Source organism: Cinclus cinclus, chromosome 8, assembly GCF_963662255.1.
Source record: "Cinclus cinclus chromosome 8, bCinCin1.1, whole genome shotgun sequence".
Lineage (NCBI taxonomy): Eukaryota > Metazoa > Chordata > Aves > Passeriformes > Cinclidae > Cinclus > Cinclus cinclus.
Window position 1 is genome coordinate 8,969,724 of NC_085053.1, and position 144,179 is coordinate 9,113,902.

The 144,179-nt window shown below is 39.7% G+C and overlaps 2 protein-coding genes across 4 annotated transcripts; one reads left to right on the plus strand and one right to left on the minus strand.

The window, feature by feature from the left end:
* Positions 1–17,570: 17,570 nt before the first annotated feature.
* On the minus strand, positions 17,571–29,073 carry ATP6V1G3 (ATPase H+ transporting V1 subunit G3). Its single transcript, XM_062497569.1, has 3 exons — positions 28,357–29,073; positions 20,953–21,053; positions 17,571–17,744 (listed from the first exon to the last, which is right to left on the minus strand). The coding sequence occupies exons 1-3, from the start codon at positions 28,436–28,438 to the stop codon at positions 17,571–17,573; spliced, it is 357 nt and encodes a 118-aa protein (XP_062353553.1). The 5' UTR covers positions 28,439–29,073.
* A 23,438-nt stretch (positions 29,074–52,511) lies between these two features.
* On the plus strand, positions 52,512–110,046 carry PTPRC (protein tyrosine phosphatase receptor type C). Of its 3 annotated transcripts, XM_062497262.1 has the most exons (29): positions 52,512–52,656; positions 83,957–83,986; positions 85,941–86,039; positions 87,376–87,408; positions 87,624–87,845; positions 88,391–88,519; positions 89,374–89,526; positions 90,172–90,303; positions 91,432–91,602; positions 93,655–93,851; positions 95,563–95,623; positions 96,314–96,422; positions 97,534–97,565; positions 98,713–98,828; positions 99,377–99,467; positions 99,596–99,672; positions 99,900–99,936; positions 100,368–100,465; positions 101,379–101,504; positions 102,922–103,079; positions 103,556–103,691; positions 104,221–104,370; positions 104,812–104,902; positions 105,230–105,363; positions 106,056–106,190; positions 106,514–106,636; positions 107,062–107,240; positions 107,911–108,046; positions 108,804–110,046. In XM_062497262.1, the coding sequence occupies exons 1-29, from the start codon at positions 52,596–52,598 to the stop codon at positions 109,074–109,076; spliced, it is 3,489 nt and encodes a 1,162-aa protein (XP_062353246.1). In that variant the 5' UTR covers positions 52,512–52,595; the 3' UTR covers positions 109,077–110,046. The 3 variants fall into 3 exon arrangements, with proteins under 3 accessions (XP_062353246.1, XP_062353247.1, XP_062353245.1); XM_062497263.1 differs by lacking the exon at positions 85,941–86,039; XM_062497261.1 differs by lacking the exons at positions 52,512–52,656; positions 83,957–83,986 and adding an exon at positions 84,288–84,590.
* The last annotated feature ends 34,133 nt before the right edge of the window (positions 110,047–144,179 follow it).

The window sequence follows — 144,179 nt, forward strand, 5'->3', positions numbered from 1 at the left end:
GTGGTGTGGTGTATGGTTGGGTACCTTGTTTTGTGAATCAGGCCAAGCAAATGCACACAGTGTGCTCCACAGGAGAAGCCAGTACAAAGGCAGAGCAGGTTTTGCACCAACAGTGATTTTCCAGTGCTTTTTGCACCAGATGAAAGGTTGTGGTGTGTCCATTTAATTTGAATGCACAGGGGGATGCTGGAGGCTGGATCCTTTGCTCCTGTAAATAGGCATGGCTCCATTCTATTTGGTGCCTTTGTGTTATGCTGTCACCTGGCAACATTTGGTTTAATTCACTGGCAAAAACCTATAAAAGCCTTCTGCTTTTGCAAGTCAACACTAAGTAACTGTACCAGTTTAAAAATAGCTTAATATGAACACTAAGAAACCTTTCTCTGCTAATCACAAACAAACCTGAGTTTGTTACGTGTATATTTATATTCTCTTATCAGTGGAGTTTTTGGAAACACTGGTGTTTGAGGTGAACTGGACTGAATGTCTGTGCAGGCACCCTTAGCTGCCATGTGCAGCAGTGCTGCTCAGGTGCCTGTGTCACATCCTGCCAGGCTCCAGAGACCCGTGTGCCTCGGTGCTGGGGTGGTTATTGCACGATGTACCAGCCTGATGGAATTCCTTATCCTCTTCTAATGGAGTCTACTCTAGCAGGGAGAAGGAAGGTGCAATATTTACAGCTGCTGTGTCCTGCAAGCTATTGCTTCTTTGTTTTGGGGTGTTCATGTGATGGAATAAGTGTTCCCTGGTGGATGATTGCTGGAGTCTGCTGTGCAGCTGGAGTTGATGGTGATGTGCTGGGGGATGCAGCTGCAGCCTGAGTGCTGCTCGTCATGGACTGCTGTGCTGTGCTGGGGGAGGGACACCAGCCCCAGCCCCCTGGGCTTCTGTCCCCTAGGAGCTCCCTACAGCCTTGTTCCCTACCAAAGTCAGCAGGTAGAAATGTGTGACTTCAGCTGGTGCTGGCCCGTGCAAAGCTGCTCAGTGCTAGAATATTTGCATTTTGTTGTTCTCTGCTGTTAGAGCAGATCTCACCCCATCACCTTTATTACTGAAAAATTTAGCCATTTGATTTGAATATCACATTTCCTCTTCTTATTGTTGAGCCATTCCTAAAATAGACTTGGAAACCAATTTGCAGTTTTGTCCCTGGCGCTCTTACACTGGTTGTGGGACAAAGGGCTTTGTGTCAAAGAGGTATCTACCTCCAGCACCAGGCTCAAAGAAAAAATGATAATAAAACACTCTAAGGAATGTATTTCACAGTTTATCCTTGGTGTGAATTGTTTCTTATGCTGTGAACTTTTTGGACCAGAGGGCTGAGAATTTTCCTTCGTATCTGTCCTGGTTTACAGCCAATAAAGATCTCAGGGCAGACATGGCAAAGCTTCTGCTCTGAACTCCAGAGAATGTGGAAACAGGGCTCTAATGAGTCTGTCTGTCCTGTGACAGCTTTCCCAGCAAAACAACAAACTGGCCATGCTCTGGTTGAAGACTGGAAACCCTGAGGGGATACTAATATGGCATGTACTCACTTCCTGATTAACTATACCTGCTGAAAAAGCTTTTTTGTTCTTGGGATCTTATGAATTGCTCCAGTCTGACGGATTACATTACAGAGCAGTTCATCAGTATGGCATTTCCTGGAACATATTTAAAGAAATATGGTGCAAGTGCATATATTGGCATAAAGTCTTCAACCTTCCTGTAAATGAAATATTACCAAACCCAGAAAACAACCCCCACAAAGAAAAAAGCCCCAAACCATTAAGGGTCTCTGAGGTGTCTAAAACTAGGTGTGGACTAGGTCATAAAGTGCATTTGTTAGTGTGATACTTTCAGCTTGCTTCTAAAATCAGTTCAAATTAGTGTTATACAGCTATATGTTTCTGGGTTGATGCTGGCATTAGCTCAGTGTTCCATTTGAGGAGTGAGATGATTGCTTTGCAGTGAAATGCAGAATTTTGTCAGGTTGTCCACCGCTCTGTGGTTGCATGGTTTGAAGGTGTCCATGCCTCTCAGGTTGAATTCAGTAGACTCTGGGGAGAGCTTCTATGGTTTGGTGAATATATTCCAACCCTCTGGCTGCTCCACAGCCTGGGTGCCTTTGGAGGATTGTTGTATGACTAGCAGGTAGATACGAAGCCTTCTGAGGCTAGTGGGATTTGTTTCCATCACCTTCTGTGCATGTCTCTGCTGGCAGGTGACTTCTTTCCTCCTGTGCCTTGTGCAGCCCTGCAAGGGGAGGTGCAGTAAAGCAAGGGCAGCTCAGAGGTGAAGGGAGCACGGGTTGAGAAGGGCCCTGGAGGGACTGTATGTTTTGGAGCATGGAATACAGACAGAGAACTTTAAAAAAAAAAATTCAGACTTCAGCTATAAATCAAAATATGTAAGTAAGCTCTTGAGAGAAGGTCCAGCAAGTAAAAAGCTGTTTACAGAGAAATATCCTGGACTGTTTTAAACTGAGGGAACTGAAGAGAGTTGGGGGTTTGGTGTGGTTGCTTATCACCAGAGATAGTGGCCAAATTGCACTAAAATCTGTTTGATTGAGCCTTGTTTTCTTCAGGTGAAATATTAATGAAAATTCATGCACACCATGTTTACATTTGTCAGATAAAATTCTCCCAGAATTACTTAGCTCCACTTCTAAGGGCTGAGCAGCAATGCTTGCAGTGAAAATACTGCTTTGGGCTTGAGACCAGTCATGGCAGCTCTCTTATATTGTAGAAGCTGTCTAAATAGCAAGCAGCTGCAGGTACAGCAAAGCTGGCAATAGCAGCAGCTAAGGAAGCCATGGAGTGGTGCTGAAGGCACGTCCCTCTCTGCTGAGGTGTGGTGGTGGCAGCAGGGGGGTGCCAGCCTCACGATTCCCCCACGGAAAGCAGAAGCTGTGCGGAGGGACACGTGTTCTGGGGGTCTCAAAGATGTGTTTCAGTCACTAGCTTAAACACAACCTTTCTGGCTAAACAAAATCCCCAGTGATATCCTACTAGTGACACAAATTATGTTAGTTTTCCAAAGCCATGCCAAAGAGTTTAGTTTTCTCCTTTTAAAGCAGCTAGCTTTAAAAGGATTGTATCCATCTCTAAGCTGGGAGCAAATTGCATAGGAAACCTGTTTTGGTGAGGAGAAAAGTATAAGGGAAACAGTCCCATATTGATAATGAGTGAAGTAAATATGAATGAATGAAATAAATTATTTGATATTACTCCTAGTCACTTTTCCCTTGCAATTGAACTGTGTAACATCAGCTCCCTGTCGTTTGCTGAAGCGGAGCAGCATCTTGTATTTCAGGTGTGTTTCAGGCTGACTCCCAAGCAGGGGGTTGCTCCTGTTTAGTAACCTTCTCTTCTGTTTTAAGCAGGCACAAGATGCTGTTTTAGTGAAGACGTTGAGCATGGCCTATAGATTCTTTGGCAGCAATTGAAGTTTATTTTTTGTGCTGGTGGGGATTAGAGGTCTCGTGTTTCAACTAAGACCCCACAATCCTTGATATCATGCAAACATAAGTGTCTTCCTTCTACATGGGCACAGCCCTGTAACCATGGAAAGTATCCGAGGAGCCTCCTTGTGAGCTCAGAGGTTTGGCAATGAGACATTGGCAACAGGACTATGCCAGTTGTCTGTGGCCTTTCCTGCCCTGATGTTTTGAAAGTAAGTAAATAATGAGGAGGAACAGGAGGATGGATTAATACCTGAATGGATTAATACCTGAAACTCTTTGGAAAATGGGGCACAGAGAGACTGTCTACAAATACAGTTAGTTTTCTAATATTAAATAATTACTCTTGCCACTTCCATTTTACAGGCAAGACATGGAAAAGCTATGTAAAAATTCAAGATTACCATTGTAATATTCCTGACAGAGCTGAGAGCAGATCAGAAGATCCCTGAGTTTTGTACCAACCTGAGGGATGGTCCAAAGGGTCAGGGAGGTAGTGGCAGCACACCAGAAGAGGCATGCACATCTGTAAAGTGAGCAGTGCCCATCATCCCCATGTATTCCTGAATCAAAAGGAACAAGGAACTTCACAAACCTACAGCCAACCTGAACCGTTGCTCCACAGAAGAAAATGTTTTTTATTCAGTATAAGGAAGCAGTAAGTTGCTGTAACTGGACGTTGAACTTATTTACCAAGACTTTGAAACATTGCTGTTCACGCTTGCACAGTCATTGTGCCATTCCCAACACAAATCTGGGAAAGGCAGTATCAAGGGTTAAGTTTTCCATCTGACCCAGACCAGCAATTGCTCTTCATTTCTTAAGCAAAGGTGTCTTCCCTCTGGTCTAGGAGGATATGGTAGCTATGAGGCTGCTAAAGACAGAGCAGACCTCTAGTTTTCCCTTTTTCCTCACAGTTCTTTCCCTGTAGCTTTTCCCTGGCACTAGGCCTGGAACTTTGGATGTGTCTCTCAGGTGACAATCTGAAATCTTTCATTTCTGTCTCCCCAGCCAAAATATCTTCCGTGGGTCCATGCAAGAACAGAAGAGCATCTGGAGGAAAAGATGCTCAAGTATAGAGGGCTCTGCCATGGTGGTTTGGGTGCAGTGTTGAAAAGGCAGGTGTGGGTTCTGTCCTTCGGAAGAATGGAGTTATTGCAAATTAGAAGTTGATTTATAGCAAGCAATTATTTTCCTTTCTTCTTACCACTTGGAAGTGAGCTATGCTAGTACAGCAGGAGGGCAGGCAGGAGTTACGATTTTAACACAAAGAAAGAGTTAAAAAGAGTTGGATTCAAAGCAATTCCACTGTTGTTTTTCAGTCCAGTTTTCAGACTGGAAACTGGCTGAAAAGTGAGTGTGCAGCTGGACACAAGGTTGTATGGCCTATGATTTTTAGAAGAGCCACAAGCGATTTTGCAGGTTTTCCATCAGTGTTGGTACAGACGGCAAGACTTCCACAGGGATTTGCTCAAGGTCTTCCCCTGTGCCTCTAGCAGGTGTCATGGGGAAGCCTGGAATATCTGAGCCTCAGGGATGATTTAATTTCTTGCTTCTGCCCTGTCATTTAATCTCCATTGTTCTGCCTTTTCCCTGTGAATATGGCTTCTGACAGTATGTTCACTGCCTTCTCCATCAAGATCACTTGTGCCTTGCTCTAGGGACAAGTGACATAAAGCCTTTCTTGCTCAACAAGCAAGGCCCCTTGTGCTACCATTACAGAGCTCTGACTGAATGCAAAACCCAAGCTGGTATTGCTCATACTTAATCAATTGTGTCACTGCCGAGGTATTGGTAATTCCTGAGTTGTGCTGGCTAGGCAGGCTGGGGAAATAGTAAGGAATGGCCAGGAAGAAAAATCACTTTGCAACAACCAGACATGCAGAGACTGAAGTGACAAAAATTTACAGCATCTGTTCCTTGGGCCTGAAATAAGATGACTCCATGCAATGCAAGGTAAGCTCATCTTTTCACTGTCGTGCTGCTTTCCTCTCTAAATTTTAAACATCGGACTTTTCACTTACGTGCCATGCTTGAAGCTGTTGATTGAATGCTCTTTTCTGTTGGGAAGATTTCTGGTTTTTGCATGGTAGGGCGATAGCTTCTCAGAGCAATACTTCTGTTACTGCACATTTTAATTATTGCTCATTGAGAACAGGATAAATGGAGCTTGAAGTCCATAGCATGAAAGCTATCCACAGACAACCTAACTGTGCCTGTTACTGTGCTTAGATGATGTCAGCAGCATACCATTTACCTAACCTATAAATGTCACTGATGTGATTTGTGCTGCTGAAGAAGATTTGGGGAAAAATTCTAACATGCAGCAAAAGAAAGAAACCTTTAAGGAACAGATGGACAGGCAGGATTTTCACACTCACTGTTCATATGTAAGAGCACGGAGAAGCCCATATCAAAGGCAGCAGACTTTTGCTGGGGGTGAGCACACCCTGCACATCCCTTGGTGCCTGTGCCAAGGAACCACGTTCTCATGGCACCCCACAGCAAAGCCCAGTGGGTGCCAGGGGTTGCCAGCTCCGTGCTGGCCCAGGAGAGTTGTCCTGCCAGGCTTGGGATGAGCATGGCTGGCCAGGGAAGGGCAGGCACCCAGACACACCGAGGAGCTGCTCCTTTGAGCAGAGCTTGCTTCCTGCCTCTGCCAGAGCTGTGGGCTCATGCTGTGCTCCTTCAGGGATGTAGGACACAGCTGAGAGACATGGGGAGGCTGCCTCTATCAGCCCTTGAATTCCAAGTAGAAATTTTGCTGTTTGAGTGGAAGAAGAAGTCTTGCAAACTCTTGTGCACGTGCCTGCTCTCAGCCTGTTCTCTGGGTGGGCTCTGGACCCCTGTGACTGTACCCATGCTTCAGCAGCTCGAGCTCTGCATCCGCAGCTCTGCCTGCAGCTTCTCCTCTGAGCTCCCTGCTGCCTTTGCTGCTGCTCCTGAGTCCCCCTTCCAGCCCAGGGGAGGCCTCCTGCTCCAGAGGTGCTGTTCAGAGCAAGGGGAGGTCAGAAGGAAAGTTGGGATTTTTATTTATTTATTTATTCTTTAAATAGTTTCAATTTTGGTTTGGGCTTGTTTGGTTTTTTGGTTTTTGATTTTTTTCAGTCTCACAGTCAGCCATGAGACAATGTAGGTCAGTGGCAGGGCCAGGCTGGGGACAGTATAGGTGTAGCTGCTCTTTGTGCATCAGGGTGTCACACAGCATGTTCCACTGCCTGTTCTATTTTAGGAGGGGTGGCGTGAGGGGAAAGTTACACCTCTGAATTTAATTCCTGATTTATGTGTGCCAAGTTGGGTGTATGCTTCTTTCCTCGTGCCCCCCCCCCCCTACCCCCCCACCTTTTTTTGGGGATAAATTTATACTTCTTTCTGCTCTCCATCCTGTTTGACGAATTCATGGTGCCATCTGCTGATTAGAGTTGGAATTAGCACTGAGTCCTGGTCAGGGATAGCATTCTGCGCTGCAATTCAAAGTAAAATTTAATTGTGCTTAAACAACATTTTTAAACGTGGAAAGCACAAAATATGTGGATTTTTTTTTTTTTCCTCACCAGAAAGTTTCAGCACCTCTAAATTGCCTTGACTACTTTGGCATATATTCCTGTCTCTGCAGCAGAATAAGATCAGTACCTCCGAAATGTCATTCCAGAAGTTCAGTGGAGGCCAAAGGGTTTCTCCTTGCCACCATGCTCAGAGCATTTGTGTATTTCTGCCCCTGATCTCCCCTGCAGATTGACAAGTAGCTTTCAAAAACATTCTGAGCTTTTTGGAAAAAGGGAAGATTATGTTTTTTTCCTTTTTTAAAAAAAAACAAAAACAAACCAAACCAAAACAAACAAACAAACAAAAAAAAAACAAACCAGCAGTAACAAAACCCAGAAGATCAAAATGTATGCTTTGAATTTGTTTGTGAAGCAGACAAATTCTTTCCCCTTTTATCTGCAATCAGCAATATTAAACAATATGATCACAATATGGGCAAATCTGCAACTTAAATACACCAAACAAACCACCAGTGAGTGGGGAAAAATTGATCTTGCCTGTCTTTACATATGTTATTTCTAAATTTAAGATTTCCAAAAGTCCCAAACCTCTTGACTGAGAAATAAATAAATAATTTGCTGGTTCTACTGATGGTACATGAACAGGGATGAGCTTTGCTCCTGCAGATCTCTCCTCCAGCTCTCTCATGCTGTTATTGTCTTTTTTGAGCTGACTGCTCATTCTCTCCCAAGCTATCTGTTTCTCCTGAAGCAGCTGGCTCTTTGGGAGTTAGTTTCCTGTCCCCAGGCAGATACACAGCACCACCAACCCAGGAGTCTGGCAGTCAACCTGGAAAACAGGATATGGGGCTAGAGTTAGAGATCCAGGTCACCTCCATCCCCAGGTGGCTGTTGTCTTTTGACAGCTCTCTATGAAGAGTGAGCAATAGAAAATGTGCAGGGATCAGGGGGAAAGATCTTTAAAAAAATCTAAGTACTTCTCTGAATGCAGAAAAGCTGAGAGTCTTAATTGAGATACATTTGGCTTTGCTTCTCATGTATGTGGTTTTTTTTTTCCTTGAGAACACAAAATGTATTCAAAATGGCAAACATTTTCTACCTACACTTTTAAAGCACAGCCCCTTTTCTGTCCTTTTCTGTAAGCATGTGATTGCCTATAATAGCTTGCTGGTGTTCCTAAGGTTAATAGATAAAATAGATAAGAGATAATAGTGTTCCATGTAGTAGTGCTTTAGGGAATACTGTGAATATTGAGGTAATTGGGGAAGACTGTAACAGGGAATGAGGGGTCACTGAAGAGAAGTCAAGGTAAGATTAGAAAAGCTGAGCTGCAGATCTCAGGAATACTTGATAAAGGTCAGAACCAAAGGCCACCAGATCACTTTCTCTTGAAATACAGAGTCAAATGAAAAAAGGAGAGGGTAGAACTAGAGCAGCACCCATTATTTCTGACATCTAATTATTGTATATGTGTTGTTATTTTAAGAGGATTAGCCAGCAGTAACGGTAAAGCAGAAGTCCCTTCCCTTTATATACCTGAGAGATTAGTCTGCCTACCAGCAGTGCAGTGGCATGCTTAGAGATGGGCATAAAAGATGATGGATTGGCTAAGAAATAACTTTGATGGTTTCCTTATCTCTTTGTAAAATTAGGTTCAACTTTGAACAAGCTGTTAATGGCAGGTGGTAGTGAGCCAACTACAAGTTAAGAACAGGCTTGAATTATGCTATAAATGGACAGCCAGTATTTACATGAAGAATGTTTGGAATTTGGAGGGTCATTATTTTTAATCCAGGTCAGACCTGTTAAATTAAAGTCTTCAGTAAAAACAATGCAAATGGGATTTTTTAATGGGATTTTTTTTTTATAACGTGCCTTTTTAAACACACTACAGGAATAAACACATGGAATATTTTTTTCCTTCTACCGAGTGTAAGAGGGACGAGTTAGAATTACCTATAGCTTCTCAGTTTAAAATACTCCTCAGCCATTCTGTTGTATCAAACCCTATACAAACTCTGTTTTTTAATAGTAATAATCTGTGTTTAATGACTCCTGGGCACCACAGTTGTGGACCAGGACTGCAGTGAGGGTGGGACTTGGAGCTGAGGTCAGAAGGGTGGATGGTTGCTGTCTTCAGGAGTTTGTAGCACAGTGTGGCAAGAGATGAATAGGGAAATTAGAAAACAAATGAATATGCTGTTGGGTAGTAGCCTCAAAACACAATTTGTTTTAGAGTTGCCATGCCCCTTTGGTAGTATTACTAGGAGAGTAGAAAAGGAAAATGAAGCAATGTGATGTGTTTGTCTATGATGAATTCCTGTTATAGAAGGAGAAAGCATGAAGATAATTATTTGAAAAAGTAATTAGAGGATAATGGAAACTGGATGCATAAGGTAAGTGGAAGTTAAGGAGGTTGTGGTGGGAATAAATTATGGTATGCATTAGACGGAAAGAAAAGCAGATTGCATTTTGTGTGAGAAAAATGTTGGCCTGATGAAAGTGCGAAGCCAGGGAAGTTTTGGAGGGGCTTGTATTTTCGGGTTTTTTCACTCTTTACAATGGCACTAGTGGCTAAGAGACAAGTGAGAAAGAGACTAACCAACAAAGCATTACTACAGCATACCTGCACTCCCTTGGTTAGGTAGATATGCTTAATTTAAGCAGAGATCCTGTGAAAGGCAGATGTAATCTGTTTATAGAATTACGGAGATGACTTGAAGTTTTTCAGCGGTGTGATCTTTGTAAATAAGCCTTCTCTGCCTCATTTGTATTAGAACAAATACACAAAAAATATAGGGTACCCCAAGGTTGGTGACAGCCCCCACTGTGCATAGGAGCTGGATATTGCACATCTAGCAGTTTCCTTAGAGCAACAGCCTGAGGCTTTAAGTCAAGATCTGGACCTCCTACAAACCCATGCTGTTGGAGTGTGCTTTATAAGTCTGTGTTAAGATTGTTCTTTCAATTCCCAGCTCTTCCATAGACACACTGAAGTCTGAACACCAGGAGTAGCCTATAAGGTCAGAAAGTGCCTGTGTATGTACCAGTGGTGCTCTTTTTTCCACAAATATTTGTAAGCACTGTAGTGCCAGTACCTGGGCTGACTCCTGCTCTTGACTGCTGGTGGTGCTCTGCATGCTCCAGTCTTACACGAGCAGATCAGGGGAAGCAGAGCACTGAAACACACACACAGACAGGCTCCTTAGGTTACATGCACCTTCACACTGATCTTCACCTCACATGGACCTGAATTTACAAGGCAAAGGAATAGTTAAAAGACCCAAGCCAGTTGCAGAGGGGTGAGAAAACAGAGGCTTATTAAACTTTGTCTGTAAGTCAACTGTAAACTGCATAGTGCCATTTTTGTTAATGCTTTGAATTTTAATTGCATGCTGTCTTAACTAGTATACATTTAATCTTACCTTTCCCACATGGTGATAGAGAATGAATCCCAAGTTTAATTAAAAAGCTGCAAAAGTTTTTGAGGAATGCTGGCATCCATGTTAGTATGTAGGATACAAGTTTGCTCTCCATTTCAAGGAGAGGAAAGATATTTTCACTCTGTGAAGTACATCAGGGACTTGATTTTGCCATCTACAAAGCAATTAATAACATATTAGTATATATGACTACATTCAGTGTTTGCTGACAAGTCCACATGCTTCTGTGTAGAACATATTTTCTTCTGAATATGACATCTTTCTTAACCACCAAAGAGTATAAATATTGGTCTTAGTGCTTGAACGAGTCACATGTCAAACAAGTGAATCATTTCTAAACACCATGCTTTACTGTGGATTTACTGAATTTCAGTGCAGATCAAAGCTGTGACAGTTTCTCCTGTTTCACTGAACATGGCTGTATCCATGTATTTGTTCTGTTCAAGCAGACTTGGTCCAGAGGGTATTGTAGTGTGTTTCAGAATGAGTTCTCTTTATTAAAGCTTTTCTCATTGAAAATAATAGAGCAGCACAATTTTAAGCTTGAGCTGATTGAAAAACTTCATGGAAAGTTCTCTCAGAAAGCACCAATTTTCCTGAGAGGCACTCCCACTCTGAAATCCCCTTTAGTTCTCTGGTGTACCCTGCAGCCCTTGCCATTGACCGTGGGCTATTTTGGGCAGCAGAGTGCCTGCCACAGACCTGGCACAAACTGTGACCATGCACTCATCTTTCTTGTGCCTTGTTAGGGTGGCCACCCCCTCCATCACAAGGTGTTTTTCTTGTTGAATCTAGTTTCAGACAGGAGCAATAGCATCAGCAGAGCAGCAGACGGGCTGGGACATTGTGGAACAGCACAGCACAGAAAGTGCCAGAGACAGATGCAGAGCTCACAGATTTTCACAAAACTCTGTTGATTGCTACCCCTTTGGTATCATCTGACTTAGTGATTCCCAGCAGCTGGCAGTCAAGACTTCAGTGGTTTTCTCACAATAGTTCTACATAAACAAAAGTTTGGAAGGAATATTTCCAGGTCTTTATGGTGAATATTGCCTCTTTTAGGCAGTGATTAAGTGGAAACTGATAAATCACTCAGGCTTGAATTTGACACAAAAAAGTAGAAAATTAGTTTTTGTTTATTTTTCCAAGGTAGGTAAATAATTATGTTCAGAAAGAGAAACTGAATGAATAGTGAAAACTTCTTGAATACATAGGATTCCTATGGGATGTATATGTTTGCTCATATATATATATGAATGTATCAATTGAAATTGTAGAAGTTAGTAGGAATTGGAAATGGATGTACTTATAGAAATGGATGAGGATTCTCCAGACTCTTCACCTTGGAGGAAATGATTGTCCCAATGTCACTTTTGTGGGTGACTCCAAAGGATGTGGAAGAAAAACAGTTTTAAAACAAGAGAAAAGTGCTGAATGTTAATTTGCTTACTCCAGAGCTGAATGGAAAAGGCATTAGGGAAAATTCTCTGGATGGATTTGGCAGCTTGTGCCATAAGAAACATTACCCATGGCACATGCAGAGCAGTTAAGTGTTAACAGAAAACAATACTTTGTTTTTTTTCCTTGAAACTCATCATGTTGTTAAGAAGTGTTAATCTGTTAGAAGACACAGTTATTTCATTTATTAAACATTCTTTGCTGCTGCTAACAGCTGGGAAACCACGAGTAAGAGGTAAAACATATCCCACATACCCTGGCAGTCTGTCCTTGCTGCTATGTCTCACTTCTGCACTCGGAGCTGCCTCTACACTTCACCTTTACTCCATTTCAGACACAGGTTCGAGTCATCCCTCTGCCAGCAGTGCGATTGCTCATTTCCCTGAGTGAGTCTGCATGGAATTGAGACTGACACAAAATGCTAGATTTATTTGCCAAAGACACATAAGTGGTTAGATTACATTTATGTTATGTATCTGTTTTTATCTATCCCTCTCTTTTCTACAATAAATCAGTACCACAGGATTGTTAAATAAATATTTACATGAACTATATAGAGAAGGTTATACCAATTAGGTTATATTGATGATCTGTTTTATGTTAATATTTATGCTCTTTGGTTTGTTACAGGTGAATTATAAATACTGTCTTTCTTAAAGCAAGTAATGTAATGTATGTAAGCTAGTAATGTATGTAACAAGCTATGTAATAGCAAGTTTTGAGGTAATTTTTCCGGCATATTTTGTGGAAAGCTTGTTTTTGGAGCACAGCTCTACTCAAAAATCCTGTATTTCCAAAAGTGACATGGAAATTTGATAGCATATTGGATTCTGATGTTCCTGGAAATAAATCAGATCTGGGGCCAGAGGAACTTCCAGGAATCACCCAGGGTCAGGTAGTTCAGTTGTGGCATATCTTTCATAAAAGTAATAAGGAATCTCAGTAAGTTAATAAGCTTGTAAGTCATCAGAATTTCCACATGCAGTCATGTAGTGCAAGTGCAATAGAGTGTATTAATAGTACTCCAATGTAACATTTTCCAAGTGTTTTGTAGTAATACTGGTTGGGTCATGTACTTCTAACAAGTGTTAATGTTCCTTGGGGAAGACTCAGAGTATGAAGTGCCTTACAGTACCATAAAATGGGAATAATCACATCTGTGAAGGACAGGCCACAGTGAAGCTGACAGGAATATATGATGCTTGTGTATTGTGGAACAGGCATTCCCTCCATTTCAATAAGGAGCTGCAGGAAATTATTTTGAAGAATATGCATGGTATACATGAAGCAGGATGTAACTTTATATAATACTCAAGTTTTCTACTTAATCAACGTGTGGCCATGGGGGGCTTCTGGAACAGAAAAGACCTGGAATTGCTGCTGTCACCCCAAAATCTTTGCCTGGCATCTTCTCTTCCCCTCATGTTTATTTTCAATAGCACCTGGCTCTGCACTGAGTTGTTGGACAGTCAGGGCCATGTTCTTTGCCCCAGAGGATGGAGAAGGTGATGATGAGTTGCCGTGTGGGTACCATTCCCATGAGTTAGTCTTTTGGTGAGGACATCCTGGAATGTGAGCCTGACTTGTGGCTGAGACTGAAGAAGAATTGTGTCTGGAGATTTGATTATTCTGCATGCTGTTATTTTGAGAAAAAAATAAATCAATAGTTGAAAGATACATCCAGTTAAGAGAAGTTTCAGTTGAACATAATGTATTTCCATTGATGTTCCTACCACAGGGGCAAGGTTGATTCTTTCTTTTGTAAGAACTGTTACTGTACACATGTCTTTAATTGATGGCAGTATTACCTGTCTGTCAGTATGGCTAACAGCCAGCACCACTGCAAATGATGGAAGGTAAAGCTTAATAGCCTAACAGTGTCTTTGTGTTTCAGTCCCAGACTCAAATTTGTACCCAAAGTTTGACAGTGTCCTCTGCTGCAGGGATGCTCAATATGTCCTTACACATAGATGTCTTTCCTGCTTTGTCTGCAGTTAAGGATGCTTCTGAGCAAGAAAGTATGGATCTGCAGGTTCACATCTCCTGTGATTGTATGTCATGGCAGTCTGCTGTCACCTGCCCTGTGGTGGCTCCTGAGCTCTGCAATAGCAGAGCATCCTGTCCCAACTCACAGGGAAACATTCCTCACAGCTCTGGAGCCACAAAATCTTTTAAGTCAGGGACTGAAATATTTTGTTCTGTTAAAACTTCATACACACATACTTATATGCTACATATGATGATTTACAAGAACAACTTATGTTTTACAGATTATATGAACTTCCAAGTATATTTTAATATGGAAAAATTTCAGTTAATATCATAATCCATGTAATGGATTAACATCTGGTTCTGATTTCCCAAAACTCTGCTTCCAAACTCCTCAGAAATTAATGGGCAAGTCAGTAGACAGCTTCAACACAGAGCATAGTATTAATTCTTCATGTCTGTTTCATTTTACTTTATTTAGACTTGAAAGATATTCTGCCCTACTGGCATGAGTTCAGAGATCTTCCCTCATCACCCATGAATGGGAACCACATCACTACATTCTCATCTATTATAACTCAAAGGAGAACTTTAAGGGAGAACAGCCAGAGAAATGCAGCCCAATCCATGTCATGAGTTGCATAAAACAGTTCTTGTACTTTCCACTGGTATGACCTTTTCCACAAGTTGTTATTTGAGATACTTTAATCAGCAGATTTACAATTTATTGATTAATACAGGTTTTCATTTTCCAGACAGAAAGAGCCTTGTTAACCCCTGTCTTGTAAGCCAGTGAAGAATTGGGCCAATCTAAGAAACTCGGGTTTGTTGTTTCAGCCCTAATATGTCACACTGTGGGACTTTTGCAGTTGATTTCAATAGTAAGATAAAACAAAAGAGAAAGACTTATATGAGTACTATCTATATGTGGCTTTCTATTTCTTAAAATCTGTGTTGTGACATGTTGCCATTTTATTTGGCAACTGCAATGGTGCATATTAGGTAATGAAGTGTCAGGGCACTGTCCAAGAGGACTGGGGGCTCCTGTGGGTCTGGGAATATCCCCAGGAGATGAAAGGGCATTTGTAATTATCCCTGCTAGGTGACTGCTAATACAGAGTAACCATTTTTACCTTTCTTTTATTCATTTAAAAAAATTTGAAATTAACTGTCCTTTTCTTTTTTGTTTTGTTTTGTTTTGCATGGAACAGCTATTTGCCATTATCAGCAGTATGTAACTGTCACACACAAGGTACTTTGTGCACTTACAAACTCAGCATGTGCTTTCTTGGCACCCCAATATTCCATTGCTGCAGCTCGTAACTTACACTCTTCATTTAATATAATCTTGTCAAATTATGTGAAGTCTAATTTGACCCTTACCTCTGTACATCTAAAAGTGAATGTATGACCAATTGTTTTTATGTCCAGAAGTAGGGCTAAATGTAGAAGAGAGTAAATGCTCAGAGTGCTAAAAGCTCTCAGATTTATATCTTGAAATCAAAGACCTAATCTTATCAAATTCATTCCTTTTTCATGAGTGGCAGCCACAGACTTGCCATAGACATAATCACGTTCAAAAAAGTTTCACAACGTAAGACTCGGTGTGTACCTCAGGTATGCAGGTGATAACAAGGATACAGGCTGGTCATGGCTGCGACTGCAGGCAGAGGATAGTTAAATAAGAGATGTGTGCCTGGCCATTAGGACCAGAAGGGTACAGACAACCTTGAAGGCTTTGCAAGGGAAGCAGTTGGTGTGAGAAGACAGATTTTGGCAAGAATGAGGGAGAGAGGAATTGTCATAAAAAGAAGAAGGGTAACAAGGAAGGCAAACCTTTATTTCATGTAACTTGGGTTGCTGCCTCCTGAGAAGGTGCTGCTCGGTTTTGCTGCCCACCAGGCTGGGGCAGTTCTGGGGAGGGGGATGTTTTATCCCGTGCAGTTGGCAACGGGAGCCCCATTGCTCCAGTTCTGCAGCTGAACCTGCAATATTTCTGTATGTTTAGAAGTGATAGCTGAAGGCAAGGGTGCTGAGGTATCCCAGAGGGAAAGCAGGGCAGTCCTGAGCACCACAGTGAGACCTTGTGAGGTGTTGGTGTCCGCCCTGGTGACTGTTTGAGCTCACAGATGTGTGTTTCACAGCTGAGCACTGTGCTGGGGCTGCAGCCATGACCCAAACTGGAGGCATGTGTCCCTGGGTGTGAGGCAGCTCTGATTGCCCCAAGCTGTGCAGGAAGGTGCCTGCACTGGGTCATGCACATAGGCTGGGACTGGAGTGCCTTCATTCCCTCAGTAAATCAAAACCTATCACACATTGATTCAAAGCATTCCTAAATAAATGAGCCTTTCAGCTGGTGCCAGTAGGATTTCTGCTTTCCCATTCCTCAACATCTTTGGCTCCCCAGAGAATATAATCAAGCATAGGAGACTGTAACAATCAGGGTTTGGAGATTATGTAGTATCCAGGCACAGCCTTGAGGAGTCATGTTTGCTGACATTGGGCTGACTAAAGCTTTATGGTCATTTTACACATGACAGCATGTCACCTGTGTAAACCTTGCTGGAACAGGAGATTGCCCATGACTAGCTGCTGTGAAATTGAAATGATTTGTCTGTGTCTACGGGGACTGAAAATCATGGCTATTGTTTGCTAGTCATTACGATTTCTCAAGCTTCTTTTCTAATTTGGTGTTATTTTGTAGTGGAGACAAGGCATTAAAGGAGCTCACAGTGCAGGGTGTGTGTCAGATCCCCATTTCATCAGTGCCTCCCATCAGACTGAATGGGCATCACCTTGAGAGCACAGATCATACTGTATCATTTTTCTAACTTCAGTGAAATTTATTCCAAGGGAAATCTGTGCTTTTGCAAAGGGAAGAATTACCCAGGGTCGCTTAGGGTAACAGAAATGAGCTGTAGCTGATAAGATTTCTGCTGAACAACCTGTGGATTCAGGTACTATTTAGCATAACTGGTGTAGAGTTTGAGCTCTTGGGTTCCTGTGCTTTCAGGGTAACTGTACAGAAAATAATATCTGTGCTAGCCTGCCCCTTGCACCGTAGCAATTTTGTAAATAATGATTATGCCTGTTCTCATTTTTCAGACTTAACAATGCTATATAAAGTTTGTGGTGTAGTTAATTTTAGGAAAATGATTTAAGTATGGCTTTTAAGCATAATTTTTTACAAGTTAACCACATTTTGTTTTAAACTAGCATAGAAAAATTGAAAATGCTTTGACCTGTTCTTTTTTTACCAAAATCAAATGTTCCTGTAGGGTCCATAAGCTGAGCACTCAGTATGTCACAAAGAAAACAGAAATGTTCCATCTTAGTTTTTTTGCGATATTCTATTCCATGTGATTTGATGTACAGTAAAGATTAGGACAAACAGACCTTATGCAACATAACATCCAAGTACAGAGCATTTTATAAGACAAAAGGAACAAAGACTCCCACTGAAAACCTGCTGGTGTCAAAAAATCATTTATTCTGCTGTTGTTGACTTGCCCCTATCTAAATGACAGAAGCTTAGCTAGAGGAAACAATATTCCAACAAATGCTTGTGAAACCCTGTATAATTCCTGTCACATCAAAAGCCTGTGTGGAATTGTGTGCTTTTGGCTTCGGTGCTCTTTTTTTTCTCACACTTACAGAAACAATACATGAGGAAGTATTTATGCTTATCAAGAAACAAGGCTACTTTTTACAAACAGAGCACATCAATGAATCTTAAACTGCAGGTCTGAAGTTTGGGTGAATTTCAGGGCTGATGTCACATATTGTGCTCAAGAGCTTTTTCATCATGCTCTCCATGTTCCTGTGGTAGCTGCTCGTGAGGTTTCGGATGGCTTCTGTTGTTTGCTCTTCTATTTTGGCAGACAGGTTACCTTGGGAGCCCATTACCTGAAAAGCAGAAGATCTCTGACCAAAATGTGAGGTTATACATAATCATGTTTATTGTACTTTTCTTCATCATGTAGCACAAGCGTAACACAAGCACACCACAGTGCTTCCAAATAGTGAGGGTTTGATCTGGGTTCAACTGAATGCATAAAAACAGGATTAAAGGCAACTCTCGTGCTCATTAGCAATGGGAATCTCTCTATGTAACGAAAGTTTCCCAGCTCACTATGAGAAAAACAGTGTGTATGTTTTGTCTTTTAAATGGCTCATTTTAATTTGTTTTCTATTTTAATGACTAGTCAGCTAACTTCTATCACCGTGTGCCTTCGTTTGGCCTCACTGAGAATGCCTGTGAGTGCAGCTAAGGACCAAACATGGAAAAGCCTTCCTGAAAATGCATAATTACTGTTTCAGAGTACTTGAAATGTCTTCAGCAGTTAGTGATGTATAACCCTCAACAGGCCTCAGACAAGGTCTTTTAATGTTACATTTTCTTATCTGGCAAAATACCAGACAGTTTCTGGCACAGTTAATATCAGGACATTCGCTTAGGATTTAATTGACTCTAGACTCACTGAACATTTTAGCAAGGTTATGTTATAAACAGATGCACACGTTCCAAATCTGTGACTTTGCTCTCTCCTCCCCCACTGCCCCAACATCCCTTGAAATCTTCCCTTATGGAAAAGTCCTTCAGATACCAGCAGAGGAACTGGTGTCCAGCTAAAGAATTCCTTGTGGAGAGAAGACATTTCTGCATGCTGGCAGAATAAGAAAGGAATAAATAACATGTTGTTATTGTTCCTGCCACAGTTCTCTGGGGTGGACTAGCAAGTGGACCTAACCTAGGGTATATTAGTGGGGTACCTAGAGCATGACCAGAAACAAGGGAGGGGTCATTAACTCTATTTTCTGTGTGGTTTCTGCCCAACTTAGTCCTTTAAAGAAGGAAAAGCATATTTTGCATAAGCCACCTTCCATGTTCCATTTATCAGTACCTGGCAACATAGTAAGATATTTGTCCATAATCCACATGTAAACAGTTTTTCAATTTGGAAGAAATGTAGGTTGAAGATATATTAGTAAGTATTGGGAAAAGATTATAGTTTTCTATAATAACTATTTTTAGCTGACATTTTATTTTAACTTTTAGGCAAGTTGCAAGGGTTGCGTGTGGGAAAGGTTGTATGGCTTAGACCAGATTTATGGAACTGAATCTTTCCACTGGGGAAAGTAACTTTCTAGAGATCCCAGATGGTTGCATGTTATCCAGCTCCTAAGTACTTTTGAAAATCCCCAGGAAAAGTATTGTAATTTTAAGAAGAGCCTCTGCAGACCTGCTTTCTCAGCTCATGCTAATATTGTAATTTGAGATAGTAAATTCTTACTCTTCTATGTGTTTTTCCTTCTTTTTTTCTGCTTCTGAATTTGAGGACCTTTTTCTTGCAGAATGCAGGCAATGCTCTGCTTAGTTTATGATTTTTGCTGACCTTGAAAGTTTGTCCTTTATTTTTCCCATACAGGTTTTATGCTCATGTCATTTCAAAGCTGCTAAAATATTACATTGGCTCAGAAGCTACACAATTCAGAACTAGGCTGCACATCTCCAGAGTTAAAGGACCTCAGACACTGAGTAAAAACCCTAAGAACTCTAGCAAAATTGGTTTGAGATCCAGTCAAAAAAAATTTGCATGTTTTGAAAAAAGATTTTGCATATTGTCATTCTAACCTCAATCATTATTTTCCTGTTGCTGTCATTAATTCTGGATGGATACAAAGCATCTCATAGTATGAGAAAATTTTCTTCTGCTTGGATACAAGTGACACAAAGTAAGAGGAAGACTGGCATTAAAGGAGATTGTGACAGAGAATTAAAAATACTTGTGCCCAAATACTCAAGAAAGTAAACTGAACCAGGCACCAGAGCTCCCTGTGCACTGGCTTTGCAGGAGTCCCCAACTGCCTCCCAGTCAGAGGTTAATAATGATGGCATTTGTCTGGGCAGATGAGTTCAACATAATGGGGTCAGGGAATGTGGAGGAGCACTGCAGTGATCTTGTACAACTTGCTGTCATTTGAGGAGCAATATGTGCTCTGTCCTGCTCCTGTGAAACCTTCACTTGACAAATAGTGGTCTTTCCCTGCAGCTTTAATTTGGTTGTGATGAAAAAACTGACTTCACAAAAAAGCAACATCTTTACTCTTCTGCTATCAAGACCTAGAGCAAGAAGTCTGGCTTGATTGAAAAGGTGAACAAATTTTAGAGGTGTTTTTACTTTATTTTGGTGTCAGTAAATAACTGAAATGGTGCATTTGAGACACTGGCCTCCCTGTGTGACAGTGTGTCTGGGGATTGGCAGGGTATGATAGGGACTTTGTGTGTGTATAGATGTTCATAAGGCTTATGATCCCTGCTGGAAAACTTTTTATATGAAGTGTGACTGAAATGACAGGCTTGTAAAACAGATTTTGTTTGACCTTTTTTCTTTTTCTTTTTTTTTTTGGGGGGGGGTCCATTTTTGTCTTTCTTTGTCTTTGCACAGTACAGACTGGGGGAAAAAAACAAGACCAAAAATGTAGAAGGAAGGTCACCTGGTAAAAATAGAATGGTTTGTGAACTGCATGAAATACTAAAGAAAAAATGCAAGATACCAAAAATGTATAAAATGGTTTTCTTCAGATATGAAAATATTGAGTCAGACACCACTTTTACCCTAGAAACAGTGGGAAACTCCAAAGTTTTGATGATTTCAGTTTGATAAAGGATGCAGTCTTATATGTAATGAAAAGAGACAGTTGAAGTGGAACAGGAATGGAAAGAAACATTCTAAACTTTTGCTTTTACTGACATATCCACCTTACTGAATCCCCTAATCTCCGGACAGGAACTAGGTCTGTCTGTGGTTATAGAAAAAGGACCCAAAAATATTTTCCTTAAGGGACATATGTCTTCAAAGCATAAGCATGAACCAAATATGGAATCTGCACCACTTCAGTGGTGAATGTCCACAATGTCTTCTACAAATGCATTGGAAGCCTGTGAAAAAGTCCAAATGAAGCATATAGACCCTGTAGATGACACCCCTGTGTTTAATCAGTATGACCACACTGGTTTGCAGGAGTCTCCTGGTAATACTCTTGGAAGCAATTTGGCTTACCACTGAGCAGTTTGGTATGACAAAAGAATATACACAGCTTTCTCACTTACATTTGTTTCCTTGTTTCTAAATTCCTTCTCCCTCTGCAGTCTGTAGTGGTCTATCTCAGCTGTGGCTTCTTCCTTGGCCTGCTTCAGCCTTTTACCCTTTCCTAGAGGGGGAAGAAAGAGGCATTTATTTCATACCATCCCTCTATCCCCAAAGATTAATCTCTCCAAATCAGAGCTATTTTAGCTGGCATAGTAGAACACTGACTTTGCTGAAAGTCTTGTCTATTGGATTTACTTGAACAACAATGGTCAGAAGACACAAAGTGATTTACTTAGAATACTTTTTGACTGCTAGCCAGTCATGCAAGTACCCCTCCTCTAAGACCAACTTTCTGTGCAGTAGCACATATCAAGTGAAGAGCTTCCTGGTTTGCTGACAACACAAGTCTTTTTGCAAGTAGATGTCTTCCCGTGACATAAATGCATTTTCCCAAATCACAGCTTGGTGTTTAAATAAATATCTATCTTTTCTTCATCAGCAATAGTAGCAGCCAGATAACAGATTTTAGTTGTCATGGATGGGAAAAGACATTATTCTGTAAGATTTCCTGTATTGATTGGTTGCCAGAATCCCTTCATCCCACACCAACTGGATTCTGCTCAGAGCTGGCAGATATCCAAAATAATGCAAGATGTCTTAACCACTACCAAACTGAGTTGCAACTTTCAGGCTTTGTCCTTTTCTCCCCCATCCTTTTCTACTAACCTTTGCTACAGGGAGAGGTGAGTGATTAAGAGAAAGAGGTTAATGGTATTATTTGCCGGTGCACAGAAACCATGAAAGGGATTAAATTTTTTTTTCTTGCTTTTCCTTTTGAACAAGAAGGTGATCTGTAAGACGACATTTTAGGGTGTAGTGGAAACCAGAGTCTTCCTCCTTACCAAGCTTACTTACATACCTAATTTTGTTTAATGTGAATAGTTTGTTTTAAGTAAAATGCTAAAAATAGGCTTGTCAAATTAAGAGCATGTAAATCATTGCAGGACTGGACATAAGGTACTTCCTGGATCTAGTAGGGCTGTCATGTAAAGAACAAGAGTAAATTGTTTGATGGAAATGTGATGTTTAAGGTTTTATATGAAGGAGCTGGCAAGCATGTCAGAAAACCCCTATGGGCTTTGTCATTTATAAAGTCAGTAAAGTTGCATGGATCTCCTCAGGATTCTGCTACGCTACCTTTAGAGGAAACAGTAATTTTCTAACTGTAAACCTCTTGCATGGAATGTTGGTATGTTATACTTGAGATACCTGGGCTGATGCTGATTTTTGGGGTCTCTTTCTGCTGCACAGCTAGAATTCTAGGAGCAGGGGAAATAAGGTTGCTCCCTTTTCTTAACAGGAGATACATCTTCAGTGGCTGAAAAATCAATTAATTTAATTGCTTAAATCAGTATATCACAAGAATGTGATAGTGGCTGCCTAGGTTGATCTCTCGTGGCACATTGATTTATGTACTTACGGTAACAACCTATTTAACACGACTGAGCAATAAGAATCCTTTTTCTTTTTTCCCCTCTTAATTCAAGCACAGAAGACAAAAGATACCTTCCCTCCTTTCCTGAAATCCTAGAAAACACTCTCTGCCTAGGCTAGAAAGATGAGCATAAATATTTCCATTTTTCTTTCTCCAAGCTGTTACACTGGTTTGGTTACACCTGAGCTGGGCTTCTCAAGGCTTCTCAGGTGTGTCATATAGCAACTTTTTCCCACTGAGGATGACATAATGAGGAAGCTGAAGCTTGGAAGGAAGACTGTTTGTTTTAATACATCTGAGAGTCAGCAAAAGCCTGGGTAAAATACCTGATTCAGCAGGAAATTACTTCTCCAGCTGATTGCTCCTTCCAAAATAATTATCTGCAGATGGGTGAATAGAAGCAGAGAGATGCACAAAATGGGAATTACCTTTTAAATCTTGATTCCTGGAATGTTGGCTTTTGTGGGTGTGCTTATTGTGAAACCTTGGGGGTGGCATGTATACAGGCTTTTTACAGGAAGAAGCAGCCTACTGAGGAACTAGATAACTTTACTGACTCCCAGTCCATCAGTTCAGGCTCTCTTGTATGAGAAATTATATTTCTCAGAGTCCTTCTCCCACTGTGCTTATGTATAAAGGGGAGAGAGGCTGTTTAAAACCTAGTGGGTACTTTTCCAGAGCTTGTATTTGTTTGAAAAAGGCCGATTTCCCCCAGCTTCTGCCACTCCCTGTATAAACTGTTGGGACCAGGATGAGTGAACTGACTGATCAGTGTAAGAGCCTGATTTAAGTCTGGACAGGAAAATTTGGGACCGGGTTTCGGTCTGTATTTTGAAGTTTCCCTTATTCTCCTCTCCAAGATTGGAGCTGATCAGCCTTTTGTAGAGTTTGCACTCTGTGGGAGTGGGGCCGGGGATGATTTTCTGGAGCTGGCAGTCAGGGGGAGCGACTAGATGAAGCTTTGCCAATTTCACCAGCTGAGGAACTGGATCTCTATAGCAAATTGAATTATTTCAAAATCAGTGGGATTTTAATTTCAAATTCCATCTGGGGGGCCATCTGTAGTAAATATGTTGCATATTTGGTCACCAGATAGATAAATATAAATGCACAAAATGGAAAGAGATTAACTATAAAACAACGGTTCAGTTGCCACTGACAATGTAGATAGTGAACCAGAGAATATATGTACACACATGCATGTCAGCTCTTGCCAGTGCTCTGGAGTCAGGACAATACATAGGGTGTCACTGTAAGGTGGCAGCCATTTCATTTTGCCATGATGCCTTTAGGATTGGCACAGCAGGAACCTGCTGCTTCCTATTTAATTAAGTGGAAAAGCTGTGAGTAAATTACTGCTAGTTCAACAACGTTGTGGACAGAATCGGCAACTGCCAACATATGCGATGGTGCATATGCTGCACCTGATTAAGTTAAGCAGAAACTAGAGCTTAACCTGCTGTTCCACTAGAGACAAACCAAAATTAATTAATCAGTCTGTTGTTAACCACTTCTCTGCTACCGTAATTGTGCAGTACAGAACTGCCTTTTCAAAGCCGCACTGATCTGCTGGGCTGGGTTCTCTGCAGGGCACAGCCAAGCTGAAATCAACCCTAACACACTGAATGGTGGTGGAGCACTGAAATTCAGCCAAAATCATGCAAAAAGAGGGCAAGAAGTGCAGGAGGATGGGCAAACCAGCCTGGCCCCAGCCATTTCCTCAGGATCATAGAGGTGAGGTACAGAAAGCCCCAAGTTTGAAGAGATTTTTGCCACAAAGGTCATGCTGTGGAGGCCAGCATTGCTGCTGGCCCTCTGTCCCTCCTTTCATCCTTGAAGATGGGGAGCAGCAAAACAGCTGTTCTATGCCTTGGTTTCTTTGTCCACAGCCTATAAATTTTTAGGCATTGTGTTAAACTGGCCAAATGTTAAAAACTTCACTGTAACCAGTCAGCACTGAATAGGATTTTCTTGCCTAACATGGGAAGGTATTATTAGCATGGAGAAAGGCTGTATTCTTCTTTCTAGGTGTTTCTGTGATGTTAATGAAATAACCTTGTTCTGGTTAGATCCACAAGAACTGGTGTCTTTTAGGTTGCTGGCATTTTTTAGACCTTGCAAGAAAGACAGTAGGAGGCAAGAATGTTGCATTTGTTCAAACACTAAGTCATCTTACTCTCCAAAAACTGCAATGCTAAAACTGGAGTTTTGTTTTCAAACATATCATCTAGGCTTCTAGCTGAATTTCTGCATAGAAATCTAGTCATTTGAAGAAGTTGCCAAAAATTAATCATATTTTGTAAAATAGGACCATTTCAGTTGTCTTTGCTAAATTGTCTGGAAAATGGGATTTGGGGATGTGCATTCTGAGAAAACTATTTTGTACTTTTAATAAAATAGAATAGAAGCAGCTGAGCATTATGTATAGCTTTCTCAGTAGATAAAATATATCTTGGATATTATCCAAGAGAGCGCCATGGATAAAATTCTGTTTACAATATCTTATTTTGATTAACATTTGGTTTTAATTTGATTTTCTATAATCTTTCACCTGAGTTTTCTTTTTACTAGGCATGAGAAATTCAAGGGAAGATATAAAAATTTATAGGAGAACAAATTTTGCTAAGCCCAGTGTTCATGACACATTTGTTTCCCTTGTTTTACCCAAAAGGATTTTCAGGAATTGATGTCTTGGCACTGACCATGCTCAGTTATTTCTGGGATCCAAATTGTGCTTAAAGTAATGATAGATAAAGCAGCACCATGTTCAAAAGGTCAAAGGACTGCAGACTGGTTTGGCTTGTTTTTAATCAATTTAATAATTTCAGCCTTGCATGTGTTCATTTAATTAATTATTTAAAATATTATTTTTTTTCAGGTAAAAATATATCAGCTAATGGTATCATGCCTGGAAAAAGGGTATTGAGCAAGAAGTAAGAAAAAGCATGTATAGAGGAACTTTAGCACTATATTTTTGCTTTGTTTTGTGTGTATCAATATAATTTTATTTGCTATTTTTTTCAGTTATTTCAAGCCTTTTGCATTACCAACAACTGCACATATGTCAGCAAAACCTAGGCCCATTAACTGTTTATATACAACATTATGTGTGTTCACACTACATTTTGATTGGTTATGTGACTATCAACTGTAAATACTGAAGGCTTTGCATCGGGGCAGTTTTGCCAGTCACATTTCCTTGCAAATGCCTTTTCCTGGTGTGTCCCATGAACAAGCTGCCAGCTGATGTCCTGGTGTCAGCACAGCAGCCAGACCCATCGGTGCAGTGGTGTTGTGCCATGCCTGCCTGGGGTGATAAAGGAGGTCACGGTGCTGGGGCAGGGCTGGAAGGGTTCAGTGCTTTCCTGGTAGCCCAGACCTGCAGGGTGCAGGCCCTGGGCAGCACATGCTGATCCCAGCTGGTGCTGGGTGGATCTGAGCTGGCCATTCTGGGCTGAAGCAGCACCTCCTTCTTTGTTTCACCCAGCTGTGTGTGCACAGGCCAGCCAACTGCACTGCACAGATCTGCTGCATTTCATGTACTGTCTTTTAGCTTTGATTTTACACTCAGAGACAAACTGCTATCCTTTGGCTTGATCTAGCTGCAGAATCAATGTGGGGAAAAGACTGCTGAAGTAATCCCAATTTAGAATAGCCAGATTTGCCTCTTAAAGAATCCCTTTTGCCCTTTTCCCACAGTATTGATGTTATGCTGGTATAGTTATCCAAGGTGGTGAAGTGGCAGTCCTGTGAAAAATACTTAGATTAGGGAAACATGGAAATTTTAAAATTTGTTTTGGATCTTCACTGCAGACTTCTTACAATGTTGACTATAATGGTTGTCTAGGTATAATTATGCTGGTAGATTACCTATAATGCTTGATTTAGCACAAAATTCAGGATGGATTAATTTAAACTGTTTGCCCTTGATCTGCTAATTTTGGAAATTCTTGAGGTTTTCCTTGGAATCACACTGAACTGCTGAGGCTGGAAGGAGTCTAAAGGATATACTCCCTGATGGAAGCAAGAGTAGCTTGACTGGGGCCATATCCAATGGGGTTTGAGTCTCTGAGAATAGAGATTCCCCAGCCTGTTCCTCTGTCGCAGTTGCTGTGTTGTTTTCCTGTATTTAATTTTGTATATTGAAATTTTAATTTTCCTTAATAATTTTTTTATAAATGCAAGAAAACTGTGGCCTTAAAAGTAATAGAAAAGAAATCTATAGTGATGATATATTTTTACTCTGAATAATTTTACTGATAGCAAAGTTTTTAATAGCTATTTTTCTGTAGCTGGTTAAGAATTCCTACTAGTGTGTTTGTGTTGAGGTAGACACTGATAGTAGTTTTAATTCAAGTTTCTGACTCAGAGGAGTCTGAAAATTCTTTATCTGTAAGAAATCCTGCTCTTACCACAAGCACTCTAAGTGAGGCTGAGGTGATGACAAGGAAGTGTATCTTTTGCAGAGTAGAGTAAATGCATCCATAACTCTGTCTGGATTCTGCAAGACAATCTTTGGTCATCACTTTTACATTATAACGATTCTTTTGATTTTTGTAGTTCCTTAGTTTATGAAGCTTCCTTTTAAACTGACTGTTATAGAAAAAGCTAAAGGGACTCTTCTGGTTTTGAAAACAAGCACAAATGAAATTAAAGCAACAAAAACAAACAAACAAACAAAAAAACCCCACGAAAATTAAAGGTAATCCACTTAAGATATGATAGTTAAAGGCCTGATTCTGCAGTCTGTGTTCAGGGCAAACTCCTTCCACTGAGGCTGTGCCTTTCCAGGTCGTGTGCTCTTTTGCTTTGAGGGAGCAGTGTGTTTCCTCTGCCCTACATGAGAAGGGAAAAAACATCCCTCCCAGAGCTCCTAGTTTGGCTGTGTAGGAGGTCAAAATGCTACTTAACTATCCCTTGCTTTCAGGTTTCAGCCTGAGAGAGTTTTGTTTTATGAAAGCAGAAGGATCTGTTTTGATCTCTATTGTGTCTGCAAGGTAGAGGCAGTGGCAGGGTGCTTAGGGAGGGGACTTGCCTTTCTACTTACTCTTGTGTGCTGCTGTACAAACTGACACACAACACTAAAAATTAATGAACACACAACAGTGCTGATTCATGTGTAGAAGGGATATGGAAACTACACAAATTATTCTGTTTAGCCTCCATTCCTCCCTGGAAAACAAAATATATTCCTTTAAGCGTGCTCTTGCTCCACATGACATCATTGTCATCCATTTTCTTTGCATTCTGCTACTGCTTTCTAAAGCAAGATCACTCCAGAAAACAGGATTAATGTTTCAGTCCTAGTGCAGGTCAATGACTCATGTGGTTGTACCTGGACTCAGGAGAATAATTACTTGTACTATGTAATAAAACTTCTGTGAATGATCAATTACAGTACTGAGAGTGCTCATGGTTTTACTGTGACTTTGATTACTATCAGGGTGCTGAAGTCTCCCCTTAGTTTTCACATAATTTTTTGAAGCCCAGCTTCACTTAGGAGACAAGTTACTGGATTTTGCAAGTAAAGAGGAACACTGAAAAATTTTAGCATGACCTATAAAGAAAAATAAAAAGTTTAGAGTCCGGTCCTCTGAAGCTGGCAGCCAAAGGCATGTAGGATTTTAATTTAAATAGCAAGGCAGTAATGACATTATCAGCATTGAGATAAAGGAAGAACAAATGCAGCTGACAGGATGAATATAACAAAGAAAATATATTTCAATGTAATAAGGCACATGTACACATACACACAAGCACACAGGATTTTAAGCAAATTCTGAATGTGCACGTTTGAGTAAATACCTGGCTGCAGCCAAGGCACAGCACTAATGTATGTATACATATGAAATAATCTTTTTCTGTGAGCTACTGTAATTCTGAAGGGCTTGCACTTGAGAAGTACATTAAAACCGGGCCAACTACTTACTTTTTTTGGCTTCCTCCAGTTTGTCCTTGGCACGTTTTTCTGCCTGCAAAAGCTGCTGGATTCCCTGAGACTGGCTGGTCATGCTGATTGCTGGGGCTGGTAAACTTCTGTGGAGACTGGAGCTCAGAGGGAGTTTTATACAGCTGCCAGGCTCTTCCTTGTTTTTTTTTTTTTTTTTTTTGTTCTGTGTGTTATTGCAACAAGCTTCCAGATTGTACCAACCCAGCCGGCTGTGCCTGGATTGCTGCTGGGAGCACAGGCCTGGGAGTGCAGTGAGAAAAACACAGCAGTGAGGCTGAAAGGAATGTCCTCCTCTCCTCAGGGTCACAGAGAACTTGAAGTGTCTGAGTAACACTTTGGGGGGGAAAGAGCACTTCAAATGTCTTGTATTTTAATGGGGATTTTTTGCTCTTTTAGGCTCTTATTTCTGAAGCAGAATACAGTCAATCTTGTCTAGGAACTGAGGGGAAAAATACTTTCTTGGCATTTCCTTTTAATAAAACTTCCCCTCCAAGTGAAGAATCAGGCTCAGTCAACAATTAATTTTGGTTGAACACCAAGAACTGCTTGTAGACTTCTATTTAATGTTACTTCTTAACACTACTTACTAGGGTTTTCACTTTTAAAAAAATTTCAATAGGAATTAATTCACTGGGGACTAAAGTTTAAAATAGCATGTAGTGATTAAGGTATGCTCTGCCTTGTAATCCACCATGATGGAGGTGAGTGGAGATGAGATGGAAAGAGAAACTGTGGGATTAGCTCTAAGATCCAGACTCCTGGAAGCTATGAGAATGGTGGGCTAGGTTTTGCTTTCAAGCCATAATGCACACAACAGTCAAATGAATGCCTGAGCATGGCTGTAAATGCACATCCCTTTCCCTACAGAAGGAAAAAGTGGTTTGTGAGCTACTGCATGAATAAGCAGCGTGTTCATATTCTGAATCCTCATTAGAAAACCCAAAAAATCCCATTTGTTTCAGGCACTTCAGCCATTGTATAGGAGGGGGACATGTCACGTTGCATAATTAAAATAGATCTATTATTGTAAAAAAAAAAACCTCACAGCATGAGTACAGTATGTTTATTACAGGTTCTTGATAGAGCTCAGCCAGGGCTGGAGATCACCTCCTGATACAAATGTGTTTTTTTGTGTTGCAATTTTATATGCATAGCTATATGTTTATACACGTGATATGATTTCTGCATATATTATAAATAAAATGCATATGACTTTATATATTTTCTACAGAAAATGTGGAAACTGTAGGGTTAGGGAGCCATTTGCCACTGGGATTCAGCTACAAGTGATATTACTGGCAAAGAAAAGCTGAAGTGGAAAATGAAAGTAAAAAATGAAGAGATCTGGTTTCCTTGGGGCAGGAAACTTGGGCTCGGAACTTTAAAGCAGAAGTTACTTAAAAATTAAATAGGAAGTGGAAATGTCAGGCTTGTGTCAGACATTTAAAGTATATTCCAGGTGAAGGGTCTTTTCAAGCAAATCTCACTGCTGCAAGAAATGTTACAAAACTACTTGCAATTAAACAGCTTCAGATTCTGGACTTGGCTGAAAGCATTATGGGTGAGACCCTTTGAATTTTCAGAGCAGTTCTCAAAACTATAATTATGTTATTTGGGCCTCACTAATGATCTGAATTTGCAATATATTTACAATCTGTTAATATTTCACAAAAAATGGTTCTATGTGATGAATGTTTATGGGAAAAAGATCCAATCTTCAAGAGATTATGAAGCTCTTCCATTGTTAAAAAATAATATATTCCTTACGCAGATCATGTCAGCTGCACTTGTCACAGTTCACACTTTTATTATTTTTCTGAATTACAAAAGAAAGTCTCAGTTTATAATTTTCCTTGTGGCTGGTTTCCATACAGTGGGGTGGCATACTATGCTGGCCCTCATGGTATTAGGCAGGCACTAGTGCACATCTGCAAGGGAGAAGATGATAATTTATTTTGGCTGGTGCTTATACATATTTTGTTAGACTCCACACAAAGTACTGCCACTTAGAACTAATTTCAAAGCTTGTCTGATGATGTTGGTGATGACCTCAGACTATGCTGACATGGCACCTCTGTGTATCCCACCTCATGGATAATTCATTAAAATAAAATAGGTTAAGCCACTGATGGGCCAAACAGGCTCCTAATTCATCACACAAACCAGAAGAAACTTCTCTGTGTCATAGTTGCTGGCTTTCTTTCCAAGTCAGCTCCAGAGTCGTTTAATTAGAAAAGAGAAGCTGATGTGGTGACTGATGATGGGGTCAGGAGAGGTGTTACCAAAGGGAGAGAGGGCAGAGAAAAGGGCTTTTGGGGTTTTTTTAAAGTCTCCTTTTTCTTCTCAGCATTTTGTCTATCTGTCTTGGCCTCCAGAATTTCCTAAGCCTTTTCTGGTTATCCCGACTGACAGAAAAGGAAAAATGAGCTCAGTTCTGGCATTCTTACTCCTTCAAAGCAAAGCTGTAGAACAAGAGCTCTTGAAGAGTGTTACATGGGAGGAGAGACCTGCTGAGCTCTCCCTGCTCACCCATGGCTTGAGCAGCTGAAAGGTTCTAAATCAGGCATTTCGAGTTTAGATGCAGGCAGGGCAGCTGCTGTTTTATCTCTGCAGTGGGAAGGCTAGGGCCAGTGGCTGAATTCACCCTAGGTAATTCAGATTATTTTATTTGGAAAAAATCTGCTTGCTGTAACTCAGATTGAGCCTTATCTAGCACGAGTTTACCACCTTCTCAATCCACCTACTACTGAGCAGAAAAGGTAGTGCTGTGGCATCCTTTTATTGTGGTTTAAACGTGCACAGGTTCTCCTTTATGTATGAGGGCAGCAGGCAGAGTTTCCACTGAAATGTGTATAACTTGAAGGTCTCCCATGCATTGTCTCTGCGACTGTATTTCCCAAGGCATGCACTTTTTAAGTATCTTTTTTAATAATTACGAACCAAATTCTTTCCAAATGAGCCACTATGTCTGCTAAGTAGCACACTCTGTTCAGGCTACAGCTTCAAAGCAGCGACACTGATACACTGATAAAGCCTTAAGATCAGCAGTGTGCCAGGCAAGGCAGCTGCCTTGGCTGCTTTTATGGGTCTGTGTGCCTTTTGTTCTGTTGCTCTAGAAAGGCCTAAGTGAGGAAAAGCAGGGTGCACACCTGCATGGCTTCTGCAGCACGGTGGGGATTGCTCCCTGTGAAAACAGAGCACCTTCAAATGCAGTAGGATCTGTCATGCTGACAAAGAGCAATGGGCTCCTGTAGCATCAATAGCAAAAGGTCTTTGTACACAAATAGGTAAGCATACAGTGAAAACCATCACACATACCTGAAAATCCTGGCCTTTTCTCTCTGAATTCAAAAACCCCGTTTGCTTACATTAGAAGAAGTTACAAACTTTGTACTGAAGTTGCAATTAGGTCTGCTATCTAAGATTCTTGCTGCAGCCATTTTCTGACACTGGCAGTTTCACTCTGTTGACATCACCACAGTTGACCTCAGCAGCCTGAATTTCACCCATTGGCCTGAAAAATATGGGAACAAAACAGTATGCAAAGAATTGCTGGAGGCAGCTTGCGGCCACACTGGCTGGTTGAGCTTATTGACTGCTGGCCAGGCCTGCAACACAGCCCCAGCTTCAGCTAGCATAGCACTCTGATGACCTGATATTGAACACCTACTTTAAACCAGCTCACATTTTTTTCCTAAATTTGGCATGTGTCTTCATGGAAATAATTTTGTTTGCAACTACAGGGGGTTTCACATTTAGAGATAGCCAGTGTGAGCTGTATATTTGATTACTTTTTCTAAGGATTTCTTCAACATCCAGAAGAAAAGGATAAAAAAGTGTCCTCTTTTTTTTTTTTTAATCTCACTACCCATGTGGCAATTCAGGCAGACTATATGAATTTTTAAAAAGTGCAAAAGAATAAGCAGCAGAAAAAGGCCATATTTTCTGTTTCTCTAACTTCCATGTTAATTTATAATTTGACTGTCATTATGGTTGTGGTTGTTTCCTGTTCTCTGTGTATGGTGTTATAACCTCAGCCAGCAAATCCACCCAGCAAATCACATACTCCCCCAGAGTGGCATAGGGAAGAGAATGAGAGAATCAGAAGAGCAACAGTGAGAAAGCCTATGGGTCAAGGTATAAAAGCAGTTTAAAAATAAGGGGAAAGGGTAGGGGGACACAAACTGATGCAAAAGAAGCCACTTCTCCCACAAGCAGACCAGTGCCTAGTCAGCCTCCAAAGAGGGGGTACTGTGGAAAGGCCAAACCCCCTGTTCTGTGGCTGAGCCTGGCACTCTGTGACACACAGCACCCCTTTGGTCAGCCCCTGGTGCTGTCCTGGCTGTGCCCACTCCCAGCCTCCTGCCAGCCCCATGGGGGATGGAGCAGAGAGAGCCTTGACACTCTGCAAGCCCTGTTCAGCAGCACCTCCAACACTGGAGTGCTATCAGCACAATTTTAGTTGTGAGCTGGCAAGGTGCAGGTTATGATGGAGCAATTAACTCCTAGCACACAGCTTCATTTTTAAGATTTTTTTTTTCTTTCCCCAGTGTAGGTATTTGCTGTCTTCTTTCCCATTCTTCTGCATCATGGTAGTGCCTCCTCCCTCATTACATCCTCTATCATTCTTCACATTGCTACCTTTCCCAAAAGAAGTTTGTAACTTCGTCAGTGTATTTGTGCATGCAGACAGGCAGGGAGAGAAAGTGGGGAGCCATGTAAGTATATTTGGAACTGTGTAGGCTAACCAAAACTCACATCCATGTCACAGCTCAGCATTCACTTGAAGAAAACTGAGTGTACTATACCAGAAAATTGCAGCTCTGTCTCAAATTAGATTTAAGAAGATCAACAAAGATACCACAAAGAAAATAGTTCAACTTTGCAGCCCAGAGGAGCTGAACCTCTGGTCCTCTGCATTGTACTTAAGTGGTGCTGCTTTGTGTATAGCTTAAGGTTGTTTAATCAGTTTTCTGACTTTTAACAAAATCTTAATTTTCTACTCAGTCATTTCATTGTATTTCATTCCAGCTCTGAGCAACACCAGCTTAAACTGAAAGTGAGAAAAAGGAATAAGAATTTCCTTTCTTGTAGTGAAAATATTAATACCTCAATAGGAAGAAGGAAATCTTTATTTGGAAAGGTAAGAGAGAAAAGATGGGGGTGGAAAAAATGAGAAATACTGAAATACAACCGTCTTCTTAATACTAGAGTAGAAGTTGCTTTAGCTAAGGTAGTCTGTAAATTTTCCTGATGTTATTCTGATACAATTCTGAAGGTGAATGGCGTGTTTTTCTACTTACTTTGTAAAATCAACTTTTAATTAGTGCTCCTAAACACTAATGTGTACATGTATTTATGTTAGTACAGGTGTGTATTGAGATTAAAAAAATTATCCTCCATCACTTTCATGTAACCTCTAGGATTTTTGGTGAAAATAAAAAATAGAAATTGAACTTATTCTCCCTTCATAGAAGAAATCAGAACATTAACTAATTTTAGCCTATCCACCACTTTACATCACGTCTCTGGTATTCGTGTTCTTTGTTTCTCTTGCTTGTCATGTGGCTGTGAGAGTAGTGAGTCTTGTGTCTCAGGCAGTTCCTCATTTTAGAGGGGGAAGGATTTTTATTGTCAAGCCTTTGTGCAGTGCAAACACTTTTTTTTCTTCTTCTTTTTGCCATTTACTTGGTAGCTTGTGGGGACTTGGGTTTTCCTCTGCAGAAGGTAATTCTGCTGGTGAGGATCTCTGTAGGTTTAATGTAGAGCATTTGTCCCTCTGACAACTTGTAAAGACAGTCAGAATTCACGTTTAGTTTTGCTTTTCTCGCAAACACTTCATTTGCCAGTAAGGTCAGAGCTCAGTGAAGCTCAGCACCGTTACAGCATTAAACATTCCCGAGCTGTGGCTCTGGGCCCTGTGGGAGCTGAGCTGCCCACATGGCTGTGTGTGGGGCCATGGCTCTGGATCCCTGTGGAAGCTGGGCTGCCCACATGGCTGTGTGCAGAGCCATGGCTCTGGATCCCTGTGGAAGCTGGGCTGCCCACATGGCTGTGTGTGGGGCCATGGCTCTGGATCCCTGTGGAAGCTGGGCTGCCCACATGGCTGTGTGTGGGGCCATGGCTCTGGATCCCTGTGGAAGCTCAGCTGCCCACATGGCTGTGTGTGGGGCCATGGCTCTGGATCCCTGTGGAAGCTGGGCTGCCCACATGGCTGTGTGTGGGGCCATGGCTCTGGATCCCTGTGGAAGCTGGGCTGCCCACAGGGCTGTGTGTGGGGCCATGGCAGTGCCTCCGCCTGGGCTCCCTCTGCCCTCCCCTGCCGTCCGCAGCTCGGTCCCGCAGAGGCCCAGGCCTGGGGCGGCTGCTGAGGAGCAGGAGCGAGGGAAGGCGGCCAGAGCTGGCGTGCGGGCCTGGCTGCAGCTGGGGGTACTGGGGGGACGTGGAGCCGGCCCTCACAACACCTCCCTGGGGGATGAGCGAAACTCGCCTTCAAACTGCGCTTTAACCTCGGGATTGTTTTCTTGCTCCGTCCCTTTGGCATGGGATGGGAAATAACAGGAGTGGTGATCCAGAGACAGGTCAGAGGTGTTGGGTGCCATTGTCCTGGCAGTGTAATAGGTGCATTTCTGACAACTGTGAACCATGGAGCGTGGGCCACCATGGGAGAGCTCCCTGTGGCCACCCTCACAGCTCCTGGGTGGGGTGTGGGCTCTGTGCTTCTGTGGTTATGGCACAGAAGTTCCAGGGGTCAAACTTTGTTTGGAAGAACAAAGAGGAACAAAAGATTTTACAGAAGAACTTTTTGGAAGATCCCAGGGAACATTTTCTGTCCCTGCAGGGAACCACAGGATTTTTGCTATCACACAGCATTTAAAGGGGAGCCTCACTCCCCTATCTATGCTGTTCTGAAGTCATAACAAGAATGAGGTGAATAATTATAAAAATAGATATATTTTTAATATGAAATGGAACTTCATTTATGTGCAGTTAATGTAAATATGAAGTTTGCTCTATTAAGTATGTGATCTGATAGGAACTGCTGTCATAAAAAAAAGGCAAATTATTATCAATTTGGCAATTCTGAGCAGCTGTCTATTTTATATCTCAAATAAATGCCTGGAAAGAAGTTTTTTTGTTTGGTTGGTTTTTTTTTCTTTTTTTTTGTTTTGTTTTGTTTTTGGTTTTTTTTTGAGAAAAAATTGGAAGTAGGCTACTATGAAAGTGCAAAAGTATTCTCTCTATTTCTGTCTGAGGATACTGTGAATATTTGCATTGCTCTTTGACACTATGGGTAATAGCAGAAGCAGCATGGATTATACCTTTCTCACAGAGCATGGCATAGGCTGTAATAGAAGTCTCTCAAAAGAAAAAAATCATTGCTTTGAAAAACCTCAAAAGATACATTAAAAAAAAGAAGCTTCATGCTTATGGGTATGGTAACCCTAGATAAAAGGCTGCACAGTCCTGGCTCTCAAAACACTCTTGAAATTAAATTAAATCCATTGAAATGCTTTAGTAAAGGCCTAAGAAGTAATAGCTTTTATTCTGTCAGTGTGCCCTACTGGATCTTTCCCTTCCAAGCCACCTGAGATCCTCCTCTTAACAGCAGCGATGATTGTAATATGTGTCCCAGAATCCACAATATTATAGCAGTTCATCTGTCCGTTTCACTTCTCCCCCTTTTCCAGGCAGGGGTGAACACTGTATGCAAAGTACTGAGAGTCTCAGAAATTACTCTTTTTCCTGCCTCTTTCTGGCCACTTGACTCCTCTTTGCCTTCAAAACAAAACCAGCTCTGCTTTTATGAAATAAGCTGAGATAGTCGAGCAACCATTCCTGCATTTTGCCCATGCCAGCAGCTCCTTCTCAGTGCTGCTGCCCAGGGCCTCATGCTGAGTGTGACCTGCAGGCAGGCTTCTGCCCCCAGCTGCAGGTGCAGCACTGCCAGCCCTTTTGCTGGCTCCTACAGCCATGTTTTTAATGGGTCCCACATGGGAAGAAGAGGGATAGACATGGTGATGAAAAGATAAGGCTTTCTCCTTGTGAGCTTTAATGAGGTGCAGGGACAGGCACTCACCTACATATGTCAGATAAATGTTGGACTACAGTGTCGAGTGTTGTGGGTGTTGTGCAAACTGACTGTAATAGCAAGAGATTGATAGATTTTTCATAATGTGTATATTATGACCCATGTACTACAGGAAAAACCACCAACAGGAACGTGTGCTGTTACCCTGGGGACTGCTCTGAAGCATTACAGGTAAAGCACTATCATTTCCTTGAAATTTCCAAGTATAAATTACTTTCTCTCATTGTAATATCTTTGATATCAGTGTTTTCTTCTGACTCTTTCACATTTCTGTTTTTGCAGTTCTGCAGTATGTGAAACACCTGTTATTAAAAGTATTGATGATACTGAAGAAATAACAAGGCTCTACAGCACAGAAACCTGTGTCAATAGGTATGTGAATTAAAGGGTGGGAGGGGAGCTGATGGTAAGAAGTTCAGAAACCTGACTCTTTACAGTAACTTTGACTTCCTCTCTATAAAATTTTGTTTTGAAGTTTGCGGGTTAAATATATAAAGGGATGACTTGGCTATGGGAACTTTACCCTTCCTCAGACAGTATCTGATAAGGTTGTTACCAACCAATCAAAGGTTTGTGTGAAAATACGCTTATGTGGTTAGGTGTGTGTTATCCTGTTATTTGGCTTACAGATCTTCATAGCAGCTTTGCAGCTTGCATTGTCAAAGAATCTGTTTGTTTTAGAAAAATGACCTAAAAAATAATCTTGCAAGGGAAACCCCCAGTGTTCTCTGCAGGAACATGATTTGAACACATTGACTCCTACTTGAGAATGAAAATGTTTTAGTTCCACATCTACCAGCAGTTTGCTTGACTCCTGAGGCAGCAGCAAAGAGGCATCCTCAGCCCCCAGGGTCAAGAGCCATGAGTGCTATGGCATGACAGGACTTCTACTGTGGTCTGTGGACAGCCTGTCTGTGTCCTGGCCCAGAGAGAATACAGACATGAACCAGTGCTTTCCTGCACCCCCATGCTGTCTCTCAGGTTGTCCATCAGCTGCAGGCAGCAGTGGGGAAAAAGTGGTGGCATTTCTAAGGTTTGTTCAAGGCCTATAAAGAGGAAAAACTGCTGCAAACATCTAGGCTGTAACTGCTAGAGTTAGTGTACTCTAGCTTGCACTAATATCCATATGGGAAAATGGAGAGGCCTTAGAGGCTGTATTTTTTCCTCTATAATCACCAAGAGCTCAGTTAAATGTTTTCAGGCTCATGGATTTCGGTCATGCTACTGAATCACAGCAACCGTACAGCAGCAGGCTTTAAAAGTCCACCAGAGAAAAGTCTGAGTGTTGGGGAATGGCTTGAAGATTTCATTGTATTTTCTGCAGTGATTACACAGACTCTAAAAGTTCAGAGTTTTAGCAGTAGGTGAGGTGGCAGTAGGCTCCGTGTTTGGAGAAAACCCTCATATTAAAAAGAATATTTCACAGCAGAAGTGTTTCAGATTCCCATACGAATGGGAAACAAGATCACTCCAGAGTGGCGTAAATGGAACCCTTTGCCTCACTTTTAAAATTTCAGAATTCACAATCCAAATGTGTACAAGAAGCAATGTCACTTTGGAGTCGTAGAATTTCAGAGCTATCTTATTAGTTATGCTGAGAATAATCAGGAGATACTTGTGTCTGTAATGTCCCTGGTCAGCTATGTTGTTTTTGCAGCTACAGAATCTTAATTATTTCATAGCTTTTGTGTGCTGGGCATACCAAAATTGAGGCTTTTCCTTCAGACAAAAATATACTGAGCAATCTGAACCTCATTTTGGTTTGATATCCCAGCTTAATTTACAGTTTACTGAGGTTCAGAAAGTTACTCCACACTGATGAATAGAGATACATTCTGGAGGGGTGAATGTGTAGAAAAAGATTATATTTTTTCCTCTTCAAATATACCACATGATTTTAAACAGTCTCAAGCATTCAGCCAGAGTGATTGACTTATTTGGAACTGATTGATGGTCAATAATATATTTGAATTATCTAAGATAGTTTCAAAAATTAATAAAAATTTGTCTTTAAATATAGATTCCCTGTTGCTAAAGGAGGTGAATGGAAATGAATTCAGATATTGTGTAGTCTTATGTTACTTGTTGGGCAAGCATTGCCAGATTAGAATCTATTATTGTGTGTAGGCTGAATGATTCTGCAATGTTTAGTGGGAAGAGACTTCTTTGATGAAGTCTAGAGAGTTCCCATACAAAAAAAACAGACACTGATTTTACCATGATTTGCAGTGCGCAATGTTTTTTCAGTTGGTACTGGCAGTTATGGATCATGGGAAAATCCTCAGTGGATGTGTGGTGGTTGGTGTGTGCATGTGCTCATGCATCATATCCACAGCAAGGTTCATGAAAAGCTCTAACAGTCCTACTTTGTTGCAAAAATAATTTTCAAGTCTCTACCCCTCTCTCTGAAACATCTTCTGTATGATTGCAGAGATAAGGAGAAACGTAAAGGTGGGATTCAGAAGGCAAAAGTCTTTCATAAACTAGAAGGGGAAAAATCTTTGTAAAATAAAATTTAAAACCTCCCAACTAATTAAATGCATTGATCACTTTGAACTACCCAGCCAAACCTGCTGCTTATGTGATCTTCTAGCTGTTCTACCTCTCTCTTCCTTCAATATAATTTTTATAAGTTTAATAACAAAGCCAATTTGAAACATGCAGCAATAAGACACCATGGAGTCCTGTCTCAGGGATGTTTTAGCTGATGATAGCAAAGAGTGTGTTGGCTTCAATGTATTCTAACTAAAACTAAGAAGGATGGGACAGACTTTCAATCTGGATAGCTCTGTGTGAAATGCCTGAATATGCAAGCATATATATGTGTCTGAATAGACATAGTTATAGTCATATAAATATCAGAAAAATCTGCTCAAATACATGGTAATAGGTCTTTAGTGTTTATTTGGTGCATTTTAAATACATTTTTTCTTTCATATAGACTGCATTTTCAAGTTCCTTTTCTTTCTGTCCTTCACCTCACTGGAGTATTCAATTTCTTTGCACCTAAGGCCAGCAGGAGGTCTGTAAAATTGCCTTTTTTTTTCCAGTAAGAACTACAGGATTTCGTCTATAGTTTTAGTGCAGATGAAAGAAATAGTGGATTTCTTTGGAAAAAAAAAAATCCAAGCAAAATTGGGACCATTTTGTCCAATACTGCACCACTGTTTCCAGTAATTGCCTTGGACAGTTTACAAGTCTTTCTGCTTTATGTAAATACATTAACTTCTTAAAATCCCTTAGAGCTGTGAGGTGGGGCCTTTTGAAGGAGGTGCTCTTTTGAAGGTTTGAGGGTCTCTTAAACACACATTTTCTTTCTTCAAAATAAATTTTTTAGACTCCCTGTCACAAATCCTTCTTGTTAGGAATTCTGCTTGAAGAACTGTTTGAATTTCAATATCAAGTATTTCAAACAAATACATCTAATGCCTCAATATATTTTCTTAGGGTCAGTCAGTGGCCCTAAATAAGAAAGGGAACCTCTGATAATTTGAATTCTATTCCCAGAAACTCTTTGAAGAAAATAATAAAATAAAATCTGAGCTTTTTAAATAGTTACTCCTGAAAACCAAGAAAGGGAAAGTAACTGTAAAATAAACTTCCAATTTTTGAAGTTGCTTTCTCTGCTTCTTCATTTTGTGCTTCCATTCCCTATATTTTTGTAAGATGAGTGAGAGGTGAAAAACTCTGTAACAGAAAATAATGCAATAATTTACAGGTAGATTTTGGTCTTGACTTCTAAACAGAAGAAATCATTCAGTATAAGCATGTGTGTTATTATCAGTTTAAGCAGTCAAGTGAATAAGAGTTATATTTGACTTTTCTATAATGAAATCCAGTTCTAGAAAATTTTAATGATTTCAGGACAAGTGGTCTGTTTACACATCAATGAAGAAGTGAGGCCATAAGACTTTAAAGCATTTACCTCTGAATTTTTATTGTAGCTAAGAATAGATATTTTTCTAGATATAAATTTGAACATTCTGAAATGTTGTAATGCAAAGATTATGTAGGCAACAAATCAAGAAAGAGAAAAGGTACTTATAAAATTTAGATATGGAGAAAATGACATCATACTCTCAAGAAATTTGCATATTAAAAGCTAGAATTTTGCTCAGTGTCTCTGCACCTGTGGATGTGAGGAAGTACATACCTTGTCTTGGTTTTAAACCCTTTAGCTATGAGGCAATTAAGGAAGAACATAGATTTCTTGAAAGATTGTCTGCTTTATGTTACGAGATTACACAGCTCAAGGACACCTTCTTGTTAAGAAAACCAGCTCAAGGACACCTTCTTGTTAAGAAAACCAGAAGTGAACTTTCTTCTGTAAGTCCAGCCTCATTTTTACAGTCAAGGTCTCCAGGAAATAAAATAATAAATCTGGAATGTTATAAAATACTTTCCCATAATTCAAGGTCAAATTATAAATCTAAGTTACCATGTCTCTTGCTAGATATGTATTTGCTCTGGTTCTTAGAGCTACAAGCTTTTAAGAAGTGACCCTTTAAATGCTATTGATATTAATTTTAGCAGCAAATTTTGAACATTACCCTTGCTGAGCTGGGCAGTATGAACTGCTTAAAACAAATATATGCTCAAAGGTTTTTGTGCAGCATGGAACACAAAACATTTAAAGGATCCTCTTTGCCTGATAACCCTTCCATTGAAAAATGACAACTGTTCTGCAGCTTCATCCGTCCTTACATAGTCATGTACATGTTCCTGTATGTACTTACAGATACACTGAGAATCCTGTGGATCATTGCCCTTTTAGAACACTTCTTGGGACTTCACAAATGCCTGTGGAGCCAAGGGTAGAGCACAGCAGCCTGACATCTAGGTGGAGCTGGAGGTAGTAAAAGCTCATTGCATTGTACTGGTGTCTGTGCTTTCTTTGCTGAGATTTTTACCAGCATCCTACTTGTATATACAGAGCTCTCAGTGACCACCACTTGCTCCATGATCTGCTTTTCTCCTCTGCTCTCCTCTTTCCTCTCCTTCCCTCCCACTCACAATTGCATTGCTTGACCAGAGCATGAGTGTGCTGCACAGAGCTGGCTGTCAAAGGGTGCCTTTCCCTGAGCACTGGTGTGTCAAAGGACAGCTGGGGAAAAAAGAAAGCCTCTCTCAATGCTTGTCCCCATCTTAGGAGAAAGACAACACAAATCTCTGCAGTAGCACTGTATGTCATTCAATGATGAAAGTGTTCACATTATTTCAAATAATCCTGCAGAAACAGCCATAAAGTGACAGTTACATCTTTTCAAACATAGAAAACTCAACCTCACACTTCAGCAGGTAAGGGGAGGAAGAGCTGCTGGTAACTGTGTATACCATAGGTAGATTAAAATATGTAGTTAAAGTACAGTCCAAGACAGACTGGGATATAAAATGCATCCCATCAAAGGTACTGCCCAAAGCTGTTATTGGGAGAACTGTATAGTGGGTCATTTTGCTCCACTCAATGTGTTCAAGGCCTATCAAGTCAAAAGGGAGGTATTGATGGAACAGCCAGGGGCCAAGGAGAGTGCTCTCAGCACTTGGATTGGACAGAACTTCAAATGTCTGCACACTTCTGCAGTCTCTCCCCTGGCCCAGAGCAGGGTTTGTAGGTCCTGCAGCACCTGGGAGTCAGTGTCATGTGTGCTTTAGTTCAGTGCAAGCTTCAAATCACCAAATGTGTTTTGACAAGGGCTAAGAAAGCAGCTTATCAATTGAGAAAAACCTGAGGCATCTGACTCAAATGGTTTTGCTGAATCTTTAATGCAGTCTTTAGATGAGAATATGGATGGTATTTATCTGTCTCTGTACTTTTCTGCTTTCAGTAAGAAAGTGGTGGCACCTGTGGCAGCTGGATTGCTGAAAAGGAGCTTCATACCTCTGATGTACAGAATGAAAGCTGAGATATCAGATAGGTTGTCCCCAAAGGATCAATCCTTTCATCCAAACAATCCAATGGTAAGAAGATATGCAGTCACCTCAATTGTTTCAGTATGTTACATCGAGGTTGGGGATTGAGGGCCAGGATATCAGCACTGCTGTTTTCAGCTCCCAGAGTATTCCTTACTTCAGGGACCTACAGAGGGCTGCATCAAAATGCCTCAGCTGGTCTCCAGAAAGCCCATCTGCAAAGAGAGCTACCAGAGACAACATAAATGAAGTAGTGGTTTCACTGATGCAGATGGAATTTCACTTAGATAGAAAAGAAGGTTATATTCAGGTCCTCAGGGCTGCAGCTCTGCACTGTTTCTGGGCCTTGGTAATTATCATATAGGAACCAGAAAGTGAAACCACCTTGGAAAGATCAGAGCAGCATCAATTTATGGGCCAAGCTGAGGCAAGAGCAAGAAGCAGCACTCAGAAATTTTTATTGTTTTTCAGTAATAGCTTTATTTGGTCTAATAGTCTTAATCTGACAGCCCTGAAAAACACTGCTAATCATCTTTCATGACAGTAAAGGCATTAAATGTATCTAATACTGCAGTTAAACATAACTTCCTTCCACTACATAAATTTTTTGCAAATACAGCATAAAAAGTAGCATCAGTAGTTTAAGTAGGTATTTGCTGGGATTCAAGATAAATAATCTATTTGACAGGATGTTGGGGTTTTGTTTTCCTTTTTGAGCTCTTACTTGTTCAATAAACAGTTGTAGGAGGTTTGGATGATTGGTAGATAATTTTTAAAACTGGTTTCACATAATTTGACTATTGTAGAACATGAAAACCAAACCATTTTGCCCCTTAATTAACCTGAATAATAATGAAAGCTTGAAACACTTTAAAATAGGTAAATAAGTATAAATGCATGAACTTCAGAGAGATGTCATGGTTATATGGTTGTACAAAGAATATGTACATTTTCAGCCTGCTCAACTTTCTAACACAAGCTAGGACATGTATAAAACCAAGGCTTTCTCAAAACTACTTTTTCTGCTTCCTGTTACCTCTTGGAGTAGAGCAGAGGCCATTGTGGAAGCAGCAAAAAAAGCTCTTCCTACCTTGCTTTTGAACTTCTCTTTTCTCACCCTGCTTGTGTTCCTCATGCAAAAGTATGCATGGAGCTTGTTTTCCTCAGGACTGGTATTTTGGTGCCCAAGAATTGTAGTAGTATGTGAAAGGTATTTCCAGCTAGAATGGAGTGTATGTAAGTCTGACCTTACAGATTCATTATTCAAAAAGGTGACCACCTTTCTGTGAAGAGTACTGAAGAGAGTTCAGGACTTTTTCAGGCTGATGTGGGAAATTTGCAGAAAGGAAGAGCAAGGAGTAGTCCTAAGGATTCTTTGATCAGGGGCAGTGGAGGACAGGCAGGTCTTGTTTTGTTTGCTGTAGTCTGTCTTTAAATTGCTCCTGTTTACAGTAGAAGGGGGAAAGGAAAATGAACAGGCTATTTGCTTTTCTTAGACAAACTTCTTTGTGAATCTGTATTTTTCCATGGTGGTTGGTTTCCTCCACCTAAAAAGACAGTGTGCTGATAGAGGGGGTAAAGTCTCTCAGGAAGTTCATCCCTCCAGAATATGTCTGTATTGATTAGTGTGGAACAACATTCTGAACCTCAGTAAACTGAAAATTAAGCTGGGATATCAAACCAAAATGAGGTTCAGATTGCTCAGCATAGCTTTGTCTGAAGGAAAAACCTTAATTTTTGTTTACCAGATTACAGGTTTGACAGACTGACTTTATTTTTGGTTTGCATCAAAATCAATTTTAAATAATGCCTCTATATTTTAACACAGAATCTCATAAACTCTAAAGAGGATCTTCTTATGAGAGGAAGATGAAAACAGACTCTCTTGCTAAATAATTGTTGCATGAAGTTTCATCTTCTGTGATATTTCCTAACATACTAAGTGTAGGAAGTTACACTTGCAGTAAGGCAGGAAGAGGATGTGCAAATATTTTATGCTGATCTGGAGAGTGAGAGCACATTACCAAATTAGTATATCAGCCTGAGCTTGGTATGGGAAAAATGAGATATTCTTGCTAATAATTTATATTACCAATATTTGATCACTTTTTAGAATAAAACCTAAGAAACAATAGTGATACTAAGTTTTTTTGCCCTTTTTTTTGTTTTTTTGACAGAGACTAGATTTTTGGCAGTGAAAACATCAACACATATAATAAAATAGTTGTGAAATTGTGGTGTTTCTTAGGGTCCTGTTTTATGAGAAATGTGGAAGGGGTTTTTTCCTTGAAATAAATGTACCTGATACTGTTTTGCTTCTCTTGTGAGTCAGTGGTTTACAGACTCTGAGAACTCCAGGTGTTTGGGGAATACCACAGCATGGGATTACCAGCTTTCCCTTCTCCCCTTCCACCATCCTTTTTTTGGTTATTTTTGGCTCTTCCATTGCACTGTATGCACAGATTGTATGTGTTTATAAGGGCTCAGCAAAATGTTTCTTGAGCTTGGTGACTCAGTTAAAATAGCCAGTTTATGCTAAATGTCTTTGAGTGTTTATTACAAAATGTCCCATAGTGAAATAGAAATTAGCTATAAAGCCCAAATAACAAAACAAATTTATTTATTTATATTTATTTCAGTGTCTGACTTCCCAACACTGTCTTTTCTCTTAACTGTTGTAAATCACTCAATTATTTGCTTGAGTCTGCCAAAATTTGTCTTGCACCAGTGTGTTTTACATGATTGTTACTTTAAAAGTATATAACCAATATTTTTGCATCTCTGTTAGCTGTCGCTAATTTTGCCCATTAACAAGAAGTGATAAAGAAATATTTGGAATTACATTAATGTCTTTTGAATAACTCTTTTTCTTTAAAGTTCAGAATTTATTGCCTTTCCTGAATATTCTGTTGGGTCTTTTTGGTGTGAGGATAAACCAAGACATCTAATGCATCTTTAGACAGACTTTATTTTTTCAGCATATCAGCACTATGAACTTGTTGCATTTTAAGATGGCTTGTAAACAAATAAACTGAATGGCTTAGAGGCATGGAGGGAGATACAGAGCCTGATGTACAAGGTAAGTAAATCAGTGGGATCAGTTTGGTTTCCTAACTGTTTCAAACTCAAAGATGACTATTGCGAGTTTAGATTATAGAAATCTTCCAGACTCTTTTAGATTTATAGCAGTAGTTTCTTGACAAGCCACTGAGGAAGAAGTAATGCCTGCCACATGCTTATCTTTGGAGACATCTCTCTAACTCTTTTGGACAGCCCCAGAGAGAAAAATCATGTCACAATATGAAGAAGGGCAGGAAATGGGCTATTGGAAGATGACCGACAACATCACTGTAAGCAGACCAGCCTTCTAGGTAAAGATTTGTGGTTTATACTTGTAAATACCTTGCTCAAAGGCATTTTGTGCTTCTATACAGTAATGACTACAATCAGTTGTGGGACTGCATGTCTATTCAAAACATAATCATAGCTGGGATGTAAGAAAGACATTTGCTATAGAGTGATCCTGTGTTTTATTGGAAAAATGCCTACAAATACTCATGGCTATAAGTGCTGACAGATAGTAAAACACCAGGACAACTTGTAGACCACAGCTAATAGGGTATGACAATAAATCTGGCATCCCCAGTGAGAAGCAGCCTGGGTGGAAGCAGGATACAGTGGTAGAAGCAAAGGATAGAGAAGTTAATGTCACAGAAGATACCTGCTTGGGAAGAACAGAAAAAGGGACAGAGAACTCACAGAAGGCAATCTGGTCTGCTTCTTTACAACAGAGACTAGAGAACAGTTAGCTCAGAAATAGCATATTGTGGGAAGATAGCCTGAAACATGGGTTCAGTAGCCTACCCTGACCCTGGTCCTGGCCTGCTTCAGCTAATGTTGAGCATTAAAACAGATTGAAAAGAAAGAAAAGCCCACCCTGTGTATTAGCTTCAGAATAAACAGACAGGTCTTTATATTTGGAACAGAGCACACAGGAAGCAATGTTCAAGAGATATGGGAATGCCCTGTGATCTGCAATGAAACCAGAATGTAAAGACTTTGGAAAAGACTGTTTGTGAGCATTTTCTTCTTTTTCTCTGTGGGCTCTTTTGTGTTGGCAGGTGCTACTGTTGCTTTGACTCATGTTCTGTCAGGCCTTCTGCAAACATGTCACACCTGTGACTTTATGGTGCAGGTAAGACAGCATTTACTTCAGAGTGTTATGTAATAGAGTGTAATTCTGCATATAATTTGGGAAAATTAATCAGCCGGTATAGATTAGCTAGTACCAAGCTATCAACAAGTAGCTAGCCAGTTTAGCTGAAGGCAAGATGAAGGTGATAGGGGAGACCCTGCACAGAGGGGGCTTGTTTAGTACCTCCAGCTGGGGTGGTATTCCTGAGTTTCAGCCTGATTGTTCAAAAAAATGCCCTGCCTGGCATTCAGCTCACTGCCCTTTAAAATTGTGGTTCTTCTTCATTTATTATGACAGTCATATGAGTGCCTATAGACCCCAAGAAATTGGTATTAGGAAGTGAAACCGGGGGAAAAAAAGCAGAATCGGACTAAGAGGAGGAAAAATCTGCCACCGTTGAAGAGCTTTTCTGAGTGAGAGCTCAATAAGTGGTCCAGGGGAAGCAAGTATTCAATTAATTGTCATCTGTCCTTTTCATTTTCCCTTTCAAAGTGAATGATGGAAGGATACAAAGAAAAGATGCTATGTGTAAAAATGTTTATTTTATGTTTTATAATGTAAAATGATCTCATTTACTGTGCAATATTTGAGCACCTTATAGAGAGCTAAATCCTGAGCTGTCCTCAGCATCCAGCACTCATTCAAAACCAGGAGGCAGAGCAGATGTTCAGCAGAAATCTAACAAATCCCAGGGCTTGTGGGTATGCTGACACTGTTTAAGTGAGCATGTTAAAAGGAGCTATTCAAGCACGTTCATTTCACAATAACTGAGCCCACTGTTAGCCTGCATTGACTTTATGTGCAAGGAAGAAGTAGGTGCCTGGCACTTCCAAGAGCTTCTCCTAGGCTTACTGCTCATTTTGGGCCAGATTGTAAAGAGTGCCTCAGGGATACCAGAATACGTTCTCTGTCCTGAGCAGGTACAGCACAGATCATGCACACAACATATGAAGATGTCAAATCATCATTGCCTGAGGGTTGATAGCAGCAGAGCAGTATGCTTGCACAAAGAGCTCTATTGTTTACTCTTGACCTTAAAATAATTTGATCCAATATGACACATTAAGTAGAAATGTTTTCTTTCTTCAGGGAAATAGTTCTTGGCAATTGAAAACAAGCCTGAAAAAGTATGTAAAAAATAGATTCCTTAGCAAATGTTCAGTGAAATATTAAGACTGTTATGCAATATATTCTCTAGCATGAACAATGTCTTCACAGTAACACTGTCAAATTAATTTTACTGGATAAAATGCACAATGCAGGTAACCCCGTTGATTTAAACAGAGTTGCCCTTGGGATAAATTTATCCTCTGTCCCTTAGTGTTTGCAAAAGTGTGTTAATTTAGTTTCTGTGGAACTGCTTAATTCTGATATGCAGTGTGCTGAGTATCACTGTAACTGAGCTGAGTCATGTGAAATTACTTCAGTCCAAGGGAAATTATGCCAAACTAGGTCTGCATTACTTTAAATCCAAATGATGTATGGAGTATGTAAGGAATTTATTTTCTATTTAGTTACATGCTTTGTAATTTATTCTTTCAAGGTCTCTGAACAAAACGAAAACACAGGTGAGTTCTTGAGAATACATTTCTTGAGAAAACAAATTCATACTACAATTTGTAAACACATTAACACAAAACAGCATTAAGTTTAGATACCAGTGAGGAACACCATTGCTTGAATTAACTCTCACCCTCCATGCCATTAAACCCTCCAATAAAAAAAATACATCCCATTTGAAATTCTTGGTGATGAATGCTGAAGTGAAACCATAATGACTTTGATAATCTGGACTTGGAAGTTGTGTTGTGTGAGGAAGGTGATTGCTGCAGTGTTACCTGGCTAAACTCTTAGGGAAATGAATACAGGGTCAAACTGAGCAGTATGAAATGACATGAAGAGAGAACAAATGGAGTGAGGTTTCACTGGCATCTTTCAGTCCCAGTTCCTATGGCATTAAACACAGTGAGCACCAGGAATGATCATTTTGGGGTGGCATGGGCCCTGTAGATATCAGAGTACAGGGGAATCTGTTGGTATCTGGTGGCAGATACAGAGTGGGCTGATCTCTGGGGACAACCTGTGACAATCCAGCCTGAGGCACAGATTTATTTGGCTTGTGGCTGTATGAAGATGCTGCTTATACCTTGATTACTGCTACTGTCGCCTTCCTTTAACCTTTCCAGTCGATTTTCTCCTGGATCAGTAGTACCAGGCAGAGGTAGGGAGTGATGTGGGGAATGCTCTTGCAGTAGAAAAGGGGAATCTCAAAATCACATCATTGAAGAGTTCATGCTCTCGCTTCCTTTAGGGAAAATAGTGGTGAGTTTTATGGCTGTTCTCTACTTTGCTCTGCCCTTCACTGGAATAGGAAGCAGCTCCTTGGCTTCTCCCCAAAGAATAGGTTACCCAGGGGATGAGTGAACATTCCTAGGATTGACTCAGAAGTGGAAGAGAAAGAGAATTTGGAATGAGCAATGATAATACCTTTGTCATCATCTCCTTAGTCATCAATTATTACTCCCATGTGGGACATCTAAGTCAGGTGTAAATCAATCCAAATCAAGACCAGTGGGAACTTTCACTGCATCTTTCCACGAGATAAATTGATTTGTCTCTCTCCTTAGATCATCTGTTTCAGAAATGTATTGTAAGAATAAAGTATCTGAATAGACAGGTTCCAATAGTATGTTTTCATTTCAGTGGAAGCTATACATACAGAATATAGTCTGCATGTATGCCTGCTTATATTAGCTATATATGCCTGAAATATGAGCTTGTTCTGATACGCAAATAATTTTATTTTTCATTTGTTATTTGCGGTTTTTTTTTTTTTTAGATTTAAAAGTGGTTAATTTCTTTGCGAGTAGATGGTAGCTCCAGCATAGAAATGTCTGCCATTTTCAAATGGCAGAACTAGTGTTGTATTACAAACATGTCATAAACCACTTTAGTACAGAATCAACCTATATTATTATTATTTCAATGCATTTTCAATATAAAATTTGTAATATAAAATTTTGTAAATTGCATCATAACAGTATTTGAAACTCATTTGGAGCAAGGACATACTGCTTTAATTCTTTCTTCTTTGAACTCCCTTTCTTTTCTCTATATTTCAAGGGTTCTTTTCTTTAAACTTTTGCTATGAGGAAGGACACATGGATTCGTGATCTTTTCCAAAGCCTTCAGATGCAAATTGAAAGGAAAATTGATTATTATTTGGCACTTAAATTTTTAAACTTTTATTGCAGTTCTTGTGATAGAATTGTGGTGATAGAATTGCACTTTGACTTGGTTTTCAGTGGCACATAATAGGAGATATTTATGATAGTTTAACAAATCTGATGTATTTCAAGATAGTGAATCAGACAAGGAAAGATCTGCATCTTACACTGTTTGGGTGGTTTTTTGGAGGTATTGTGGCTCTTTTTATAGCTTACAAAAGAGAAAGACTTCCAAAGAGATGGGTAACTTAAGCAGCTGAGCATTTTTAATGTCATTTTAGAAATCCTTATTAATAAAAATGGATGGTTCTGGTTTTGATTCTTTCCAGCACAGGGGAAGTATACTGCTCTAGTTATGTACTGACATAATCATGTTGGCCAATTAAAAATTCAGGCTCCGTCCTGAGAAAGGATTTATTTTAAGAGTCCATTGTTTAATGTACAAGTATAATAAATTAATTCTCCCATTCCCTCAAAAGGAAAGTTTTGGGTTTAACTTTGGGAAAGGAGACTGCAGTTCATAGTTGGAAAAAGGCTTCACAAGCTCTAATAGAATCATAGAATGTTAAGGGCTGGAAGGGCCCTTAAAGATCATCCAGTCCCAACCCCTCTTTAATGCACAGGGACCTCTCCCACTAAACCAGGTTGCCCAATGCCTTCTCCAGTCTGGCCTTGAACAGGACATTCATGGCCTCCCTGGACAACTTGTTCCAGTCACCACCCTCACAGTAAAGAATTTTTTCCTAATATCTAAGCTAATTTTTTTTTCTTTCAACTTGTACCTGTTACTCTTTGTCCTGTCACTGCAGTTCTTGATGAAGAGTCCTTTGGCTTCCCTCAGATGAGGTCCCTAGGCCCCTTCAGATGAGGTCTCCACAAAACCTTCTCCAGGCTGAATAGCCCCAACTTTCCCAACCTGTTTTCATAGGGAAGGTGCTCCAGTCCTCTTATCAACTTTGTGTCCCTACCTCTACACTTGCTCCAACAGTTCCATGTCCTTCATATGTGAGTTTGTAACTTTGGTCATTAATTTTAACAGCTGATGGTTTATGGTTAGCAGTACACCTAGAGTAGTGGGATCACTGGAGTGTGTGATGTTCTCACTAAGTAATAGATAGGCTATGTTGCAATATTTCAGTCCAGTGGAAGCTCTGTAAATATCACACAGCCAGAAAAGATCCACTATGCAGGAATTTGTCTTGGAGTTGCAGCTTGAGGAGTTGAGGTTGTGTAAAACTACTGGGGAAGATCAGGTGGGAATGAAGCCTGGTTCTTTTTGAGAACCTTTACAAGAGATTCTTCATAGGCTGCATGCACTCTACTCATCAAATGGCACACAACAGGCGTGCTGATGGATAAAGGATCCTAGGATAAAAGGGACTAAGATGGCAATGTTGCAGGCAATGCATGGCTATAGTCAAAATTTAATTTGTGACAACTCCAGGATGATAAAGTTATTTTATATCAAAATTGGAGTCTCTGGAGTGTCAGAGCAATATCATTGGATGGGTTTTGTTCTGAAGACATTTACAATGTAATTATTTTTAAAGCCACTTGGTATGGAGACATAATGCTTAATGAAAATGAAGATTTTGGCCTGTGTTGTAAGACTCGACTCAAAATTGTAGAAGATGTGTTTAATCTTATGAGGAGTTTGATTCAGTCATGTCACTTGTGAATTATTATGTGAATTTGTGCAACTTTTTCCTGTGTGATGCTTAGGAAGTCTCTGAAGTACAGAATAGGCAGCACAGAAATATTCTCTTCTGTTCTGTATCTGTCTTATGACAGGGTTCTGCTGGTTCTTTTAGAACCTTGGAGTTCTTCAATAAGAGAAGCAATCAAACATTTCTTCCCCTTGTATTCTACTATATAAGGGACATTTGTTACCAAGTTGTTGAGAACTGCCTCTGCATGCAGGGAAAATGTCTTAGCTGTACCTTGTATCAACTCCATGAAAGTGACAACAATCCTCCTGCACTGTCATGGTAAAGAATTGTACTGAGTTCTCCAATTCTTAACATTACAGAAAACAAAATTAGACTGACTCTATCCATTTGTTGTGTATTACTGTCATACCCAGAAAGAGATCCTTGTAGAAAGATTCAGAAATATATCCCACAGAGTCACAAAATAGTTAGGGTTAGAAGGTATCTCTAGAGGTCATCTAGTTCAACCCCATGTTTAAAGGATTTTCATTTAATCATCAGCTACTTCACCTGAGGATGCATTTTTATGAAGGCCTTATTGTCAGAACAAGTTTTTCAGTGACATGTGGTTAGGGTTTCTCTTTCTCTCAACAGAAATCTCAAGAAACATACACAACATATATGGGAATCAGTGAATGTGTTCAGAAAAGTGCACATGAAGGGAAAAAAATGACTTTGCTAAATCTAGTCCTATGAAAAGTGAAGTCTCATCTAACTCCTAAGGACAAAGGAAGAAATAGCTGAAAATAATCTACTTTAGTTGAATTAAGGAAGCTAAGTATTACTGCAGGAACCTAAGAAAAACCCCTTTGACTTCCTGGAAACTGAAAGAAGTTTTTTCTGAAGAAGTAATTGTCTCTGACATCACTACAATGCATTGCGAGTTTGCGGGTGGTTAGTTAGGGTAACAGAGGAAGCAACCCTCTCACAGATAAGCAAGCACTGCAGTGTATGTGCCTAGTTAGTGTCCTTCTGGGTTCAAAGTTGGTGAAGAAATTCTTTTGCAGACAGATAACATTTATTTTGCTTTCCAGAGAGAGACACATGCTGTTTCATAAGGATACGCCTGATTTCCAGAAATAACCATGTTTTTGTGGCTTAAACTCCTAGCATTTGGTGTTGCAGTTCAGGATGCTGTTCTCCAAGGTAGGTCGCAAGTGATATTTCTTTCTCTCATTTTGATCCCTCAACATCCTCTGTCGATGTAAAACCAATGAAAAGTTTTGCAAAGTGGAGAAATACCATCTTGGTTCAGAAATTAGAATACAGTTGTATGCAGTGGTGTAAGAACCTAGGTCAGGAAGATTGATGCATCGTGTACTAGGCTAAAATGTCTTCCCTGTGGTCCCATGTGAGAGTTATACGAAACATTAAAAAAAACAAAACAAAACAACTACATTTGTAGCTGAATTTGAAAAAGTATACATTTATGTCTCTTTTGTGAACCTGTTCCATGTAATTTTTATGTTCAGCTTAATCTCATGATGTAGTACTGGTTTTCTGTGTTTAAATCCTTCAAGAAAAGCATCTTCCCATCAATGTTAGCTACTCTGTGATCACAGAATCTGCTTACAGTTCCTCAGGTTTTGATTTTTTACTGCAGAGGTGTTAGTAACAAATTTTAAAAGTTGTAAGTTAATCTCTAGTCTTGGTAAAATACTTATTTTGTGAAACAGACATTGTTTATTTAAGAAACTGCTCCTTAAATAGTATTTGGAATATTTAATTACTCCACTGCAGGTGAATTTGATGCTTGACTTTTTTGAGAGAAAGAGCCCAAGAGGAGGATCTTGTAAAACATGTTAGATGTTACAGATAAAGAGAGTAGCAAGATAAGCAATCAGTTTTGAGGTAATGCTTAATAGAAAGTCAAAATAAGTATCCATGCTCAAGAAAACATTTTCTTCTGAAGAAAATGCAACATCTTATGTATATGTATCTTCCATCAGTTTAGCTGGCAATGTAATTTGGTATAGTTGAGGGCAGACCCGAAGTAGCTTGAAATATTTTTTCTGAAATGGCAGCGAGTTAGGTGCAGGGCTGAAATCTCTTTTCATTTACATTGAATTTATTCATGCTTCTACCCTCATGTCACTGTAGTATCTTCAGGTTTATACTGATGTAAGCAACAAGATGATCTGCCTTTAGTTGATAACCAGCTAAGAAGAGTATTTGAAGCCTGAGCATTACCTCTCTTCTCCCTCAAAGTCTCTGAACAGAGACAGCACTGTATAAATCTGGTTGATAGCTGCTGGAGATTATAAGAAAACAAGTGAATGCTGCACTGTAGAGAAAAAGAACAAAATCTCTTGCTTTTCTTATCCTTTTCTTTTTTTTTTTTGGCTGTCCTACTTTTCATTTTATACATCCTTCTCAGATTTCCCACTGCTGCCTTTTCTCTGGAAAAGGCAGGTTACTGTCTGCTGTCTCAGCCACCTCTACAGTCAGTCAACATGTTAGCTGACAGAGAGGGCTGGAAGACAGATAAATGGGTAGTAGCATTTTCTTTCAAGTAAGAGTTATTTTTCTCTGTTCACACACAGTAGTCTGGCTTGAGCCAATTCATCTCTACATTTACTAAACGGAAGAGCCTCAAAGAAATATTTTAACTCCTCTCTACTACACTTAATTAAATCTCATGCTGTGGTATCAAGTACACAACATGATAGACCTTGTTTTTGTGATGTAGTTTGGCACAGAGGTTGCTTGTCCTCTCAGGGTGACAGAACCATTATACTTCATATTTGCTGTGCAGATAGCTCTGCCTTGTGGCTGAGGGACACTGGCCAGTCTCCCAGGGAGGGGTTTGTTAATGGAGGAGCAGTGTTTCAAAAGGGTGGTGCAGGCTTTGGTTTTATGGCAACCACTTTTCAGGCACTTGGTTGTAAGTGTTGGGTGGGCATTGGAACTTCTTTTGTTATTACTAAAATTATTTTCCAACAGTCGATTGTACCTAGTGATTTTGAAAACTTAGCAGGAGAAATTTTAAGGTTGTCTTACTTCCTCCACAAGCTCAGCCATCCTATAGAGCATCACTTATTTCCTGTCATCACCAATCCAATTTTAAGAGCATCAAACTACTTTAAACCAAACAAAATAGAAGAAGTTAGAGCCTGCACAAAGGCTTTTTCACTATGTAAATACCTCAAATAAAAAAGCATGTATCCAACTAATTTTTCTGGTAAGGAAGTTGTGTAGTGGTAATCAAACACCCCAATAAACCCACCAATGCCCCAAAGCCCTCCCCCGAAAACTCCTAACCCAAGCCAAGAAAGTCAGAAAAACAACTTTGCTTCCCTTTAGAAAAAAAGAAATGCTTGCAGACCAAGCACTGTTTCCATTAGATCATTATTTCAAGTTCCCCCCCTCCTCCACAAAAGCATTAGCAATTTGACAGCTTTCAAAAGCTTTCACCCACTTCTGAGCCACTTCCTTTATTTCAGGAAACTTAATAATTGTTTGATAGTTTTGGGTGTTACTTTTTTTTTCCCCAAGTTAAAAGTCAAGCTTCAGCAGGCACACTGTGTTGGCTTTGTCTGGGATAGTGCTAATTTTGGACGTAGTAGCTAGTATGGGACTATGTTTTGGGTTTGTGCTGAAAACCTTGTTGATAATGGAGGGATTTCTTTATCCCATACTGTTGATGTCCCACGCTATCCAGTACAACATTAACCACTACTTGACTTCCCATCCTTTGGTATAATACACAGATATTATTCCCTTAGTCTATCAATCACTGCAAAGTTTTCATAAGATGTTCGCTACATGTCCGTTGAGTCCATTTAGTCCATGACTTTGGGCTCCATGTTGTGGTGATACTCAGGGCAGGAGATGTGGTTTGTTTTGTGTTTATTGGGCATCAAAGCCAGATCAGTTGAGGTTCCTGATGCACTTGCTCTGTTTCTTGTAAGGCTGCTCCTCCATAGGTTTGGGTGGTTCTTGTTGAAGTAATTCCTATAATAATCAACTCAATGGGTTACAACAATTCAAAGGTATTTCTATTGCCATCTGTTACCCACCCCCTATCGGGTTTAACACTGCAGCGAACTCCTCCCCTTGCCCCTATTCCAGCTTGGATTTACCCATAGACTGCAGTCCCCTAGGGCTGTAGCTGCTCCGAGTGGGGCCTTGTCTATGAGCCAGTCTCTTCAGGGACACACCTGCTGCTGCATGGATTTTTCCACAGCCACAATGGCTCTGAGGGGCAGCTGTTCCAGCACAGCCCTGTCCCTGTCCAGCACAGTGCCTTCAGACATAGACTTGCTCCAGCATGGCCTCACCCACAGCCACTGTCTGCTCAGAAAGCAAACCTGCCCAACAGGGCCTTGCCCCTGGCTGCAGTCCCTGCAGGGTGCTCCTGCCCTGCTGTGGATTTATCCACGGCCACACAATTTCAGGTGCTCCAGCATGGCCTCGTGAACAGCCGCTGGTGCTTCCAGCTGTACCTGCTGTGGCACAGAGCTGGCCTTGGGCCCCTGCCCCTGCTGTGGCACTGACACGGCCACGGGCGCTTCCAGATGTACCTGCTTTGTCATGGACTTATTCATGGCCGGAGAAACTTCAAGATATCCTGCTCCCATGTGGACTCACCCACAGGTCACAGTCCCTTTGACTCGAGCTCACACTGGAGTTCCAGCATGTCCAGTACAGCAGCACAGAAAAAGCAGTGATTCCCTGACCATCTGCCAGTCCCTGTGCATCACCACTGCTGTCCTCAAAATGTCCCCAGCACGGCAGAGTGAAGGGATCAGCAGCACAACAGCAGGAAAAACAAAAAGCAGCCCCAGATGAGCACTACACTAATGTACTGTAAGGCATCATGCCCAGGGCAAGCACAGGAGTCTGCCCAAAGCTGCCAAACAGCACTAACAGCTCTAAATTCTATCCAACACATTCCAATCAAAGCTTGTGTTATCTCAACCCCTTTGAGCCCTGCACTGGATTCCAAGGAGGGCTGCTGTGGTTTAACCCAAGCTGGTAACTCAGCCCCACACAGCTGCATGCTCACTGCCTGCTGATGGGGCTGGGGAGAGAATTCGAAGGGTAAAAGTGAGAAAGAAAAATCATGGGTTGAGATAAAGACAGTTTAATAGTAAAGAAAAACAAGGAATTAATTCACTGCTTCCCCTGCACAGGCAGGTGTTCAGCTATCATGGCTTGACTTTTTGTACTCGGTCAGCTACCTGGTGTTGTTAGCCCTAGTGTCTCTGCATTCCCCTGTGCAGGGCAGGCTTACCCTGAGTCATTCCCCCTTCTCTGGGAGGCTGTTCCTCCTCTGCTGCCAGTCCCAGGGTGAGAACCAAAGGGGGGAGAGAGAGCACAGAACGGGGGTGGCTGTAGAGGTGGAACCGGAGACAGCAGAGGACTGAGAAGTGCTGCAGGAAGGTGTGAAGTGCTGGGCAAGGCTTGCTACCAGGAGTTCAGCTTTGTGGCTGTGAGTTCCTGTGAGCCCCAGCGGAGCATGTGTGTTAGAGGAGTGCAGCGCTTCGGCAGGCTGCTCCGGCTGTCTGTGCCTGCTCAGAGCAGAGGTGCTCACCGAGCTGGCTGCTGCCACTGCGACTGCCAGCTCTGCCTGTGACACCGCGATTGTCCCCGAGCTCTGCTGCGTTCTGCATCATCCTGAGACATCATCGTGCACACCGAGTTGTCTTGAATCCTATAGAACCAGAAGTCTAGCAGGTTTTTATTTCGGACAAACTTACCAATGGCATCCGGTACATTTTGGAGGAAGTTGCTGACTCTCTTCAAAGCTCAATTTTTAAAAAAAAAAAAAAAAAGTGGTGAAACTCTTTCCTCCTGTAAATACAAAGATTAAGATAACAGATACAGTTACGAAAGTTGTTTAGTTTCCTGCTACTTGACTCTTCTTTTAGCCTGCATGTCCTGATGTATTTCGAGGCTGTCCATGCACTTGCAAACAGGTCTTTTTCACTGGTGTTTCAGTAACTGTTAGAGCATTTTATCTATTTCCAGGCTTTTTTCCCTTTCAAGTAAAGCAGTTTGGGGCCTTCAATGCCAGGATTTTAGAAACTAGCTGTGAGCACTTCAGTGCTAGCTTATATTATCCATAGTGTTGTATAGCTAACAGGATCCACTTCTTTTCTTTTATACCACTACTTTGCAGTACTGCTCTTGCAGTTATTCCCTCTGTGTCAGTGCTTTCTCGGCTGGCCTGCTTGCTTAGGTTTCTATTCTTTAGTTTCAAAGACTTCTCTTACAATCTGTCTGCTCTTCATTCATAATCCCACTGCCTTGCAAAGAGCTCTAGAGGTACCTTTTGTAGGGCATGAATGACTTTTTTGTTGTTTCAAAAATGTGGATTCCATGGAGGAATATTTTTAATTGCCTTTTGAAATAGATCCTTTTCCTGACAGTAAAAGAAATAATCAAAATAGCTGTCTAATAGAAAAATGAAGCCATACAATGAAGTTCTTTGTAAAATATATAAGGAAATAGTAGTTTGTTAACTGAAACATATGTCCTATATGAGTTGAAAGATTTTTACACTCAGAGAAGTATATAATAGAGAACCTCAGCTGAGCTGTTACAGAAATATAGGGCCAGCTTTGCCTTTCCTGATAATCATATACACTGCAAAACCGTGATTTGAATATTTAAGATAGTATTAAGCCATGAACTGTTTCTGGAGGCTTATAAGTTAAGATTTATGCAGGGGAAAAATAGAGTAAGATAAATGGAAAAGCAGAGTCAGGTTTGTAGAATAAGATTTAAGAGGCAGAAGTCAGCTGCAGTCTAGGCTATCTCAGAAACTCCTGGTGTGAAATCTTGCTTTCATTTCTCCAGACCTCAGTTTCATCATCTGCCAAGCTGAAGATAGTAACACCTTGTCAAAAAATGTAGAGTCCTAATTCCTTAAATATTTATAAGTAGGCCTGTGTCTTCCAACATGTAAACTACCACCAATTAATATGATGGAATTGGCTGTGCCTTAGAGTATTTTGGGTAGTATATCTGAGCAAAGAAAGCAAAAGTATGGGGCAAATAACTTATGCACAAGTTTCTACCTTTTTCTCGGTCCTAAAGCGCAGGTGTTGCCAATGGGGAGCTGATACTTTTGTGTTGAGTAAGAACAACCCATACTATGCTTAACCTCAGCAAATCCGAAATGCTGTAGAACACAATCACATCAACTGTAGTCTCTATTTTACCCATTATTGGGTGAAATATGGGTGAATTATCTGAAGCTGGTCAATGAGCTCTTGAGACATTAGAACAGCCTTTTACTTCGTTTGTGGATGAGCTGAGGTGAGCTAAACAGACCACAGCTGCAAAAAATTTCATGTTATAAAGAATTCTCCACACTTTAGGGTAAATGCAATAAGAAGCCAGTCTAGTAAATTGGGTGTTTTAGGAGACTCAGTGGTAGCAGTTATAAACCTAAGCAACTGTTCTAGGGAAGTGCAGGCCAAGCTGACTTTGTCAGCATATAATGTAAAATCATACACTCACAAAATCAAAAGAAAGATGACCAGTTCTGCTACTGCAGCCATTTGATTTGCCTCTTAAGATAGATCTTTGATGTCTAAAATGAATGCAAAATCACATGTATATACACCTTAGAGAAATCTTCCAGTTTTAATGAGTTTTGGATAGAGTATCCGGAGGATTTCTTTATTCATGTCACACTTTCTTGGAAGACTTTAAATGATGAAACATATATTTTTTTCACTTCTGGCAGTAAGAGATTATTGCCCTAGATCTCTTGTATGGAGCACACAAGGACCCTCCTCCCAAAATACAGTCTGTAAATGTGCATGGCTTTGCAATGTGTGTGAGTGGAAGGGTAATGTTTGGGGTACATCAGACTGTCTAACAAGTACAGAAAAGAGCTTGACTTTCTTTGCAACTTCTTTAATGCTTCTGTGCTCAACTGTGCTGCTTCAACAGAAGGGAAGGATCTTTCTACGTCCTCCACACACCTGCAGTCTGGTGTGTTAGTCTGAGTTAACAAATGTGGTTGAGGTTTGAGGGAAAGATGTGAAAGAGCAGAAAGAAATATGTGTTAGTAGGCATTAGTAGCATTTCTGATTTTGCTGTCTTAGTCTGCTAATGAAATGACTTAGAAATGTGTCTGAGAGACATCCAATGCTCTTGCTCTTAGAAAAAAGTGTATGAATAATAACAGCTTAACCCAGTGTCAGCTTCCTTTCTACAGTTTAGAAGGTTTACAGTGGAATGGGGCTGAATACAAGGGAGGCAGCTCAATGAAATGAATGTGAAATCTGTAAAGAGTTATTTAACCTTGACAGTAACGGATCAAGGCTTTATAATACTCATACATGAAACTTGCATAAAATCCTCTGTTGTTTGGCTTGCCAAATTTAGCATTTTTTACTTTTCTGCAGACTGGTCGGTTTGGCCATGAGGATTTTGAAGCGAGAAAATAGTTAAGATCTAATATGTAGTAAGATTTTATTTATAGAAGCATACAGTTATGGAACTCACCTACAGGTGCCTTTTGAATCAACACAGGATGCATTAAATTAATTAGAAGTCATAGAACACTTCAGGAGAAAAATGCCAAGATATGTTCAATAATTCCAAAAGTTAATAAAAAAAGCAACAGCTGCATTTATCTTCCTCCTCCAAATAATGCTGGGCTCAATGGCCTGCTGAGATGCAGTTTTGCATTGCCCTTAATAAATAGACAAATGTTTGGTGCAGTAGCTGGTTGAAGATCTTGTATTAATATTAGAAAGAAAACCATTTAAATGAGGACATCATCAAGTGTGTTGTCATTGCAGGAGGGTGCCTTAAATGGCAAGGGAAGGACTTGCAAACCATGGCCTCAAAAAACTACACTCTTCACCAAGCAAGGAAGACATTTTCATAACAAAATTCATGTCAGAAATGCCATTTTCATCTGCTCTCACAGCAGCTGATGCTCTCTGTTTCTCTTCACAGTAGAATTGCTGCTTGCCTGAGTCTCACCTCAGTGATGATGTCAGTGGAAAGTCTGAAAAGGCTTTCAAGTGCCTTACAGAACTTATTTTATCTTTCTGTTTTTGTTGATTTAGGGTGTTTTAATTTAATTTAATTTAATTTCATTTCATTTTATACCTACTGGGGGTCTTCAAGCTCCAGGTTTCTGTTAGCTGCCCTGAGAAAGCTGTTTGGAAGAGATACCCTTGGCTTTGACTGTAAACTCCAAAACACTTGGGATCTGTTTTTACATAGAAGAAAATGGTCAGATTTTCAGAGGACCTTCATGTGTTGGTCACTGAGACAATGTAAAAAAAATTGTAGTGTTCAGCTGCAAGTTAATATTTTCTGAAAGTTTTTCTGAAGTTGTGAGTACTGAACACTTGGGAAGGAAAGAAAGAGCTACTTGAGAAGTCAGGGAGGAGCTGCTTCTCTGTGTGGTTGTGACTGTCTTACTTCTGTGTTTATAGGAGGGCTTTTTTCCATTGCTGTGGTCAAGCATTCTTGCTGGGCCAGGTGCTGGAAAAATGGGATGAAGTATGGTCTTGCCCTCAAAGGATTTCTGATCTGATTCTGGACAGCATGGATATTTCTTAAAAGGGAATGCTATGGAAACATATGTCAGAGGAACGAGTGATAATGGAAAAAGTGATAGCAGCATATGTGGCCAGCCAGAGAACTTTCATAATCCCCTGTGCTATTTATTTCCTTTTCTGAGAAACAGACATACAACACCTCATTCAAAGCAGTGTGCAATAAATTATTCCCAGGATTCAAGATAAACTGTCCTACACAGGTCCATCTATTGCACATATCATCATATTGTGCTCTTATAACTTTTGTACACGTCAACCACTGGTGTAAGTATTCCTGGAAGACAGCACTTAATGGTAAATCTCTGTGGGTAAAAACTTAAGGTGTTCCTAGGTCCTCTCTTGCTATGTGGAAACAATAAAAAATTAGGTCACATGCAAAGGCACAATATTTATTTACAATTATTATTTTCTCCAGCTGTTGAATCTGTTCATTAACATATTGCATTCTTGCACCAGTGAGTGAAATACAGCAAACAAACAACAGAATGTGTAGATGATGTGTTACAAACACACATTCACATTCATTCTCTTGTATAGGAGAGTGTTGAATCCCACCCTCCTGATTCTCAATTCTTGTAGCTGTTCTTCTACCTGCAGGAGATGAGCTAATATGAACAGCATCTGGTTGTGGAAGAGAGGTTCCAAATTCTGTTCTGTTCAGTTCAGAAAACTTTTATGTTGCATTCAGCACTTTCATATCTCAGTGCTTATAAACAGTGATAACAATAATAAATTAATTTTGATGTGTAGTTGACCTAACCGATTTATTTAGACTGTAAAGAAAAAAAAATCATGTTTCCTGATTATCAGATGGTGAATTCTGTGTATCCAAACTCTGAAGATTGCCTGCAATTAATTCAAGTGTGACCTGAATCTGTAATACAGTGTAGAATATTAAAAAAAAAATTAAAAATCTACTGAACACTACAGAGGGTTGGGGGGGATTTGGTTTGTTTTTTATTTTTTTGCTTTTTTGGAATTGATTGTTTTTAATTTACCCTGTTGGATTTCAGGGTCATAAAGACTTTCAGGTTCTAGATGGCTGCAAGTTTGAGTGAAAAGGTTTTGTTATGAAATGTTAAGCATTTGGAATGGCTCTGTTTGCAGATGCAGTAGTTGATCATAAGATAGAGCTGTAAGCAGAGCCTTGAATGGAGCTGTATTGTGTAATACATGTATTTGCTGTTTATTAATATCATCTTTCTGTAAAATCTGAACTCTGTCTGTTATGACAACCTTTCCTCAAGATAATGAGTAATCACAGGGGGAAGGAAGCAGGCACAGTAACCCTACACACTTTTTAAAAATCACTTTAGATCTCTAAGGTAGTCTTTGAAGAGGACTGTAATGGTAGAGTGATAAAGCTGACATATGGCTGATACCAGGTCTTTACAGTGGTGGTGGATGCAATCTGTATCTTCACTGAAAGAAGTTCTTCTAAACTCAGAGATTTTCCTCTACTGGATTCTCTTTTCTGTGCAGAGAATGAAAATCTATTCGGTGTTTTGCATCTGTGTCACTCAATGTACAGTCCAGGCCATATTTATTTCGTATATAATTCAGTAGCCACAGAATTGCTACTGAAAAATTTCTACCACTAGAAATACTTGTTTCTTATGTTTTTTGAAGCTGCTGCTCATCTTCTCTAGCTAAGTCCTACACACATACAGATTTTCATACCTGTGATGATAAAATGGCCCAAAGAGAAGATCAGTCTAATAATCAGAAAAAATAACTGAAGTTAGGGGTGCTTTAAGGAGGGGGGTGTTTGTCTCAGCTTAATTTGCAGTTTTGAAAGGTCATCACTTCTGTCAATCAGACTGGTATAATTAAGAACCTGTTAAATGCAGACCAATTATTAATGTTTGCTGCATGTAAAATTTAGCCTGAGTACATTTTGTAACATCATACAAGAATTCTGTGATGAGAGCTGGAATATTAATCCTGTTACCTAAACCACCATTTTACTACTTGGCTGTGAGATCTCTGTGTTCTTGTTGTTCTTCGCTTCCCTAACCCCGTGGCCCAAGGATAGAATCAGCTTTGCAGAGGAAAGGTATCCTCACCACCTGCTCTGGAGCCGTGTTCTAAGTTGGACCAAAAGAGCAGTCTGTGATCACAGAATGAAACATCTCTGTGGATATTCAGCAGTGTTAGGAAAGGAAAAGGACTAGGGCTTTGCACTGGCAATGCAAATGGATATTTGCCAGCTCTTGAGTAATTAATTGCCTTTGCTTCCTGGACAATGACTTTTGAAACAGCTTATGTGTGTATGATTTAATTATAAAAAGTCATTGTGCATTGTATATACACGTGTATATATCTCGTGTATCTATGACTTTCCAGGCTGTAATTCTGTGCTGAAGTTCTTCTGTCAATATTGTAAATGAAGTAAATGAAGTTATTTCAGGGCTACTCTTTCAATGTTTGGAATTAAATTGAAAACTAATAATGAAATTCTGGGTGTTTTGTGCATTGCTGCGGATTTGTTTGTTTAGTTTTTATTAAAATGCATACTAATATCTGGTTGAATATTCATCTTTTTGCAGAAGCTTAGTGCCAAATACAGTGTACTTGGTACATTCCTGTACCTCTTGACCAAGGGCATGCCATTGGTAGCTGTTTTTCCTACTTACTTGTGGATGACAGTTGTTTCTGTTGTCTTTATGACCATGAAAATGATTTGTATTGTGTTGGTGTTATTGTTGTTTTTGTGTTGTTTTCAATTATTACTGTCAAAATGAGCATTGCATTTGTTGATGTTATTTATTTGCAGAGCCCTTGCAAAAGACTTTAAATATTCCTTCATGAGACACTCTTGATTCTTGTAAAAGGAGTGAAACATCTGAAAGTAGTTGCCACATTAAAAGTAGATTATATGAATACTGGCAATATATTAAACAATCTTCACTAGATGTGTGTTTCTAGAGGAACTGTGGAATTACAGTTTTCAGAATGCGTTAAGTTTCAGTTTGGACAAAGGGCAGTAATTCCCATTTAATGGAGCATAGAATTGAGATGGAAATAGGAGAAAAATCCTTTTGAGAAACCAATGCACTGTATCTGTTTGAGCTGTAGGTGTTTTTCTAATATCACTCATCATCTCTAAGATTTGGACAGTGGATGTTGGTAGAAAACATAAGTGCAAAATATTGTGTAGAAATATTTAATATTTTTGCCTAGGTATAAGAAAAGTTTGAAGAAAGAAAAGGAAAACTGATTTGTTGACTGTTTCAGGTCTTTCTAAGATGTCAAGCAAATTTTGTGTAACTGCTGTAATGCCAAGATAAGAATTTAATAGTAAAGAAAATATTTTGGTTTCTTTGGGTCATGTTAGGATCCCTGCAGCACAAACTGATTTCAATCAAGTGTCTTTATATTCTTAAGAATATAACGAAGAAGATGACAATTTTTTTTTTTAGTGAATATTTTGATATTTTGAGGGTGACTTAGGCTCCTAAATCCCTTATCTGTTTTGGAAATTGTGACCTTTGTAATGGCATACAGTGAATGTGTTGTTGACTGATAACTTGTAGTAGCAACTGCAGCCCTGATGCTAAAACAAATGGCATAGTTTCTTTCCCAGTAAATCAGGGAGTTTATTTCTCATGAAAGAAAACTTTTTGGCATTAGTCTAAAGAGGATGAAAACCTACTGGCTTATCTCCAGCATTTCTTCAGTGATAGCATTTTTTTTTTTTTAGACTAGTGCTCAGCATCCCGTGCTCATAGTTTCTTATAGCTGTCAGAACTAGTGCAGAAGTCGAGTTAGGCCATCCTGACTGATTTCCTGCTCTCCCTTCTGTCCCCTGCCACCGATTCCAAAGCCAGGGAAGAGCTGATTGAAGGACCACAGTGGAAGAAGCTGTAGAATCTGCTATGATTGTAATTCTGAGCACACTTGGAAACAGTTGTGAAAATAATGCACTTCATTTTCTTAGTGATGATGTCTGATCCATTTTGAGGGAAAAGTACTAACTGATAACTCTTGAACAGATTCATCAAGATAGGTAGCATCTTTATCTCTAGATGAGTATGGAAAATTACCTGACCTTTGAAGGATATTTTGATAAAAGCAGAGACACAGGCCTAGGCACAGTTTCCAGGAAGTGTAGGCAGAATACTGTCATTCTTCCAGTCTAAGAAAGAGTATAGGCAATTATTACAGGTGTGGGGGGAGGAATTCTGCTCAGAGAAAGGGTTATAGTGTCTCTTCTGAAGATTCTTACCTCGAGAAGTTTTCAAACTATGTTTGTGAGAGTTTTGCCTAAGACAACATAGCTTGTCTTTAAAATCAGTGTTAGTAAGGTTTCAGTGTTTTACTTACTTCAGTCTGTGCCATTAAGAAAGCAGTTATTCACTAGTTTAAATTTGTTCACATGCCTTGGGATTCCTTATAGAGAATTTAAACTACATCATTTGTCAGACACACAAGACTTGATCTCTTGGCCTAGACACATTCAGGATTCACAAGCCATGAATGGACTGCCAGTTTTTACAGTATCTGGGTTTCTGTATTCAAGTAGGAACACAATGATTCTTCCAAAGGGTTTAGAATAGATTCCTGCTTTCAGGAATGTACATGAATCTTGATTTTTTCACACACATGTAAGTGGGTTTGAGTAAAACATAATGTTAGTGACAGTCATTTTCATCTTTTAGGTGAGACAAAGAAATGTGATTTCCTTTAAAGACCTAGAAGCCATTTTTTATATTATCTTGAATAATATTTGTGTCATTAGAGGGAAAAGTATGTATTTGCAGAAATCAGATCGCATATTTATTTTAGTAAATGCTGGTGAACATTTTTTATTAAAGGGAATGCAAAAGAAAAGAGCCTTGGGATACCTGTCCATCATAGCAAATTGTCACCTCATCGAGCTGATATAAAATATTTCTACTTCATAAATGGACTTCAGGGCACCTCTCTAAATACCTTACTGTTCCACAGAGCTCAGAACACTTTAGCAAGTAAAAGTTATTATTTTCATGTTAAATGGAAACATTCAGATAGCTGACTTCCAAAGGGTTACTTGAAAAGCTGCTGAATGAAAAGTAATGCTCTGGACCTTTTGCTGAGTAAGAAGCCCAAGAATAAAAAAGGATCAGAAATGAAGAGAAAAGAAGGAACTTTTTTTTAATCTAAACATTGAAGTTGATTGTTTGTGACTGTAATTTCTTAAAGGAAGTCACATACTTTACAGCAAACTGAAGCAAAAGCCATATTGAACAACCCAAATTGAGAGGACAGCACTGATTAATGTATGAAATGAACCATTAATTTAATGAACCATGTTGGTCAATCAGCAGCATGGTAGGAGGCCTCTACATCACCTCAACCAGTTGTAGAAATCCTGAGTTAACCTTCTGCATAAAGTACTTGTCATCCAAGTAAGGGTGGACAAAAGAACTTAATGTGATATTCAACAAAGACTGTCGCAGGAGGACTTGAGGGTATTAATTCTTCCTGGGAGAGGATTGCTGTCATCTTCAACAGAAAATTTCTACCTCATTCCAGTCAGAAGTATCAAATTGAGCACAAATAAAAGGGTTGCTTGGACAGTTTGGTCAGATCAGAGTGGCATTTTTTAATGAACAGGAACAAGAGTAAATCAAGAGCAGAGAAATAACAGTAATGCCCCAATAACTTTATAGCAGGGCTCAGTATTTATTTTCTGATCTGGAAGTATCGTGGCATTGCAGGAGGCAAATGCAAATAAGCATTAACATGATCAGGATGATGATAGGTCTTAGTGAGGCAGATTGTTATAGAAGTTACCATCTACCTTTCTTGTAAAATAAATCCAACCCTCAAATCAAGACAGATCAGCTGTGCTGGTGATTCAGAGTCCTGACCCAGGACTTAAGTCAGTGACACATTTCTTTGAGTCCTCTTTCAATCTATGGGACTGTAAGAGCCTTTTCACTGGAGGTGGAAGGTGTTGCAGAGTATGTGTTGTTGCAGTGTTGGTGCAGTCATAGAGGAAGATGAAAAGTCTCACTACAGGAAATGTGATCATTAGGGAAATGATCTGTCACAAAATTCATTGTGATGCCACATTTCAGAACAAAAAGTGCTTCAAAGGTTTTAGCTCAAAAACAAGCTCAAACCCAAATCCCTATGACTTCTTGTCATACAGAGACAGGGGATTTTACTCATAATAATCCTGGGAATGGCTGACAGGGTGTGATGCTGAGTTTTTGAAATATTAGATGTTTCTTGACCACAGATACCATCTAGATGCTTCACAATGCAGTTTCTGGAGGAGAAACCAGTTTGATTGCAAATATATCCTAGCTTTGTCTGTCTACTCATTATCTTTATGGTACACTTGCTTTTCATATTCCTGCTGTTGTTTTAATATCCAAAATTCTTTCTGAATTTCAGCCCTTTAATAATTCTTTTCTAAAAATAATTAGGTTTAATATTGTCTTAGTGTCCAGTGCTTGCAATCTTACTGGTGAGTCTTTTTAATATTGTTTTTGATGGATTTCTTAATGTAATGATCAGGTTAGCAAGCACCAGCTCAGCTTGTGCCTTCTTCATAGGTGAAGCCTTGCTATGAGGAAAACAGGAAGTAAAAAAGATTCCTTAGGTTCTCAATTTGGATAGCAGTTGTCTGTATGCTGCAGAAATAAAAGAAGTGGTTTAAACACCACAGCAGGCAGATTTTCTAGATCTGGTAAATTAAAAGGATTCTCTGGTGATACAGGGGTTGTTCATCTTCTGCAAAACACATTCTGATCTGACCACTTTCCTGCTTACAAAACTTAGAGGCATTTCAAGGACACACCCAGATCCATTGCATTACCTTTGTGCTGTGAGCAGATTAATAATTAAACAGAATTAATTTTTTGTATTTCTTTCCATTGGCATTTATAATCTGTCTGTCAGGGCAACTTTATTGAAATCAACTGATTCCTGCTGTTTTCTAATATTTGTAATTTTGTTATGCAGATTAATTATTTGTTGGGATTTAAAAAAAATAAATTAGAGAAAGTGTTAATAGGGGTCTTTTTCAAAAGCTTACTAATGCAAACTATGAAATTAAAAAAATCCATAAAAATTACAAGGTAGAAGAGAAATATGGTGTGATGTGCCCAGGTGTAAGCATCCTTGCCTGGCTGTCAGCCCTCTGACTGCCCAAGAAGTCACCCTGACACACTGTGCTGCTTCCATCTCTCCTGCAGATTTAGGCTTCCTTCATGTAGAGCCAGTGTGACAGATGGAGGTGCTTCCCCTTTGGTCCCAGGTGCTTGATCTGGACCTGCAATCTTGGAAGCATTTTCAGGTTTGTTCGTATAATGATATTCATCCATGGATGCTGTGGAATTCACTCAACATTTCTTGAAGGACTTATGAATATGAAATTCCAATTTAAAAAAAAAATAGAACAATGAAAAACCAACAAAACAGCTGCCTGAGCATCAGCTGCTGTAGTAGAAGTAGCCAGGGATCATGATTTTAATGGTGGCTCTTTGGACTTTAGATAGATCAGTGAAGCTTCAGTAGTTAAAAAATATATGAAACAGTAGTAGCAGAAGGATAACAGAAAAAAGTACTTTGGATGTTTGTACTGGGCAACTCAGATCATCCTAGCCCAGGACAGTCTCTGCATGTTCTGTGCAATGCTCACAGAAGGTAAATTTCAGTCTTTGCTCTTAGATATTTACATGTCTCGTAGCGTACCATGAGGTTTGTGTCATTGTGGTGGTTGCCTGTGCAGTGCTTTATAGCTGAAGAAGCACACTAAAAAATAATAATAAAAAAGTCATTAGGGCAACTACACTTTCTGGTTCTTTTGTTTTGCAAAATTCTGTGTCTTCAAACAATGTAGGCTGAAGTGTTAATGCTGCTGTACATTGCCACCATTTACATTCCCTTACTCAGTGAGGAAATGTACTCATTTGTGGGCTGACAGGCAGCCTTGCCTGGGAATGGGAAGGTGCTTGCTGGCAATGCAAGCAGAGAGCTGCTTTGCTAAGTACAGACCAGTGCTCTGCTAAATGGAGATAAAATTCAGGCACCCACATCCTGTCACACAATTTAGTTCCTGCAGGCTGCCATTTACCAGGAAATTGAAATAAGTCCATTAGCTCCAAACACTGTTAAAAAATGGCAAAGATTTTCAAAAGTTATGCCTGATTTCCCTTGTACTGTGCACAATTGAAAGTGTGCCTTGTGACCTTAACCCTCTGCTCGTGCTACTCTTCCTGGTGGTGGCAGAGGAGGAGCAAAACCAGCTCTGGCTGCTTCTCTACCATTTTAGGTTGGCAGGTGAATAGGAGTAAATTCACAGAACTGGTAGATAATGCAACTCTTCTTGTACATCTGTAATCATTATTTGCTGCTGATTCCTGTGTCTGTTCTTACCCTTGTAACAAAGATATTGAATACACAGCTTAAAATTATTGAAAATTTCAACTGTGTTTTGTTTTTGAAATACATATATGTTTCAGCTTAAGTTATTGACTAGGGAAGTAGACATTCTCCTTTTATTACTCTATAATGTTAGCAACTTAAATTCAGCTTTAGCAATAAATTGTTAAATGGGGCTGACTGGGTCTATTCTGGAAATTTTTCTGAAATCAGTATGTTATTTGAAAAGAAATACAAATTTTAATTAAGCTCCTTAGTCTACCGGAAGGCGGACCGTACTATCCCTGTGAAAACTGGTCAAGACCAGGAAGATAAACATAGTGACATGGTAATGCATCACATGCTTGCTGGGCAAGCACATCTGGGCTATTATCTCTGTAGAAGACTGGACTAATCCTTGTGATCCTATCACCTCTGAATTTCAGAAGTTCCAAACAAGTGGCAGAGAGATAACAAACTGTCAGTGCATCCTAAATGGTAATCTAAGTGGCAAGTCTGAAGCAGCTGTAAGTTCCTAGTGAAACTCTAGTGCAAAGAACATGTCAGTTTTGACTACTGAGTTAGACTGAACACATCTTTCAGATGGGGATATTTGTGTTGTGGAGGCATCAGCAGAGTTGTGGGCCAGTTTCCTGGAGTGTGACATAAGCAGATGCACAATGAGGAGATAAGGAGGAGTCAGGCAGATAAGGACCAGCCCCCTGAACGTGGGACCATTGCCATTTAGAGGTCGGCTGCTTAAGGAACCTTGAATCAGGAGCTTCTAAACGTTGGCTGGTAGGGAGAGCAGGAGGCAAAAAAAGGGCAAGAAGTAGCCAATCACATGTGACTTTTGCAATTTTAAGCTGCACAACAGATAGTAGCATTGCTGGGTGGATGTGCAGAAGGCAGTGGAGCCCTGCAGCCCCTGCCCCAATGCCCTCTCTGAGCCCATTCATGTCAGCCGTGCTTCATAAGCTGTTGTCAGTGTCAGCATTAACGCTGAGCCTGCGAAGGAACACAGGCAGACATTTTGTCAAACTTACTACTACAGAACAAACACATGTAGCAAGGTTTTATCTACCTTTAAGTGTTCAAATAATTCCTCTGCCCCTTCCTGCGGAGGTGGTGGATTTTATCTGCTTTGTGTGATGTTTCTATATCTCTGCCAAAGCAAAACTTTGAGCTGGCTAACGAATAAACACCAACATTGACTCTCAGCTTTGTCCCCTAAAGTCTGAAGGCCGAAATAAGACAATGGGAATCCTCCCATGGCTAAGCCACTCAAATCTAACCTGAAGGTGATTTAAACTGAAAAGGGATTAGACCATGTGGCTGGCTGACTGTGATGAGTCATAGCCAAAAAGGACAGGCTTCCACAGTACAGCAATGCCAGGCAGAGAGGCCCCTGAACAAGCAGTAACACAACTACTGGTGGAAGCAGCGCTTTTACAACTGCATTCAGGAGTATAGTGTCTAATCTCATTAACTTTGATGAGGTAAAAGATAACTTTCACTAGCAGCTGCCAGTAACTTAAAACTGAAAGACTAACCAAGCTTGGCAGTAAGCCATTTTAGCACTGTGCACCTTTGCACAAGTTCAAACACTTGTACTCCTGGCTGGAGGGCCAATGCTCTGGCAAGAGGCCGGTGTTCCTCTTGTAATGTAGACTAAAGCCAAGGTCAAATAGATTGCACAGTTCTAACGTGAGAAGATCCTCATGATACCAAGTGCTGTGGGATCCCAGTGAGCCATCAGCCACTCATCTCTGCAGAGCCAGCTCCCTGCTACTGCCAGTTCCCCAATCGCTCATGATGTGGGATTGAGCAGGGGGAATCTAGCTCAGTGTAGATGTTGTGGACTTCAGTGCCGTTTCTTGCATTCATTGGACAGTTTTTTTAAAATAAGTTCTGTTTTCATTCATCAGAGAATCCTGATCCTTTGAGGTGGCTGTCTGCCTCATGCATGTACCAAAAATGAATTGTCAGCCTTTAATTAAATTTTCTTTTACACCTGCTGTGACCCTGGAGGACTGGCTATTCATACCCTAACAGAAATACATTATATCCTTGGGTATAGGTTTCCATTCCCTGATCATTACGTTCCTTATTTTCTTGAAAGTTTGAAAGTCTTTGTAAAGCTTTCTTTTGACCCTGTCAACCTTAAAAACAGTCTGACATATCTTTCATTGCTCTTTTTCAGACTGCTTTGTGCTGTTGTCGCTGCAGATGATGTTGGTCTGTCCTTAATTTCTTTGGGTCTTGTTTATGTAAATGTATATAAAGTACATCTTTTATATCAAAAAGAAAAGGAAGATCACATTGTTTTAACAATGCAGAATTTATTTGGTTTGCAGCAGATGAGCAGAGCATCTATTATGCATCCTTTACCATGGAATTTCCTACAGAAAGGTCTTATGCAACAAAAAGGAAATCCAGAAGATAGATTTTACTTTTTTATAGAATTTTCAGAGTTTCTGCTTATGAGGGTATTCTTGATAATCCTGTCTAAAATGCTGCAGTCCCTTTGTCTTTCTCAGTTGCCTTGCTAATGTTGGGCACCATTAAAAATGGTCTTTCGTAATATTAGTATGAATTAAACTACCTTGAAAGTTTCCATTTCAGCATCAAGAATAATGTAAACTGAAAAAATTGACAAAGAGTTTGAGTGCGGCTGCTGTAGATTGTGCAGGGCTTCAATCACAGTTCAGTTTATCCAAGAACTCCTAACAGTTTACTGGTGCAGAGCAGCCCATGGAAATCCAGGTGATCCCACACCTGAGTTGGTCTCCATGAACCAATGGGAGGCACTGAGAAGGTTTATGTACCTTCCTGAGCTAGCAGAGCTGAGTGCTGAATTAAGCACTGTCAGTGCCCACTTCCTGTTTTTTGTGTGTTGCTGGGGGTTATTAAGAGATCTGTTACATTCCAGACTCTTTACAAGTCTTGATTCATATGATCTTTCTTCAAACTATGATAATTTTTCAAGCTATACTTAATTCCTCCTAAAGTAAATGACAAATAACAAATTTCTGTGCTTCATTGAACACCTACCAGGTGGTTTTGTCTTTTTTAGTTTGTTTGTGGGGCATACATATGAAATGCAAAATAATAGGTGCTGAATAATATCTTAAAGTGTCTTAGTCTACTCAACTGAAAAAAACCCCTTACATATTTCTGCATTAAAAAATGAAAGAGGAGTAAATTTTACCAGTTCACGTGGCCATACATTCACCAGTATTTCAACCAAATATTGTAAAAGTGTCGACTCAGAAAAGCCTTACCCACATTTGCACATACTTGTGTCTTTCTGCATCAGCTTTTCCATCTGTCATCACAGCAGACAGTACACACACTCTTTCAAACTGCTCCCTCTATGAGGATGTGTGTGTACAAACTGATACTTGTGTTACAAATCAAATTGGGATTCTGACCTTCCACCTCCAAGTGGGAGTTGTTCTTGTTATTGTCATAACATATGTAATGCTGCTATATACACATTTCTTATTATTGGACATAAGAAATGTTTACAGGTATGTGGAATTTCCTGGCTTGTGCATAGCTGTGCCTATATAAAGAGTGTAAAATTATTTGGAGCATGAAATTGGATGTTCTCTTAACTTTGGCCTGAGGGCTTTCCATGGGTCCCTATACATTGTAAGGTCCATACAATTCTTTTCCTAAATAAATTCTTGTCTAGCATCTTTATCTAGTATCTTTGATTTTTCTTTTCTTTCCCAGAGCACTCATTGAATACTTTTAAAATACAAATTATAATAAGAAAAGGAAACTTGAAATGCTAATAAAAATTGCTTGCCACAGGCAAAAGATGGAAGAACAGACTATTTATGTTCTTTTTGCCTTGAATTATTTAAAGAGATACTGAAATCAGTCTTGTTCAAATCCTGAGCAGCATGAGCTTTAGATTTTTGCTGGAATATGGGACACCACAACCCTTGTGAGCAGAGTGGAGTCCTTCTGTTCTGAGCCTTTATTTCCTGAAACATTCAGCATACAGTCTTTTAGAAAAGGATGATCAGCACAAGATTTAAAGCAAAATTAGATGAACTGTTTTCACATCTCTTTGCTTATGATTATCAGGTGGTTTGTTAAAGTTGGATCTCACATCTCCTATTTGTTATAATGAAAATAGCAAATGGAGAAAATTAAAAAAAGAACACACTTAAAATGCAGTGAAAGGCCCAGCTCTGGGTACCAAAATTACTGATCTGATTTCAAAAGAAAAATAAAGAAAGAGAGGGGATCAAGAAATTACTTTCACTGGGCGTTTTTATTGAATTCCAGAGGAGTGATGTGGACTCTGCTCTCTTCTGCAATCTGTTCATCATTGCTTCTAATGTGACATGAAGTAAGGGCCCCTTCTTGACCTGCTCAGCTCCTCAGCTTCCCTGAAGGGACAGAGCCCAGGTTTTGCAATCCAGATTTTGAGATAGTGAGAGGCTTTCGTAAGCATGTGCATGGCATTCTGGGGAGCTCGAGCTCAAGGAGTTTCTCTCTTTGCAGCCAGTTCCTGTTTATGCAATCAGACAGATGTGAGCATATTTTTTATGTCACTTTCAGATCCCTTGTCTGTGAACTTCAATTTTAAATTAATTTCTAAATGCAGTATGCCAGTATCTCTACTTTGCATGGGATGTTAGAGAGGCACAGACATGGAGAGTACATCCAACCACTCATGCAGTTAAGTGACTAAAAAGTGGAATTCCTGGGTAGGATTTGCTCACAGTCCAAATTTTTCTCATTCTAGCTGAAGACAAGATAGATTTCAGGTCACACATCAAATATAGGACATTTTGATTAATTTAAATAGTGTCATTTCTGCTTTTCATCGAATCCCAGAGTTAACTAGGTTGGACAGGAACTTTGAGATCATCATGACGTAATATCACCTTGTCAACTGGACTATGGAATTAAGTACCATATCCAGCCTTTTCTTAAACACCTCCAGGGAAAAATAAAAATAAAAAATTAATGATAAATTTTAACAAGCAGTTTTCTGGAAGACAATGATACGCATCACTGAATGATTTCCTTTTCACATGATTTTTGCATGAATAATGCTGGTAGAATCTGACCCTTACATGCTGCTTCTTGTATGTACAGATTACTGTGTTTTAAATTGCATTCTAGCAAGTATGCACTTGACTTAGCTGTTGGTCAGTGAATAGTGGCTGTCAGAGTATTTTATGAACAATAAAAATGTTACTCAGTAGCATATTTGGCATATTCAGTAGCATGAAGGATATTAATTTCTGATAAATTTGGACCTGAATGTCTGGAGGAAAAAGTGAAGATAGTAGCCAAGTAAAATCACTGTCCCTTGAAACAAAGAGAGTTTGCTGGCTGCAGCTGACAGCCCTGGGAGGGTGAGGAAGCTGCCCAGCAGGCAGAGTTGGTATGGGAACAGTTCTCCACTGAACTGCATGATTTTTTTTCCTCTGTACTCTGTCCTTTCAAGAAACAGAAGCTAGTTGTCTATCAGCCAGTGCTGGTTAGGATCTCCTCTTCATGCTGGAAGAAATCTGGGTCACAGGAGATGACTGAGACTAGCAGGATAGTTTAGAGCATTGCTGCTTGGAGATGTAAGGCTGGGACTTCAGCTCCTGGAGCACAGGGACTGCTGAGGGTCCTGTTAAGCTTGGAGCAAGAAGTCACAGAAATACAAATGACAGATCACTGGAAAGGGAAATTTTTGTGCCACATCTTTATTCTGGTTTTTGAATCTTTCAAAGGCTGAGGCTGTGCAGGCAGAGTAATGGCACAATAAAACCCAGCACTGTGACTGGAGGTACTGAGCAATGGCTTGTGCATTCTTTGCTGTGGAATAAAGTGGCTAGTTTCCTTTAGGCCTGAACTGCACAATCATCAGATAATTCAATTAAAATTTAATGTTTAATTTTGTGAGTAGGTGAAGGCAGATTTTCACTCAGATCTTGACTTCAACGTGCCCATTTGAACCATGGGACGTGTTCTCATCCAAGACAGCAGCTGAGTCCCCCACCCCAGCATTTGACTCTGTAACAGGGCTGTTTCAGAAGTACCAAACATCACTGCATCACTCAGAGCAGCACTCTTTGAGCCAGCTGCCATCTTCTAGAAGTATCAGAAATGTTGTTTTCACACAACTGTCTGAAAAGTGTGGTTTTTGCAGCAGTACTGAATTACCTTGCTGAAGGGAAGAACTCAGGGAAGGGTGCAGCTACAGCTGTACATTCACCTGTGTCCCTAGGCCAGAGGAGCACATGACTGCAGCTTTGGGGGCTCTGGCTTCTTTCTATCCCTACTGCTACTGCTGAGGGGCATGGCACTCAGGTGCTGTCAGTGCTGCTACACCCTTGCAGCAGTTATTCAGTGTTGCTCTCTGGGGGGGCTGTTGCTCTGTCATTTGTCACACTCTGGTGTGACCTCTGGTCCTGCTGACTTGAGTCTGTGTGCCACCACACAGCCCTGCCTGCCCTGCCTTCAGCCCTTGGCCAAGGTGAAGCCATAGCACTCCTGTGGTGCATTTATGTATCTTTTATCAGTAAAAAATCTGCAGTGCATAGCAATCAAACAAGTGGTTCGGTAGGTTGTTTAACACAGCAGTGGATCAGAGAAAAATACTATTATGAAAAGGAATATCTCACAGGCAGATGTCAGTTCTTGAAAGAAATGTTTTTTTTTAAGAAGCATTGGCTGAATCTTTTTGAAAATCACTGATTAGAGTCCTGACTGACATAATGGCCCAGTAAGTACAGAGCTGTTGATCCAAGGGATTTCATGCTAATAGAACACTGGGAAACAAAAGGTATTTCTGATTTAAACAGGCTTTGTATTATCACTGGCTAAAATGCTGATCTTAGAATCACAGACTCACAGAAAGACTTGTGTTGTACTAGACCTTAAACATCATTTACTCGCAGCCTCCCCTACTCTTCATATGGTACTCAACTGTTTGTGGTTTGAATTTGAGCTAATTAAAGACAGTTTGAAGAAGTATTTCCAAGTTGATTTTGTGTTTTAGAGCAAAGGACCCATTTTCTATTACTGGCAAAATTACATAAAAAGTTATATGCAATCAGGAACATCTACAAAATCAGATAATGCTTTAATCTTGAAGAAACTCAAAGATATCTGTCCCTGAGAAGCAGAGAAGTGAGTCAGGTATTTAAATAAGCCATGGTCCAGTGAAGGGCCTGAAATGAAGAAGTTTGCCCCTGCCTCACACTCTCACCAGCAGTCAGTCAGCCAGTTCTCAGCTGTAGCCCCTTTTTCTGATCAAAACTCTTGAGAACTGAGCTGCCTTCTGCTGTGCTCCACAGCTTCCTGTGACCAATAGAGACAGCAATTGCTGAAACCATGGGAGTAAGAATTGAGAGGGTGATATAATAGGTGTAAGTTCTTTCCTCTTTCTGCTTGCCATAAACAATATCCATTCAGCAAATCCAGAACCATCCTGTCAGTGCCGTTGAGCAGAGCAATATGGAGCAAGTGTTTCTGTTCAAGGAAGATGTGGGAAATGTAGATCAAGGAAGGTACAGCAGGGCTGGAAAAGACGTGGCTGAAGTTAGAGGGACTGGCCCTGGGGAGCAGAGAAAGGAACAACATGAATCTGGCTCAAGACTGTCTGCGTACAAATGCTGAAAATATATAAAGGGCAAAGCAAATATTAACACAGTCTTTTTTTTTTTTTCATGTAGCACAAAATTGCCAAATAAATATCACATCCACTTTTTCATTCTTCATATGTAGGTGTTCCTTAGTGACTGTGGACAGTACCCAGCATTTCACAGCTTAAAGAGCTGTTACATCAGGGTTTGATACTCTCCTCTCTTGGAGACAATTCACATGGTGACAAGGACTCCCTGCAAAGCAGCCTGGACTTCATCCCAAAGATTGCCACCCCTCATTGTATCATATTAATGAACCTGTACAACTGAAAATAATTACAAATGCAAATGTTATGAAAAGGAGTTTAATAAGGATGTTTCATGACTGCACTAGAGAAGTGGTTTAGCACTAAGATTAAGTCTGATTGCTTGGGCATGTGGGTGCTATGGTAACTCCGTTTGCATTTGGAAGCACTTAAGCTCAAAACCACAGTATACTGCACCCTCTTCCTTTTGAGCAGGGTTCTGTAGAAGAAATGCAGAAGTAAACAGCATGAGAGAAACCACAGAGCAGCACAGGCATCGTTAGCTGTAGCTGTACAAGTGGGTTACTGCAAAACTCTCCTGTGAAGCCTGAAAATGTCATTTAAAATATGGTGCAATTGATAGGAAACCCCTCCTTCTGGCTGCTAAACACACAATATTACTGGGTATTTATTTTAGGTTTGCAGGAACTGTGTTGGCAAAAAGAATTTAATTTGCTGCTTTTGGTTTTTGTTCTACTTCAGGTTTGTGGTTTTGAGAAATTATACATATCATTGGAAACAAGTATTAATTCCATTAAATTAATATTTAGGGAAATTTCTTTTTTGCTCGGTTTTCTTATTTTCCACTGAAAGACTTGAACTCCTATGTTTATTTTGTGCAATCAGAATAAGAAAGATACTTCTTTTAAATGGTCAGAAATATTCAACATATATTGTAACATTGCGTTCCTCCCTGTATCTGTCAGTTATAAATTCTTAATTCCATCCCTTTCTTCTGGTTGCTCCCCCTTGTACTAGATTGCTGGCTAATTTGAATTTTTCACCCTCACCATAACTGTAAATACTGATTAATGCTCATAGTTGACTCTGAACTTGAGGAGGATAGGGAAAATTCCAGTCTTGGAAGATGGACAGCAAGGAGAGGGATACAGAACAAGCCTTAATTTCAGAGGTCAATTTGCACTAAAGGCATAGCACCCCATCCTATCACGTCAGCTGTAGGTAGAGCAGCACTCTCTCCTGAGCTGAGCTCTGCAGGAGCACCACGCCTTCCCCACTGCAAGTCAGCTCTCAGCACTGGCAGGTGCTCGGGAACAAAAAGGCCTTTGACTCTCAGATAATGCTTTAACCAAAGGTTAAAGGTGAAGGAAAGGGTGCCAGAATCAGGCTCTTGGGCAGCACTGTGTTACTAAGGGAGGCAATTATTAATGAACTTGTACAACAAGAAATATTTTGAGAAATCAGATGGAAACTATTTTAATTATCATTCTGAAAAGTCAAAATGGACATTAAATCCGGATATCAAAAGTGAACAATTGGCATTTCTTAATCAGAATGTTTTAGATTTTCTGTTAAATTAAAATTTACAGTTTCAACATTCTATCCCTAATTTCTGGTGGAAATAAATATTGTAAATATTTCCTGTAGAAAAGAAATGATAATGTTTATTTATTTATTTATTTATTTATTTATTTATTGCTCTAGGGCTATGAAGACTTTTATCAATTAGATAATAAATAGCTGAAATGATTTGATGGCTTTATCTTCAATGACCACAAGAGTAGGTTTTTATTTTAGGACCCTCAGAAAAGTCTGTCAGAGACATTTCTGAGAATCCTGAGAAGATTCTGTACTGCAAACTCAGATTAGTAGGTTGTGGGGTTTTTTGTTTGTTTGTTTGTTTTTTTTGTTTGTTTGTTTGTTTGTTTTTTTTTACTCTGAGCATGAAAAATTTCACATATTTTTAATATGAACTCTCTATGGCACTCTTTTTTTACCCAGTTTTCAAAAAGCAGCAGTTTGTCCAGAAACTGGGAACATTCTTAGTTTTTTTCCCCCCAGAATTAGTGATAAAGAATAAAGTATAATTCTGTAGTTTCTGATTATGAAGGCACTTCAGCACATGTAATCCCACCTATAAAACTTGAGGGGTCCTCTGCGGTATGGAATTACTCAAATGTTTAAGTGCTTGCTAGTCTATTCTTAGATCTGCCCAGATTTGTTTATAAAGTAGCAGTGGATCCCTTCATTTTGTGTTTTCAGCAAAAATAACAGTAACATCTCTGGCCCTGATGCTCATTTACTTTAAGTTCTCTTTAGCTGGCTCTGGCAGCACAAGGGAGCCTTAAAGTAGGTGTGAAATACATCCTATCCCACTTGAAGTTTAAAAATAAATCAAACGGCGGCTGGCAGCATTTTGTAAGGCTCTTTGCCTCACTCACCCTTCACCTCCCACCAGGAACTGTTCTTTTTTTGCAGTTTAGTGTTGGCTTGCAGGGGAGCTGCAATGTCTGTGCTGTTTGCAAGGAGACCCCCTCAAAGAGCTTTACTCCATCTGAACAAGTAGACCACATCCTGTTGCTTTCTGTGCAGATGTGAAGAGCCCTGACCCTGCTGAAGCAGTGCCGTTCAGCTGTGAAAAGAGGGAAGGCAGAATCTGGACCTACATTAGTTGCTTGGTGTAAAATGCTGCCTGGTGGGGGGGTGCTGGGATCTGTCCAATATACTAAAGGCTGGAGAGATCCTGGGAAAAGGGCAGCAGCTCTGCAGAATCGCTAAACATTTTTCCTGGCAGCAAAACCCGGCTGCCAACTGTTTTACAGACAGGAGGCTGAGAGGAAGGATTACTTCCTCTGCCCCCTCCCAGCTCTGGCAAACACACGAGGAGTGCAGCTGGATGTGAAGAGCCAGCTGGTGTGGTACCAGGCTAGATAAAACACCAAATGCACTATTAGCAGGAGAGGCATCCTCCTTCCCACATTGCTCTGTGCTGTGTGTGTGGAGCAATGCAGTCCTGCAGTAATCCCGTGCTCAGGGCAGACAGCCTGAGCCTCCTGGCCAGTCCAGCAGGAAATACAAAGCCAGGTCCATTTTATTCACTGTGCAAATTAAGCAGCAGAATGGAATTAAAAGGCGTGTCCCCTGTCATCAGCTAATGGATTTCTGCCTCTATAAACACGGTAACGTTTTTAGGCCCTTAATGCTGATTCAACAGGATCTCCATTTTATCAGCTGGAGTTTGTGTTATTAATAGCACATGCACACAGGAAATGTGTGCTGGCACTTCCTGCTGCTTGAGAAGATCATACCCTGGACTTCCTTGAAACACATTTTTATCTTTCAACATATTCTAGGTCTCAGTTGTCTTCTGTTGAGCTGCTTGGTGCTGCCAAGAGAAAAAAATTTCCTAAGACAGCAAAAAGCTGTCTCCTTATACAGTTGGATTTCTTATACAGGTGCAACCACATTTCAGTGCAGTGAGTGCAGAGTCAGTGCTGCAGAGGTGACACAGCAGCTCCTGTACCTCCAGATGTGACCCAGCCAGCTTGCTGTCCTAGGAGTTTGAGAGGTTGGCTTTTTTTTTTGGTGGCCTGGATTCTTTCAGGATTTTTCTGTTTGCTCTTTTTGTTGAACATCAAAAGGACTTCATAATGCAGTACTCCCAGGGCCAGTTCATCTTTGGGCTTTCAGGACAAAGAATGGTCAGCTCATTTGTTTTAGGTGTATTTTGTTGGCAGCATGTCATTCCATCTCAAACCTTTCTTTGAAGCTGCAGCTGCATTATCTCCCCCAGCTGGTAGGAAGGAGAATGAAAGTGATTAGCCAGGTTCCCATCTGCCCCTGGGATGAGCTGCTGGGATGAGCTGTTGTGTCTTCTTCCAGGGCATGTGATTAAGGCCAGATCTGTTCAAACATTACTGATAGGTTTGAAATCTTTTAGGTAAGTCAGCAGGAACCAACTGGTGGCCAAATCAAGATAAGGGAGAGGGAAGCTTAAAAAGCTTACTGCAGTAGTAGGAACTTTTTCTGTGCTTTAATTATTCTTCTTAGGTTATCAGATGTTATCCTTGTTATGCTATGGATATCATCATAAGAATGTCTTGTGGTTGAATGCAGTTTAAGCTTTGAGAAAAGTTTTGGGGTCTTTCCCATTGAAACTCGGACCATCTTGCTTAGTTTAGCAATCATCAAGCATTCTTACTGCACAGCATGTGTTTGGGGGATTGGTCATGCTCATTACATTTTAAAGATATTTTTGGATTTCAGCTTTCAAGTTCCTGGAGTTATGTTTTAGAATATGAACATAAGCAGACAGTTTTGTCGTTGAGGTTACCTTGGTTAGCCTGAGGTTAGCTCAGACATTTGTTAGTGCTGGGACATTTTTTGGAAAATAAATTAATAGTAGCAATATACTTATTAATCTCAGACTAACAGATTCTGGTGTGTTGGGATCCCTGTTGATTTTCCTTCATTTTACCCAGTATCTCTTAAAAAGATTTCATAGGGAAATGCATTTGCGTTTCTTTTTGAGAGGATTTTTTAGTGTTCTGGTGCCACCTATTGAATTCTTTTCAACTGCGTCCTGTTCCATTGCTGTAATAAAGCATATCAGGGAATAGAATCACATGAGAGCAGGAGGCCCTTGAAATGCTTAGAAGTGCATTAAACTACCATGAAGTTGTGTTCATATGACAGTGCTTAGTTATAAGGGGAAAAAAGGGCAATCTTGGCCTATTATTTACCTTACTGTTTTAAGACACTGCTCTGGGCAAGGCAGTGGGACCAGGTGATCTCTTGAGGTCTCTTCTAACCTGGAGTTCCATGACTGTGTGTAATGTTTAGCATCTCTTACTGGGAGTGTGCAACAAAACTTACACTATTTAAGCTATTAGCATTATTCCTAGCTTTACAAGGGAGAGGATGGGGAAAATTATTTTCACAGGAATCATAAAGAAGTCAATGAGACAACCAGAAACACAGCATCAACAAGTTTATGATCCCCCTTATCTCTTATTATCTCACTTTACTTGGAAGAAGCAATCTTGATGTATATGTTTTTATCTCTGTTTGCATCAGAGATCAGTAAATAGCTTGAAAAGTATTTCTGAATGTTTCACTAATATAAGCAGACTTTAATTTAGGACTTTTTCTGCAACTTCTTTTATTCTGTTATTGGAAGAGTTTCTAAGGGTAAGTTAATCTGTGTCAATGCTCAGGGAAAGTTAGTATTTGGCTTGAGGTATATTTGATGTGTAAACCAAAGTAAGGTTTGTGAAAGGAAAGAGAATAATTGATTCTTTGGCTAATAAGCCATTTGAAAAAAGAAAAATCACATTATGGAATTGACAATGACCAAGTGCCAGCTTTCAAATACTGAATTGAAAACCATGAAAATACACTGAAAATTTATTGCTCATGGCATATATGAATGATATGAATGTTAGCTTTTATAGAGTTCCCTGGCAGTTTAATGCATATAGTTATAGATCATGCAATTGTTGTAAAGAAATGTTGCAGAATGGAGGTTTCAGACACTGAAGGTACATTGATAGTTCAAAAGATCACCTATGTTTTTGTTTCTTATCTGTAACTTCTCTTAGGTTAGGAAGTTTCATGTGCTAAGATTCTGTAGCTTTGAAAAGAATAAATGGTCTGTGTGCATTCAAGGAAGGTATATAGATATAAATGGATTTATGTGCTAGACCTGTTAATATGATGACTTCTACACCCATGTTATTCGATCTGTTATCAGCCTGCTACATTTTAGAGATTATATTCTTACAATTAAGAGCAATGTTATATTGACAGTTTCATATGATTTCAGGCAAACCTCATGGACTTATATCCTCATCTCGTGGATCAGATTTTAAGCAGCACCCTTCCCCATTTCTGTAAATAAATAAATGCTGCATTACTGGTTTTAGCTGAACTTCTGTTGATACTTTTTCTGTAAGGTATCAGGCTACTGGCTTTTTCAGAACTGTATAATGTACAGTCCACAACAGATTCAGTTGCTCACTAGAAAAGTGTTTGCAAGACTTTAACTTTTGTGTGCATTCATATTCATATCATGGCTTAGACACACTTCATGACAGTTCCAAGCACCAAGAAATTCTCACTCCCTGCTGGTGACATTGCAGAATCCATTGTGGCCACTGAGCAGCCAGCACATGTGCTGCTGCTTGTCAGGTCCATAAGGAGAACATCTCTGGAGTCCCAGTGGTGCCTGGAAACCCAAGGCATCACCAGGATAGCTTCTGATGGTGGTCTTCTGTGTCAGAGATGAGGGACATGGTTTTGAAGCTGACACATGAACTGGATACTTATGTATCCCTCACAAGTATTACAGTTTCTCACAAAAACCTGGCTTTTTGCTTTAAAGGTTGGAGTTTATTTTCAAAAGAGTAAAGCTACAGCAGCTGTGAAGTGCCACATAGGGAAGCTGAAGTAACAGAGAAATTATAAAAAGAGAAGAACTATCTGAAAAACACATGCCACAAAAAATAGATAAATAAATTCCAATAAAGAAACATAGCGGGAAAGATCTGGTAGAAAAAGAGCAAAAGAAGGCGGAAGGAAGAGCCAAACAGGTGGATGGAAATTTGTCAGATGGGGCCCTGAGCAGCCTCATCTGCTGGGTGGCATCCCTGTCCCTGGCAGGGGTGTTTGAACCAGATGATTTTTAAGATCCTCTCTAACCCAAAGCATTCTGTGATTCTATGACTGCATACTTGATATTTTGGGGGTCTGGTTGTTGCTACATCCACTAAATATATCTTAAGAATGTATAATTTCCTGGGGAAAGCTTAGATATTTGGGAGGAAGGAATGTGTCTTTTTATATTTTGGGCAAATTCCTTGAAATTTTAAGTTACACTTTTTCTCTTTTTCAGAGACGGAGACATCATCAATGACCACACCTGGTAAGAAACAATTTACATGGCAGAGCTGTGTTGATTTCCCCCCCTGCCCCCCTCCAGAAATGTCTTCTTTCTTTTTCTCACAGAAAAACATTTACCCCACAGAGTGTATAATGCCTTTTCATTCACCCAACAAAATGAAATACGCTGTCTTAATAGGCAGGAGTATCAGACAAGTCTGGTTTTGAGTAGCGTATTTAGGTATATTTTAAACCACAGCATTTTAGCATGAAAGGCATAATCATAACCAAAAAAGAATATACTCCCTGGTTGTTCATCTGACACCTGTTGAATCCCCTGCACTTTTAAGTGTTTGATATGCCTTTGCTTCGTGAACAGCTCCCGGTGTGTCAGTGTGAGAGTGCTGCAGCGCTGCACCTTGGTGCTGCGGGCAGCTCTGTCGCTGCTCGGCCGGGCACACCTGACGAGATCACCGACCCCGCTGTACCTCTCACCGCAGGTCCCCGCCTCGCAAACCGCACGCACTTGTCCACGCAGGGGCAGCCAGAGCCCAGCCCCGGCACGGCTCCGAGCAGCCCAGCACGCACCCGCAGCTCTGCTGCCCCCACCGCACGCACTCCCTCTGCCTTCGGGAACGCTCCCCCAGGTTTGCCGGCCCCTCTAGGACCCACGCCCTGCTCTCAAAACTCTAGGGGAAAACTTGTCCTGGTTTATCTTCTTTATGCCAGGGTCGGGATTAAATGCGCGAGATGGAATTTCTTGTTTGGACTCAGATGTTTATTAGTTCTTATCTGTGTGAGTCTCACAAGCAGTGAGTTCTGCAGCACTTCAAGCTAACAAACTAAAAACGGAGCCCTACCTCTCTCTTTACAAGGCCTTTTAAGGATAATCTGTCCAATTAAGAAATGAATGACACCTAAATTATTTTTACTTTTAACCCAACAACCAACCACCCGTGGCCCACAATGTGGACTTTTTTATCCAATTATATATTAGCACCTAGACCCATGAAGAAGAAGGTGAAGAAGGACAAACCTCTACTCTCAAACCTCCATCTTTCTTTATATATATTGCTTTAAACTCTGAGTTTTCCACCACGTGATATTGCACACTTCTATTCAAACTACACACCCATAATCCCAGTTCCATCATACAATTTTGGAAGCCTTCTCTACGGTCCCAGGTCAAATGCAGTGTTCTCTTGGGGGTCAGTGCCTGTCAGCACAGAAAGTCTAAAATTATCAGTGATCAGGGTTCCAACAAAAATGAAGTCATTCAGCACCAGGGTAGCCTTTTCCAGCTCATGGTTCATCAAATTGAAAAGGTGTCTGCATTTTGGGACAGCGGCAATGCCAGGATTATATGCAGAATCTGGGGTCTGAGGGGTGAGTCTTGCAGTCACCACAGTAGCATCAAATTGCCAGCTGATGCCAACAAGGCTGTCCCCAAAGTAAGAGCAATAGGAGTGAGCCTAAAAGAGAATATAGAAACCTGTCAGTGGTTTATAAACAGGCAATGTTTATAAATAATGAGATATAGTAAGAAATATGGTGAGCAAGATACAAGATCTGGGAAACGAGTGCTACCTAGAGTTGTTTGTGAAACAGCACATGCACTATTCATAATTGTGTTCTGCTGTAACAATATAGCAAAATGTTCTAGTTTTTCTCAGTTCACAAATTGTAACATTATGTTGACTTAATCTGTAATTCTGACTAAATAATGACCTAAAAAATTGTCACTGTACATTGCAAAATTCATTTGTAAGTGGTATACTCCTAAAAAATTTGCTTTCTATTTAGATACTTTTTTTTGTTTATTTGCTATATTAACATGACTTTTCTTTCAGCAGTCTTCTCTAAATTACAAAAATCCCCTAAGAAAAAAACAACAAAAAAAGAGAAGTGCTGTAGTGTAAGACATTTCTGATGACAAAGCCATATAAAAAAATGAATTTTGCTTTTTAATCCTGATATGTTGTTTATTTTTTTTACAGATTATTACAATTCAACATCCTTGCACAGCACCACCTCATCAGTCAGCATGCCAACAAGCACTGGGATCAGCCCCATTCTCAACTCCACTCACACAATAGGTGACAAACTTGCACACAGTTGCCACAGTTCTGGTACATCAGGCACAGAAAACCGATTTGAATGAGGCAATACATTTAGAATGTATCAAACCTAAGCATACAAATTAGGCATACAACTGCATTAAACTTAAGGGTGTTTTTAGGAACCTTACTAACTGTTTATGAGTAATAAAAATACCAGATTTGTTACTTGTCAAGCAAGTGCCAAATAGAAATTATTTCCACACAGTGGCACATAGTAGGAGGATAAATCTCTCAGTTATTGTGTCAGTACTTCTCTTGTTCACAGAAATTTTCCCAAGCAGCAAAAAGGTGTGAATACATCCAAGATCTGTGTGCCTCTCTGACTTGCAGTGTCTTCCCTTTGGTACAACACAGCAGTAATACTTTCTTGGGATCTAGAAGTTCAAGCACTTACAGTGATTTTAGTTGCCATTGGACTGTAAGGAGTTACTCAGATCAGTAAAATATATGTATGTGCTTGTGCAAAGTACATCCAGGAGCTGGACAGTTTCCATCCTTTTGAACTGTCCTTCAATTAGCTGCAGACTGCTCTCTGCTCTTCGACAAACTGAGCTTAGCTTTTATTTGTGGGTGTTCTGCCCCTTACAATTGTGGTGAGTCTCCAATGGTCCCTCTCAATTTGCCCTCTCTTTAGGGCCACTATCCAGCCAGGTGACTCCCAGCCTGGAGGCAGGCAAATCTAGGGCCTACCTTCTATGAAAAAAATTAGATTAGATTTATTGGCACCTTTACCTTGAGATATATTAAGTAACTGTTTTCAGGATGATGTACAGAAAATACCAACAAAAATTTCTTTTGGGTATCCCAGTGTAAATATAGTCATTAAACGATCTATACTGTTGTATAAATCTCTTTCCAAAGGTAAGAGTGACAGTGCAAAAAGCAGGTAATTTTTATTTCTTTGGTGACATTTTGTACTGTTCAGGTGCCCATTCCACAACATATATATCGTGGAAAACTGATGTAGTTTGTCATACTGCTATGAGAATATGTGGTTGTGGAATATTCTTGTGTAATTTTGTACTCAGAAATTTTTTGTACCAAAAACTAGTTTGATTTCTAGTTCACTGATGTCATTGGAAAATTGTGAGAGACACATGATCCCTTAAATAACTAGTTAAAGAATGGGGTTATGTATAGCTGATGTTTTCTTCCCTATTTCAAATGCAAGAGGAGTGCTAAATATATTTACTTACATTGAATATATTGAACAAAGAGTTTGGGGCAGTACTGGTCACCCTTCTCCAATGCTCTGTGGAAAAAATACCCAACCTGTTAAGTCAGACCTTCATATTGTTTTCTTTTCTTATAGAAGCTACCACAGTGATGCCTGAAGCAGATTGTGGTAAGAACCAAACCTCTTATTCTCCTTCAGTCTTGAAATGTGACCAGATAGTAAAATCAAATCCATGAAATAGGTCAAGCTGATAAAGCAGTAAAAAAATGGATCAATTAGCATCTTTAGCATATAAAATGTCTTCCAGTTCTGGAAGAAGTAAGATTAAAGTAATTTAGCAGTTCTGGTCTTTTCACTTCCATTTACAGTGGCTTTTCTTTTAGATATTATTGGAGAAGTACTAGACAGTACAGACAAATCTGGAATGGCTCAAGTTTTCCTGAACATTTCCACAAAAGACAGAGAATATATTATTTCGGGGGATGGCAAAAACATAACTGTGGATTCCAGCAACAAATCAATAGAGCTTCAAAAATGCCGGATATACACTGTTAAAGCTAAAATTGGCAAGTGTTCAAATGAGACTTCTTTTCAAATTCCAAAAGGTAGGTGTAAAAGGGTTTTAGTAGTTTCCTTTTCCTCCTTTTAAATTTTTTTATATGCAGTAATTCAGCTTCCCCAGGTTTCTTTGTCTATTCTTGCTGCTTTTCGGAGAGTCAGACAGAAAGTTTTCATATTTTGTCCATGATTTGCAAGCTATTTTGAAGTTGCACATTAAAATTTCTCAGTATTTTCTTAAAGAATAATGTGAACAAACTGTAGTTTTTCCCTGAAGAAAACAGGGAACTTTAACTGCATTGGCCGTATGCAGTGTGGCAAACAATAGCAAGACCAGACACTACTTCAAAGCTGGTGTTTATGCTGAATGTCTGGACTAAAACTTTAATTTATTATTTGAATACCTGTGCGTCTTTATCTCATGAAGACCTTTTCAAGCTTTACTTTCAATTTCTTATTAAATTCTTTGTATATTATTCTATGCTGATTGTGTCTTCATATTGCAGAACCAGTCGAAAAACATAAATGAGCTGTTATTTGAAGACTCAGTATAGCCAGTGTCACAATGATGTATAATATTCTTCCTTTCCAGATGTCAATACAACTCTTGAAGTCAAAGATATAACTGACACATCTACCAAGTTCTGTTGGAGTCGCTCACTTGCCTGTGCTAATGTGACTGTTACCTGCAATGGGACATTACATCTAAATGATTCTGAATGTGGGTTGTTTATTTATTTATTTAAAATAAATTTAAATAAAAATATGACATTATTGATGCTGTCTTTGGGTGAGAGACTGGCAGATTTAAATTAATTGGGCCAGTCTGAGGGAAGGGTAGTTCAGAATTCCTGGGATTGCCAGTTGGAGGACTACCATCCCCACATGCAGTGCGGATCTGGGAAAGTTCAAACCCGAAGAACTCTTTTGCTGAGTTTACCAGCTTAACAAGTTGCACAAATTCTGGAGATTTTTTGGTCCTGATTGGTTTTCTGAAGGGCAGCTGAGCAGTTTGGATATGCTGCAGTCTGTGGGTGTGCTGTGAGCTGGCCCCTGGCAGGCTGCCTTGGCCACTGGCTGTGCAGGCTCCTGGATGGTGCGAGGCCAGGCTCTCTGCTCTCAGAGCCAGCCAGCCTGAGCACATGCTGGCTCAAAGGCACCTACTGTGACAGGGCAGATATGGATGCTGAAAGACCTCGTGTCCTAGAAAATTGGGTGATGAATGACTGGGGCTGGAGATTTCCTGCTTCAGGGAGCTGAAGAACTGAGAAGCCATGCCAGGGTTCTGCCAGACTCCCCATGATGTGTTCTGATTTCTGTAGGAAAGCTGCTTCCTTAGAAGGTCAAATCATGACCTTTAGTGATGGAAAGTAAAGATCCATGCAAATTAAATTAGTATGTAAGAACCTAAAGTCTAGTCATTGGATCAGGTTGTACATTTTTCTGTTTGGAATATTATGATAGTTTATTACAAATGATATTGAATAAATGTGGTAGAAAAAATCACAGTTAAAGTGGTGCCAGATACTTCTGGAGTTGTGAAAAATATTGCTCAAGTTCTTCTTGTGTCTACAGATTCACAGTCTGAACCCAGTGAATCTGGAAATTCGGTTTGTAAAGTGCTGCAAAATTTATCACCATACCGTCAGTACAACTGCATTGGATACATGCATTTTAATGGAAGGAATTTTCCTGAGCAAATCCTTAACATAGAAACAGACTTTGGTGGTAAGTGCAATGCTTACTTTTGCTTTATGTTCCACATGTTTCTGGGAACCCTTACTATGAAACCCATTATCTGGTTTTCCTGGGGTTAAAGGTACACTTTGAGCAGCATTCTCTGCCACACTCAACTTTTCCTTCAGCTCCTCCTTCCTGGTCTCCTGGTTGTTCTTTGACTGCAGTCACCCTCTCAGTCTTCCAGTCTGAGCCTTTCTTTGCTTCTGTCAGAAACTATGATTATATTTTGCTGTTTTGGAGACTGAGAACATGGTCAACTACATGGAATTTTGAATGAAGATGCACTCACAAGAAAAGTGCAGACCCACACACAAAAAAAGTGCAGATCTAATCTGAAACATCTTAAATTCTTGATTTGAAGATATTGGAAAATTTTAGTAAAATGTAATGTTGCTGTATTCACCTTGTCCTGAATTAATTAAATGTATGAAATTACTGCAATATGATGCTTTTGTATATACTCAGTTTATACTTATGTATACTTTCTTGAAATAAAGTACAAAAATCTTAAATATTGTTGGTATCTTGCTTTAGTGTCAGATGAAATCTAATCTAATTAATAAAAGTAGGTAAAAAGAGGAATAGTTTTATTTTCATTTGCTGCTAATTATTGTTATTGTTCTTTTACAACAGTTCCAGAAGCACCACAAAACCTTAATGTAACATGTAATACCTCAAGTGTTACAGTTACATGGACAAAGCCCAATGACACTTCCAAGGGTCCCATAAGCGGCTACTATGTGCATTTCCGTGTGAACAACAGTAGTAAGTATATTAAGTATAGTAAGTATAAGTATATAGTATAGCAAGTATAAGTATCTCTTAACACTGCATTTTTTTTTTTAGACAAAAGTTAAAATTTCCTCCCTTTAAGGTTGTTCCAGCTGAACTTTCAGTTGAGATTATTCAGTTTGCCATATCTGGACATGACCTTGTCACCCTTCAGTTGGCATAAACATGGCAGTTAGGCATAAACATGTTTAGACAGGTATAGCTAAGGGATTGTCTTCTGCTAAATGCCACTCCTTTCAGATATGCTGGTATGGGCCACCTTACATTTCAATGAATAAATTTGTACCCATTGTACTGAGAGCGTGTTCTCCAGATGCAAACTTTTCTTCAAAACAAGAACTGGAAAATGAGGTTTTTAATATTAAGAACCTGATAATAATAAATATGTGCCAGGTTTAAGCTAGTCCTGGCTTGATTAATCCTTTAGGCTTAGTTCAGCCTTTCCGTTCACATACCACAGGTTATGTAAATCTGGGCTGCTGCAGGAGCCAAAGGCTGTCATGTTCCTGTACCCCTCTGATACAAGTAATCCTTCCCATTCTCCATGCCCCACATTTGACCACAGCCCAAAAGGTGGCAGCCCCATGAGCCAGTTTGTGTGGTTGGTTTGGCTTGGCTGGAATTGGAGATGGAGGAGATGTGTGGATGCAGGGAGGTTGCAGGGCAAGCAGGCAGAAGGAAGCACGGAAAGGCCATGGCTCCCCAGCTTCCCACCCCACCAAAGCCCAGCTGCAGGGTGGGCAGGAGCTTTGCTCATGTTGCTTCTCATGCAATTCCTTTCTTCTGTTGTTGGCCACTCCTGAAAGCAGGACTACTACATCATCTCTGGCATCCCACCAGGACAGAGTTGCTCACTGTGCAGTGACACCTTCCTACTTACCCCTTCCCAGGATGAATGTACTCTTTATATGTAAATACTCTGTATGTATTTATGTATTTCCTTCTCTTCCTAAGCCTTCACTTAGCATTAGTAAGCAAAGCAGAGCAACCAGATTAAGATAATTAAAATAGAAATACACATGACAGTGGTTTCAGGTAGCTCTGACAAAGAGTAAGCGTTCCTGTGCTCCTAACATAGATTTCATTAATTTCATTTTGCAGATGTTTGTGACGCAAATATCACCAACAATACCACAAGCTATACTTTTACTTGCTGTAAATTTGCTCCTTATACCACAGCTTCTGTATATGTGACTCCATATACAATCAACAGACGCTATTACATACTTGAAGGTAGCAATAAAAGCTCTACATTTACAACAGAAGAAGGAGGTAAATCTGTTTGCTAACTGTTATGACCTAGCCTGATACTAACACAAAGAATTTGTACTTTCCTACTGTAGTTCATTTTATTTTATACACGTATTACTATCAGCCAAGAAACTGATTAACATTAAAATAATTGTACTGACATTAATATCATTAGTGTACCTCTTAAAATTACTTAATGTTGATCTATTTTTTAATTATGCACTTTGTATTATATTTTATTCATATTATATTGATTTTTTCTAATATATATAATTTTAAAAAGAAGATTTCATTAATTTTAAATTCTTGTGAAGACTTTAGGAAACATTATATCCCAATATAAAGAAAAAATTTAAATTAAACAAAAAGAGAAAAAATAGTTTGTTCTTTTTCTTTGAGGCATGAAAGCTACAAAGATGTGTAGCCTGTACCTTCTGTTGTGTAGTTACCTGTCTGCTTGAAGCAGAACCAGGGTACACCAACACTGTCCATCTGTAATGGATGTCAGTTAGTTTGGATGTACCTGTACACAGCTTCCAACATGACGTTAAAAATGAAAAAATGTGTGCCAAGCCTTCTTCTGACAGGAAGGTCTGTGCATCTTTTTGGGGCTATCCTTTCAGAAGTGTGATTTGAAGTATACAGGGATCAGAATTGTCACCTGAAGCCCCACCAAAAAAAAAAAAAGCTGATAAATTAATTAACTGATAAATATGAACAGGTTGATCTGAGACTTAACTGTAATACAAATTTAAGCATGGCTTTAATTTTTAGGCAGCCCTAATCTGAGCATGATCATGGTTCTTTTCTCTAAGAAAATCCAGGTTGAGCATATTATCTTTTGACACCCCCACTTTCTGGGTTCCACTCATTTTAATAAGTCAGATGATGATTAAAGTCTACAATATAAATTTATGGATGTGCAAACAACTAATTACCCTTTTTTTTCAATTAATGGTATTAATTAGACCTTCTCCAACTGTCACAACAGTTGATAAGAGGTCAAGCAGGAAGTGGAAGAGTTTTATGGCTTTTTGAACTGAAGAATGTATCAGTAGAGCACAATCCTTGGAAGAAGGAAAACCCCTACATTTTAAAAAAGATGTTTTAATCTTCAGCAAACACATTGCCTCCAGAGATGTTCACTTTCTTCTTGTCACAGCTCTTTCAGCAGCATGTGGAATAGGAATCTAACAGATCTGCCCTGTGGATAAAAATGATCAGCTATGATGTAAACTCACACTCAGCCAAGTCAAATATCCTGCCACTCCTCCCCTGGGATATTTGATCTGCTTATAAAACCTTACAGGTCTTAGCTCTTCATATGAAGAAAAAAGAAAAAAAGCAGCTGCTTTTTTTTTTTTTCCCAATATGCTGTTTTGCAAGTTGACATGATTTTGTAGAAAATTTCCATGGTGGTGTTCTACTGAAATGTGGCTGCTCACATATGGCTACTGCCTTACACAGGCTGCCTCATTTATTTTCTGAAAGGTTTTATCAGCTCTCAGTGAAAGGTCCCTTGGCTGTAACCCTCAGTCTGAAGCCTCCAACATTTGCTGCAACATACAAGCTAGAGTTTGAAACCACAGATTAGATTTAACAGATTCTGTATCATTAAAAAGTTTTTGTGGCTTTAGGCCAGACTTAATGTAAGGATATTATTCCAAATATTAGAATATATAGTGACTCCTGGGAGAAAATTTAATTTACAATAGTTTTGAAATGAATATTCACATGGATAACTCTTTTTTTCTCCTGTCTTGTCCATTGCCCCATGTTCCTCAAATGAGAAAGTGGTGTCAGATGTAAGAGAGATTTGCCGTCATAGCATTTTTGCTGTCTGAATGTCTGTAGACCCTTCTCAGTTCCACTTCACACCTTTTCCATATTAGATTAGCCTATGATTAAATCAAAATTGATTTGACATATCTTGTTAATTGGTACTGAAATTTTTAAGGAAGAAAATTTATTAAGTTATTGAGAGAAGACAGGAACCAGACAAGCATATCCAGCTTGAAATGTTGGGTTTGAAATGATGAGAGCAGAGCAAGTAACCCTTTTTCTTGTCTACAGTACCAGAAAAAGTGGAGAATGTTAAAATAACATTGACAGCTGATAATGCTGTCCACATTACGTGCAAAGAACGGGAAGTGTTTGGACCACGTAAAATATTTTATTTGATTTGGGAGCATGATGGGAAAAATGAAAGCAAAAGCAAATGTGAATTTAAAAGAGAAAATCTCTTGTACTTGACAAACTATGTATTTAAGGTAAGTTAGCTTATTGTATAAAAGGATATAAAATATTGCTGCATTGTCATTGTTTAAGCATATTATGCTTGATTTTAGGAAAAAAAGGCAAATATGATGGCAGAGGAATCAATTTATAATCTGTAGACCTCAGGTGTAAATAAGTAATTATTTTGGAACTAAAATTCATATGTGCCTAACCTATCAAGCAATCCCTGGTGTGTTATTCCACATAAGTTCTATCAGCAAGAAAAATGCAAACAGAACGGACTGTTTGTGATTGACTCAGAGAGAAGTGTGGGGTTTCTATAAGATTAAAATGATTTCTGGAGTATGACTGATATTTTACTTTTTAAAACATATTCCATTTAATGAATGAAGATTTTTTGGTTCTTCAGGGACTAATTAGTGAAAAGCAGTTCAGATGCTTTTGCATGTCCTTACATCAGCCTCTTACAAGCCATTCCTTGTGTCCATACAAAATAGATCATCCTCTGTTTACCCACTTCACTTTCCTGAAGGCTTCCTGCAACTTTCTCTTCTGTCAGGCATTTCACCCTTTTGGGGTTCCTGCAAAACCAATGGTCTCATGTGATTCCCTTCATATGGCCAGTAGGGATATTTCTTATATCCTGATAGCTCTTCTCAGTGAAGTTTAGGCAAGAAAATGACCAGTAAGAGTGATGGAGTTTTATTACTTTCATGACGCGGTTTCACTTATTCCCTACAATCTTCTCCTCCTTCTGTGTTTTTACCTGCAGAAATGCAGTATCAGAGAACTTGAGTAGCCTCAGTTTGATTTCAATATTTTGCCAGTATTTTCCCAACAGATTCTGCTCAGAGAGCTTTATATTTGGAAAATAAAAACAAGGTCCTGTAGGAGCAAAAGATCCTTGCACTGTCCCGGTAGCACAGGACGTCTCTTCCATTTAAAGTGTTTGTCCACCACTTTCAGTGAGCAGCTTTCTTTACAGAAGGAATTTGCTTCTGCATCTCTAAATCCTGGTTTCTGCTTTGCACTTATTTTGCTTAATTCTTACCCAAAAACCAGACAGTTCTGTATGGGCTTAGCTGGTAATGAAAGAACTCTGTTCAAGTTATAGAAGACTCAGGAGGAAAAATAAAAAATCCGAGTGTGAAATATTTGACTGCAAGTTGTGTTTTAGATCTGATAGGAATTTCTGTTAAGGAAATTTAAAAGATTGAATAAATATTAAATATATGACAAAACATAAACACAGCAAAACAAAGTTAGTGTTTTAGCACCATTTAAAGTACCCAAAAGTTCATGATGCAGGGAAACACCTTATTTAATTAAACTTCTAAGAATTACTTGCCCATACATAAATTTGTACTAAAAACATCAAATTTAGTGGACTATTTGTATATTTGCTATTGCAGCAAATGGGATTTTTATATATTATATGGTTATTTTTCAGATTTGAGAGGCTTAATAAAAGACAAAATTGATTTTACTTTGAGATGCATCTGATTTTTACTTTGTAAAGTGTGTTTTTTAGTTTTCTAAATTCTTTTTCCTGTCATCTCCATATTTTTGAATCCAGATCTTGCTGCAACTTGGGTAGAAACCTGGGGTGCACTGGTCAATGATGTTGTCAATAGATGGATTAGTTTAAAAAAATTCATTGTGCTTTGGTTTTTAAGAATTGTATGCAGAAATTTTTACTTGTCATAGCTGAGCATCTCTATTATTGTCACCCATTGCATACAGATCTTCGTGTCTAATGGAAAACATAATGGGGCAGCTGTAGTGGAGAGTATAAAAACCAGATGTAAGTAAATATGTACAGCACCTTTACCTTTATATTTTAGCATAATATAAATACCTTTAGATTTTAGCATAATATAAACAATGTAAATTGTGAATTCAGTTAAATTGTTCCTAATTAAAAATCCAAACTTCCTGTTTTATAGTTAATATTTGATCTGCATTTGAAAAATATCCCCATTTAGTATTAATGTAACGGATCATGTTGACAAGTCTTTAATCATAACTCAGAATTACTACACAGCTGTGGTTTCTTCAGGAAACATTCAAATGCAACAAGAAATTAATTTATCTAACTGAATTTATTCACTTCAGGATTATTTTCTTGTGTTCAAATCCTGCATTTCAGGAGCTGAACATCTGTGACTTGGCAGAGGTTCCCAAATTCATAGATCAGGAGCAACTGAGAGCTGCACTGTGCAGGTCACACAGAGCAGGAGACAAGCACAGTAATGCTGAACCAGTGAGTTGTAGCATTTTGACAGGTGGACATGGAGAATTTAAGGGAAAGTTTTCTTAATGAAATCATAAAATCCCCTCCTCTACTGTGGCATAACAAACTCAAACTTATTAAGTTTTTCCTTAAAAAAGGCCCCAAACCAAAAATTGATGAGCCCTGGTTCTAGGTAATATACAGGTTTCTTTTCTTAAAAGTGATTTTAAAATATTAAATGTATTCTTTTTCTGTTGGCAGATAATTCTAGAGCCTTGATTATATTCTTGGCATTCTTGATCATTGTGACTCTAATTGCTTTACTATTGGTTCTGTACAAAATCTATGATCTTCACACAAAAAAGCGGAGGTAAGCTTTGTGTTTGTCTCCCTCTCTTACATAAACGGAAGGGGGGATGGGGCAGCTTTTGTTTTTCCACAAAATTTCAGAGTGGGTAATGGCAAAATGTTACAAGTTTGATGTTTCATTAATACTGAGAAAAGATATCCTTTTACCTTTAAATCCTTTCAAAATAAGCCAATTTTTTTGGTGTTTCTCTAACAAAACAAATATAGTGAAATAATTTTAAAATCTCTCTGCTCTACCCTTGTTCAAGGCACAGAGCAAAATGACTTGTGCCTAGTTTTGTGGAAAAAAAAAAAGCAGAAATATCTGGAAAACATTTCCTTCATGATTTAAATCAAAAGTAATGAAAATAATCCACACTTTCTCGGAACCCTTTTAAACGCCTGCTCACCCTAAACAGTATCTCAGGGAGGTGTTGCTTATTACAGCAATCTCTCGGTGAAGGCTCAGCAGCTCTGTAGGACAGAGGGTGGCGATGGAAGACGCACAGCCCTGCAGAGCCAGGCTGACTGCTGCTCTCCTGAGGGGCACTGCCTGCAGGGACACACAGCAGCTGGGCAACTTCCTCTGGAAGCTCTCAGCCCTCTGGCAGCAGCAGGACTTGGTGACTCTTCCAGCCCCTTTCCCTTCCAGGGAGCTGCTCTTGCTCAGATGCAATATTTTGTATTTAGGCGAGCCAAACTAATTTTTGCTTGTACAGCTCCAGAAAGCCTGACTTGTTCTTGGCTACTTCGCATTTAAACTTATTATGTTTTATTTATGTGTTAGTTTTCTGTCACCAGCAAGAGAAGAGAAGATGGTATGAGCAGTTACTTCAGAGAAGAAATTAAATACATGTTTGTTGTAGGTGACATGGGCAAAATCATGCAGGCGCTAAAGCTTTTTGATGAGGCCACCTTGTTTCCCTGCCTTGGGGCAGGAGGGCAGGAGGACAAGGATCCCAGCCACCTCTGCATAATCCCAGGGTAGCACTCTTGTTTCACAGACAGCTTGGAATGCAGGCTGCTGGCTAGGAACAGCCCTGGTGTTCTCATACAAAACTGATTTTATTTAACTTATTATCATATATATCTTACTAGTCAAAAGCATTTACAGGTCCTTCTGCTTCTTACAGCAATTCTTCTGAAGGCGTGAACCTTGTTGCAAGTGAGTATCTTTATATATTTAGCAATTTATATATGCTTCCATTTAGCAAATGAAAATAAAATTAATTTCAGGTTACGCTACCACCTTTGAGTTATTTGCATTCTAGGTTGCATACACCTGTTACAGATATCAACATGATAGCACCTTATTTGGAGGGCAAAAATACTTCAGTAAATACGTAGAAGAAGTATTTATACTTGAGTGAGCTGGAAGTTCATCAGTGTTTGAAAAATTCTATTTATTTTTCAATTAAAAACCCAGTTATAGTTATCCCATAGAATGTTTGTGATATGCTTAACACTGAGAATAAGTCCAGAATAAAATCCACCTTAAAACAAGATCTTCCTTTTCTGTGCACCTTTTTTCCCAAACAAGAGACTGAACATTAATGGGTTATTTTACTGAAATTTTTTGAATGCTTTCAAATCCCAAAGACTGAAAATTCTGTGCACTTTTTTACACAAGATTTCAAAGGCTGTGAAGAAAGACGGGATCAGTCAATACCAGAAAGCTTCAAGAAAAAAATAATTTAGAACACTAAAATTCACAGAAACTAACTACATTAAGTAAGAAGTAGGACTGTGTTGAAATTCAAGTCCATTTGCTTAGATACACAATTATTAAAAAATACAACTTTCCATCATAAATTAAACATTAATATATGTCTAGTAAGAAGTGTTGAAACTTGTTCAATTGTTATTTTATCATTCAAGATGATATTGCAGATTATTGCAACTCAGAACATAAATTGGAGAAAATCTGGGAGGTGAGGTATCTGTGTTGTATTTTGATCACTGACAATAACTGAGCAGAGCTGAAGCAGAAGGGAAGGCTGTGTGACTGCTGTGGGTGTTGAGGCAGTTGCTGTGCCCTGAATGTGACAGTCACCAAATTGTGCAAAGGTATTCGTGGTGACCCTGCACATGGCCTCTTCCAGCGGTGTCTCCAGTCTGGCAGCAGAGCTGGAAAAGTTCTCTTACTCCCACAGCCTGTTTGCTCACAGCTGGCTTGGGCAACACCATTTGTATAAAAATAAATACACTAAGTCAAAAGAAAGAGTTTAGTTATTTTGTTAATTTGTCTGGCAGAATCATATTTGCTGAAGTACAATGTACATTTTCAACAAACATTTGACTTATTTACACAGTTAAAGATGATGACAAGCAACTTCTCAACATAGAGCCAATACCCTCAGAGCTATTGCTGGACACATACAAGAGGAAGTTTGCAGATGAAGGAAGGCTCTTCTTGGAAGAATTTCAGGTCTGCCTTTCACTTGAAATATACCACAGTTTTTTATCCAAGGTGGTTGGAAGGATTCCATCCAGGAGGATGTATGATTATATGTACTAGTTAGAAAGAAAGAAACAAATAAATAAATAATATAGAAAATTGAGTGAATTCTTATCTTAGGTCAAATAGTCCTCACTTAATTTTGCTACCAATTTCTTCCCCACTGTAACATGAAAATAGTTCTTTCCCCTGATGTTCTTCAGCAAAAGTTGAAAGTATTCAGTCTAAATAGCTCTCATCCTAAAGTACCTTTTAATACATATTTTTAAACTTTGTCTTACTGCACAGCCATGAGGATATAAATAATATGTAAGTGTGGAGATATACCCTAACTATATCAAGGAGAAGAATTTTATTCACTTTAGATATAAGAAATATATGAAGTAATACTTCGTGAAGTATAATGTTACCTTCCAGATCCAGTAATGCCAGATTATTTCCGTATTCATTTGACTGTAAGTAAAAGCTATTTTAAATCTAGGCTTAACTAATAAAATATATTTTTTTTTATTTTACAGAGTATTCCTAGAATTTTCAGTAAATTTTCTATAAAGGAGGCCAAAAAGAGCCATAATCAGAGCAAAAACCGTTACATTGATATTCTTCCATGTGAGTAATCCTTTTTTTGTAATTTGAAATACTTTTGTATTTGTAGTACTTTTGACATGTTTTATAAATGTTTGATTTCTCACTGCCTTGAGAAAATATAATTATTTTGGTTTAAATGATTTAAACAGATGACCATAACCGTGTTGAGCTCACAGAGATGCCAGGAGATCCAGGATCAGACTATATCAATGCAAGTTATATTGATGTGAGTGATTTTACTTTAAAAATGTCTTAGACACAATGGAAGAAATCCCATAGTCTGTGCATTTAATGCATCAACACCTTGGAGGGTCTCCACTGGGGCTGCTTTCACCTTTGTAATGTATTTGGTATTTTTGAATTGTTGCATATTGAATTTATTTTTAATGTTTCAAATATTTTAGATTGTTCATGCTTTCTTTCTGAAAGTTTATAACAATGTACTTTTTGCAGGGCTTCAAAGAACCAAGAAAATACATTGCTGCACAAGGTAATTTATAATCTTAAAAGAATATGCATTCTTTGTTCACCCATTTTTTGCTAGAGTGGTAAAATCCTATTAGTAAGCTTAAAGGAAAAATGAAAATCTCACATTTTGAAATTTAATACAACAAAGTTGTCAATGAGTTTTTTGCTTAGGGATTTTTGTGACAATAAATTGTACTTCAAAGGCAGGTTTCTCATGCTGTATAATTTTACACCAGAAGTTTTCAAATTTCATAGCTACGCACTAAAGATACAGATGAGAGTTTTAAAGTGCCGTAGCCTAATGGCAGAAGCCATAATGAAATCGAGTGTGTGGCTGTTACTTGCGTGATTTCTGGTTAGCTCTTCAGATTGCCTGGCTAAGCATGTCAAGCAGGCTGGTGTTTTTTCATGTGGCTGTACTCTGAAAAAGCTCCTTAAATTGTCTCCTTCTAGGCCCCAAGGATGAAACCACAGATGATTTCTGGAGAATGATCTGGGAACAGAAGGCCACGATTATTGTCATGGTGACTCGCTGTGAGGAAGGAAAGAGGGTGAGATATAGCCATCCTTCCCTCCTTCTATCTTTCCATCTTTCTTTTCTGAAATCCAAGTGGATTGCTGTGCTGTGCTGAATTACATATTCTTCTTAAGTACTTTTTTTCCCATTCTTTGCTGTTCTATCATTGTGGCAGAACCTGTGTTGGAAACTATGTAAGCAAAACAGTGTTGTTGTATGAATTACTAGTCTTACCTGAAAATATCACTTTAGTCATAGCAGTAAGTAGCAGAGGGTGAGCTTCCAAACTACAGCTAATTAATCAATCAATCAATCAATCAATCAATCCAGAAAGGGGCTCAAGGTAGAACTATTGCTCCTCATAGACCTGTCAGAAAAGGCATGGTTTCTATTTTTCTCCCATCTATTCTGATATCCTGGCAGTGTCCTCAGTAGATCCTAGAAAGAATATTTTTCCTCTGTTGCCTTTATTTAAGTGGAAGGTTGGGTGCTTCTGGCCTGCTTTTGTTCCTTATTCCAGGTACAGCAGGAGGAAAGGGAACTGCTGTTTTAGCTGCAGTTAAAGATGTTGACACCCTGCAGATGTACAGCACACCCAAGCTGCTGTTATAGGCAGGCAGGAGGAGAAGCTCTCATTGAAGACTGAAAAAGAAGACATGGAAGTAGCCACAAACATTTCTCCAGCCATCAGGCAACAGCAGCAGTCACTCTTCATTGATTCAACTGGTGTACAGAAATTTTTTTTCCACTCTATGAATTTAATCAAAAGTTAAATTCCATGGCTGTGAATTTTAGGTCAGAGACCTGAGTTGTTGGAAATTTGGAATTGCAAAGTTGGAAAAGTTATAGTGAGTTGCCATCTTTAAATTAGGCTTTTTTTTTTATCTAGTTCTCAGTTCTCTGCCACTTCATTGTTGGGCTGCTTACTTAATTTCATCTCTTCATAGAACAAATGTGCCCAGTACTGGCCATCAATGGAGAATGGAACTGCAACATACGGAGACATCATTGTGAAGATCCATGAAAGTAAAACATGTCCAGACTACGTCATTCAGAAACTGCACATCACAAATGTGAGTTGATTCAAAAGTCTGAGACTGACTGGAACTGGAGTGTCTATTTGCAGTCTGTATTTGAAGAGAGAAGATGCTCTCAGTGGAAGATGCTCTGCAGTCATCATACAGCTTAAGGGAAAACTTAGGTGTTGGTGTAATTTCTTGAAAGAAATAAGAGTTAGATATATACTTCCCAACTTCAAAAGCTATTTTTCCTTAATCCTCTGGAGCCTTCATTTAAGATTAAACTATTAATATGCTGTTAAGTGGTAAAAAGTTAATATATACACTGCAGTTTCCTTATTTATTTAATTTGTTCTCTAACACAAAAAATTTGCTGCTTTGTGTGTATCTCAGCATAACCCTCTGCAACTCAAACCAGTGTGACTCATAGATAACCATTATCTACCCTTTTGATAATTGTGCAGTGGGATAATTACAAATTCTGGTAATCTTAAGTGTGTTTATAAATACAAGAGTTTTAAAATCACCATTTAGATACGTGTAAATCATTAGGTCTGGTTAATTGCTCTCTTTCACACATCTGAAGTCACATTAGTTACCCTGCATTTAACTGAGAACAAAATTTCCCATCAAAGGCTAAACACTCATCTCAGGCCCTTTTCAAAAATATTTCAGTGATGATAAATGGAGCCTAAATCATAGCTAAAAGCATTTCAGACTGAAAGAGTAAATCTGCTGGCAGATCTTCAGCAAAGCAAGAGAATCCACCCATCTTGATTCATGATTACAGCTGGAAATTCTTACTCTGCTGTCTCATGTTGCATTAAAATTTACTCAGGAAGTGGTTTGATTAAAAGAAAGCTGTAACTGTGTGGCCAGTGAACAGATCAGGGTGATAAGAGTTAACTATTTACAAAGACATTGCTCTGTTACTTGAGGAATCTGACAGTAGGAATGAGTGATTGCAGCAGTTTGAGGGCTGATATTTTTAGAACTATCTGCTCTTTGTTCAGCTGACATCATATCAATAAAGATAAAATGGATATTGGTTGTGGAATTGAAGAGTGGTCCGTGGCAAGAAAGTGAACACTTCTGCAGTTCTGGTAGAATAGTGATGTGTAATTACTGCAACAATGGCAAATAACTGTACGTATAGCTCTGCTGCAACTTGATAATTCAAGTATGAGTAAGAATTTTTAGGTTAATCAGTGGGAAAACGCCTGTACAGCCATATAAATCTTGGCCAGTAAAAGAATGCCGTTGAGGCATTTTTCTCATTTGGTTTTATAAACATGGTTATCAAAATTTGCATCCTCTGTTTTAGTCTAGCAGCAACATACCAAAGTCCACCCAAGACTCCACGTGCTTTGGGATTTAATCTAGTCACTTAGACTTATGTATACACCTGCATACATATAGTAATCTATATATAGATTGATATGTATTAAAAACTACACTTTGTTTTTTCCAGGGAAGAGAAAGGACAGCTGGAAGAGATGTCACCCATATCCAATTCACAAGCTGGCCAGACCACGGAGTCCCTGAGGATCCACATCTCCTTCTCAAGCTCCGTCGTAGAGTTAATGCTCTCAGCAACTTTTTTAGTGGTCCAATTGTGGTTCATTGCAGGTAAATGTATATTGTTCTTTAAAAAATTTGGTAATGTCAAATGACTGAAATGAAGCTATTCAGAAAAGGGAGATGGCAAAAGTGTTTGTCTGATCCCAGATTTTGTGACTTGAACACTTGAAAATGAGGCAGGAAAAGATACACAAGGCCTGTTTTCTGAAGGATATGAAAGAAAATCAGGTTGATAAAATGTGAGTATACACAGACTTTTGAAAAACAGCCAGATCAATGTTGGGTTGCTTGGGCTGTAAGCACCATATTTGGCCATGTTTGCCTTGCTTTCACTAAAAGATACTAAAAATGCAAACTCATCATCGTTTGTATTGCCAATTAATTTACAGCAAGAAGTGTTTTCAGTTGCTTTGAATCCTGCCATTCCACGTTTTCAGCCTCACTCTGTCAAGGCCTGCTGCCCTGAGAGAGGGAGTGGCTGGTGCCACTGGCTGTCCATAACCAGATCCCTTTGTGCATGGCAGTGCCGGCGTTGGGCGCACTGGGACGTACATAGGAATCGATGCCATGTTGGAGGGGCTGGACGCGGAAGGCAGAGTGGATGTTTATGGCTACATTGTGAAACTGCGGCGCCAGCGGTGCCTCATGGTCCAGGTGGAGGTGGGTATCTCCCTGAAATTACTCCTGGCACAACTCTCCTGTTCTACTTCAGCAGTATTTCTCACCAGTGCATTGCTCAGTTCAGTTGAAGCTGTCCATAGAAAATATAGCTCTGGAAAGTATTAAGAGGGGAAAAAAACTTCTGACACAGTTCTTCAACTTTTTAAGTTCAGACTTTAGAAGAGGAAGCCAAGGAGAACAGCTTTTTGGCATACAACTCATAAATGCAAAACTGAGCTTGCAGAGTCAAACTTGATTTTAAAAACTCTAAAATGCGTCTGCCTAAGTGCCGTTTTCATATGAGTTGAGTACAACAAAAGTTATGGACTGATGCATTGCATGTTTTTAGCTTATTTCAGCATTTTACAGTTTTAACACTTGTATTTAATATCTGTTTAATATTGATGCTTAATATTATTAACACTAACAATATTGTCACAGAAGTAATATTGATTTTAAAAAGTGACATGACTTTTTTTTTTACTCTTTAATAACTTCATGTTTAAACCCTTCAAATGGGAAACACCAGTCACAGTACATCCTTATTCATCAAGCATTGGTGGAATACAACCAGTATGGAGAAACAGAGATCAGTCTCTCAGAACTGCACTCCTCCCTTAACAACCTGAAAAGAAAAGACCATCCGAGTGAGCTTTCTCTGCTGGAGGCAGAGTTCCAGGTAAATAAGCTTTGCATTCCAGTTGCCCTCACTTCCCACTTATGTTAAAAAATGCCTTGCACCACAGTCATGAGCTAGAAACACCACAGGCAATAGATCATTTAGGTGCTATTTTATTTCTCTGGCATAGAAAGTTTCTTTACCCTCATGAAAAAAGGCTGTTTATACTAATGAAGTTTTATTTCTGTTTTGGTGTTAACATTTTTAAGAAAGATGGAGCTCACAGAATGAGTACTTGTGTCTGTGTTCATGATTTCCTGTGTCATTGAACATGGTGTAGCAGGCAGTTTTAAGTGGTAGTACACATGTTACCAAAGTTTAAAGAACTAAAGTAAGGAGTGAGGCACTCCAAGATGAAGACTGGGTGTGGGAGTCCTGAGGAGACAATGATCTCAAGAACCATTTTAATCAAGCATAATATCAAACATCCTCTTTCTTCAGCGATTGCCTTCCTATATGGGGTGGCGGACACAGAATACTGGGAATCGGGAGGAAAATAAAAGCAAAAATAGGAATGCCAATATAATTCCTTGTAAGTATTTTCCATTGCCTTATTTTACCACACCTTGCCTTATTTTATCTTTCTTCTATTAGAAAAATTTTGAAAAAATGAGAAAATCATCTTACAGAGCAGTATTTGATTAGTGTTCTTAACACTGAAAAGTTCTGAACTTCTTATAGTGATTACAAAAGAAGAGATGAGCTTTTACCAATGTGAATTACTGGAGTGTTTGTTTCAAACAAAATGGCCTTGGTTCTGCAGTCTATTGTGAAAGGACTGGCCTTTTCTATTCTCCCCCCGACAAATGCCATGCCCAGGGGTCTGTGTGCTGTGACAGTGACACTTTGTCTCACACAGATGACTTCAACCGAGTCCCCATCAGGCATGAAGAAGATTGTAGTAAGGAGGGTGAGCATGATTCAGATGAGTCCTCAGATGAGGACAGCGACTCTGAGGAATCCAGCAAATACATCAATGCTTCCTTCATAACTGTATGTATTTAGAGGGTCCATTATAGGCATTTCACAAGCTTTCAGCTAAAACTCTTATTCTCTTCTTGGCATCACAACAGAAAATAATTTAGTTGAATAAGGGAGAAGGATCTGTTGGCTGATTGGAAAATCCATCTATGTTTAAAAACATTAGCCTTCAGACTGGTCTCATGATAACATGTATTTCCATTAATGGGCTCATTTCCATTAGTCTACAGGTTGAACCAGATTAATATTGTCCCTTTTAGTGAAATGTGAGTACAGTTATTCACATTAATACCTACCAGTGAAAATTGGAGCCAGCAATTTTTTGGTATCATTATATATCCAAAGAAGAGGAACAGTTATTAGTCACTAATGAAGTAATGAAGAATTTCTTAGTGGTAAAATTAAATGGCTGTGTAAAACTGAATGTTTTACCCCTTAAAAATATGCTTGTCAAAAAATGGCAGGGTGAGGTCTCACCCACTGCAGCATCAATATAACTTGTTGTCAGTCTGAAGTGATATTCTTAGGAGGACTGAGGTTGATGTCATTTGGGTAGCAGAATTCCTGTAGGACTGTGAGAGGCGTGTTTTCCTTATAAACGAGTTCATTAGTTTATTTCTCAGGGTATCCCTCAAGTGATGAGTTCTATTGTTTGACAATCACATATCAAACGAATTGAAGAAAAAAAATAATTTCTTTTATAGGGTTACTGGGGTCCAAAAGCCATGATTGCAACACAGGGACCACTGCAGGAAACTGTCTCTGACTTCTGGCAAATGGTGTTCCAGAGAAAAGTCAAAGTCATTGTTATGCTGACAGAGCTGAAGGAAGGAGATCAGGTGGGGCATTGTCTGCACAGTGACACACTGGATATCCTCTACATGCAAGCAAAACACTGCACTGCACTCTCTCATTTCCTTGCTCCACTTAAATGTTTTCCATAGGACAAGGAATTTGCATTTCCAATATATTTTGCTCTATCATTTACCTACTTAATTTACTTTCTAATGAATTTTTGAGGGAAAAGTATATGATGCTCTATTTTAAGATACAATGGAACTGCTCCTGCTTTAAAGTCAGTACAGTCTCTAAGTGTACCTGGAAGGCAAAATAAAAGGAGATTACAGTGCTAATCACTGACTTGTATTTTTATCCATTTTAGGAGCTCTGTGCACAGTACTGGGGAGAAGGAAAGCAAACGTATGATGGCATAGAAGTTCAAATGGCAGATGTCAACTCGGGTCCTAGCTATACCATACGTGCATTTGATGTTGCACATCTGAAGGTAAAATTTCTTTGCAAATTCAAAAAGGTGGTTTTCAAGGAGTTTTTAAATTTAAAAACAAATTTATAAACTTAGCTTCAAGAAAGAGAAGAAACAGTTCCCAGTGCAGTTACCTCCTTCTCTAAGAAATGGAAATATTTTTCTCTTCCAGTCCAGCAGTCAGTCATGAGAAATGCTATAAATTATCTCAAGTTTTCTCTTTACTGAGTTGCTGAGATGGTGGTAGGGGAGTCTCAGGAGATCAGCTGTCTTTTGTACTTTGAACAAAGCTTCGATGTCTACCTACCTCATATTCATGAGGTGGAACTATCACCCTGCAATTCCTCAGGAATAGAATTCTTCCTTTGTAAATCAGCAGCAATAGAGTTACTGTGTGAATCTATTTTATCTGGAACATTAACCACATCTCCACTGCTGTTTTCCAGACAAAAGAAACTCAGAAGGTGTATCAGTATCAGTACCATAAGTGGAGTGGCTGTGATGTTCCAGAAACCCCCAAAGATTTAGTCAGCATGATTCTCAACATAAAACAAAAGCTTCCAGCCAGACCAGTCACTGAGGACAGCAGGAGAACCCGCAGTGTCCCACTCCTCGTCCACTGCTGGTGGGTCTGAATTCAGCACACACGTTCATCTAGCTCTGAGTTCTGGGTATACACAGCAACCGTAATTTTGGGATGCTTACCTTTTCTCACAAGCCTTTCCATGTGTCTGGAGACTCAACTCTCCCTGGAAGATTCCTTGAGTTGCTCAAGCTTGGCCTTTTGGGTGGTAGTGATGAAAAGCAAGCACACTTCTCTTGGGCAAGTGTGGGCACAGAGCAGGTGCTATGAGCAGCTGCTTTTGGCTGGTGCACCTGTTTTGTGGGGAAATGCTAGGTCAGAGTGCACTTGCAGGATGCACTAGTGAACAACCAGAAGAATTTTAAGGATCATCTCGCTCTGGGATACAAGTGTACTTTTCTAGGACCATTTCCAGGAATAGACTTGCCTGCCATCTAAGCCAGAAGATAATCCTGCTAACAACAGCTGAGACTATAAACCTGAAATTTTGAACTTCCCTCTTCCCCTTGAGTGGTACTTCAGGTCCAGATAGTTTCTAGATAAACTATGTCCTGTGCAAATCCTACACATATACTTAATTGTGACAATTTCAGTAAAAAATGCTTTGGAAATATCATTCAGTATAAAGACTTTAAAATATATCTAACATTTAGTCAAAAGGCTTCTGATTTTACTTTGTAAATTTACGTGTACCTTTTGTGTCATCTTCTAGTGATGGATCACAGCAGACTGGTATTTTTTGTGCTTTAATGACCCTTTTGGAAAGTGCAGAAAAAGAAGAAGTAATAGATGTTTTCCAAGTAGTAAAATCTCTTCGTCGCAACAGGCTGGGAGTGGTGTCCACCCTTGTAAGTAAATCTTATGAATTAACAGAAAAAAAGATTAGGTTACTTTTCATGGTCACTAATATCCCTGTAACCTTGGGCATAATTTCTGTATGGAGAGCACTGATTCTAATCAGAGCATTCACACCACCATTTGGGCATAGGCCCTAGCTGACAGGAATGAAGGAGTCTGAGATGTCCAGAGCTGCAGTTCTGTACTGCCTTTGGCAAAGGCAGTATAAAATTACAGTATAGTATAAAATTCCAAATTGCTGTTCCTGCAGTTGGCTCGTGATGTACATGCAGTGTCCCTTCTACAGCTGGGAGATGAGCTCCATTGGCAGGCTGGCAGCCACTGAGGGTTTTGTTTCAGTCACTCCGGAGGAACTGTGGCACACACTGTGCAGTTACCAGCAACCCAGACCTGGGTGTCATCCATATGGGCAGGGTATTACGTGACTTTCCAGACTCAGTACAATATGTGTTGTTTACAACTTAGGTATTCTCAAAACCATATTTTTGGTACTTTCTGAACCAAAAGGGCACTGCATGACTTGGAATATCTGATGCAGACAGTTTCAGAGATGCTATGTACACATGAAGTCAGAATAAACCATAGGAGCAATACTCTCTATGCCAAAAACTATGAAAGCTGCTTCATATGCAGTCTTGCTTGTCCAACTACATGCTACATTTCTAAAATGTAAGAGAACAAAGAAAGAATTTATTGATTCTTGGACTCTGAGCATTCCATTAACACTAATTTCTCTTTATTTTTAAGGAACAATACCAATTTCTGTATGACGCCATTGCCAGTACCTACCCTGCACAGAATGGACAAATAAAGAAGAACAGCCAGCAGGAAGATGTAGTTGAATTTTGCAGTGAAGTAGGAAAATCAGATCAGGAAACTGATTTGATCACAACTGATATTGCCCCACCACAGCCAGAGGAAATTGAACCACCTGAAATATGTGATGATTCTAAGGCTGCAGATAGCACTAAGGGAACAGAAAGCTCTACAAATGGCCCCACAACTGCAGTTCTAACTTAGAGCTAGACTTGAAAAAAGTGCTTTTTCACATGCAAAAAATTCTCAAGCAAAATGAGAGGTATAAGATTTCTTCCTCTTCCCACTATTTTTTTTTATGTTTAGTTTTTCAGTTTTTGAAAGGTACAAATTTAAAGGAATACTTGAAACTTGTAGGGATTTTCAAAGAACTGTGGAATTTTAATTTTTGTGTAGATTTGCATTTAATACTACTTCAGAAACCTTCACTGTTTTTATACTTTTCCTTTTAAAAACATGTACAGTGTAATACTATGCTGAGCAGTGCAAAACAAAATTTTTTATTTCTTTAACAAGGAAAAAAGCAACTCATAGCAAGATTATTGAGTTGCAAGAACAGGTCCTCAAAACTACTAGCAAGTAAGTGAACCTATTGGTAAGCATATATTCTAGTATTTCAGGGCTAATGAGAGCATTAATAATACTCTTGGGACTTCAGGGACTTTGCCACATAGTTTTAAGTGCTTATCATTTACATCATGTGGCAATTCCAAGGAATTCAGACTTACAGAGAGTGTGTAAATCCTCCATATCAATGCAGAATATAAATTTTTGCATTTTTCTAACTGTCCTCAAGGTGTCCTTATTGCTCCACATATATTAATTGATACTCCTATAGGAGTATAGGAGTTCGGAGATCAGCATTTGAATCATTCCAGCCAGTTCTGGTGGAAAATACATCCTGTTTACTCTTAGAGTTTAAAATACTGACTGCTTGCACATGTCTTTCTTATGCTTACTTTTATTTAAAGGACTATTTCCGTGAAAGCCTCCAAACTCTTTTCAGAAATGGAAAACGCTTTGATAATTACCCTCAAAGCATTTTGAGGGAAGATCTGAATTGGTACAGGATTTTTTTTTTCATAGTGATGTATGTTACAATTTTGAATTTTTTTTCTTTTTCTTGCTGGTTTTAGCCTGTTGTTTTCAGAACAAATAAAAAAGGTAATTAATAGTTGACAAGATGAAAATTATTTTGTTCTCTACTGCTATGAAAACTGGTCATTTACTTCTAAATGTATAAAATCTTGTCCCATCCATGGATAAAATTTACAAATGTCAACAGGAGAACACATAATTTAATTCTTCTAAAACTGTGTGTCTACCCAGGTAAGTGCCATGACTCTCTCAGAACAGAGGAAAGAGGCTGAATTTTATTTTGGTTGAAGTCGTCAAAGGAGCAGTCACACAACAGATTCAGTGCCCCAAGTTTATCACTGCTTATTCCTAGTTTCTCATTACAAAACATAATTGAAAACACTTAGAGAGCTGTCTAAACAACATGTACAGTCACACTTGGTTAAAACCTTAATTTAATTGTGCTGTTTGCCTAGATCAAATCTATCATTTGCAATTATCAGCTCAGACAAGTGCTTGCTGTCAGTGTTGCTTCAGAAAGTGGCAGCAAGCAGACACAGAGCAGGGGTACTCCCCTTGGCTGCCAGCAGAACTCCCTTTTCAGCAAGGAGTTGTGCTAGGTGACACACTGACAAAGCTGAAGGGTTCATGTGTGCAGGGAAAGCTCTAGGGACTACATGGGAAAATAATATAAAAGATATTGTAGGCCCAAAATCTGTTGGCTAGCTTTAGAGGAACTAAAAACAAAATTTCAAATTTAGCATACCTTGAAGATCAAAAGTATAAAGAACCTTGGATGCAGATTAATTCTGCATGAACTGGTTTTCATGGCATGCTAGAGAACAATTAATTTCTTTTCCTTTGTTTAAGATTTGCCAACTGTAAAGCCTCTCTTTCAGGTAGTAAAGCAAAGAGGTGAGTGCTGCTGTCTCATGTAAGGCTGTGGAGACAGAGACTAGTCACACTTTTAAAAATAACTGAAAATGTTTCCCAAATCAAAAATTACACCAAATTTTTCTTGTTTTAAATCTTAGGACAATCATATACTTCAATTCCTTGAAAAAGGTTCCTATGGGTTTTGAGCTCCTGCAGCACCTAGGCTGTAAAAACCTTCTGTGATTTTGATTTGTTTAATTATTTTCTAGAATTATTTCAATGTTCTTTTGCTGGTATTTTTTAAAAGAGAAGAATACCAAGTTAATTCTTGATTTGTGCATATACTTTGAAAGAGAAGTCCTTAACTGTGTCAGTTTTTCCTTCATGCATGTCTTCATTATAGAAAAATGGAGCTTTACACTGAAACTGCCCTCACATGCCTAGTGTGAACCACTTGTGCAGTAAATTTCCTTACAGTGACAAGGAAGCAAACTTCGCTCTTGGCTTTTAATTACTTTCAAATTAAAGAACATATTGTAGAATTAAACCTCATTAATTCCAGTACGACATTTGAAGGAGCTTGTCTTAACACAGTTTAGAAGTTCCGATTGCTTCTAGGAACTCTCCATGCGTTGCCAGGGATGCTTTTTTGCCTTCTCAATTGTTCTTTGTTTCCCAAACATCCATTAGGTGGTGACACAGAGCTTGTAGAAGGAGGTCCTTATGCTGAATGCTCCAGTCACTTGGTTTATTCACTTGTAGGATTAATCTCACGTTCCCCAGGAACACAGTGAAACATTTTACAGGTGAGACACAAAGCCCAAGCTAGAAAGCTTTGCTAGGAACTGCTTTGGTTCTGTCAGGGCAAGAGCAGTAGTGTAGCACACTGACTTTGCATAGCCTGAAAGTCGAGAAATAGTCTTAAAGCTGAAAAACATTTAACTCATCAAGTACAGCTAAACCACAGAAAACATGCTGACCATTGCCTCAAGCTGAGCAAACCACTCTTGGAGAGTGGTTTACAATCCGAAGCCCAGGATAAAAACAACTAAGCAACAGATGAGCTGAGAGAGGACTTTGAGCAACAAAGAAGGTAATCAAGTGTTTATGTGACCAAAGGGACTGGATTTCTCCCACAATTTTCTGGGTAGATGCTGACATACAGGTGGGTATGTAAAAATTACAGTGCTGTGTTGCTGGAATCCAGTGTGGGGAGATGGGGGAGAGGAAGGACCCCAGAGTCTATGCAAGATTCTGCCCAGACAGGTAACTCCAGTGAAAAGTGGACCATGAATGTTTGCTTTTGATTAGCTTTTTCCTGTTTCTCATGCTCTGTATTGAACAAGGCAGTTATTAAAACCTTTCCAGAGGCTGTACATTATGATGCAATGCAAAACAGGGCCAGCATACAGAGCCCTGGTGGTTGGGGTTCCAGGAGATGGCAGGAGCCCTGCTGTTCTCTCACACCCCAGCTCCCAGTGCTGGATTTGTGCTCCTGCAGGGAGTGTTTGTGGTGTTTGTGCCCGCTCCTTTCCCACACACACGTGCAGGCAGTGTCCATGAACCGAGTCTCCACTTCTGAGCCGGCTGGTGCTGCTGGAGCACATGCTGCAGTGGCACTGAGCTCACTGCCACTGGGAAAGGGAGGCCATTCTGCCCCTTGCTCTCAGCAAATGGGCTGGGAGGACCTGGGAGCCACACCAGGAGCCGAGGGTCTGGACAGGCCTGGAGGGTCCCCACCTGTCCCTGTTATCCCGAGGACACCTCCTGTGCAGGAGGGCTGCTGGGGGGCTCAGGTGGGCAGTGCCTTCTGGGCTTTGCTGCAAGCCAGGAAAGCTGACTGTGAGAGGCACAAACTGCTGGGTAGAAGATCTGAGCCACAGAAAGTGATGAAGCAAAGGGAAGAAAAGGGGAAAAAAAAATTACTAACATCACGAGCTGTTTGTCTGTGTGACATAGCAAAGAAAGTGATGTGAATGGTGGCTCCAGACAGGTGTGTTGTTAAGCAAGAAGTTGTATCTTTTATTTAACATTCCTCAGAAAAACTCCCCAGCACCAATGCTTATCTCTTTGACATGGCATCTCGCTTTTGTAAAGGCCCAGAGGGTTTTTTTGACATGATACATTCTACAGATTGCCTCTAATAGAAAATCAGAAATCCCCTGAGGGCTCTACACAGCTTTTTTCCCATACGTAAAGCAACTGTTGGCCAAGGGCCAACGTGCTGTTTTTGGACCTGGGAGAACTACTACAGAAGAAAAGGAAGTTTTTACTTACAGGATACAAAACATTTCTATGTACATCAGCTCTGCTTCAGAAAAACCTAAAGTCTTCTGATAAATATCCAATTATTTCAAAGGTACAGCAACAGAGAATAGTTTTATACAAAAGCTTAAGTCAATCTGTCTTTTCGGTACAAAAGAAAGGAACATGACTACAAAAGTACTGTGCAAGTTGATGCTTAAAGATCATCTTTCTAGTGATAAAAAATTATTTAGGAAGGATGCTACTACCAGTTACAGTAAAATACAATTTTAAATAGTTTTAATGTCCTCAGACTCAGGATTCTCAGCATCAGCAATGCACAGTGTTACTAAACTTTCTAAAATTAAGGTAATAAATCTTTTTTCAGAGGAATAGACGTAGATCTATTTCCAGCTGGGTGTCTCTTCAATCCCACATCTGTGCAGTGCCATGGTAGGCAGTGCCAATGTAGCCATAAGTGTGACTGTCCGACACACAGAGGGAAAAATAAAAGGAAGTTTATTTTGGATCAGTTTCAGCACTCAGATTCAAATTTTTGCTTTTGGAGATGAACCCTCCTGATAGCCTGACCTTGCTGGCAGTCAGCTGGGAGTCAGAGCTTGCACATGCCAGTGCTCCACAGAGTCCTTGGGGAGGCCCTTGTGTATTTTCAGAGCTTCCCGGCAGGCTGTGCTGAAACTCTTCAAACGCCTTTTGCTCACTTCCGAGCCTCCTGCAGTGCATCCAGCGTGCTCCATTTCAGTAACATGGAGCCATTTGAGGTAATAAAGATGGCATTTGTTTGTGCAGCACTGCAGAGTTGTGTCACCCCAGGACCAAGCTCCAGTTCAAACGCAGAGCGGGTGCGTGCATGTGTGTGTGTGCACGCATCACTCGCTGCCTCAGGTGTGAGATTCTGTTCCCAGCCAGCAATCCACGAGCTGCCCATTTGGCGGCTCCTTTGCTTAAAGAAAGGGAAATAAGAGAAACAGGGATGACATGGTGGGCCTGTACTAACTTTTTTTTTGTGGGGCAGTGCAGCTGGTGGTCATTATAATAGTAGTTTTCCGAGATGAATTTGCAAAAAGTAACTTATACAGGTGAGGTGCAGGAGACTGCATGGCTACAGAGCACTCCTGGTGTCACAGACTAAATCAGCACTGGCATCAGTGGCTACCAAATACATATTTGCCAGCTCTCCTGATGTTGCAATAGAATTCAGTGTGTGTGTGTTCTTCAACTGCAGGGAAAAATGGTAAAAAAATAACAATAAAAAGTTACCACTGGATGATGGTGTTCTTACCAAATGCAGACATTTGGCCAGAAATGTCAATTTTGAATTCTTTTTCTTGAATAAAAGAATAATGAATAATTTTAATCCTATTTAAGTAATGTTAATATGTCATTTTCAGAATAACAATATCTTGTTCTATGTTTAGCACTGTAGTTCCTTTTACTTCTGCTATTTTATGAAATACTTAAATATATTATTTTTAATATATCATTATGTCACTGAAACCACTTCAAGATTAAAACAGTTCAGTATTGTTAAGTGTTTCCTTTTCCTAGGCTGCTTTCTTAATATAATTTCTATTCAGCCATAAAATGAAATTCTGACTTCATATATTGATTTAGCATAAATAAAATTCTCATAGAACAGGAATTCAATTTCTTAAATGGCATTAGTAAATTATTCCATAAAGAGTTATGTCGTCTTTCAAAGCGAGCAAGGCATTTCCACTATCAAATAACACCTTGCTGTGCTCCACTCACAGTGGAAAGACTCTTTCTGTGGCACTGCAGGGCAGACAAGGCTCACAGCCTCCTCGCAGACAGCTCTGCTCTCATCTTCACAGCCCAATTTGTTGAAGTCTCTGACTCTTCCTTCTAGCTTTTGTCTGTGCGACAGACAAAACTGAGCTTTTGCTCAGTTACTGAATTGTGTTCTCTTCCTATCTGAATAATTTTATTAGCTTTCTAGATTTTCTTCTGATTTGGAAGCTCCAACATTTCACTGACTTGAAGAGCTATCTGTTTGCACAGCAGCCTTCTGTTTTCCATCTCCCAGCCAGTCCTGTCCCCGTGCTCCCTGTCCCTTTCTCCCCATCCTGGGTGCCAGGAAGCAGCAAGAGCTGTCTGCCCTGCCAGGGAAGCAGAGCCCAGCTCAAGAGCAAAGCAGGGGAGGGACAGCCCTGCATGAACACAATCTCACTGTGCTTGAGCAGGGTGAGCAGAGCTGGGCTGTGACCGTGCCCAGCCTCAGCTGTGTCACGGTGCATGATTCCATGGGCCCTGGTTTCTGAAGGGTGCTGATATTTTAGGTCTTGTAGATGACAGAAAAACTACTGATATCTGTAAAATCAATGCCATAGGTACCAACTGAATATTTGGACTAAAACTCTGAATTTTACTGAGAAACTGTATTAGTTTGGGATAACCTGTGCAGGTAGAGGTGAGAAAGAAGCAAGTTGGCTGAATTTATTGGCTTACAGATATGATGCTCATGGATATTTTCATTCAAGGCCCATTTCCACTGAGAACTACATCTGCGTTTTCTGCCTATCATCTGGTCAGCTGAGGTTTTATTCTGACAGTTCATCTTAGACAAGACAGGAAAGAAATACCCACAAAGCAGATATCTTGTTATCTACATTTCCATCATGAAGGAACAGCTTTCTGATGGGGTTTTGTGAGAGCTACAGCTTCAGGCTTGCTAATTTTGAAATAATAATTCAGTATTTCTAAAGTCATGAACTGTGTACTGCTGCACAGAAATGCATTAAAAAGCACCTCATCTCATTTTCTGGTGTTTTGTTGAAGCAAAAAGCTATATAATGTGCTTTATAAATGCTGCTGTTTTCCAAGATAGCTGTTCCCCTCTTTTTTGCTTTTAACAAATGGGAGAGTTGGGATACCAGTTACTTCTCTTTTTTTTTTCCTCATTATGCCCAAACAGGGAGGAAAAGGTTCCTTGTCCCAACAGATGTATGTACCCAGACAACACCACAACTCATGACAGGCTGCACTCCAAGCAGGCTACAGTAAATTTTGGTCTTAATGTGTTTTGAGTTTTAAAGAAGCCTAGGTCGCTGTTCTAGACTTATACAGAGTTGAGAGGCACAACTATGAACTGACGTGTGAAATCATGGTCTCAGCCCTGTTCATAAGGAAAAGTCTGTTCTGCTGTCATGGCAATAGCTCTGAAAATCAAACTGCTTGTCAGCAGCTGAGCACCATGAATGTAGGTTGGTTTAGAGGAGACATTAAGACCCATTTACAAGGTTGGTTGTACTTGTAAATGTTATCTTTGGTACATCCATTCCACAGCCTTCCCGTAGGCACCTCCTCCTAGTGAGCAGCTTCCTTCAGCCAAAGCAGAGTGGTCCTGAGTGCAGCAGTGGTGCCAGCTGCATAGCGGGATGCTCCTGGCTGGAGGCACTGTGGGAGAAGGAAAAAGGCAGCTTGAACTGAGGTGGCCCACATCACAAAGAAATGCTCAGGAGGCATCAGATGAATGCCATTAGCAGCCAGTTCAATGTCTTCTCCCTTTTCTCCTCCAGTGTTTGGATGGAGCAGGTGGGTATGGTCTTCTGGATGTTTGGGGATTTTTTTGTTTTGCTTTAGTTCTTTTCTGCATTGCATTTTTTTAAAATTGCATCTAGCACTCTATTTAAGCTTTTGCTAGTAGCTAAAAATATAAATAAATCAGGAGTTTGTTTAGTTTAATTCCTGGTGCTATGAGTTTTTGCATCCAACTGTCATTATGAGTCAGTTATTTCTTTGCTCAAAATCATCAAGTATAACAGCATCCAGGGTAAATACTTGAATAAATCAAGTTTGATAAATTAAGTAGTTATAACTTCAGAAATCTAAGATAAATAGGAGGGAGAGAATATTTTTATAAGGTTTATTCAGGTTTCCTTGGCAAGACCTTGATCTACAGTAGACATCCCAGGCAGTACTTTCCCCTGCAACCTGACACTCTTGGCTGAGAGACATCACAAACACAACCCAGTGACCATGTGATGGTAACTGCTCTGAACAGCTACAACTGTGTGCTGATGGCTCCTCTGAAGTAGCTCACAAGCTGGGATCACATGTAAAGGGCAGTTAGAAGGTAGCCTGGGTAACCCAGCCCAGGAATGAGAAAAGGATATGCCTCCATGGCAGGGTAGCAGGCTATACACAGGAAATAAATGCAGGTGTCCAGCTATTCGGCTGGACTTCTAGATTGGAAAAAGACACATCAGATTTAGAGTAGAAGACTTCCCTTTTTTTAGCCAAGTATATAATCTTACAGCAGTATTTGAAGGAAAAAACTGCAGTGTGCGCTAATTATTTCTATGGCAAATTAATGAAATCATTTGAGAGGAAGGAACACATTCTCTCTCTTTGCTCCCTCGAACTGGTTCCCTACTTGCTGTCCTGTAAAACTGAAGCATAAATACTCTGTAAGGCTTCCCCTGATCCTCAAAAGATCAAAGCATCCTCTCTATAGAGGACTGAACTGTGCAGGGCCAGCAGTACATGCTACAATAAATATCTGAGCATCCATTGTTTATCAAGGACTAAGGAGAGCAGAAGGTTATATTAAAGAAGAAAAGAGCAAATTTTCCTGCTGTGAATACTTTGAGTTAAAGGACAAGCCCAGTATGTCAGAGTTCAGCCCTGGAAAGGAGAGCTCTGGAAACAGAAGATGTTTCTTTCTGTCCAAAGAGGGGATGCAGTGACAGTAAGTGTGTCATCCTAGTCCTCTGTTAAAGAGCATTTTAGATGACGTTAACCAGACTTTGGAGGGCAGCTGTTATGAAGCACAGCTCAAGAAACTGTGCTGCCTCAAGGCCTTGGAGCAGCCTTTTTACTTTTATGTCTTGGCTAATGAACAGGCTGCCCTTTGGCAACTGTTATATAACAGAGAGCTTTTTAGACCCAATGCATTTCACATTCTCTTGAATAACAAAATTTTTGACCCAATGGGATAATGCGTAAGCAATTCCCTGAGTTATAGCCTCTGCGTTTTCCCAGTGTGGGTTTTTGCTCCATAAAGCACACTGTGAGCATGGGGAAAGCAGTTCCATGGACAAACTGCTTTTGCAATATTGCTTAGAAATGTCCAGTGATGTCAATACGACCATAGCATTCTTCTGAGCCAGGACTCTGTCCTAGATCAACTTAAATTAGTGGGATCATTTCCAATGATTTTGCTGTGCAGTAAGTTGGGATTTGAATAGGAGAAGCAAGTATGAATAGATTATGTTCAACATATTTTTCTCCTCAGTACCAGAGAAACTGATACTCACAAATACTCCCTCTATGCAGAAAGTTTCTCTTCTTTAATAAGCTCTTTCTTCTCCCCAAAACTAAGGGGAAAGCAGGTCATGCACATAAAAATGTGCATTTGGCACACTACTTGCCTTGAAACAATTCAGTTCTTGGATTCTGCTGCCCTGTAAGTGGAGAACAGATCTGTGCACGCTTGTAGTGGACTCTATAAACATTCACGTTCTGCTTCTTTAAGGGAAAAAAAAAGGTAAAAATAATAATCTGTTTGAAGTTTTACCAGAAGCCCACTGTTACATTGGTCTTTGGCCAATGGCAAGCTAAGAATATGCTTTCCTGCTAACTTGGTTCAGTGATAAGATTGCTTGCCAGCAGTACACAGTGGGGAAAGCTCTATGTGGTTAGCCCTGGTTACCTGGCAAAGAGGCACGCAATTTGAACAGTCAGTGGGAAATTCCTATTGACCTGCTTACACTGCTTTTTAGAGTCATACACCTGTTTGTTTTTCAGTGCTCTCTTCATCTGCATTAGTTGTTCCTTGGGATTGTTTTTTGTGGCTGTAAAAGATCAAAGCAAGAGGCAAGCAGAATTTGCTCTTAGTGGTGGCTTCTCTTATATCAGGATTGAGTCCAGTAGACTAAAAATTCACATATAATTAAAAATCTCAAACCCCTCCATCACAGATACAACTTCTGGTGCTTCGTGGTTTATTTTTGGATAGAGCCAATTACATGAGCATAATTGGAGGACACTCAAGTACCTGTTACAATCTCAAAACCAGGCAAGTGTAATTAAATGTGCTGTTCTGGTGGGCTTGAAACCTATTTGCAATCAAGCGAACTATTGAGCTTTTCAGTAGATTTGGCTTTCTCCCCTCGGGAGAGGTTGAACACTGGGACAGCAGCCACGTTTCACTGCTGCTCCTGACTGAGGCACATTGACAGAGATGTGTGGGAGTTTCCACAGGGTCCACTTGCACCAAGCCTTGTTCTGGCCAGGATTAATCTCTCATTTTTATGAGCACTAAACTTCACTAACATTTACCCCCAAATTGAAAAAAATATCAAGAATGTATTACTAAAGCAATGTTTTTACATAAATAAATATTTATTTAATCTTTGTTGCCGTGGATGAGGAGAACATGGTGTTGGTGCCAAACACTTCATGGCCTCCTGGATGTACCTGATGTTAACTCTTTCAGAGGAAAGGGGAAGCCATGAGTCACTCACTGATTTGCAGATTCTTTTTATTTCCCATCTAACTTGAGCAAAAGTGCCAAGATCTTGAATGTTATGAAGAGTCTGAGTACATTGTACGTGAAATGTGAGCTGCAGCATCTGACAGTCCCGCAGTGGAGCACAGCACAGGAGCTCCCCAGCCAGCGCCGAGCCGGTGCACTTGGAGCTCAGGAATCGGATGCAGCGTAGCAATGTTATTCCAGCGGTCTCATCAGAATTAATTAGCCTGGCTGAGAGGCAGGACAGATTTTGCCTGGGCAGACTGCACAGACAGAGCAGCTATAGATCCTGGTACCTGAGCCAGTTTATTTGGAGAAATACGGAAGTGCTGTCAGTGCTGAGAAATTGTACTAACTTGAATGGTGCCAGATCACACTGTTTATTAGATCAGTTGTCATATGCAGCAGGCTGCATCTAAAACAGGTTTGCTCCTATGATTTTCATTTTTGGTGTAGATTCAAGAGAAGGAAGAGTCACAGTATCCTGCTTGAAAAAACATTTGTATGAATTCAGGAAAAAGGTTTAAGTTGTAGTAAAGCAGCTCCTTTTCCCATCTCATTTGCAAGTACATCAAGAATGGAAATAGAAGTAGGAACACATAGATATGCATTAAAGTATCAGAGATCTTCAGGATTAATCTGTACACTCCCTAATCTATAATAATTCAGTTTTACTCAGCAGAACCTTTTAAATGAATGTTTGGCAAACAGTATGCCTATATTTTGTTCCTGAAGTCTACACAGCTAAGTAATAGTTAAAGATATAAACTCACATTCATTAGCTTCCAGGAGAAAGGGATTTGGAAACCTAATCTGATGTTAAGACCTTTTCAGGTAATGTGAGCCTTTCATCTAATGGGGTTCTTGTGTATATGAGCTATTGTTATTGCAGGCACAGTAACCCCAGATACGAGCAAGGACTGACCTGGAGAGTTATCTGTCCCCCAGGGAACACTGGTAGAGGATTCAGCTCCTTCCTCTGCCCTTGTCTTTGGTATGATTCTGGGCAAGTCACTGGGAAATAAGACACAAAGACTATTTGGAAAGTGAGGAATATAATACCTTGAACTAGGGGTAAGTGTTAAGATAAAAAAAAAAAACAACCTTGAAAGACTGAAGTTATCTTCAGTAACTGGGGAACAAACAAGCATTTTAGAAAAAAAAACCCACACTGTTACGTGGCTTGTTTTTGTGAGAATCAAAGAGGAAGCAGGACAAAAATGTGAGTATGAGAAAGTATTTTATATACACATAAATACCTATAGCTGATGGAATCAGTAGAGAGGCACTGCTCTGGTAGGCTAATCCCTGACTGCATCCTTCACACTGTACAGTTATTGCTTGATCCTACAACAAAGTCTGTGTTCACAGGTGAGATTTCTGTATAGCTATATATGACACACAGCTGCTACTGCTGCATTACAAAGTGCTCAGGGCCAGATGCTGCTGTAGTTTGGCACAGTGGGTACAGAATAGGAATTAGGACTTTCAGAGCTATCCATTAAATTTACATGTCTGTTTCCATTCAGTTAATGGAATAAAAATCCAAGACTGAAGATCTCAACTAGGAATCCCTGGAGAAATACAAGGTAAGATTGAGGTAGCTTAGAAAAGAGCAGATATTATCTGAAGTTCTCCATGCAAAAATGTGCTGTAAAAATTCCGTTACCAAAAGGGAAAAAAAAAACAAAAAACAAAACAACCCAGAAAAAGAACAACCCAAACATTTTTATGAGAAGCAGCACTAATGGGGAGACATGTTAACAGGAGTGCTGATTCATATCATTAATGTGGGCAGGCAGTAACCGTGGGGAGGGAAGGATCTGTTGGAACATGCTTTTCTTGAGAACACGCCTAAATTAAGAGGCTGTCAGAGACATGTGGTGTTGGCAGCCCAGGTGTAACAAATTTCCAAGATGACTATTAGTGAGTACTAACAGCTAAAAAAGCATTTCTAATTTCTTGCTGATTATGGAGGCCCAACTGGAAGTGGGAAGTGCAAGCAGAAGTGAAGAACATTTAGGATATGCACGCAGAGGAATGACCATGAGCAGGGAACACATGAATGACATGAAGGGGTCCAAATCAGGTGATTTAAATTAAAGAACCAGGAATGATGAGAGTGGAAATACCACCCCACACTTTCCTAGTGCAGAACTTTTTGCTTTCTGTATCAAGGATTTGTCTTTGACACTGGCTCTTGGATCTGTTTTTTTATGGCAAGTCCTGTCTTCCTTTATTTGCTTTTCTTTTGATATGATTTAGAATAATTATAATTGCCCTGGGGGAAAAAAAAAAGCACATGCTCTCTTACCACTTTTATTTTCCAAGTGCTACATTTCTTTTAATTTATGGACCAAGTTTTTTTACTGCAATGGAACCAAAAACTTGATAGGATTTTATTTCCTGAATGTGACCTATGTCTGATTTCAGTAGGGCTGCTTTGAGGAGCAGAAATGGGAATTAAGCATGACTTTCAAGAATTTTGGTCTTCAACTTCACTCTTCTTATAGTTAGTGGCCAATGATCTGCTGTGGTAGAAAATTTGAGCACATGACAAAGGAAAACAGATATTTGTGTATTTTAATAATCTTTAGGTATCTTACTAGTAAAACATTCAGTCCTTTCACCTTTGAAATTCTAAGTAAAAGTTGAAAAGGTAAAAAGTTTGATGCTAAACATTGAGACAGGGTTCAAGGATGTTTATTTTACCTATTGGTTTATTATTGGCAATATTTATCATGAAAAGCTTAAAGTGACAGTTTGGCTACTTTATTTTCAACAAGCAACTCCACTCCTAGCTGTTCTTATGGCATCTAAAGATGTGAGACTGATTCATGATAGCGAAGAGTGAAAAACATTTTCTTGTACCTTAAAGAAGTATTTACATGATAATTATAAAGTGCTGACCCATTCACAAAGCAGGGCATCAAGGCAGGTGAAAATGATGCAATTCAGACTTCGAAAATGGAAGGTCCCCAGATCACATCTGAAATGCATGAAGTGGTTTTTTTCCAGAAAGTGCTCTGTCAGTCACTGGTGCTGGTAGCAGAACTCTGCCAGTCAGGCAGATCAGGCAATGTCAGGTCCATGGTAATTAGCCTTGAAAAAATGCTGGTGGGCTTTTTTGTTATTGCTTTTTAAAATAACCATCTTGTACTCCACACTTAAGTAATTCTACAGGTTTGTTTATGATTTTATCGTTTTTATATATCTGATTTGTAGTGTTAATTAACATTGTGTCTGGGAACTGTTTGGAAATACACCTTATTTAGGAACTGTTTGAAAAATCTCTGAAGGACACGGGAACATTAATTCCCATGAGTTTTCCATCTGTCCTTCACACGATTGTTTGCAATATGAAGGAATCTATAGCACCTATATCTGTGTTTTTTTTTTTTTCTGGGGAAGAGACAGCATCAGAAATTAAATTACAATCCACTGTGTTGCATTGGTTGGTAGTGGGAGCATGGGGTGGTGTTTTGTGGGTATCTTCCCTGAGAAGGTGCTGGAAGCTTCTCTAGAGCCAACGCCAGCCACTTCCAAGACTGATCTGCTTCTGGCCAAGGCCAAGCCTGTCAGCAACAGTGGTAGCACCTCTGGGCTAATGTATTTGGAAAGAGGTGGGGGGGCAGGGCACAGGGAGCAGAGATCCACCTGCAGCCCACAGAGGACCCAGACCAGAGCAGGTGGATGCCCAAAAGTGGCCGTGCCCTCATAGAAAGCCCACACTGGAGCAGGCTCCTGGCAGGACCTGTGTCCCCATGGGGAGAGGAGCCCACACTGGAGCAGGTTTGCTGACAGGAGTTTTGAACCCCCTGGGGACCCGCGCTGGAGCAGCCTGTTTCTGAGGGACTGCACCCATGGAAGTGACCCATGCTGGCACTGGGGAAGAGTGTGAGGAGTCCTCCCCCTGAGGAGGATGTAGTAGCTAAGACAACATGGGATGAACTGAAAGCAGCATCTGTTCCCCATCCCCTGCACTGCTGGCAGGGAGGAGGTAGAGAAATCAGGAGTGAAGGGAATTAGGAACGGCTGGGGGAAAGGTGTTTAAGATTTCTTCTTATCCTACTCCAGTTTGATTACTAACAGTATAATTTCCCCAAGCCTGTTCTGCCTGTCGCATTGCTCACTGCTGAGTGATCTCTGTCCTTTCCCGACCTTCATGACATTTTCTCTGCCCTGTACAACTGAGGAGGAGAGTGACTGAGTGGCTCTGGTGGGCACCTGGTGATCAGACAGAGTCAACCCACTGCATGTGTGTCCCTGACCATTTAAAAATCATTTTCTAATGTTGTCGCAGCTACATAGAAAATAGAGTACTTCTGAGTCCCACTCTTTCCTCTCATATACGTTCTAGATAACATTTGTCATGGGTGACAGTTTCAGGTTTGAATGTCAGGCTTGCAGAACCTCATGATCCCATGGCTTTTCTTTTCAATGGATCCACAAATGATGGTGTGACAAAATAAACTTATTTTTTACTGCAGGATACAATTTTATGCTGGGTCTGCCTTGCCCATCTCACACAGAAGCTTTCTTAAAAAAAAAAAAAAAGCTATTTGTATTTGCTTTGCTATTTAGGGTGTTCTGACCTTGAACTGCTTTGGGCACAGCAAGAATAAGCAGCTGGAGAAGGAGGTAAAAGGCAGGCAGAGAAATGTCTGCTGTATGCTCCCTCAGGCAGCCTGGCCTGCCCAAAATGAAGGAAAGCCCTCACCTGCCTACAAGGAAGGAAGGCAAAAGTCCGTGGTCTTTGAGAGAAGTAAAACTCTTGACTATTGCCAGGAACTTTGCATCACTTGCTGATTGACATGTCTGCTGACTGTTTGCCCACAGACCTTAGCTTCAGGACTTCTCTCTGACTCAGACAACAGCTCCAAAGCAGCTGCACCAGCCTTTGCAATATTCACCACTGCTGCAGGCACAGGCAGTCCAGGAGAGGGCTGGCAGGACACTCAGCTCCTGTTTCTGGGGAAAAAAAAAGGGGTCAGCAGGCAACATCTAAGTCTTTCAGGAGGTGAGGGGATCAAGTCAAAGACCAGGAAAGCTTATGCAGGTTGGCTGTGGAGCAAACACCATGCCTGATGTTCCCAGTGTGGATGTGTTTAGAATGCCTTACGGCTCTGAACTTAAAAGTATTTTAAAGGGATTACATGATATATCCTTTCTAGTACTTTACGAAGCTGTTTATAATAGTTGAATGTCAGGAGTTTGGGATTTAAAAAGAAAACAAAATAAAACATACAAACATAAACCCCAAAGCAATTCTAGAAGTAGCCTTTCTTTTCTGAGTCTTGTGGTTTTCCATCAGATGGATAACACAGAGTTAGCCATATTACTATTTCAAATTGACATGTTCTATTGAAAATAAGTCAGGAGCTACCCTGTAATACCTCCTGAAACCAGCAGACCTAATGCAGATTTACACTAACATTACTGAGAGGAGAAATTGGCCATTTTTGGACACCAATGATTTCTAAGCAAAGAGATATGTAATATCTCCAATAGGGCTTCATAACCCCTCATTAATGAAATTTATGAAACTTGAAGAAAAAAACAGACTGCTGAGCAACAACTGTATTCTTTACAGTCTATGCAAGCTAGTGGTACATACCTTTTACATTTAATAATAATAAAATACCTGCCTGGAGCACCTTTCACACTTTAGCTTGTACAAGCATTGTGTCATAGTATTTTATTCCAATTTCTATCAGATAACTCTACTGTCTGTACACATGAAGAGTTTTTACAAGGCTTAGTAAAGCGCTGAGTCCTGAGACTGGATATTTAGTTCTCAAGTAGGGCATTCTCTGCAATAACTTTCCATCACTACATCCAACATTCTTTGCCTCCTTTGAAAATCATGGCTGATTAAAAGTCTAATGCAACAGCTGTTTGTAATCATATGATTGACATGTTTTCTAGACAGATGCTGAGTATTAGATGCAGAAACATTTTTACAGTGCTCATGAAATTTGGAATTTGTATTTTTTAAAGTCACAGTAGGACAGAGCTGCTTGACAGTGCAGATTCTTTACAGACAAAATTAAGAATTGGTTTAACTCAAAAGTTTGATCATACCACTCAAAAAACCCACCCCCATAGGCATGGTTTCAGAAGGCAAAATTATAAAATTATTTTCACGAATCGGAAAGTATTCTAGCAACTCACTATACCCATAGATTATGGGTATATTACAATGTAATTGCTTTTTGATGTTTTGATGTTTGTGAAAAAGCTTACTTGTTAGTTCCCATTAGCTGGCCACTGTGAGAGCAGCTGCTCCTGGCAAAACCAGGTGGAGCACAAGTAGGGATGCAGCAGCTAAACAGTTTGCAGTATAGGAGACATTAGGTTTTGTAATTGTCTTTAAGAAATAAAAAAATATATTTGTGGTCAATCAAAGGCCTGCTGCCTGACAGCTCCAGCTGGGGAGGCATCTCAGAGCACAGATCCTCATCCACAGCCCTGCCCCAAGCCTGGCCCTGAGAGTGATGCCTGGGAGAGCCTCAGCAGCACCCATGGGAACACCTGCTGAGGCTCACGGAGTGACCCCTGAGATTTGGTGAAGAAGCTGCAGCAGAGGTTTGCAACGTGGTGTGGCCCAGGGGAGAGGCTGCCTGGGCTGTGGGGCTGCACTGGGATCTGACTGAGGGGCAGCACTGGGATCTGAGGGGGCTGCACTGGGATCTGACTGAGGGGCAACACTGGGATCTGACTGAGGGGCAACACTGGAATCTGAGGGGGATGCACCTGGAACTGAGGGGGCAACACTGGAATCTGAGGGGGGCTGCACTGGAATCTGAGGGGGGCTGCACTGGGATCTGAGGGGGATGCACTGGGATCTGAGTGGGCTGCACCTGGAACTGAGGGGGCTGCACTGGGATCTGAGGGCTCCATCAGGACCTGAGGGGCTTCACCTGGCCCCCGAGGGGCGGTGCCTAGAGCAGGCTGCAGCCGGCAGCAGGCTCTGTGTGGAGGGTGTCCGGGCAGCGTTCCGTGAAGGGCTGCTGCTCTCAGGAAGCCTCTTCTGGTACCTTCCCTCAGAGCCCTGCCCTGCGGCCGGACTGTCTGCGTGGGTGCTGGGAGTAACGCAGGGGAAGGTTTCCTTTCTCCCTCAAGCGAGTTGGAGTCTGAGGTTTTAAAGGCTCTGGCTTCACACTCAGGCAAGGCTGCTGCTGTGTGTGTTTGGGAGAGTTTCTCTGGGTAAGCCCAGCCTTTGCTCTCTCGCCTCCAGGCTCTTCACTTAGCTGCCCTTGCCTTTTGGGAGCCGTGTGGAACGCGTGTTTGACGCAGAGAAGATCTTGGCTTGGGCTTTTAGATGGTGTGGACAGGGACAGTAGGGAAAGGTTTTGTCAAAGCAAATTGCAGGCTGAGGTGACTCCTAACAAGTGTTCACGAGGGAAGTTTGAATGTGCCCTTCTCTCCTGTATGGGCTCTTAGTATACCTGGCTGTCTTACAAGGATTTGTCTGGTGTTGTTACAGATCCTGACCTCTGGTAAGGTGTTCATTCTTATGCCAAACTGGGCTTATTTAATGCTTTTTAAGGAGGAGAAATCTTCAGTGGCATGTCTTTCCTTCTGGAAGGTGTGTTCTGTTGATAATCCAATTAAACATGCACATATTCTTGTTACTAGTAAGATTTTTCTTTTTTTTCCCTTACCAGTTCTATTTGAAATCAAAAATTTTATCACTTCCCTCTGCAGAACAAAGAAAGAGAATGTGAATGTGCAATAACATCACATGAGAGCTGCACCTGAAACCAGTTAGTGGTAGTTCCTTGGGTTGAAAGTGGTGGGGAGGGGGAAGCAAATTTATTCCAATTTGTGAAGTCTGTCTCTGGAATTTTTATACACTGAGACTAAGGTCTAAATGAGGTTAAGTTTAAGAACCTAGTCTTGAAATAATCAAAAGCTTGAATAGGTGGTGTTTATCTACATCTTACTATTTTTTCAGGAAGATCACTTTCTCTTGATAGAAGAATTTAGTTACAGAAAGAATTAGTAAAGCAGAAGTAACATGGTAGTTACTGGCATAGGGAGAGAGCTCTGAGTCTGAGAAAACTGCAGTAATTTATGCTCTTGGCCATCAGTGTGTGTGCACCATGGGAACAAATAAAAAACAGCATATGAAGTAGACATTCAAAAAAGGCCTTGCTCTGTGTAACATGCAAGACAGACAACCTCTGTGTGTTAAATCTATGGGTCTTTAATGTAAAATCTAAAAAAAATATATGTTGAGAATCTACTTTTATTTAGTGTTGAGCTCACTTCGGCAATTATGGCTTTAAAGACCAAAATGTAAAACCAAATAAATTCTTTTTCACTTAGCAGAACCCGGCACCTGAAAAAGGACAGAAAAGTGTTCTGAAAATATGGGGGACAGGGATAAAAATGCCCAAATAGGCCAGTGGAGTATTTCTGTATTTGTTAAAGCGTGTTTTTGGGACAGAAAAGTTCTGTTTCCTCCATAAGTGTTGTTAGTTTCCCTTCAACTAGAAACTGATTACAAGTGTATGAAATAAGTGCAGAGTAAATGACATGCATTCAGTTTGTGCCAGCATGCAAGCTGCTTGTAATAAAAGAGGGTTAAAAAGCTTTAACCAGGAAGTTGACCCAATCTACCACATACAAAAATAATACCAATTAAGAATCATGTATTGTTATTTGCTAGAAAGGAAAGCAATATGTTCCGTTCATTTCAGATTATCTTAGTTGCAAGCTACAAAATGTGTATGAGCTACAACTACCCATATATTAATTAGTTCTTGTAATATCCATTTAAGTTGCCAATTTCATTTATAAATTGGAAATATTTGTACAGATTCCTAAACTAAAAAAATATTCTCAAATTTTTGCCTAAGTGGTACTTTAACTGAACTCTGTGTAGTAAGCCTAATATTTGTTTAGCTGCTCTATGTTGTATTTTCTTTAGATATTTCTGATTGCATTAGTAATGTAAGGTTATTACTCCATTAGATCACATTTATTTTGCCTTTAATACCAGGAACTAAGAAAACGGGCAGCTACGTAACCTGAACAACGTCACAGGGTTTGTGCTGTATGTCTGGAACAGTGTGATTGTGGTCCCTGTAGAGCCAAGGGAAGTGCCTGTCTTAGGGTTGAGAAACCCCTTTGGAAAAATAGGAGGTCAAGCTGTAAAATAACTTACAGGGGTCATAACTTCCTTGAAAAAAAATTAACAACTTCATTTTGGATTCTTCTGTGCTTCAGTGAGATCATTTCATGTAAGCATGGATGCAACTGTAACTTTTAGAACTTGATGGGATTACTGTGGTGGAATACAATAGTTCGGGTGTTGTTCTCTATGTGGAGTATCCACTAATTGTAAAATTCTCATAACACAGTCAGGGTTGATTGGCTGGTTGATGATTTATCTGTTGAAAGGAGCACGTAGGCTCTGGCCAAACAGATGGTGACTCTCCTAAATGCCTCTGCAAGGAGTGGAAAGCTGCAATGCATGTCTGTCCTGCTGAATCCAGACTGCCCATCAGCATCTTCCTGTAGCTGGTCCCAGCTTCTGACTCAGGACTGTGTCCGTGTCTGGTATTGGGACTCTTTAATATGCCACCTGTGAGAGCTCCAGCAGTTAAAACTTGAAAGGGTCTTCCTAAGAGCTTGCTTAACCTCTCGTGGACTAAATACAGTGTGATTGAAAGCAGGTGGTGGATTTAGAACATGGATGGAAGAACTCAAGAGGAACAAGAGATCCGTCCACAACTATGTCCTTATGGGGTAGATAGCTAAACTGAAATGAAGCATTGTATCATGAGGCTTGTGACTATGCATTTATAGTCTCCAATTTATATATGTATGTTCTGGTAATATGGGTGCAGATGTACTCTGCCACGCAGTTTTCTTTATTAAGCAAATGTGGTTTTTGAGGGAGACCTAACATTGTGTTCTTAAGGACAGCTTTGCTATAAAACTGACTCTGGGAATTTAGGGCATATGTTTGTTTATTAATACTGTGCTTTGTTCTATGTATATAAAGAAAGGTCATCAAAAAGTGCATTTCTGGTTTGTAGTTTGAAATGAAGATCTCTACTAAAGCTTGTTTCTGTTCCAGATATCTGCTCATAAAGATATATGGGTATGTGTGCAGTTTAGACATTGTGAGATTAAACTCTCAGAGGCAAGCTTTGCTGCTCTGTTTATTAACAGTCAAAAGCACTGTCTGAAAATTTTACAATAGAGGACTAGTTCTAGACAGACAGCAAGGCACCACCGTGGGGGCTGATTGCTCATTATATTTCTAGATAAGCACAGGAGCAATGTGTGAAAGATTGCTTTAAGGGCTGAAGTTTTCTAATACAGGATACAGAGTACCAGTGGCTGTTTCTGAGAGCTGATGAGAATACAGATTTACAAATGGGACCCTGTTTTTAACAGCTGCCTAAAGATACCAAGTGAGAACTCTCAATTTTCCCTTCCTAAAGACCTTTTTTTGAAGTTGTAACACTTCTTGTGTTAGTGAGGACTTTCTTGATTATCACCTAACTCAGAATGCCTGATGAGGAACCAGTGAGCTCTTAAATAAAGCTTTATCAGTGTGTTGCATAACCTAATATCTGGGGTTGCTAATAATCAGCAGTCCTTTGACTTAACCTAATTATTTTTTGATTTACTTTAAATAATGCTCATTTGAATCCTGGTGGGAAATTTGACGAAGAACCATCTTCCCACTTGACCAGTTCAACCCACCATGTGTTTAGATAATACTTGAAAGCTGGGTTATCAGTATTATATGTGTGTTTTAACAGGGTCATTTTCTTGCTTGGGAAGCTCTTAGACTTATCAAAGAGCAGTAATTTATTTTTTAAGAGGAAGTCTTATGTATCATTAAGTATGATTTGAGACTTCAGACTTTAATTTCCATACCCCATTGAACCTAATATGACTAATTCAACTTAAAAATTGAACTTTTTTCCCCTAAACCTTGCATAGCATTAAAATCGCTGTAGCTGATACTTAAAAAAAAAAAAAACAAAAAACCTTTATTTTCTCCTTTCAACTTTGCTTACCATGTGTATTTTTCAGCCCCCTCTGTAGAGAAACTGTTATTGGAGAATGATGGTCCTGAACATGTCAAAATATAGGCTCAAGAATAGTGTATGGCACAGGTACTCTGTTTCCGGAGTTAGCATTCAGAATTTGCTATTTGCTCTTTTTTCAGTAGGTCTGTGACTTATTTGAAGTTCACAATAACATTGTCTATGCTATACAATTGTGCAGCTTCTGCTTGAAAAGCTTTGGAGACTCTGTAGTCTGGAGTGCAAGCTGGCAGCTTTCTCACCCTCACTTCTTGTGGTTTGAGAGCTGACTGGAGGGGTGAGCACGAGCCAAGGTGTTGAGGCAGACCTGATGGACTGAAACAGTGGCTCTGCACAAGCCTTTCCTGTTTCATGTGGGAGATGTGACTGAGCTAAAGGATGCCTGTTAGCAACATCCTGCATCAGGTTCTTGCAGGCTCTCATTTGTAAGATCCCTGCTTGCTGTGATCTGAGAGTGATGCTTTTTTCCTTTGCAAATTCATTAAGGTGGCCTAAACTTCAAACTTACACCTTTAACTTCCCTGGGTGCCCAGGGTGTTTGGGTGCTGACTTGCTCAGTCAGGGTGGAGTCTGAAATGATGCAGCTGCCTCGGGTGAAACCAGTGCAGGCACTCACTCACCCCTGGGCCACTCTTAGAGCCTCAGCCATGAATAAAATCAGTGTTTTAAAGATGTTATCCTGTGTCAGTTTGGAGAACCTTAGAGCTAATTTAATGACCTATTATGCAACAATTGTGCATGATAAACTTCGTTGCTACTGGGGTTCAAGTCTGACTTCTGCCAGGTTATGTCCATCTTATTTGTAAGGATGTGTTAAGAAACTAAGATTTCTTATTTTCTTGTGAACCATTGTGTGTTTTCATTTGCTGAGGGATCTTTACCTGCAGTGTCATGTTTGTTAATTCCTTAATCTTAAAACCCCCAAACCCCTAAAAACACACCAACTTCTTACCCTCCTCAACCCTTCCTGCAACTTCACATCCCAAAAAAGTGAACAGTAAGTTACATTAGCCAACCTGTAAATTGCAGCCTGGGTTTCTGATGCCAGTCCATTCTTCTTTTGTCTTCTGTTGTGCAGCTTTAGTTGTTTGTAGGCACTATCATTTGGCAATTTTATATATTATCAAATATATTCAGATAGAATATTGAATTGTATATTGCACATAAGACAAAAACCCTTTTCCAGAAACAGTGATAAAAGTATTAACTTATTTCAGTTTCCAAATTTAGGGTAAAAGGTAGCAGCTTTGGAATGAGACTGAATAAGGTGGTCCTTTTTTTTCCTTTGTAGTGGAGAGCAAGCATCTCATGTCACCAGGTTTCCAGTACCTGAGCAGTTACCTGGAAGAAAACAAATATTGGACCCTTGGAGCTAAAATAATGGATTTCATTTATCTAGTTTTCCTTGATTTTTTTTATTACTATTTGGAATGTTCAAAGGTGACTGAGTCATGCATTCAGTTTTCATGCCTAAAGCACTGGAAATCCAAGCTCAGACAGTAACTGAGCAAACTAACAGCAAGTTTTCTGTGTTTCTCACACAGTTGAAATTACACTCAAAAATATGTTTTAATTTGCCACAACATTTTATTTCATTCTGTATCTAACACAGCAGAGCCCTGCAGATATCTGTGAAGCATGTTTCTATACTGCTTCTTGTGAAAAATAAAAGCTTAGCTCACTGTCATAAGGACCAACTTTTAAAATTAGCAAATATTGAAAATAATTTTGAGCCAGGTGCAAGTGAATAAAAATGCTTCTCTATGTCACTTGGTGTCACGCAGCCTCCCCTTAACCTTGAGGATGTACAGCATGGTTGAAAGAGGCTATGTTTTTGATCAGGCTACTCAGATTTTATGTACATTCCCTCAGGAAAGGGAGACTTGCTTCTCAGAATGCCTGGGAGTTTTCAGGAGAGAGAGTTGTAATTAGTGAGAAGTGGGGTATGATTGAGTGCCATCATTTATAGCAATATCTTTTCCTACCCATTCTTCTTGGAGTCCATTATGATTAAATACTAATTTTGTGTGTAGAACAAAATCCCATAGATTCTGGTAATGCCTCAGCCTGAAGGAAAGTTGAAGCAGTGCAGGAAATGCTTTCTGTGTGGACACTGTCTCTTTTTGCTCATGTTCCTGTGCTTGTATGTAGTGTTTATACATCAAAGAGACATCTATTTCCCTTTCCTCAACTGTAGCCCTTGGATCCAATGAAACAGCTTGTAAACTATAATATTTAGTTTTTCTAAATGGGGAAAGCAGCAGTCAAACTTGCTGGGAATGCAAGGTGTGTAGGGGAAGCAAGAAAGTGACTTGGGTCTGAATTTTGCAACAGGTCCCTAAAGTGGTTTGTCCCTCAATCTTTCTCTTCAGTGGTGTCCACAGGAGTATGGATTCTGTCCCCAGCCTATCAGTTTGGTGTGTGACCTTTGACAACAGCTAATAAAATCCTAACAAATTTAAAGATGTTCTTTGCAATATAAACACTGCTTAGCAAAAAGCTTTACAATCCTCCAGTTACATGTGTGCATCAGAGCACAGATGTTAAATAAAGCCAGACCTTTACAGTTCAGTGGTTGAATTAATGCATTTGAAAGGAGGAGAGGGGAAATGGTTTCAGGACAAACCAAACCAGATGGAAGAAGGTGGGGTTTATCTTCCCTATCGGTTTCTTTTGGGTGAACTTAAATACATGGTCTGAATTTAAAGTATTAATTTAAGAATTATTTTGTGTTTGTTTAATCTGTACTAAAAGAGCTTTTTAGATTCACATGTTCAATGTATTTCCTTGAAAATACTGATTGCAATCAGTCTGAGATCCATTTCCCCCCGTTCTGAGCCGATGATGATGCAGTTTAGCTGGAAATCACAACAGACTAGTTCTACTATTTTATGGTTAATCCATTATTTCACTGGGAGGAAGAGAACAAGGAAATCCAGTTATACAAAACGCTCAGACTTCATTGCATGTTTAAGAGCTGCTACAGGCTCTTCAAGATAGAGGATCTGAGGGAAGAATGATTTCTAATCCCGAGTTGCACTGAATGTTGGATCTGTCCATATAGAACAATAAAAAAAATGAACCTGTCATACAGCTTTTTTTAAATTTTCACCAATGTCTCATTGGTAGGTATTGAGATTTTGGCTCGATGTTCTTTTAAAAAATTTATTGAGATACCAAATTGCTTTCTTTTTCCTACACTATGTACAGTAGTACTAGATTTAGGAGCATTAATTTTTTATTTCAAGTAGAATTTTTTATGAGAAAAGAGCTGTTAAATCTTTCAGATCAGCAGAAATACCCACTGTAATTCTAATTTTGGAGTCTTGGTTATATGATAAAGGCAATATTCACACATACAAGTTGATGGAGCTATTTTGATCGCAGTCATAAAAAACCCCTGCGCAGACTGCTGCTATATATGAGTGTTTACCCGGAGCACGATGTGTGTGGACAGTTGGAAAGGTTAGTGCTGTGGTTATGTACTGAGTTTTGTACAGAGCACTGCAAACTGGGATGTAAAAAACCTACACAGATTGTTTCAAATAGTGGTGAATACTGTGGTTTTGGCTCAACACATTTATGCCTTTCTAGATGAAAGTAGAACATAAGTTTGCTAGAAGCCAGAAGATTTTTTTTTTCTATGAACTCTAACAGTCTGGGAAAAAAAGAAGTTGGCTCAAAGAAAAGAGAACTGAGATGAAAAAAATTAACTCCCGGAAAACAGTTTTTGCTGCTTGTAAGAAAATCACAAATGCCTTTATTGTTCATGTGTTTGTATGTTTTTCCTAAGTTTTGAGGCAGAAAGCAAAAGCAGTCTGATTATGACTGTCTTAGGACAAAGCAACTTCAAAGTAGTATTTCAAAAGGATGAAAGAATTTAGCCAGGTACTGCTGTGATTTGTCTAAAGCGTTGATGAGGCACATCACCTCTCCTATCTAAAGCCTTGACGAGGCACATCTTGTGCATATAAAAACAACACAGTTTTGTGAAGAAGAGTTGCTATAGCATAACTTGTGAACATTTAATAAAAGAAATGAGAAATCTTGATTAACCAAAGCAGAGAACAAAAATTTGACTATTTGTTTTGATATGACAGTGTAGGAAACTGCGTGGTGAGACCTGGGATCAGCAGCTGTGCATGGGCATGGCTGGCTGAACATGTTGGCAGAAATGGGATGTTCATCCTCAAACTCCACCCAGAGACAAAACATTGCAATAAATAAATAAATAGAGCAGTGAGAAATTTAAGGCTTTTTTATCCTGGTCTGGCTACAAAACAACTAATACTGATCTGCCAGAATTCACAATTGATTTCTCAGATGTTATTTTCCTTCAAAACTTCCTCGAATTTGAAAAATACCCTCAAAGAGGGGACAAAAATCTGGTAGTTGTACAACCAAAAATGTATTTATATTTTTGATCCTTCTCTCAGTTCCTATTGCAATGCTGGAAGTTAAAAAAAAAAAAAGCTTCTTTTGAAAGTGAGCTAGCAAAGATTCTGTGTACTACATCAGTAATATCTTATACAGGGAGCAGGGGGAGCAGGACAGGTGCCTTTAGCTGTGTGTAAGGAATAAAGCCAGTGATGTGCCAGATGCTGCTAGCCTCTGGTCCAGTACAAACATACTTTTGAGTGGACCCCAGTGCAGAGTCTGACCTGTAGAGTCACAGCAGGACAATGGGGCCAGACTGCTAACTTTAAAAATGAGGGTCTGGAAAAGGTGGGTACCTGGGCTCATAGGGCTGTTGCTGCCGAGGTAATGCCAGCTGGCTGTCATTGTGCCATCTTTGTCTAAACCAAGGGAATTAATGATTGCAAAGGGCTTGATCAAATGTGGAAGTGAGCAGGAAAAGCTGCATGCCAGCTATTGGTGTCCCTCCATGATCCTTTTTCTGAGACACTTGTTGGACTGTTTTCCTAATTCCTGCAAAATGTCTCACCTCCTTTTGTTGAATTATATTTTTAAATCTATGCTGAGACACTGTCTGATGCTTTTGTATTCTCTTATTTTTTTTACTTTTTTCCCCCCAAGTTTTCATTTCACGCAACCATTCTCTCTACAAATCTATTAGTACTACAATTCCTTAATCCTGACCATCTGTCCTCCTCCTCCTCTTCCTCTCATTCCTACCTGACCTAATCCACACCATCCCTGACTGGTGGCCATCAGTGTCCACAGTGCCTGGGTCACTCGAGCACATTCTTGCCATCCCAAAGCACAGATGCCTGCAGGCTTGGCCATGCAACATGTCACTTGTTCTATTCCACTATTGGTCTGCAGTGAGACACTGGGACATGTCTTTTTGTCTACAAGTTTTTCTTCAGTTCTGGTATATACTTCTGCTGAAGTAGTTATTATTTTCCACTCCCAATTGTCCTGTAATGACAGTGTCAGTCACATGTGAAACTCTCTAATTTCTCTTGCAGACTTTTTCCTGGAAAAGTGCATGAAAGATGTGCTTTGAAGGGAAGATTGAAAAGCTTCGTGGAGGACTGGTGATGCCTGGAAAGAGGAACAATCTTTTGCATCTTTAAGAAGTGGGAACAGGGTAAGGGTAGTCACACCATTGTCTGTCAGCTGAAGTTAAATTCCTTGGATTAATATTGGAATAAATGGTCCAACTTTTAAAAATTTCCTGGGATGTGAGGAGAAGGAGCTGTATTGAGGATTTGTAAGGAGCAAACTAAAATTTCCAGTACAATGGGATAATAGAAATGTAGAAAACAGAGAAGCAATAATGTAGCTTTGGTCTAGTAAGGTTCAAAACAGTTGTCAGTTATTTGCCCTCCAAAAAAAGCTATAGAGTGGGGCTGTGCAAAAAATAAAAGCTACTGAGGTGGGATGTGCAAACTTCTGTCCCAAGCCAGGACTATTCAATAAGTTCACTGAGACCCTGATGTTGAATTTGAGCATCTTGGCTAGCTTTACAACTAAGGATAAAATTGGGAAAAGGGCAAGTATGACATGTATGCTAGGGAAACATATGGCCCTTTCCCCATCTTTCATCTTTTTGTCCTATGCAATTAAACATCAGAAATTCGGTGCTGCTGACTTGTGTTGTAAAATTATTTCATTTTACATAATCAAAATGCTTATGTCTTTATATAGGCCCATGAAGATCTATTAAATTTAATTGTCCCAAACTAATACTATTTTCATGGTACTTTTTTCTCTCCTTTTAAGAAAAAAAGCTTAGAATTGATGAGGTGATGTAAAGGTTAAAGAGATAGTGTAAGAATTGATACTAGTGCTTGTCCCAATAGGAGAGCATTTCACATCTGTTATTTATGATGTGAAGCACTGGGGACAGCTTCAGTGACTATGTACATAGTAATACCTTTAATTAGACTAACAGAATAAATATTGCACACAGGCTTTAGGGAGCTCATAAAAGCTCTGCCCCTGATGGAGAGGAAATTGGTGCAACCGGAGAATGATAACTGGGAAGATCACTATCTCCTAACTTCTTGTGCAGCAAGATTCTTGCAGTGCTTATGGATCAACTTAAGGTTCCTCTATGACCTTTCAGACAAAACCTTCCTGTGTACTTGGAAAGCTTCAGAGTAAAATTTACTTGTCAGTCAAATGACAAATGTCAGATGACCTTCTATCACCATGCTTATATTTAAGATTAATGCCCCCCTCTCCCCCAAAATCTCTTATAAGTACTACGGAGATTAGGCTATTAGAGCAGAAAAATATCTTTACCTGAGTCTATGCTGCTTCTCTTCTGGGCTGCAATGCCTGAGGTATAGAGCTGAAGCTTGGAGTGGGTATGAAGCTTTGAAGTTAAAGCATAACAGGCTCTTTGTTTTCTCTGTTTTCGTTGCCATAAAGAGCACATAACTGCAGTGACAGAGTTCAGTGAATAAGTGCTTTACATGGCTGCCCAGTGCAACACCTGCTGGCAGCTGAGTGTGACACCCTGCAAACCTCTACCTATGGCACAGGAAAGGACACAGAAACCCCTTGTTCAGCCTCATGTTTTATAATAGTCAGACATATTCATGTGCTGGGTTGTATTTTCCTCCTTGAAGCCAATTTTTCCATGTGTTTCAGCCAATGCAAGACCTGCAAACAGAAGGAATAATTTTCCACTTCAGAACTTTAGAAGTAACTATGGCAATGCTACAATTGGATTGTGACATCTTTAGCTTGTGGGGCTGCCTTCAGTGGTCTGCAGGCAAAAGTGGACAGGGTATTTTAATAATCTGTGGCTGTGGATTGTGGCTTGTATCTTGTGTCTATCTTGAAATAAAAAGCCAATGGTTCAGTCTCCAGAAGAAAAAAAAAAAAGGGATTTTAAAATTGGACCTTTTTGCACAGTTGTCACAAATGAAGACTTTCTTATGACTGCTTATTGGGGCAAGGGAACTAAGGTAACAAAAAGTGAATTTCACCTTGTAGATGCAGAAGGTCTGCTCAAAACGTGGAAATAGCAGTAGCCTCTGCTGTTGTGGAGAAATAAGTGAGAACACATGAATTACCAGACTGGCTTGAACTTGTGTTCTTTCTGTTACCATTTTGATGCCTTGGTCCATTAGTATTACTGCTTATCTTCTTGCAGTACCTCTCTAAACTACTGTGTTTGTGGGTTTGGTTGTTTTAGTTTAGTGGGTTGTTGGGTTTTTTTGTTGCTTTTTTTTATTTTTTTTAATAAAGGTCTGTTTGTCCCTTGAAAAATTACAGGATCTGCTCTTACAAAGAACATATCTTATATTCCCTGCCAGATCTTTTACTGACTTGTTAAATGCTAATTTCTAAATGCAAGGTTTGAAAAAGTGGCAAAGCTATGTATTTTTTACAAAATAGATGTCTCTGATCTGTGTTTGATATGAAATAGTTTTATAACATTCCAATTTTATGTCAAGAGTTAATAATTAATCCAGAAAAATTTCATATAAAGTGAAAATTAGTGTCCCTATTTTACTGTTTAAAGTTTTATCTCAAACCACACTAGTGGCTATTGCCTGAGATGCAGGCTAAAACTTATTAAAAGCTGAGCATCTGCTATAATAATTAATTCTCTATTTAGTTTTATTAATAGCTGAGAGCTTTCTAGGTGGGAGATGTTTTGTTAACCATAAGAAAAAATTCTATACACGTATAAATAAAACTTGGTGATGAAAAGTAGGTCAGTCCTTCAGTATGGCTTTTAGCTACATCTTAAAGATTTTTCTCTGCAGTGATTTGCTGATCCAGTTATTCTTAATATCATAATCCTTAAATTTATAATCCTCAGTGATAGTTAATGATTGCTAACATGCATAATTTTCCTCATCCAGTGTCATCAGTGGCAGTGATGCATTTGGTCATGTGTTTATAAGTGGCTGTCTGTTTCAGAATCTGGTTATTTAAAGTGTATCTAATTTAATTACCAAACAGTGAATACACTGCCTGCAAAAGTCACTGACCTAGAATGTTGCCTCTAAGCTTTTGAGCATGGCTGATAGTGGAATGATGTAAAATGACATGAAAGCTGAAGACATAATTGCTCATTGTAAATCCTTTTTTTTCAGCAGCTAACATTATTCTGAAGATGAAAAGTGACAGTTATATATTTTTGGCAACGTTTCCCTGTAGGAAAGGAACAGGCAACCTACTTATTTTTTCTACTGTTAGGGCTGTCTCAAAATTATATTCATAAGAAGTTTATTTACTGACATTATAGACTGAATTTTTGAGCAGTCTGTACCCAAGTACTAATTTGGGGCTCTTATAGGTATGCAGTCATGAAAAATGAGCTGTTGGAGGTTTAGCCACAGAATATCACAAAACTATTTCTAGGAGCAAATGCTGTGTTTTGGGAGTTTTTAAGAAAATGAAAATAAAAATGAAGCATTCAAAATTCAGATGCTGCTTCTGAATATCTGGCTCTACAAACTTAAAAATGCCATCTGGTGACAGCTTTACCTTCTCTACAGATTCCATCAGACTGCGTGTGTGTTGTTCCCATTGCTTGCAAATTTGCACTTGTAGCTGATGGGTATTGTGCATATGTGAAAGCTTGGAAAGCAGTTACTGAGCAGCCTTGTTTCCAAAAGAGCTGATAAAATATAGCAGCCAACAGTCTTAAAGTGAACACAGAGCCTGAGCTCGTATTGCATATTCTGTGCAGAATCTGTGTTCACTTTAATAGTGGCTCTTACAGCTTCTGATGATGATGAAGGTATATCAACTGCAGTCAGCTCAGGAGCCATCCAATGTCTGGGTGCCATGCAGAGATGCTGAGTTCTTTTCTCAGCAAGTGTAAAGGATCTGCCAGTTCAACTGTGGGTCCTCCTCTTGGAGCAGGGTAGTGGCTCCAGCACCTGTGAGCTCCAGTGCAGCAACCTGCTGATGGGATCTTACTGATTTTGAAGTCAGAATTTCTTTGTAGACCTGATATATATGTATAGAAAACATGTTATATATAACACTTCATTTATGGTAGAAAGAAAGCAAAATAATCTGTTTTGGTACCTGCAAATAGTCCTTAAAACATGGTCTATTATTTTTAGGCACTTTGATTAAATTAATTTTTAGTTGCAGTTCATCAGAGGGTGGTATATCCTCCCGGCAAATAATTCTGTCATGAGCATCCTAAGATAATCTGATGGTGTCCTCACAGAAAATGAAAAAGGTAGAATGACTTCTGTTTCAGGAAAATGTAACTCTGGGGCTCACCTAAGTGGAGAGGAGCCACTAGTGTTAGATATTAAGGCTGGAAAAGCATGCAGCTAGGTTCAAGCAACAAACCCTTCTGCGAAGGCATGTATGTCTTAGACTTGGATTATTCCTCAGCAGTGCTGCTGACTAATTAGCAATAGATGCAGTAATGCCTTGGAATCTCAGTGCAAGGTTTAAAGCAGAAACCCCATCCCCATATAGATAGGAATCTCTGTAAGGGGGAAGGAAACATAATGTTTTGTTTGTTTTGGCATATTTTTCTCCTGCAAGGATGAAATGTCTTAAGTGCTTTTTTGCATCCACAAAAGGCATTAATGGGATGGGTGGTGTAGCAATGGAGAAATGAAGAAGGGGAGGTTTTTTGTTTGGTTGGTTTTGTTTTTAGAACTCACTCTTAACAGTCAGTTTGTGGTATTCACTTTGAGCAGACCTGTGGTTTGGTTATCTCACTCTTGATACATGTTAGCTAGTTCCAGAAAGCACTTCCAGCCAGCACTTAGCAGCATTTGTACATGTACCTGCATTGCCTAAATTGTGCAGAACATAAATCTTGTCTTGTAAAGGCTGGTACACATCTGAAGTCCATATGTAGCTCTAGGCCAGAGAGGCATGCTGATAAGCACCCGAAATAAAGAAGCCCCTGGGTATTGTGACAGGAGGTATTTTAAAAGAAGTGAAAATGTTTGCTTAGATTTTTTCCCCCAAAATGTAACCAATGAGTGGCTTACTTTGCTAGCTCTGTGTTAGAATAGTGGGAAGTTATGGGAAGTGCACAATGTGAAGGGAGAGAGAGGAAACAGGCTGCTATTGCTTCAAATATATACACTTGTGCTGTGGGAGCCATCGTCAGCCAAAAATAAGCTGTGAGCTCTTTCCCACCCACATAGCTCAAGCTCTGTGAAGCGAAAGAGACTGTCATGTGGTGGCAAAGGCCAGATTATCATAATGTGGGTGAGATGTTTCTGCCCAAAAATACTCTCCTGCCTGTTGTGTTCTGAAGCTCCTCATTTGTACCTGCAAAGCAGTAATCTGCACCAATAGAGTGGTGAAGTGTCCAGGTGCTGTTTGTGTGGGGCACCCACAGTTTGTCTGTGGGCAGAAATGCTCTCTCTGTAGGTGGAAATGTGTTTTCTTAAGTACATGTTCTTTTGTTTCTCCTCTTCCCCCTCTCCCAAGAGTGCCATCTACCTCTGCAATTTTCCTGTAATGTAGGATGTGTGGGACCATACTTCTTTTACAGTTCTCTTGTGTGTTGGCTTACCAAATCCTCAGCTTTTGCAAACTGGCATAATTCACTGAAACTGATAGAAATATGTTGACTCCAAAACCAGCAGTGTGTCTGAATTCATTAGTAGCAGACCATGATCCACATGAACTTCTGGAACAATCTACTGCAATTGTTTTGGGGATGTACAGAGATATTCCTGGAGAATACGAAGATTTCTTTTAAGATTTGCTGTAGGTCACAGCTGGCTGCTGTCTATAAAGTGATGTCTTTTTTTTTTTCCTTTTTTGTTTTTTTTTTTTTCTGCTGTTGTCTCCTACAGTTATATCCTGAATGTCTCTCAAATTTCTTCTAGCTTTGTTGTTCCTCTAGCAATTTGTGGCCTCCTTAAAGCATGTGCTCTTTCTCTGTCTGTGGGAGAGCCTAATTTCATCATGCTGTCAGTCTGGTAACCAGCAGCATATTGATACTGAGTGAACCGGATGGCATTTAAATGTAAATCGACTGTCGTGAACTCTAGGCTTATCATGGCTCATTATTTTGAGGCAAGCACAGTAATTAGCATGGGGTGTACTCTATAATAATTAGGAATGTTTTACACATCAGATGGTGATGTTGAGTTTTGAGGGCAACCACCTGGACTCAACTCTCGCTAGCTAAAACAAATACTTTTTTTATTTCTTTTTGTTTCAATATTTCAAAATGCCTGTGGTAAAATACTTTAACTGTTTAATCACTAAATAATAGATCTATGCAATCAATTTGCTGAACAGTATGATTACTGGGACAAGCTGCTGCTATCCAGAGGTGATACTGTAGCTGAGATACACACTTTGTGTATTGTAATTTGTCTGGAGTGCAAGGTGAAATTTCCACCGTCTTGAAAGCCAGGCACATGCTGCTTTCCAGCTCTCTCTCCTCTTTACCTGAGCTGATATTTGAACCTCCTGAACAATGGTGTCATACATTTGTGTTATCTGCTCCATTTTGCACTTGTTTTTCATCATAAAGATATAGGGGTACATTCCTAGTGGAGAAAAAACAGATGATTAAAAAAACATTCACATAAAAACCTCACCCAACAAAACACAACTCAGAAATTTATATCATCAGGTCTCATTACAATCTTTTCATAAACTTGTTAAAGCAGATTTGTTAAAACATCAAAAATGTTAGGGCTGTCTTGGAAGCAGTTGTATCACGTACCATGGACCTGTATTCTGTCTGCAGAACTTGGGGGCTTATTTCTGATTTGCTGTAAAATGTAGACAGTTTCTGTTCTAACTCATGGCTTGTGTGGATTAGTTTCTGTACCTGAAGCTTTCCCTGAATTTCTGGTGTTAGCTCATATGCAAACCTAGGAGGAGGAGGAGGGTATTTTCATTTCTAGTGGCAATGCGAAGGCAGTCTCATAAAAAGATGCAGAATCTGGGTATTTCTGTCAGTTCTCATAAGAAGTGCATTTGAAAGCTGTGCAATTTGAGGACTTGCCCTGTTTCCTCCTCAGATCAATAATTGCTGAACTCAAACATAAACCTTCCCCTTTCATGCATTTGTCAGATACATTTGTATTCAGTGTGTGATTACTTCTTGTTTTGAAGTGAAGGCTCTACCACGGCCATGGAAGTACTGAGCTTGTAAATACCCTTTAGGTACAGACAGCAGGAAAAGTTAAACATTATGCTTCTGCTGCCTCTTTTGCACCTTGTACTCCTAAAATAATGTGGGGGGAATGCAGTACAATGGAAAGTTTAGTTTTTTAAAATTAAATAATGATAGGCTTCTGCTTGTGTTTAAAATTCATTCCCACTACTGTGTGTTGCCCTGTAATTTCTGACACTAATTTTCAAAATCTTGGGGATTTTGGAGGGGGAAGGAGGAGCTATAGTTTGAAAAAAAAAATCTCTTAAATTGAACAAATTGCAAGTGTTGCATTACAAGGGGATGAAATAATCTATTTTAAAGAACTTGTGGATGCTGTATCTATGGAATAATGTCAGACAAATTTAAATGTGTTAACTGTGTGGTGCCATTACAAATGCTTTTTTTGGCTGAAAAGTATCAGTGATTACTTGTAAAGTAGACATAAAATTATTTCAGCTAGCCCTGGCTGGGGTGTTTGGAATGTGGTTTAAGTTTCTGGCATTTGCACTTTAAGAAGGATGTACAGGAAGAAAAAAAAGTAAAATTCAAACAAAATTATACAAACCTAAATAAAAGAGAAGGCAAAATGTAAAAATTATTCTGTAGTGGATGTCACCATGCAACTGCTTGGAAAAATAATTGGTTACCATTATAAATCTGGCAAGTAACAAATACATTAATAGGAAAATAAAAGGTGGTTGTCAAGAAAAGCAGGTATTTACATGAGGTAAATTCAGGACTTTTTTTTCATTTTTCTTCCTCAGAAAGATGTGGTTGGAGTCTAAAATTGTCTAGATACTGCTTCCATTTCAACTATAAATGACTTCTATGTTTAACTCTTTAACATACTGTGTCACTTCACCATCTGTAAGGCAAGAGATGTTAGTGCAGTCATGTCAGCTGTGCCAAAAAGCAAGTCTATCATCTTCATCCTGCCACGGTCCTGAATACCACAGACTATTTCTATCATA

Coding starts and splice junctions, on each gene's coding strand:
- PTPRC (XM_062497261.1), top strand. CDS start 84,302: ATGCCTTTGCTTCGTGAACAGCTCCCGGTGTGTCAGTGTGAGAGTGCT. Junction 86,040..87,375: donor CAACTCCACTCACACAATAG/GTGACAAACTTG, acceptor CTTTTCTTATAG/AAGCTACCACAGTGATGCCT. Junction 103,692..104,220: donor GCCTCATGGTCCAGGTGGAG/GTGGGTATCTCC, acceptor GGGAAACACCAG/TCACAGTACATCCTTATTCA.
- ATP6V1G3 (XM_062497569.1), bottom strand. CDS start 28,438: ATGACCAGCCAGTCTCAGGGAATCCAGCAGCTTTTGCAGGCAGAAAAA. Junction 21,054..28,356: donor ACTGGAGGAAGCCAAAAAAA/GTAAGTAGTTGG, acceptor TTCCCCCTCTAG/GAAAGGGTAAAAGGCTGAAG. Junction 17,745..20,952: donor TTAGAAACAAGGAAACAAAT/GTAAGTGAGAAA, acceptor TCTGCTTTTCAG/GTAATGGGCTCCCAAGGTAA.